The sequence below is a fragment of the Eucyclogobius newberryi genome, unplaced genomic scaffold (genome assembly GCF_026437365.1).
Source record: "Eucyclogobius newberryi isolate DKJ021-1_F unplaced genomic scaffold, fEucNew1.0.hap1 SCAF_3, whole genome shotgun sequence".
In the NCBI taxonomy this organism is placed as follows: Eukaryota; Metazoa; Chordata; class Actinopteri; order Gobiiformes; family Gobiidae; genus Eucyclogobius; species Eucyclogobius newberryi.
Window position 1 is genome coordinate 5787204 of NW_027315945.1, and position 119302 is coordinate 5906505.

Sequence of the window (119302 nt, forward strand, 5' to 3'; positions counted from 1 at the left end):
AGCTGCATTTGTACTGAGATTAAATTACACACACCCTGTTCAATCATTAGGTCAACATTCAGCCTTTCAGCAATCATCAGGCAACTTCTGACAGCAACAGGGTAAACTCACGCTGCACTTTTCCAGTTTTTTTAATATAAAAAAAAACAATCTAGAAATATAAAAATTTCTTCCCGCTTCACAATTGTGCCACTTTATGACGCTCCTTCACAAAACTGGGGATAAAATGTATTTAAGGTTGTGGTCGTAAGGAATACTTCAGTAAGTCACTGCAGCTCATCAAATGTGGGTAAAAAAGAAGTGAAGATCCCAGAGTCAAAGAGGATTCCTGGAGCGCTTGGGGCTTCTCTCTGTGGAAGTTTCCTAGAGTGAACGAAGCCTTCAGATAAACTGTGACTTACCTTTATACAAATGATGAAGCAGAGCGAGCACGTACTCCTTTGGATGTTCCTTGGATGTGAAATTCACTTCAACTTAATTTACCCCCTATCCAAATGTGGCCCTTAGGACGACAAGGGCCGAAATCTAAACAGACGTAGTAAGTGACATTTTGGGATGGAAAGATTTATTTTTTGTCAGGATATTAGAAAAGTTCCATCTCAGAACATTAAAAAAACATTAGCTACTCGTAACTGCTTCATTTTTTCATGTCTAAAAGTTAGGTTCAAATAGGGCTGTGCAATTTTCAAAATTTGAATCAACATTGAGTCATTTCTCAAATATAGCTTGGGTCTTTCTCTCTTTATATGTGGTCTGGAGCAGAGTTCAGACTTTGGAGGAAGAATTTTGACCCATTAAATGGCACTGAATAAAAGTATGTATTGTTTATATTGAGGGAATTATGGCGAGAAACCAGGAAATCAGGAGTGATATTGCCCAGCCCTATTTTCAAACAGTACATCTGCATTTTACTAAATTTAATTATTTTTGGTCTGTTGAACTAGAATTTTAACTTGACTTTGTATTTGACTCTCCCGTAAAGCTTCTGTCCCTTACACCCTGGGCCACATTTGTGTCACACTTTCATATGCTGTTATCATCTTTCACTTGTGCACAATACAGTCCAGCCTGTATGCATTTAGACCCCGACCGACTCTGGACAGCGCAAAACGCCTTAAATACAATTTTTGGAACAGGATTAACAGAAAACTAACTGTTTGAGAATTCAGACAAGAGACCTGACCAGAGTCCAGACCAAAATCCAGAGCAGAAACCTTTGATTAGAAGTATGTGAAAGCTTGCAAGAAATCCTTATAATCAAGAAACTAGATTTATACAAAAAAATCTAAACACTTTAATAACTCTAAAACAAAATAGCCATTATCAGTCAATACGAACAGCTTATTTTTTAGACTGTCAAACGTTGTAGGGTGTAAATGATGCGGCTCCATGATGCGCACAGAAGACAGTCTCCACGCGTCACCAGTAGGGGGCAGGAATTCTCCCACAAACACATGCAGATAGAAAATGCATGAAAACAGAGATGTTGGTTTACTTTGGTGTGCAAAAGTATACTCTTTATTCTTATTCTTATTATATATCCAACCTTTATTTGAGCCCACCCCCTCCCCTCAGCCCACCCCTTACCAGTGGCATTCCCCTGTCACCAGTAACTGTCACTATTACAATAGCCAATCAGAGCTCACCTGCTGAAAGAAGGCAACCAAACAAAGAAGAGCAGAAAAAAGGGTTACTTTGAGTTTTTCCTTGTTAAATAGTAATAAATACATTGAGATGCAGTGGTTCTTACTTTATCCTTTTCTCTGAAGCGGAAAGGTTCAAGAGTTCTGTATCACTCTATCTCTTTTATAGTATCTTTATTGATCTGTGTTGTGTCGTTAGCAGCAATCCGGACCAGTCGTCATGGTGATTAGCAGCACAGAGAGGAGGAGCTGTCTGGAGGAGGACAGGAGGAGGAGGAGACGAGAAGAGCGGGCTCATGCGCCACACGCCTAATGCACGCACATATGGGGCCACCAGTGTCCTCCGCAGGGACCGCTACAGTGACCACTGCAGGGACCACTGCAGGGACCACTACAGTGACCGCTACAGTGACCACCGCAGGGACCGCCACAGTGACCACTGCAGGGACCACTGCAGGGACCACTACAGTGACCGCTACAGTGACCACCGCAGGGACCGCCACAGTGACCACTGCAGGGACCGCTACAGTGACCACCGCAGGGACCGCTACAGTGACCACCACAGTGACCACTGCAGGGACCGCTACAGTGACCACTGCAGGGACAGTTGCATGAACCGCCGCAGGGACCACTACAGTGACCGCTGCAGGGACCACCGCAGGGACCGCTACAGTGACAACCACGTGTTTGCTACAGGGACCACTACAGTTACCGCTACAGTGACCACTATATGTCCCACAGGCCTCTAGCAACCACCGGTGTCTGCTCGAGAGACAGCTAGGGATCACCGCAGTGTCCATGTCATACTCATGATTATAGGGTCACTGAGAGGACACGTGATGATTGAGTAATAAATAATTCCATTTGACACTAGTCACAAAAAAACATGGTTAAAATAAATCAGAATTGAGTGCAGTACAGTTTAAGAACAAGAAACAATGTGAAGGCGACAGAAACAAAAGAAAGGAGACGCAGCCTCGAGCTATAGAGCTGCACTCTGGGCACGGGACACTTCTCGTTCCGCCTCCTCTCCAGGCATCAACCAATGAGAACACACAACTCCTCAAACACAGAGAAATCAACTCAGAGTCAACAACAAGAATATGAAGGAAACTAACTGGTCACAGCCATTCCTTTGAGTACAATCACAACAAAAGGGCGGAGCTGCAGAAGAGCTCCTCCTGCTCCTCCTCTCATGCACACCACGGGGTCAGCACAAAGCTCTGTGTCTCTGAACTCGGCTGGATGTGTGGGTGTACACTTCAAATCGTATGGCTTTAGGGCATGGTTCAGGGTTTATCAAGAGTTGGCGGGCCCCTCGTCTGAGTCCGGCCTGCCCCTGCCCCCCCCAGGCGCCGCTGGGTTATTGTTGTTGGAGGCGGGGTAGTAGTCCTCGGGGGGCGGGGCTTGAGGCCCAGGTGCGTTCGGGGCCGCCCGAGTCCGGAAGGCGGACAGTCCGATGGGCAGGCCCAGCGGCAGAGAGGCCGAGCCGAACTGAGAGGCATCCACGGAAGACACCGCGCCCAGGTGGTGCAGCCCCAGAGACACGCCCACATCCATGCTGTCGCTCATCTGCGGGGAGCCCGGCCCCCCTCCACCCTGCCCGCTCTGTCGGAGGCCACGGCCGCCGTTACTGTGATGTGGGTAGGAGGGGTGCGGGTGGTGCGGCGCATCCAAGAAGTGGCGCTGGTGCTGCTGGGACGCGGCAGGCTTGTGCAGGAGCAGCTGGGTGTAGGCCGCCTCCTGACCCCCAATGCCACTTTCACTGCCCGGCCACATCCTCATCTGTGTCTGCGAGGGGGCCTGCGACACACAGACACTCAGGTCACATGTCAGAGTGGCGGGACATAGGGCTAAGGGACAGAGGGGTAGGAGACACATACCTGCGGGCTGGTCATCTCGTAGTCCGAGTGCGTCACAGCAGAGTTGTAGTAGCGGTTACTGTAGCGGTAGTTGCGGTTGTCATTGGAAGAACCACTGGAGCCACCTGAAATGTTAAAACAACGACAGTTTTTACACTGAACCATCTGCCCTGCCATGACCAGGTGGCATTACTGATCTTTGCACAATCAATCAATTTACATGTTATAGATAGCTTTTTTGTTGTTTCAAATTTATTTATAAGCCTCAAAAATATGTTTGTATATTTTGTAGAAAAAAAATATATATAAATCAACCTAAATGGATGTAAAAATGGTTGCATTGAGCTTCATATTCTGGATCACACCAGCACAGCAGGGCTCTGATCTGAGCTGAAATAAAGTCATTTTACAAACAAAGTAAACCCCAGCCTCCTTTTTCTTTTGATAATTGTTAAGTTTTAAATTGGATGAGGTTTTTTTTTCTTGCCATATAAATCTTGATATTGCTTTATTCCACTCATCAAACAGTTGATTAGGGATGGAAACCTGGGCAAAACATTCATTTTTATAGTTTCAATCCTTTTGACTTGGACTTAAGTTGCAGATAAGGTTCCATTTTTCAAGATCTTTTTTTATATTCATAAAAAGATGGGTATAATTTTTCTTCAGAATAGTTGATACGTCTCTATGGAGTACCACACCTAAATTCAGAGATTCCGCTTGCCATTTAAATGGGTATGCCTTCAGGTCAGAGGGCGATGCCAGTAAGAAAGAATTTCATCACATTAAGTATTGCAATTTCTGGTTTGGTCAAATATAGTAGAACATCATCATCATGTTGTGTCCCGTCCCTTCCACTGTCACACTGTGAATTGTTTTTGATTGTCTAATAAATTGGGCCAATGGTCCCTGCGATGAGTTGGCCACTGTCCAGGTTGTACCCCGCCTAAGGCCCGAAGTCACTGGGATAGGCTCCAGTTACCCGCGACCCCGAAAGGGAACAAGCGGTAGAAAATGGATGGATGGTTCCAAATACAAAGCAAACGGGAGGGGAGACCAGGCGCAGCCCTGCCTGACCCCGCTTTCCAGAGTCTGTGGACCTGCCAGATGACCATTGATTTTAATTCTTGTTGTTGTACCATTGTACAGAGCCCCAATATTGTTTTTAATTAAATCCCCACTGCTTGTCTGGCAAAACAAAATGACCCTCTTTTTCCCCATTTAATCATAATGTATTTAGTAGATTGGTTGTCCAGGTCATTCATGCATATATATACCTTCGATATTATTCCCCTTGGAAGTTCTGATTTATATGCCTTGATAAAGATTTCAATCAAATTATCATTACTTAAGTTTTATTTCTTGATTATAACAACTTCTTATCTGTAAGTACCTATAAAAGGTCTTGTTTCTCCAAGCCAAAGGAGATATATTCTATATAAATTGTAACACCATGGCTTGTTACTGATTGTCTAATATATTGGGCCAATGGTTCCAAGTACAAAGCAAACACAGCCCTGTCTCACCCCTTTTTCTAAAGTCTGCAGATCTGTCAAGTTCATTTTAATTCTTCATGTTGGACTATCGTAAAGAGCCGCAATGTTTTTATAAAGTCATCTGTTTGAAATTTGTGCAGCACTTATAATAGTAATAGCAATAAATAAGGCCAGCTAACAGTCGTTTTCTCAGCATCCAGACTCGGATGCTTATGGCTGTGTTATGTTGATTTTGAAAATGGTTCATTATTGGTAAAGATCGTCATATATTGTCTTGTGTTTGCCGTTTGTTAATAAATCCAGTTTGATCATTAAGAATGAGATTTGTTCTTTTTGATATAATTGAGATGTATATACGATAGTCCACAGACTTGAGATTGGCCTGTATGAGACACAGCCATGTCAGTCCTTCTGCTCTTTAAGTATTAAGGATATGATGACTTCCTTCCAATTCAGTTAAATGTTGACAAAAGCAGGGGAATGACTGTCTCTTTTAGAGCTTTATACCACTCTGAGGTGAACCTGTCACTACCTGGAGATGAATGTTTTTTAGTCTTTTGATTGCACTTTGAATTGGTAGTTTTTTCAGCACCTATTTTCTTATTCTGCTCTTTGGTCATGGCAGGTTAAGAGTGTCAAGAAAAGATTGTATTTCTTCTTCATTGATTTGTGGTATTTTGGTGAGACTTTTTATAAAAAGACTCAAACGATTTTTGTATTTGGTCTTGTTTGGTTAAAATTACATTATTCTGGCTGTCTTGAATGTATTTATATTTTTCCTCTGATAGTAGTTTAGAAAATATTGAATGACTTTCTTGTGAGACCAGGTCATTCATTTTGACCCTCATATTTTTATTTTCCTGTAGCATTTGAGGGTTCCTGTTTTCTGCATGTTTAGCTTCTAAAAGTTTAAATTTGTTCTGCAATCCTTTTTAGCTTTTCCTGCTTTTGTTTCCTTTTAGCTGAGGTGAAAGCAGTTACCTTGCCCCTCAGAACTGTATTGGCTGCGTCCCAAAGAATCAGTTGGGAAACTTATTATCTACATTTTTTTTTTTTTAGTTTTCAGACTAACATTAAATCTCCAAGGTGTGTTTTTCCATTTTGGTTCCAAATCTACAGTGACATAACTTGGGGCACGATACTCTCAGTCTGCAGTTAGAGTCCTGAGGGTGCCACATGAGACTCTCAGTCTGCAGTTAGAGTCCTGAGGGTGCCACATGAGACTCTCAGTCTGCAGTTAGAGTCCTGAGGGTGACACATGAGACTCAGTCTGCAGTTAGAGTCCTGAGGGTGACACATGAGACTCAGTCTGCAGTTAGAGTCCTGAGGGTGACACATGAGACTCAGTCTGCAGTTAGAGTCCTGAGGGTGCCACATGAGACTCTCAGTCTGCAGTTAGAGTCCTGAGGGTGACACATGAGACTCAGTCTGCAGTTAGAGTCCTGAGGGTGACACATGAGACTCAGTCTGCAGTTAGAGTCCTGAGGGTGACACATGAGACTCAGTCTGCAGTTAGAGTCCTGAGGGTGACACATGAGACTCAGTCTGCAGTTAGAGTCCTGAGGGTGACACATGAGACTCTCAGTCTGCAGTTAGAGTCCTGAGGGTGCCACATGAGACTCTCAGTCTGCAGTTAGAGTCCTGAGGGTGACACATGAGACTCAGTCTGCAGTTAGAGTCCTGAGGGTGACACATGAGACTCAGTCTGCAGTTAGAGTCCTGAGGGTGACACATGAGACTCAGTCTGCAGTTAGAGTCCTGAGGGTGACACATGAGACTCAGTCTGCAGTTAGAGTCCTGAGGGTGACACATGAGACTCAGTCTGCAGTTAGAGTCCTGAGGGTGCCACATGAGACTCTCAGTCTGCAGTTAGAGTCCTGAGGGTGACACATGAGACTCAGTCTGCAGTTAGAGTCCTGAGGGTGACACATGAGACTCAGTCTGCAGTTAGAGTCCTGAGGGTGACACATGAGACTCTCAGTCTGCAGTTAGAGTCCTGAGGGTGCCACATGAGACTCTCAGTCTGCAGTTAGAGTCCTGAGGGTGCCACATGAGACTCAGTCTGCAGTTAGAGTCCTGAGGGTGACACATGAGACTCAATCTGCAGTTAGAGTCCTGAGGGTGCCACATGAGACTCAGTCTGCAGTTAGAGTCCTGAGGGTGCCACATGAGACTCTCAGTCTGCAGTTAGAGTCCTGAGGGTGCCACATGAGACTCTCAGTCTGCAGTTAGAGTCCTGAGGGTGCCACATGAGACTCAGTCTGCAGTTAGAGTCCTGAGGGTGCCACATGAGACTCTCAGTCTGCAGTTAGAGTCCTGAGGGTGCCACATGAGACTCAGTCTGCAGTTAGAGTCCTGAGGGTGACACATGAGACTCAGTCTGCAGTTAGAGTCCTGAGGGTGCCACATGAGACTCAGTCTGCAGTTAGAGTCCTGAGGGTGACACATGAGACTCAGTCTGCAGTTAGAGTCCTGAGGGTGACACATGAGACTCAGTCTGCAGTTAGAGTCCTGAGGGTGCCACATGAGACTCTCAGTCTGCAGTTAGAGTCCTGAGGGTGCCACATGAGACTCAGTCTGCAGTTAGAGTCCTGAGGGTGACACATGAGACTCAGTCTGCAGTTAAGAGTCCTGAGGGTGACACATGAGACTCTCAGTCTGCAGTTAGAGTTTTGAGGGTGACACTTGTGAAGTTCAGAGTGTGTGCTGTACCGGAGCTGGACACAGAGCTGGTGGTGGAGGTGGAGTGGGAGTGGTCCATGGCAGGAGAGGTGGAGGTGGAGGAGCTCGTGTTGGTTCCCTCGTCTGTGGTCTTCTTGAAGAAGTTGTGTTGGAGAGCATAGAATGGCGTGATGCGGCTTTTGGGGTCGTAGTCGAGCATACGCAGGATCAAGTCTGCAACAGGATGCACGTTATTGTGAGAGTGATTAATATGTGTATTATGCAATGTCATCAGAAGGACTGCAGAGCTTACCTTTGAACTTGAGATAGTCACATGGGGCATGTCCAGGTTCTCCTGCCCTTCGCCCCCCAGGGCCCCCGGTCTCAACGCCTAAAATTTCATGAAGGCGGCGTGTGGCAGGGGGTTTGTATTCCTGGAAGAAATAGAGATGAAGGAGCAGGTCTATCACACATAACTGAGGGGGAACGCAGCCGCAGTACCTTTTTAATGTCTTTGTTCTTTTTCACAGTCCACAAACCGTCCGACAGCTTGTCAAAATACTTCCTGGCTTTAGGAGCTGCATCAAGCATGTGACTGGGAGGAACCCCCAAAACCTCCACAATCTTATTCATCTGGTCCACCTGGACAGGGACATCGACATCAGTCACTACGTTTACATGCACGCCAGGAAAACAAAAGTATTTTCTCTGAATGCCGGGTGACTGCCAGTGGTAAGCGGGATTCATTCATTGTTTCAGATCTGCTTCAGTCAATGGGAAGGTCTAGGCGACATTACAGCTTTGTGGTCCTGGCTGGGGCTATATGATGGTATAGGTAAAATGAACTGGCTCTTTACCTCATTGGAGCCACTGAAGAGCGGCTCTCCTGTGTGCATCTCAACCAGGATGCAGCCCAGGGACCACATGTCGATGGCCAGGTCGTACGGCATGCCGAGCAGCACCTCCGGAGAGCGATAGAAGCGGCTCTGAATGTACTGGTAGATCTGAGGGCAGAGGAGGGAATGTGAGCATAGGGACATTGACGCTGGAAGGAGGGAGCGGAGCTGGGGCCGCTTTTTATACATTATTGTGGTGGACCTTTGGCAAAATAAAATAAAAAATCTGGAATAGATAAAATAAAAAGTAAACAATGTGGATGCTTGTAGTAGAATGCCTTCCCTTCTCCCGCCACAATATGATATGTTGTGTGTGTTTGTTTATTTTATGTTTGAAATATAAATAGTAAAAAAAGAAAAAGCATTTTTATCTTCGAGAATGGCACAAGGGTTTAAGTGCAACAGCTCGTGTTGTCTGAAACAAATTCACCAGGATTGAATGGAGTTTGCACGAAAGTAAAAGAAAACAGACAGATGCACATGTTTTTGTGCCATTGAGAATGGATTCAGCTTCATCTTATTAGGACAAAGTTGCGGTGAAATAAAAAATGTAATTGCAGTTTGCTACGGTAGCTACAAGGCTCATTGTAACAGACATGCGTGAAGTCAGGAACAGCTCATTGTGATATGGTCAAGCAGATTGTGTTGGTGCTCGGGGCATAGTTGAGATTAAGGTTAAGGTAGACTTTGTTGTCCCCGTAGGAGAATTTATCCCTGCATTTGACCTTTCCCACAAAGCTGCTGGGGCAACCTGTCAGGAGCAGTGGGTGCTACAGCGCTGTGCCTGGCAGCGCGCACACCATCTCTAGATCTTGTGCAAAGATTGGTCAGGACTTTAGCCGGAGGATTTGATCTATGGTGCATGTTTGAGTTGATGGGTGTATTAGGTTCAGTGTGGTCACAGATGTGATCAGACAGAGAGAACGGTGCATGTGGCAGTCAGATTGATTGAAAGACCAATAAATGTTGCAGTTGCAATATATCGGTATTCATACATACAGTATTCAACAATATAAATGAACTTTTGAATAAGTCATTTTTGTCATTACCAGATGTGTGAAACTTAACTAAACCTTATCACTTTTCAGAAATTTAAGGGTGCAGAGGTTTAAGGTGCAGAGGTTTAGGGTGCAGAGGTTTAGGGGGTTAGGGTGCAGAGGTTTAGGGGGTTATGGTGCAGAGGTTTAGGGTGCAGAGGTTTAGGGGGTTAGGGTGGAAAGGTTTAAGGGTTTGGTTTGGGTGTAGAGGATAAAAATTTAGGGAGCATAAATTTAGGGGATTAGGAAGCAGAGGTTTTGAAGTTCTTGTGCTCACCCTCTGTCCCAGTTGGCACGATGAGCCAAAGTCCACGATCTTGATTGCGGATCTCTTGGGGTTACACAGCAGGATGTTCTCTGGTTTCAGGTCGCAGTGGATGATTGACAGCTCAGGCGTGGCCAAGAATAACAATGCTGAGGAGAGAAGATCAAATTTACACATATATACATATATATACAATATGCATATATTTAAAAAAAAATACTTGAATGTCCTTGAAAGTAATTTAGCTCTCATCACCAGTCATCAATTTTCAAAGTCAGGCTGCCTGTCAGAGTAGTCTTAAACCATCAGGGCCAGGGCTTTTATGCAGCTTTAAAAATGTAAAACAAAACAACTCAACTAATCTTGACCGGAGAAGATAATAATCATTCAATAACTGACACAATATGGTGGTTGAAATCAAGTTGTTTTAATTTGGGTCAAGAGTACCTAGCTGGACGTTTTAGTCTATTATTGTTCTTTTTTTAAATGGTGGGGAAAACTTGAGTACCCTGAGGTGAACCCTCACACAAGAGGAACAGGTGAAGAGGCTCAATAATAGAGGATTTAAAGTGAAGATACCATGCATTACTGTAGCCATGTTTTGAGGCATCTTTCACAATTATTTACTTTAAAATGTATGGAAAAGTGTTGACACGCCCACTACTGGCAGCTGTGGCAGTCCGGTGATGGCTATGGATTAAAAATGCAGAGGAGACTTCTGTTTTAGATTTCTGGGTCAGTTATGTCACCCTAAAGATTTCTTTATTATAACTTAATAAGAAGAGTTAAGGATTTGAAGCCTGTGAAACGGGGTGCTGGCCTCACCTGTGCACAGCTGCTGTGCAAACTTCCGGGTGAGGTTCAGAGACACTCCTCTGAAGTTGGTGTTTCGTAACAAATCATACAGGTTGTAGCTCAACAGCTCAAAAACCAAACACAAATGATTCCTAAACATAAAGTGACGCTTCAGGTGGACTGTAAAGAGAGGGAGAAACAGAAAGAGAGACGAGTTAAACATGAAATCATCATTATAATTACATGCTAAAGACATATAACCATTTAACTGGAATTATAACAAAGCTGTGCAATGATAGTTTAGCAAACCTTTTTTTTTTTAAGATTGGCCTAAAGGTTTTATTGCCAGGACAAAAGTATGCCTGGAATGGACACAACATTCTATTTCAAATAACAATAAACTGCCTATAGTTACAATTCAGTTCAATGGTAGAATTTGCAGTAAGATTGATGACTTTTTCCTGGATTTAGGTAGGAATATATAAAAACCACTAAAATGATCCCCAGTCCTATTATCAAAGTATTCCACCCACTTGATGCATATCAGTTATTGTTCTCATATTGTGCAGGCTTGAGTCCTATTAAAGATAAAATCCTGACCAATGGAACTTACCTATGTAATATTTCATTTCCGTGTCATGCTTGTTCATGAGCTCCAACAACCGTAACTCGATCTGTGCCTGGTTTAGAAAAGCCTTTTTGTTCTTTATAATCTTGATGGCGACCCACTCCTGCTCGTGGTGGTCGTAGGCCTTCACCACCTGCAACAGACACATCTATTATCCATCTAATTCTATTCTCCTGTCACACTCGTGTCCGAGAGAACAGCAACTACTGGGGAGGGCTGGATGTACACACCTTAATACGATTTGTGTTTTAACACTATTCTCTTGTTTCATTGTCATGTTAAAAACAACTCTTTCTGTTGTGGTATCTTAACAGTTTACATTCAACTCTCCATTCAAATTTGATAAACGGACACAAGAGATTTTTGATACTGCTGTAAAAGTGATGGTCAAGTGGTTAAATTTGCTGTACCTGATTGTGATGTGAAAATGTGAAAAAGAGAATTGGGCTTTTCACAACATTCAGATCCCAGAGCAGGTAAAGCTAACAAACATTAGCATGCTAATAATCATGCATTTCTTGTGGAGAATATAACGTCTATAATGATACGATATCACAATATGTTGGCTATTGTTAGAAATACTTTAATACTAGGAATGCACGAATACTACATTGTAAAACATGTATTTTTGAGCAGCCCCCTTCCATCACCTGTCCGAAGGAGCCCTTCCCGATCAGAGAGTCGATCTCGTAGCGGTCCAGCCACTTCTCTCCGTTTTTCACAATGTAGTCATAGTTGTCGTCATCGTAGCCGTCGTTGTAGACTTTCCTCTCCTTCTTGGTGCTGCTGTCCTCTGGGGGGACCTGCTGAGCCCGCCTCTTCTTCTTGGTGTAGTACACCTGCAGAGAGACGGACGGCATTAGGTCCATGTCACTGTGTACAAGGCGTGTGCCATCTGTTTTTTAATTATCATACTTCTGTACCTACTCTGTGTTGCAACACTGGAATTGGTTATCTTATCTTATTATCTTCGTTGCAGAGAGGAAATTTGAGGCAAAACAAGTACTGGTCACATTAAAGTAACTCGAGCCGGGGCTTACCTCATTTATGTGCTTGTAGGTCTTGATGAGGTCCACAGACAGTTTGCGTAAGGGTGCACTGGCAGGGTCTCTAAAACTGGGGGGTATCCTCCGCTGCAGTATGGTCATGTCAGACAGCACCTGTGAAGCACACACAAGTCAGCTTCAGGTCAGCTTCAGGTCAGCTTGAGGTCAGCTTGAAGTCAGCTTGAAGTCAGCTTGAAGTCAGCTTGAAGTCAGCTTGAAGTCAGCTTGAAGTCAGCTTGAAGTCAGCTTGAAGTCAGCTTGAAGTCAGCTTGAAGTCAGCTTGAAGTCAGCTTGAAGTCAGCAGAAAGTTAGCTGCAAGTAAGCTACAAGTCAGATGCAGGTCAGCTACGAGTCGGCTATATGCACTCGCTGCTCATCAGCAGGAGTAAACAGTGCAGGCTCCATCCAGCAACATATGTTTGAGCCAAACTGTCGCACATGAGGGTCACATGTCTACAGTTTGTTACTGTAATTACTGACAATGACAACGGTGAAGGTTAGATGACTGGTACGCAGTCGTATTATAGACCTGGTGATCTGGTGGTACATCGTCATAAAGTGGGACTTTACTTTGTGTGAAAACATCAGGGTCGTAAACATAGATCGGTTGACAGTTAGGTCCTTCCATTAGTAACCTGTTGATAACATCCATGGAGTTGTAATATAACAAATAGTAAAAAAGCAAAGTGATAGGACATCATGGTCAATAATAAAATTTCTCTAACCAAGTGGATCATCTGGATCTGGTCTAACAATTTTCATTAGGTGAGAGAAATAACATGATCACCCAGACTAAACCTAGACTGAACAGAACAGTCCTTAATTTTCTTTCATAAACATATTAACCCGTTACCATCCACCTATTTCGCCCTGTGCACAATGGTTGGACATTCCCAAATGGCATTGCTTATTAAAAGAGGATCTTACAGCCCACATGCAAGTGTGATGCATCATTAGAAAGCTTAGGTCTTCTAGTTTCTGTAGATGTGCACAGAACTATCCAACTAACTACTTCAGAACTAACACTACAGAAGCCTTAACATATAAAATACATCCTTTTTTTAGTCTCGCCTGAATATTGTCAATTTGTAATGGTCCTGAGCATGACATACTTCAGTGTGTGCATATGCTGTAAAGTGGATCTCTAGGAACAGGCATTTTGGTGCTGTTGACCAATTTTAGCTCTTCTATGATCATAAAACATATATTTTGATGTTTTGTAGGCCACTAATACCCATTATAACTGCTAAAAACAATGTATGTGAAAATGTGTAAATATGAGTTTACCCATGAATTTCCCATATAGAAGTTCTATTTTTTTATTGGTATAATAATACATATATCTAACAAAATGCGCGTCAGAAAACCTGATGCGAAAACAGGTTAAATATCATTTAAAAAAAGTATAATTGTTTATTAAACTATGTAATGAGGAATGAACATAACTTTAATTACATTAGGCTCATTTTCCATAGGTCAATTCCATTGGACAATAAAACATTATGCACATAGGATGTAGGACTCCAGCGATGGAGATGACTAATGGATACCTGTGGAGTGTATTTTTGGCTGCAGTGAAAAAGGCCATAACAAACAAACAAACAAACAAACAAACAAACAAACAGGTGACACAAACTGAGCAGACTATCAAGGACTGGTGTGAGATAACATTGGACATTTATGAAATGGAAAAAACTTAACTCTACATTGAACTTAAACATGAACACTGGGACAGGTGGGATCAATACACTGAGGACATATACCTGACTGACATTCTATTTCTTATTACCTTTCCATTTGAACTTTTCCCTCTCTGTCTTGTTTAGTTTTTTCCTTCTTTTATGTTCATAGTATGACATAAAAAGTTAGTGTGACAGGAAAGATTGTTTTTCTGTGACAGGAACTGGTTTAAAGCAGGTGACAAAGATCAGTGTAGCTAGCTAGGCCTAACTGTTAGTAGCATTTCATGCTAATCATTTGTCTCCTCAAGAAACTAAGAAAACTACAGTCCACACATGCTTCTGTCCTCTGCTTGGACACAGAGTGACCTTTTTGATGCTTCGAGATATTCATGCCATTGAGTAATATCAGGCACAAGCACCGATATCAGCCCGCCCATGTTACACCTTAGTTAAAATAAAATAAAGAGTTAACGCGGTGAGACGCTGCTGCTATATTCTAACACATTATTTGATTAATTTTCCTCCGAAAAGATCAGTTTGGACACGTTTACTCCAAACAACTTCAATGTGAGAAGTTTATAGAAGGAAAGAAGAGCTCTGGGAGTCTGAGGAGGAGAGACTGTCACTGCTGCTGTTACAGGAGGACGTGGAGCAAAATTAAGATGACACAGGATGGAAAAGTGAGATATATATATATATATATATATATATACACACACACAATTAACACAGCATGAAATTCTAACCATATACACTATGGCACGTCTAAGCTCTTTATGGAGCAATACTGATAAAGCGTATGACAGATGGACTGATGCTGCCTTTCCACCGCCTGCATGATACGACTGTGAAGGAGGGAGGTTGTCCGACTCGAGATGGGCTCTGGGATGACTGGACGACGTTAGTCTGGTCTTTCTCCGAGACAGCAGTGTAGATTTCATAATCACTTACCTGCTGCTGCTCGGCCATGGAGTGGATGGAGCTGAAGGAGGGGTGTGGGTGTGTGTGCTGGCTGGTCATGGCTGGCTCAGCGAGGGAGAATCCCTGGGCAGTGGAGGAGGAGGAGGAGGAGGAAGAGGAGGAGGAGGAAGAGGAGGTGGCAGGACATCCTGAGCTGCTTGCACCTGCAACACAACAGAGCACAGTTAAAGGGGCTGTATACATGTATACAGTCTGCAGGCAATGACAGAGAGCGCTGCTTTAAACTGTTAACTGTGTCTTAAACCTATTCTTCACTTTCCTAATAGTGCGCTCAGACTGTGGTGTCAGATCCACACCCCGCCGACGAGTGTGGCACCTAAACACAGGCTTTTAGATAGGATCTGAAAACACCGGGGGCCGACTACGGCCACGCCTCAGCAGCCAATCAGAGCCAATCACACAAATTTTGTCGACCAATCAGCTCGCAGCATGCAAATTTTAACTTGTAAACAGTAAACTGTAATGGCGGACTATTGTCAAATGCTTCCCGGCCCGATAATGATAATTTAATGATAATATTCCAGTTTTACGGGAAGACGGGTCTCTGTCTAAAAGCCTGCCTAAACACCTATGCATCTTGAAGACAGATGCTTTGGAATATACTGACCAGCAGATGCATCCAAGGTGTCTAAGGGATTGTTTTGGACCTTCTTCTGAATAATTAAATCCACAGGTAAATCCCTAGAGCATAATGCATGCCCTGAATGCGCGTTCGCCATAGACTTTACAAACAGGACGCTTTGGATGCAGCAGTGTGAACTAACCATAAAGCATTCCTAACATCCTCAGAGTGTATAAACCCATTTCTCAACATTCCGGAGAAACGACTCGATACAGCCCCGTGTTCTCGCTGTGCTGAGGTTGAAGGATGGGACAAACCGTGCGAGCGCCGTAGTACTGAAGTACTTGCGAAAAGTACGTGCGAGCGCCTACGGTGCGAGCGTCTACGGTGATCTTAGCCGTAGTTATTCTATTACTTGGTTTACGGATTTTTAAATGAAATATATTAAACAGGCGGGCGAAATATAAATATAATTTCAATTTCAAACTATTTTTTCTCCCGGGTTTGCCCAAAATGGACCACGGGAGGAGAGGGGGGGGGGGACACGGCGCGCAGGAGCGTGTAACAGTAGATTTAGCGTGTTTTACACTCAGAACTCACACTTCTAGGTGTACAGCCTTGGTCAAGGCAAAACGCGCTGGAGAAAATGTGGTAAACGGGTTTAAAATGTGTATTTGCGATATAAAGGCGGAGGAAACGGGTGCGCGCGCTCTCGCCGGGACCACGCAGGGACGGAGCTGTTCCGTCACGCTTCATGCGTGACTACATACCACTTTTTATATTTCATTTAATGTTATTTTGCGTTGTCTGTGGTACTATATAACAAAAGAATTATAATAATTAATTTGATTTATATTGTATAAATCAATAATCTAAGTGCGGCGGATCCGTAAACCAAGTAATAAAATAACCGCGGCCTTAAGTGCGCCGTAAGCGGTGCTAAGATCCCTGTGCAAGCGAGCGCCGTGCAAGTGAGCGCCCTGATCTTAATACCTGGCGGTATCTTTTGGGCATGGCGGTGACCAGCCGAAGCATAGCGGCCTGCCATGCTAAAACCCCTCAGCGAGAACACTGCAGCCATACATCTGCGACTCAACACAGCACCTTTAATACATCTGCGACTCAACACAGCACCTTTAATACATCTGCGACTCAACACAGCACCTTTAATACATCTGCGACTCAACACAGCACCTTTAATACATCTGCGACTCAACACAGCACCTTTAATACATCTGCGACTCAACACAGCACCTTTAATACATCTGTGACTCAACACAGCACCTTTAACCCATCTGCGACTCAACACAGCACCTTTAATACATCTGCGACTGATGTCAATCAAATCTAACAAATGTTTTGTTCGGGGGGAAAAATACCTGAATTATACCATCTAATTTATGTACATTTAGGCCGCAGTTATTTTATTACTTGGTTTACGGATTTTTAAATGAAATTTATTGAACAGGCGGGCGAAATAATCTTTTGAAATTGAAATTATTTATATTATAAATATAATTTCAATTTCAAAAGATTTTTTCTTCCCCGTTTACCCAAAACGCACCACGGGAGGAGGCGTGTTTTGCATCAGTAAAACAGACGCTTCTAGCCTTAGTCACGGCAAAACGCGCTGGAGAAAATGTGGTAAACGGGTTTAAAATGTGTATTTGCAATATAAATTAGTCAGTGCTGCACCTAGCAGACAAGGAAACAGGCGCGCCCGTCTTCTCATGCTCTCCCGGGGCCGCTCGCAGGGACGATCCCCGCTCCGTACCAAACTCACGCAGGAGTTTGACGAAAAATTGCTTCACTCTTATCTTTTGATTTTAAAAAAATGATAATAATTAATTTTATTTATATTGCAGAAATCAATAATCTAGGTACGGCGGATCCGTAAACCAAGTAATAAAACAACTAAGGCCTTTTAGGAAGATAAAACATTTTGTGAGACGTGGCTTCACTTCTCTGCGCCTCTACGTTGTGTTTTAATGTCTCTTTATGTAATAAACAGAGTTGAGATTATCTTAGATGTAGCAAATAACAGTTATGTACTTTTATAATTTTTTATTGAAAATGTGTCCAGACAGAAAACACATTTGGATAACCAGAGGACAAGCTTCTTTTTACGCTTCCCAGGGACGAGTCTACTCGGGGAAAGGTAGCTGGCGTTGTTTCAGTGACAGGCTACATCGAGGACTATGGCTTCTCCAACAAAAGCTTGTTGGATAATGGACCTACTAAAACTAAGGACTCAAAAGAAGGATTTCCTCCAAACTGTTTAGAGAAGTCCGCTGAGTGAGTCTGCCACTTTGTTTTGGATATAATATTTGGTGTTGAGCTACAGCACAGAAATAATGACTTTAAAAATGCTCTCCTTTGTGTTTATTACTGTTATAACTTCATAAACGTGCGTGTTGTGCTTGTGTTTTTCTGACGCTGTGAAAGGGGAGTGACTTAGCGCAGGAGCAGGATGAGGGGAAGATTAAAAACTCAAACTGAACATTAATGCAATGTTTTCAGCAAATATAGCATTTTCAAAGCAACAAAAGGTAATATGGTGATCTATATATGCTATTTGTTAACATGTAAAACCCAATAGAAAAGTGATAATTCATTTAATGACAGAACACACACTGGAGCCTGGAAACAACCGGAGCAGCTGCAACACGCCACAGTGACCGACTACACCAAGCATTCCCAACATGATCTCCCCAAAACAGCCACTGTGGGCCCCCCAAGCTAAAAAAAAGATCTAATTTCATTTATTTCTTTATATATATATATATATATATATATATATATATATATATATATATATATATATAAATAAAGGATAGTGTAGGATTATATAGGAAATATAAACAAATATGAACATAGTTTAGGGTGCCAACTTGAAAAATAAATGTCAATGAGAAGAGGACAAAGAGGAGGAGGACAAAACACAGAGGAGGAGGACAAAACACAGGAGGAGGACAAACACAGAGGAGGAGGACAAACAGAGGAGGAGGACACGCACAGGAGAAGGACATGCAGGAGGACAAACACAGAGGAGGATGAGGACACAAAGAGGAAGACGCACAGAGGGAGGACACAAAGAGACAGGACACACACAGAGGAGGACACAAAGGAGGACACACAGAGGAAGACGCACACAGAGGGAGGACACAAAGAGAGAGGACACACAGAGGAGGATACAAAGAGGGAGGACACACAGAGGGAGGAGGACACACAGAGGGAGGAGGTCAGTAGAACAGTTAAAGTTCAGTCACTGTGACAGAAATGGACACTGTGTCTTTAAGAGGCTCTTGGACTCTCACAGCACTTCCTTACTCTGGCATAATCCTTCTGGCACTGCAATTGGCTGCCCCTCCTTCCTCACTTTGAGCTGATTGGCTGCTGGTATCTAAGGGTTGGCTGGCCAGCGCTCTATAAATAAACGCAGTGCTGTCTCAGCACCAGCCCACAGTAGTCATTTGTTGCTCGTCTCTCTTCTGCCGCCCTCCTGCTCAGCTACAAGCTTCCAATCGCAGCTCTGACTAACTCTTCCCTAGCAACGCCACCACCCAGCAGGCTCCTGGAGGCTCCAGCGGGTTCATGCACCTCTTTGTCCAGAGCCCTTTGCACACTGGCCCCTGGGCTCTGTCAGCTGCAGGCCTTTGACTTTCTGCATTACTTTAGTGTAGCAAAACCCTACAGAGGGAGGTGTTTTGTCAAAGCAGCTTGTATCAGCTGTGATGGACAGACACACAGATCACTACTGCTGTGCTAGCAAATGGCTACAGCTGCGTCTGGTATTTAAAATAAAAATGTAATTATCACAGCAGTATTCACATAGTGCAGTCAGCCCACCTCAAATCAAGAGAAGTTACTGAATGTAGAAGACGCTTCTCAAAAAGGCAGTAAAAAGAAAAAAGCTCAAACCTGCTGTAAACTCTTTGCTGATGGAAACATATTCTGCATTATGTGAATTTTGTAATTGTTACGATAATCACTAATAAACATGTTATAAAGTAATACCAAATATTACGATAATCTAATGAAATAAGAGTCAAATCATTTTGTAATTCAATCATTCTTTTATGTACGACACAGACTCCAAAAATATGTCATGTGACACTTGCTATTTGTGTTTTGAATTATTTTAGTTTTTTGTAAATACACAACCTGGTCTTGGTCAAATCTCATTCTCGGTCCTTTTGCAATCCAACTATTCATCATCGACAGATTCAATCGATTTCAAAATAATTGTGAGTTGCAGTTGCCATACCTTTGGACCCCCACGGCAAGATGAAACGGACTTTCAAACATTTACAAATATTTTAAAGACAATTTAATTGAATATTTTATTGCAATATTCTACATGATTCCACGAAAAATGAACTGTTTTCCACAACAAGTTCTTTCTTCCGTATGGACATAAAGGTTCTGCACTATAAATGTTTCTGTATCTCATGTTATCCTAATTAAGCAAGGTATTTAAACGTGGTCTGTCCATTTTTCAGGTTTAGGCAATATTTAAACAAATTAAATACCTTTAATTCTATATGAAAATGAAACACAATTAAACATTTGTAATATGTTTTTCTTGTATATAAAGTTTACATTAAACTACAAAAGAAGTTAAAAAAGGAACTGTACTTAATTTTTACCGTTTTGAAACATGGAAAACAGAACTAGTTCCTTTTTAAATCTCAGTCCACATGTATCACTTTCCGAATAAATTCAATTTATTTGATGTATATTTAACACCCAAAATCACAACAGCAGTTGCCTCAATGGGCGACAATGAAAGAAGTAGATTAAACAATGTTCATGGGAATTTAGCAAATGGAAAACTAAGATCCCCTGTCCTTAGACACTCCTTCTGTCCTTAGACACTCCTTCTGTCCTTAGACACTCCTTCTGTCCTTAGACACTCCTTCTGTCCTTAGACCCTCCTTCTGTCCTTAGACACTCCTTCTGTCCTTAGACACTCCTTCTGTCCTTAGACACTCCTTCTGTCCTTAGACACTCCTTCTGTCCTTAGACACTCCTTCTGTCCTTAGACACTCCTTCTGTCCTTAGACCCTCCTTCTGTCCTTAGACACTCCTTCTGTCCTTAGACACTCCTTCTGTCCTTAGACACTCCTTCTGTCCTTAGACACTCCTTCTGTCCTTAGACACTCCTTCTGTCCTTAGACACTCCTTCTGTCCTTAGACACTCCTTCCCTCCTTCTGTCCTTAGACACTCCTTCTGTCCTTAGACACTCCTTCTGTCCTATGACCCTCCTTCCCTCCTTCTGTCCTTAGACACTCCTTCTGTCCTATGACCCTCCTTCTGTCCTATGACCCTCCTTCTGTCCTATGACCCTCCTTCTGTCCTATGACCCTCCTTCTGTCCTATGACCCTCCTTCTCTCCTTCTGTCCTATGACCCTCCTTCCCTCCTTCTGTCCTTAGACCCTCCTTCTGTCCTTAGACCCTCCTTCTGTCCTTAGACCCTCCTTCTGTCCTTAGACCCTCCTTCCCTCCTTCTGTCCTTAGACCCTCCTTCTGTCCTTAGACCCTCCTTCTGTCCTTAGACCCTCCTTCTGTCCTTAGACCCTCCTTCTGTCCTATGACCCTCCTTCTGTCCTATGACCCTCCTTCTGTCCTATGACCCTCCTTCTGTCCTATGATCCTCCTTCCCTCCTTCTGTCCTATGACCCTCCTTCTGTCCTATGACCCTCCTTCCCTCCTTCTGTCCTATGACCCTCCTTCCCTCCTTCTGTCCTATGACCCTCCTTCTGTCCTATGACCATGACTATGTAATTTGAAACTAAAGGATTTGTTTAACAGCACAAATCAGCTCATATGTTGCAGTTCTTTATGGTCAGATTGTGTTCAAACTAAACTCTGAGAACTTGAGAAACAAATCTGCAGAAAGAGCAGTGCCTCTAGGTAGCTTCACACTCCAGCTGATGTTTTTTGTTCGAGTTTTTAATGTCATAAATGATAAAACTCTAAAGAAGATGTACTGTTTTTGAAAGAAGTATCCAAACCTATGATCCACAAACTTTATCGTTTGTTTGAGATTGGCTCCAAAAATGTCATATTCATCTCATGGTTTAATGCCCTTTGGCTGAAAATGATCACATTTAGAGTTGAATAATGGCTCCATTTTCTGAAAGGATTTGGAAAAAAACAAGTCTGCACTCTGACAGTTAGGTCTGTTAGATTCTACCTGAGAATTCTGACCTGCATCTCAAGTTAAGCTATAGCTGTTCAAGTATTGTGACATGCGTCTGCTAGAGCTGAAGATCTTTGTATCTTTGCTGGGTAAATTCATTTAACTTTTAAAATCGTGCTGGGCTCATTGCACTCTTTTTACTGGCAGGTATTGCTTTTCTAATTAGATCTGCAATTTATGTTTTCAACTCAGAAGTCAGTTCACAGAGTACTTTTTACACCCATTCAAGAAATGTTTCAAATCTGCTCACCCTTTATTTACACCAAGACTCAAAATGTAGCCGTGTTGTGCTGATGTTTTGGATTAATGGGTGTAACTGGTCCCATTAAGTCGAAACACACTTTACCCAGATCAGCTCCGCCAATATGGACAGGCCATATCTCATTTTAAAGCTCAGAACCTCTTAAATCATTGAGTTTGTTTTACAATCAATTGATCTATTCTAGATTGTCATGCAAAAGTAGGCAGATCGAGCCCAAAGCCAACAGAGGTCATAAACACCATTTTTATCCACATTATCCGCCCAACTTCAGCACTGGCCACATGCCATATCTCATTTTAAATCCTAGAACCTCCAGAATCCAGTCGCTGAGTAAATTCGACAAGCTAGATATTGATTTCTGAACGTGTCGCTAAATACAGCATTAGAATTGGGGATTAGGACTGCACGATATTGGAAAAAAGTGGGATATGGGATATGGGGCAAGGCAAAATAAAAATAAATAGTGTGTTTCCGGTAACATTGAAAAAGAATTTCAGGTAGGTAGGATTATTATTATTATTATTTTGATAATAATTTTACAATCTTCGCACAGGTTCTGCAGACAGTTTTCGGACTTCTACGTTCACTAGTTTCCTTGCTGTCACTATGTGATGTGAGCACTTTTCGAATATGAGCATCTGTGCAGGTTGCATCTGCAAACATGGATGCGCCCATAGGTAAAACGAAACCTATCAAAAGTGCAGCGATTTTCATATCTTATGATCCCCACAGATGATTTTTCCCTGCAGCTTTTTGATTCTCTCTCACAATTTGACTTTTTTTAAAACCTACGGCCAGTAAATATGCAATAAAATGTTTAAGGTCTGTTTTTTTTATCTGGAAATTCAGTTTGGTCGGATTACCGGAAGCACGCAATTTTTTTTTCTTGGCCTAAGTACTATGATACATTGTGATATTTGGTAAAAGGCAGGCCACTTCTATTATGTAATTAGTATTACCGTGAATTATTTTTACTGTGGACAGTGCACAGTATAAGCTTCGCTTAAAGCCTGTTTTGAGCGGTGTTCAGTGTTTAGTGGGATCTATCCGTGTCCATCACTGGCCCAGTGCTCTGTACATTCTTCACATCACGAGGACTGGGCATGTGCAGATGTGCTGTAATGACATGGTTTGGACTTTCATAATGTTTAGATTGATATAGCTGATTTCACAGCATGTCTGCACTTCTTTCAGCACAAACACAGTAGAAGGAAAAGCACATCAGTCCATCTCTAAAACTTTAGTCCCTGTGATTATTCTGGCCATTCTGACTTCTTGCATTGAAGTGGCAGTGAGTGCACCATGTTTGTGTCCCTCTCAGTCTTTGTACTTCACGAAACAGTTTCTGTGGCATTGGATCCGAATTAGCAGTGGGCTACATTAGCACTTCTCCACCGCATCTTTTACAGTGTTTTCCTTTGTCAACATTTGTCAAACAACAAGCCCATGCATGCAACAAATGCATGATTAATACACAAAATATTTACAAATTATAACGCAACTTTGCGATACCACACGCTACAGTATTGCAATGACAATTTTTTTTTTATTCAACCCTATTAGGGATGCACTGATATATCAGCCCAGTATCATTGGCCTATATTCACATATTTGTATAATATTGGCATAGGCAAAAAGCACCGAGATAAGTCTTCAGTAATGAAATGAACCCTGAGGAGCAGAGGCAGAGCAAAGCCACGATGGCACACGGACTGGAGAGTCTAGCAATAGAATACATATTCCATCCTATCAAATCTTGTTCCTGTTTTCCACAGACAAATGTCTTCTAACTGGTTCTACACATTTTAAAATAGTTTTGATCCTTATTTTACTTAAGATTAAAATTAGTTTATAAAATAATCAAGTGTGTAAAATGTGGTCCTAATATCAGGCCCAAGCTGTCTCCATGTTCATATCAGTGTTTATTCAGCTCAGCAGATTCAGAACTTTGAGCTGTTCTAACATCGTTTCCTCATCAAATCCTCTCCCTTCCAAGCGAAAAAAATACTCTTTTCTCCCGTCTAATCACTATCAGTACAACTATATTCCGAGACCAGGAAGCAAACAGGCTAGCCTGAAATATTTATATTAAATTGTGTGTTAAAAACACAGGTAGAAACACAAACTTAATTGTGTTTGTTATTAAAAAAATAAGATGCTAAACTTTAAGAGCATGTTTAAAGGCTAATAATACAAAGGAAAATGCTCAAAATATTTATTTAATGCGGTGTAGAACACTTTAGTTTTTTCAAAGTATCATGATACACATTTCTGTATCAACAAGTCTATCACAATCCGATATTTTGAGTACAACACTATCTGACCCTAGTTTATAACTCGACAAAAATGTGCTGAAACACGAGACAAGCCCCAGCAGCAGAGGAGCACGCTAGCATCCACACGAGCTGATAACATGCATGCAAAGTGACTCAATACTTTATGCAATTAATTTCACTGTTGGTCAAATTATTTGCAGTTCAACGAATCAAAGCTCCAGTGGGTTTTACTTTGACTAGGGGGTGTGAATCTTCAATTGAGACGTTTGGGGTCTTGATTTGATTCAAAAACTGTTCCTGATTCAAAAATGATTTTCAATTAAATTCTGAGAAATGTACTGTGGCTTCTGAAATATATTTGCAGGGACAAATTATTGTCACATTGGAGTGATAAAACATATTGGACCCATTTTTCACTCATCAATATTTTCGAATGGTTTTATTAGCCTCTTTTAGAGGCTTTGGCCATTTAACTCTGAAAAGTTGTAGCTTTTCATTAGCTTTCCTCAGCTGCCAACAACACGGCACAAACGTCTGACAACTGCCTCACGTAATGCAGGGCTCACATTGTATGCAGTGCAGCTCCTGTGCAGTGACCACGGACTTTCCGTAGCATTAAAAGTACGAGAGGAGCTGCTGCGGCGCTCCAGATTCTTTCGGTTGGTTGGATTAAATTTGCGCCGGACACTAGACCCCACCACAAGCCTTTTCCCTATATTTATGATTAGTTATTGCCACAGTCATTTCAAAACAATTTTTGAGACTTTAGAATTGATTCAGAATCTGTAAGACGTAGAATCGCAATCTTTTTAGCACGGCGGACCAACACAATCAAACAAACTAATTCCTAGCTGAAGAATTGCATTACAAAGGAAACAGAAAGATGGGGAAAATAAAAAAACTTTCTTGGCATTTACATGCATGTTTTAGAACATTTCTTCTTTTCAAGGATTCTTTGGCCCGCAGTCTTAATTGGAGACGAGAGAAGCCATGTCAGATCCAATGCTGCTGTGGCGAGCCACACATGGAAGCTGCTGGGAATGCTATCCATGCGTCACATTTACTGGGGGAATAAAAAAAATTCAAATATTCAATTTTTCTCACCATTAAAGACCATATGACAGATTCTCCTGTTTTTCTAATTATGACTTGGTTTGGTAGGATAGAACATGTGGTAAATATTATCATAGTTTTACTTTCGTTAAGTTACAGTTTTTGAAAAATTAGAGTTCAAAATTACAGAGTTCTAAAATGGAATCCCTCTGTGATGTCATCAATAGGCGACGTAACATTGAAAACAATTTACACTTAACTGATACACTTTTCCGACCGTTTAAACAATAATTCAATTAAATAAAGATACTATGTGGTATTGTGCTTTGTCAAATCATAACATATATAATTTATATGGATTTGGCGGTTTTCAGTATGGTTACTGCTGGATAGTAGCGGCAGAGTAGCTCTCAGGTCTTGGGACCAATTTCCAGGTGGTGCGGTGCCTTTCTCTGCGGAATTTACATTTTCGCCCCGTGTCTGTGTAGGTTTCCTTCGGGTGCTCCGGTTTCCCACTAAAAACATGTCCAGGAGGCTCCTCCCCTCAGTGGCCCTTAATAACATCAGCCGGCCCCAACACTATGCTGGTAGGTGTATGTGTTTTTTTTTATTACATAAAATTATTAACAATAAAAGCATAAAATAGTAAAAGAATTGTCGAATATTGGACAGAGCACCAATCATAAGGTGTGAATTTGTTGTTAGAATTAGCAGGGTAATCAGAAAGGTAGTACCTGGTCACTTTGAAAAGTGACCAGGTATGTGGAAAAGGGGCTAATTCTCTTTAATTAGTTATCTGCTGAGTTTAATATTGAGTTGTTCATGGCTAAATGATCAACTGATTAACCATCAATAAATGCTTAATAGAGTGAACACATTTTGCCTGGTTAACTGCATTTTCTATATATACTTGCGATATACAAGTACGCAACCAGAGGGCACCCATGTCTCCTCAAACAATTGTGATGCATCCGAGTGAGAAAAATGTTTCTCTCATAAAGACTGATCAAATCCGTGACACTGCAGTATTTATGGATCAATATGTAATATGCATATATCATGCATGGTTTATTTAACTTGGATTTCATGATGGTGGAGACTAGACAGGATTATTCCAGTCTAGTCCCACTTTTTGTCTCAGATGAGAAACTATTGATCTTTTACCTGTTTGAGCCAAGGTAACCGGCTAATTTTGGCAAATTTACAACATGACTCTTAAATAAAGTTATTTAATTCACAATCACTACAAAAGTGCATCAAAACATTCATAGGCGTTTTCATTGAACAATACCCTCTGTTCAAATACACCACTTTGAAATTCTGCCTTCTGAAATCCTGTGTCAATCAACACAATACAGGCTGTGTTTTTGCGTCAGTCAAATAAAACTTTGTTCCTTGATGTTAAATAAGCAAAGCTTGTTGAAATGCACACAGCTACAGCCCAGACTCAGAACCAAAGGAAGTAATTGCTTAATAAAGCAATTATGGTGTTAAATTATGTAATCAATAATAACATAACTATTCCATAATAATTCCTTAGTATTTTGAGCAGATAATGTACTTTTTTTTATAGTTAAGTTCACAAACTAACTTGTTACTAATAGCTCTGTTATTTGTGCATGATAGTGTAAATTTATACAACCATATTCAAGCATAAATGCTGTTCTATTTCCATTTTATAATCATTGACGGTTCAAAAAGACAAATTGATGAGTTTGCACTAAGGACAAAGTGAGAATGACACAGACTGGACCATATGGCAAACAATTTATGTCTCCATGTCATGTTTTATGTCCTCATACACAATATACACTAGGGCTGGGTAAAAAAAAAAATCGATTTAATCAATTTTGGATCGATGTAATTCAAATTTTGCAATATCGATTCGTACGGCATGAGATCGATTTTTCCCTATGAAGTCTTGTGCGCGGCGCAGCAGTGGCGCAGCAGTGGCGCGTTTACGTCCGCTTGTCAAGTGTGCAAGACGTAGGTAAAACTCGGCTCAGCGAGCCATCCCAACTCAAGTCTGACATCTGGAACCATTTCGGATTTAAAACAAAGAGCCGGATAAAACCAAAGTGGTTTGCAAAATCTGTGAAGCGGGGGTCAGTTATTGTGGAAATACTACAAATCTCAGAAACCACTTGACCAGGTATCACACTACGCTAACGTTAGCTTCCGACAACAAGCCGTCCGGGGCAAAACAAACTGAAACTGAGGGAATCATTAACATTACCAGCCGATTCTCTGCTGGTCATAAAGATAACAGAAGCCGTCGCAACTTTTGTCTGCAACGATTTACGCACCCGTACTCCTGACAAGCCACACCGCTAATAATATGGCTGTGGCTGAAGAGCCGCGGCGCGGTCAAATAGCCCAGCAGTTTCAGGAGCCGCGGCACTGCGCTGTCATATAGCCTCATGGCTAACCCTAACCCTAACCCTAACCTTAACCTTAACCTTAACCTTAACCTTAACCTTAACTCGGCGCGGTCTAAAACGGCGCGGTCAAATAGCGCAGCAGTTTCAGGAGCCGCGGCACAAAATAACATGCCAGTTTCGGCTGCGGCTCTGTGGACACTCCCTAATAATATAGCTAATATGTTGACAGGGGCCACATACAGGGGTGGGGGGCTGACCAGCAAAGACCCAGCAGTCGTGACGGACAACACTACAAATAATGATTGGTGCAGTGGAGATAAAGCAGCTGATGCACGTCGAACACACTGAACTGAGCCTCACAAGCCGGTCTAAAAACTACTTTTTGTTTCAAAATTGTACTTTTGAGACTTGAGACAGTTTTGTTTACAGCTGAAGTTTAAACTGTCCAATTTACAAGTTTGCACTTAAAACCAGTTTATGGTGAAAAGAAAAAATAAAGTACATTTGTATTTTGTAACACAGTTGAGCCATTTTCATTATTTAAGAGCAGATTGAATTGAATTGAATCGAATCGTGATTAATCGATTCAGGACGTTATGAATCGAAATCGAATCGATTTAGGAAATTGGCCATGATACCCAGCCCTAATATACACTGCCTGTCCAAAAAACCTCTCCACCTTGATTAAACTAAGCAAATATGTACGAGTCTCCTAATGGATAATTGCTTCATGGGTGATTGTAAAATGTATAAATTGTCACATTTATATAGTGCTTTTCTACGTTCAAGGCACTTAACGTGCTTTACATCACTCACTTATTCACACACTGGGGGTGAAGTAGGTCTTGTCCAAGGACACAACAGCAGTATCCACTTGAGGCACCTGTGGGTCAGTGGATCTGACCGCTGTACTTTATGTCGAAAGCAGGATTCAACCCATCGACCATTGGATCAGAAGACAAGCACTCTGAGCAACTGAGCTACAGCCACAAGACGTCTTTCAACCCAAAATATATGTTAAAAATGTGTTTGCTCGATGCCAATGATTGACCCTTCTCAGAGAAAACGTCTAAGAAGAAGCAGAAACTGATCTAGTACAGATCTGAACCCCAGTGAGAATGTTTGGGACGAGCTGGAGAAGGCTTTGTGCAGTGGTCACTCTCTCATCATCAAAAAATCTTCAAAAAAAAATGTGACACTGAAATTAAATTAATATTTTGACATAGAAGCTCAATGAAACAAAGCAATTACAAATGTGTGCTGTAATCAAAGCTAAAGATGGTCCAACAAAATATTGGAGCGTGGCATATGTGATGTTGCCTTAACCACTAGACCACCGAACAACAAACCCTCACTCAGATTTTTCACCATAACCAACAAACATGGTTCTCCTCCAATTATGCTCCTTATTGTACAAAACCTGGAGTCTCTGCAGGGTTATCACTCTGGAAACAGAGAATGAACCTGAAGGATTGATGGACAAAGGCACGACTTAAATGAAATACGTGCTTTCACAAACAAAGTCAGTAACAGCTAGGGGTGAGCCGATATGAGCAGATACTGATGTCCGTTATTTGGCTTGCTGTGATTGCCAATAACCAATATTTGCAGGTACCGATATTTAGATTTTAAGACCATTGCAAAACTGATATACAGTATATTCTTTGTATATAATGAATATAAAAGATTGATTAACTTTTACCAAACTATGTTTGTAAACAGTTACAGTACCTAAGATTTAATTTGCGTTTTATGTCACATCACTGAAAATAAGAAACTGTTACGTAAGGCCAGTGATCCCTGGTGTTTTGAGCTGTAGCTCTGCAGTCATTTTGCAGCATTAGCTCCGCGTGTCGTTCACTTTAGCCTCTGCGTCTTTGCCCAGTCATCGCAGACTTTCTGTTTCATTCTCGCGGCCCTCTGTGCTCTTTCACTAAGACCAAACTCTGCTTCCCAGTCACACTTGAGAGTTTAAAATGCGTCGCTCTCTCCTCTATTGTGCTTTAGTGGCCATAGGTCCGTGCAGAACAAGCCGTGTGTGAAACAAGTGCCACATGTAGTTCTGTGCGCTCCGCATACCACAGATTTATGCATTCTTAATTCAATATGTAAAGTTAATGAATCATCGAGGCAATAAGATAATAATTGAAGGCTTTTTGTAATCGAATTACTCTATACATTTTTTCAGTCATATTAAAGATCCCATATCATGCTATTTTTCCCGTTTTGTAGTCTACCCTAAGGGTATATTTGATAATAAGGTACAGGTACAGAGTGCTTCCTGGAGGACGGGCTGAAACAGGGAAGGGATGACGTGTCCCTGTAGGTATGGCTGTAGGGATGGCGCGTCCCTGTAGCGCGTCCCGTCCCTGTAGGGAGGTCGCGTCCAGTCCCTGTAGGGAGGTCGCGTCCCGTCCCTGTAGGGAGGTCGCGTCCCGTCCCTGTAGGGAGGTCGCGTCCCGTCCCTGTAGGGAGGTCGCGTCCCGTCCCTGTAGGGAGGTCGCGTCCCGTCCCTGTAGGGAGGTCGCGTCCCGTCCCTGTAGGGAGGTCGCGTCCCGTCCCTGTAGGGAGGTCGCGTCCCGTCTCTGTAGGGAGGTCGCGTCCCGTCCCTGTAGGGAGGGCGCGTCCCTGTAGGGAGGGCGCGTCCATGTAGGGATGACGCTTCCCTGTAGGTATGGCTGTAGGTATGGCGGGTCCCTGTAGGGATGGCTGTAGGGATGGCTGTAGGGATGGCTGTAGGGATGGCTGTAGGGATGGCTGTAGGGATGGCTGTAGGGATGGCGCATCCCTGTAGGTAGCCCCCACCCGTCTGTACATCCGAGGACGTTGTTCTATAGCTAAAGACTGCAGGAATCAATCAAAACAACATTTTGGGCACATATGGAGGTACCAATAGCACTGTAAGAAGGTTAAAGCTCTGAAAAGTCAATTTTGCATGATATGGGACCTTTAAACATATACCGTATTTTGCGCACGAAAAGGCGCACCGGATTATTAAGCGCACCATCAGCTATCTGTGTACCATGTGTACTGGTCCATAAATATGGCGACGATAAAGCGCAAAAGATAAACAAAACAGACGATAAGTCAGAGTCAGTTGAGCTTTATGAAACGCGTTCAACTCATTCAGATCAACATTGTTCAACATCAAAACACACTCTGCTATAGCTAACAGACACGTTAGCATATCCAAATCAATTCTTGTAAAATACAAACACAGAACACACTCTGCTACCGCTAAAAGACACGTTAGCGTATTCACAACAACTCCCAGCCTTGTTCAGTTGCAACACGTAAAATACAACACAATACACACACTTTTTCAGTTCATTCCTCGTCCTCAAATCCTTCAAATGCAGCTGTACATCCCGCATAGCTATGACCAGACGTCCTGATTTACCTGGGACAGCCCCGATTGTTTACGTCCTGTGTCCCGGTGCATTAGTCCTGGTTTCGCACAGACTTTGTCCCGTGTGTCCCGGTTTAATGTCTGCTGGGGCGCATAATGGTAAAAGCAGCCAAAACGCTGATAGTGCTCCGTGCTAAAATCTCTTTGGTCAGTGTGATGCCGCATCTCGGATCCACGCGGCAGTTCAGTGATGATTCCGGCCTTCCTGCCTCTGACCACAGTTGACTGATAATTTAGCCCGTAAGCGCATTTCTTGCGATAATATAACAGATCCAATGGTCTCTTGGAGCCATCTTGGGACAAGATTCTTGGGGTCCTTCATTTACCGGTAGGTGCGTTGTGCCTGACTGAAAATGTTGTTTACGTTTTGACAAAGTTTTGCGTGCGCCGCGTGTAGCAGAAGACTACTATTCCCAGAATGCTTTGCACACATGTTCTTCCGGTTCCGGAGTGCTGTAACCCTAGTCGCGCATCGCGTCTCATGTCTCAAATCTTCTTTATACACCACAAAATATCTTCGCGGTCAGTAAGCACAACCAGAAATAAACCATATATTATGCGCACTGGACTATTAAGCGCACAAACGGCTTTTGAGGACGTTAAAGACTTTTACATGCGCCTTATAGTGCGGAAAATACGGTAGTCATATTTTAAGGCTAATTGCTCTTAAATTTCCATTTTACTCCATTATCATTTCCTATTTAGTTTAAAAGGGGACCATGTACAATTAGAACATAAATGTTGCCATTTGATGCACAAACTTTCATCTGCAGTCCCCTGGCAGACCCACACACGTTGACAATGGGTTGAACACAGAAGGTATACTCCTATCATTACAACCTGTGACTTACAGCCCCACCTCGCATGAGACGCACGCATGTACTTTGTGAAGTTTAAAATGTAGGGACTTTATTTGGTGGATTATTTTATTAAGTGACAAAATTGCTTATATTTTAGTGACAGAGTGGTGCGCTATAGTGCGGAGTCATTAGAAGTAGAGGTTTAGCGATTCACCAATGTATTTGATGTATCGATATTTCCCCTTACAATCCACTACATTGATCTGAGCTCAGCTTGTTTACATCGATCCATGCCACATATCGATGTAAACTCAAAACTTCTTGAATGAAAAATATAAATTATATCTGGATACTGGATAAACATTAGTTATTTGCTGTTGGTACATCATCTTCAAGCCCGTCGCTGGGAAGTGATGGCCGACTGCAGCATGGAGAGCGCCAAGGAAAAGTGGAGATTTTAAGCAGAATAATGCTTTCATTAGTGCAAATGCGCGTCTGGGTTTACACGGAACATTAACAATTTTGTGAAGTGAAACACAACGGGAGTAATGCCATGGGGACTCAAACATCAACGAATAGCGACTGCACCGGAGCCAGCCACGGACACCACGGGCATGTTGTCAACGTCATCTCAAATCACGTGTTCAAAACATTAGGCCAAGGACCAGGACACAACACAGGACAGAAGTTGGTCCAAAGAAATTGGATCTCCCACGTTGGGGTTGGTGGACGAGTGCTCTAATCACCAAGCTACACCAAGCTAAAAATGTATTATAGTAACTCAAAACAAATATGCAAACATACCAGGCTGGCGTCCGCTCACTGCTGATTCTCATGTGTTTTCCGCATATACGCAGCGATGCACAGCACCTGCTTATACTTTTACTATACCTATATGGGTGGAGGAGGAGGATTAAAGCAGATTTTCATTTTAATTTTGGCTGTACATTGCATGGACTCTGTTTGGCTGCGATTATTATCACGATTATGGTGAGGGAAAATATCGCGATTTTACAATTAATCCAGATTAATCATGATTATAGGCCAAAAGAAAAGTTGATACTGTATTTTTTGTTAGAGGAAAAAGTGTTACTTATAACAATTAAACTGCCTCCCATTTAATACGAAAATAGATTAAATATAATAAATTATTGGCCCCTCATTGTAGCCCTTTTAAAGGATTGTATCAGTTATTAGTGAGATGAGCTCCATGGTAACGCTCAGGGGCAGGGCTTGAGACTTTGAGAAAGTCACTTTCCTTTGGCTCTTGTCAACAATAAATAGATTTGTGGAAAATAAAAGGGCGTTTACAGGTACGATTACGCTACACTACCTGTCACCTCTTCTCCTCTTCTCTTCTCTTCCTCTTCCACTCATGAAGCAGCTACATAAAAACAGCTGTGCGTGCTGACTGTAGCTTGCCTGTTGGTTCGCACTAATGTGGACCTCCGTGTGTAACGGACCGGTCGTTCAACGCGTTTATCCAGTCACATGTACGCCAGACAAATCATTTTAAACAGATCGGTCTTGTTGAAACGATGGGCTACGTCAGGTACACATATGCCTGCACATCAGGCTTTTAGATAGAGACCAGTCTTCCCGTATTTTGGACGGGGTATTTTTAAAATGTGGACGGGCATTTTCGAGTGCAGGGACGGCCATTTTATTAATAAAAAGGGAATATTATCATTAAATCGAGCCGGGAAGCATTTGACAATAGTCCGCCATTACAGTTTACTGTTTACAAGTGGAAAATGTGCATGCTGCGCGCTGATTGGTCGATGAAATTTGTGTGCTTGGCTCTGATCGGCTGCCGAGCCATAACCGGAGAATGCCAAAGCTACTCGTTTTTTTGCCTAGTCGGCCCCTGTACAGTGTTTTCAAATCCTATCTAAAAGCCTGGTGCACATGTATACCCTAGGTTCCAAAAAACCCACAAAAAACCTACCGTACCCATACATATTCACAGTTATTGAAAAAACTGTTATTCTTGACATCCCTAGTTCAAAGTCACTGTCGCTCAGTTCAAAACTGAACTCTTATCTTTCATAACTATTACAATAATATAGTAGGACTCTAGTAGGATTTTATCTATTCAATTGGCTGTACTTATGGACCTCTGGCCGATCTGAACAATACACCCAGAAGACTAAATTCTCCTCAGATACAATCAAGAAGCCCTCCCCTGCAGGCTTTTAACTTCTTTGTTCATAGTTCATGCTTTTACACACACAATCAAAGTGACCTTACACCTCCCTGTGATGTCTTGGTGAGCCTGTCGGAACCTCTTTTATGGCAACATCAAAATATTGGATGTTTACAGTGGAGAACTACTTTCCTACTCTTACTCTGACTATCCCATTTTTCCCCCTGATCAGCACTCCTGTTGAAATTACACTTCCGGTTGAGTGGGAACTCTGTTCACTTAAGTGGAGAAGGAGGGAAAAGTCTTGCCACTAAAATATGCTATCAAGTTGATTGATTTGTGTAAAATGTCCAACAATGTGACCAACAAGTCAACAATGCACCAATTCCCTGGACCTGAAAACAGCTTTTTAGTCCGTGTAGTACTTGTTTTCTCTGGATGTCAGCAGCCCTGTGTTCACTAATACAACGGGAGAAGGATTATCTTATATGGCGACGCCCAGACGGGCTTCTGGAATAAGGTGAAGGGCACCAGAAGAGTATGAGGGAGAACAACCATAAGTGAAGCAAATGTGATCACAACTGAACCCCACAGATCACAGCTGAACCCCACAGATCACATCTGAACCCCACAGATCACAGCTGAACCCCACAGATCACAGCTGAACCCCACAGATCACATCTGAACCCCACAGATCACAGCTGAACCCCACAGATCACATCTGAACCCCACAGATCACAGCTGAACCCCACAGATCACAGCTGAACCCCACAGATCACAGCTGAACCCCACAGATCACAGCTGAACCCCACAGATCACAGCTGAACACTTCTGAATATGGCTGCAGCTCTGAGTAATCTAATGATTATTTCCTTCAATTAATGAATTGTTTTTTCTTTGTACATTCCGTAAACCATTTGAAAGCATATTAAATCCTTGTGAAAAAGTATGTCCCAAAAACAGCATCATTTCACCAGTCCAAATTGTTCTGTTAGAATATATAAACGGACTAATTAACTTGTCACCAAACTGTTTTTAAACAGTTACTGTGAATTAATTTGCATTTATGTCGCATAACTTAAAATGTTTGTAAAACTTTATGTTGAGTAAGACCAGTGATACTGGACTGTGTCCAAATGTCCACACTATTCCCTACAGTGGGCACTAGTGTTCTTGCTGGGCTGAGGTTGAAGGATGGCGGTGGGACAAACCGTCCTAAGCGGCGCTCGCGAAAAGTACTACGCAGTGTTCTCGCTGAGGGCTTTTGGCATGGCGGCCCGCCATGCTGCCGCCGGCACCCGCCATGCTGAAAAGATACCGTCAGGTATTAAGATAATCGTGCGCGTGCCACGGACATTTTGGGGTGCTGCTGCGCTCGATTGCGAGTTTGGGTGCCGCGGGTGGCGCGGGCGAGGAGCGCCACTCTGTGGGCTCCAGTGGCTCCGAGCGGCCGCCGAGCAGCCAAGGGAGGCGCCGAGCAGCCGAGGGGGCACCGAGCACCGCGATATTGGCTTTCTATATCGAGGGCGCGAGCGGAAATTTTTTGGTGTCCCACCGTCATCCTCAAACCTCAGCCCAGTGAGAACACTGCTACGGCGCCGTGCCGTGCGAGCACCTACGTGCTGTGATCTTAATACCCCGCGGCAGCTTTTGGTCATAGCAGTGACCAGCCAAAGCGAGAACACTGCACTATTAAGGGCTCAGGCCATTAGTGGTGTCCGAATGTCCAGCAGGTCAAAAACTAAACTCAAAATTTCCCACAATGAACCTTGAAAAGTAATGTGCAGTAATGTCACTCATTGACCGGACACTAGATTGGTCCATATAGACCACATGTTTTCGAGAGTCGGGAAAAGCAGCAGTGACAGGTCTTTAACTGGACACATTGTGACTGTTCAAATGCACTGTTGACTCGAGAATGTGAACAAACACGCTCTAAAATAAACCATTACACTGTTGCTAGCGTTAGCCGCTTACCTTAACTTCAGACTGTGAGATAAATGACTTGTGATTATTTCTCTATAAATATGTACAGTACCGAATCCCTTTGTGATTGAGTGCCCTTTAAAGTCTGCTGAAGTGTGGACATTCAGACGCAGTTTTGAGCTGTAACTCTGCAGCATTAGCTCCGTGTGCCGTTCACTTTAGCCTTCGTGTCTTCGCCCCGTCATCGCAGATTTTCTATTTCATAATCGCGGTCCTCTGTGCTTTCACACAACAATAAGTTTAAATTACGCCCCTCTCTCCTCTGTTGTGCTTTAGTTGCGGCTCTGCGGAACAAGCTTGTGAAACAAAAGCACCACAAGTAGTTCCTTGCACTCCACAGCCACAGATTCATGTGAATTAAACAAATTATCGAGGCAATAAAATTATTATTGAATAACTCGATTAATCATTGCAGCCCTACTTCTCTAACATCACATAATCACAGTTGTACACCACTGAACAGTACTAAGCAGTATACTGGTGAATACCACTGAGCACCACAAACCATCATTGACCATCACATGAGCGCTAAAGAGCTTAGTAGAAACAGGAAGCCTGTCTAACAGCTGCTGGCCCTGATTGGCTGACACACAATGACATTGTGAGAAGAGTAAAGAGAAAAAGTGAGTGGTACAGACACGAGAGCACAGCTCTCACTCCGACTCACACCTTTGGCACTGCATGTTCATCATCCACCCAACGCTTGTTCAAATAATAAAATGATTCATGTTGATATAAATTTATATATTTTTTCTATTTATCTTAGAAAAAAGGTGGAGGTGGAGCTGGTGACAACATAGTCTTATAATGTTTCCTATATGAGCTACACAGTTTAATTAAATAAATAAGTAAAATGTATTGGTATAGCACCTTTCACAGACATAGATCACAAAAAGCTTCACAAGTTCAAAGTGGCATACAAATATTAAAATAATCTCCATACTATAGCAGCAGTTTAGGAGAAATGGGCAACTGAATAATAATAATAATTATAATAAATAGTAATTCTATACCTCATCTTTCTTTGGTGAAGGATGCAAAAAGCAATTATTTCAATATTTAATAGCCAATATGTTAATTTGCAACTTTGCAGACACAAAAGAGCAAATTGTAAAGCAGCGGTTCCCAAAGTGGGGGTTGAGAGTCCCAGGGACACTGAGCAGGGGGCTGTCAGATGATTTCAACATACAATATTAAAATTATCCTGTTTAATCTACTTTTAGATGCTGGTACATGTTGGGGAAATAAGGGCAAACAATAAATGCTAGGCCACTTTCTAAATACATTTCAAAAATATTACAAGTGCCACTTCCAAAATGGTGGAAAGGAAGGAACCCCTGTTACAGAGTGAAGCTTAGGCCCAGTTGGGACATGATAGACCACAGCTGGGACAGTGTGGTAAGCAGGACAGTGTGAGTGTGAGTGTGTACTAACTCTTGTTCTTCCGGAGAAGGCCAGAGGGCATCCAAGGGTCCGTTTGGACCATCCTGCAGGGGGGCACAGTCTTGTCTTCCACAGATGATGTGATCACCATGGAAACGCTTGGCAACTGACCAATCCAGTTGGGAAACACTAAAGTTCTGTGCTCAAAGCTTTGGGAGCGTTACGTAACCCTCATCACGCACTTGTTCCCAGAGTTCAAAAATGTACATCCAACTCAACTTATTTTGCGAAGGCACCATCTACTCTGGCTCGTAGCTTGTCATTACTGTGGTTTCTAAGGCAAACAACTGGTGTACAGGCAACTTGAGTCACTGAAGTAAAAATATAAAGGATGTAAACTCTAAAGCACACTACATAGATATAGATATCTTTCATACTACATAAATACGGGGGCTCTCTGTGGGTGCGGGGAACAAGTGAAGATTTGGTAAGACGTGTGCATCTTTTCTCACCCTTGATGCATTCTTTTCTGCTGAGGTTGTACGTCACCTCCAGCTTGCTGGTGCGTTTTCTAGGTAGTGTAAAGAGTTTTCTACAAATTGTATGAAAGCCGACTACTTTGTAGTCACATCGCCTTTACTTGTTTGTTTAGTCTTGAAATAGATACAGCAACCTTAAAGATTTCAAGTTCTTCAAATAGCTTATTTTGCTCTCCAAGACGTGATGTTGATCATGGTTTCCACAGCTGGAGCAGAAGTGGAGGTGATGGGGAGCCAGCCTCAGCCCGCATGCTGCCTTTAGGGCAGAGCCAGCAGTGATGGAAGGGACAGAGCAGAGGAAGTACATGGGAGATAGGGTTCCATCTGCCTGCCTTTACCCCATGCCTCTCACTAAAAATAGTTCCAATTACTGGCACTTTGTGGGGAACACTGCACGGCCCCAGTAGGCTAAAGCTGGGCTTGGACGTCAATGACTACATGAATTGATTCACGTTTAAGTAGAAACTCCAGTGTGTTTGTATTAATTTGTCTTCTTCCTCCAAACGTCTGGTATAAAAGCGCACCTCCACATGATTACAAAAGAGAATTTCCACACTGATGAGCTGTCAGCAAACTGTCCCGATGCACCGCGTCCACTTATACACAGGAGTTCCACACAATAATCCTTTAACTATATCCACTGTCGAGCTGCGCTGTGGCGTCCACGTTACTCTTCCACCTGTTTACAGACCACAACAAAACACCGCGGAAATCCACTGCTTTTGAGCCCAGGGAAAGAGAACTCCATCGCTGAAGACCGCCTCACTCCGGGCTACGCTCCACTTGGATCTGGCCGAGTACGACTTACTGTAAGTCCGCTTTGAAACTAGTCCCAGATCACAAAAAGAGCCCGGCCCAGCAGCGCTCCGAGTCCGAGCCTGGGAGAGGAAACACAAAACAATCCGCACTCGTTCCTGAGCTTGACTGGAGACGCCGGCTGTGTACGCGCTGACGTACCTCTTCCTCCGCTACTGTAGGTCTGAATCACCGCGTCTCCAGTTCAGAACATGATCCAAATATTTGCCTTTTCATTCGAGATCAAACTTTCTCCAGCGACGAAATTATGCTTTTCTCCCATTTCCTTTTTCGGACTTGAGTCTAAACAAAACCAGTGCCGCTCGCGCGCTCGGCTCCCCACCCATAGGACCGTACCATGTCCGTGTGCGGGGGGAACCACGCGTCAGCAGCCACCGCGCTGCGGGCACGCACACCACGCAGCGAGAGGAACATACACTTAATGCACTTTTAACGCTTACTAAAACATGAAGAGTATTATGGCTTCTCAAATGAATAATGATTTGACAAGTAAGGCACGAAGCAGTGTGTGATGGCCCCATCAGGCGCAGCTGTTGTCGCTCCTTGCAGAACTCTCTGCTCCTGTCCATTTATAGTAACAGCAGGATATATATACTGGGACTTTAGATGGAGACATACATATCCTATCCTATCCTATCCTATCCTATCCTATAATATATATATATATATTTTATGTGTGTATATATATATATATATATATATATATATATCATATATATGTGTGTGTGTATATATGTATATGTGTGTATAAATCATCACAGGAAGAAAGAAGCAGCAAAACTGTCAGTTTAGCAGCAACAATGCTCTTAATGACTGCTGGAACATTTGTTAAATTCAGAATGCAGCCAGTGGCATTATATATCGAGCTAACACAATGAATCAGTAGGTTTATGACGCAGCCACAGTTGGCATGAGTCTTCAGATCAGACACAAACTTGTGTTCGAGGAGAAAAGTGGCCGGATCCGTCAGCATGCTCTCCCTCTCTGTTGCTACCCAACGCCACGGCAGCCAACACGCCATTGGCCGCATAAAGCCCTACTCCGGGTCTGATTGGCTCACGAGTGGGTCGGTGGGCGGGGCCAGGAGCTTAGTTTCCCAGCGTCTCCTCCAACAGAGCGAGGCAGGAATGACGCGGAAATAGTTTGAAGATGTCAGGTAAAAAAAGGGTTGCAGGAGGCGGAGGGAGGCGGGTGGAGGCCGTGGGGGAGGCAGGCAGACAGGCTGGGGGTGGAGACACGCACATGCTCACAGCTCAGATGTGCCACTTCCCCTCACAAACCTTTCAAGGCTAAAAGTTGTTGCTGTTGCTATCCAAGCATAGCAGCTAAATCAGGCACAATACTGCCTGGGAACAGCTAAACGCGTCAAAAGTGCACTCCTCTGACAGTTCCTTTAGTTAAAAGTAGTCGCCCCGTAATACAACACTGCACAGAATAGGGGTCAAGCACGTCCAAAATCTACTGCAACATATACATCAGCGAGCAAGTCTCCTTCAGGCTCAAACCAGCAGCAGCAGCAGCAGCAGCAGCCAACAACTGAGGGACAGGGATTACTTCAGTCTTGATAGAAGTCAAAAACAGAGCTAAAATAATGATTCATCAATTTAAATACATTTCTGACCATTTCTGACCACATGGGCCACTGCACACAACATCTATTTAACAGCCAATTACATTGACAGAAAGACATTTAGTGGGTATTCTGTTTCCGTGTGCTTTGAGCTGCTGTTGTTTGGGATGAGCACATGAGTGAATATTCATGTAAACATATCCATTGCACACTTGGTGACTAGCTCCTTGTAAAGCACATGGAGCTGTGCTAACAACCAGACAATGGAGATTACAAAGCCAGAGTGAGGAGGAAAGCAGACCCTGAGTCTCACGTGCCTTGCAGCAAAATTCCACCCGGCAACTACACGCCGCACCATAGTAACAGCTCTGCCATTGGTCCCCGGTGCGTTTTCAAATGACCAATGGGATAGCCGGTTGCGGATGATGCTTGTTGCTAGGTAAACATGATGCAGAAGAAAGATAGAGCAGAATTACCATGCTGCTACTGCAGGGTGCTGTCAGCAATCGAGCGGGGCTCTCTCCACTCCACGGCCCCTTCTCTGTCTCAGCACTTGGCGGTGCCAGAGAGATAAAAACAACCAGGCATCGCCATACGATAAGCCGAGAGGAAAGGCAGAGGTGCACACGGAGGCCAGGCTACTGGAGCTTGCTGGAATCAAACCTTTATACTTGCTCCTCAGACCAATTCAGTAAAAAGGAGTGTTGGGAAGAATACTTTGTTTTTAGTTTCAGAATACTGATAAGCTGCTTTGAAATGGCATATTCCGACACATGGTCCAATCAAAGTACTTTATTCTGAATCATTAGAATACGCTCAATTTCATATGCATTATATAATAGTGTAAAAACAAGTAATAGGGGATTAAAACCGTTGTGTTTATTTGCACCGTTTGTAGAAAAGAAAAAAACGCAACACGAGAGCTGTTTTCCTCACAAAAAATGTGCAGTTGAAGACTAAATTGCTTTATCAAATACCACAATGTATTGCTTTAGAGTAACTGTATTCTGATACAGTTACTATTTAATTTGGTTATATTCCAAATACAGTTACAATACATTTGTATTTTGAATACATGTTTTCGGTACATGGATTTAGTTACTTCCTAAAACGTTTAGTTAAAATTCATATTAAGGTCAACTAGACGAGCGTGTCACTGCGGCTATTGCTTCATATTGAACACACGCTAATGTTGTTTGCCTTATGGTTATAGTGGCAGTTGTCTCCAAATATCAAAATAAGTTATGGATCAAAATCTAATGTAAACTATTCCAAAATGACAAAACGATTCAATGATGACTTATGAGTCTCTCTATTCAGGGGGTTCCAAGATATACCGCAATCCAACCCAAATTTGAATGGTCACAATGATTAAATCCCAAAGGCTGCAATTGATGGAGTCCTTTGCAAACAATAAAAGCAGGAAGTGCTCTGTTAGCATGCTAATGTTTTACCGTGATGGTAAACTCTGGCCTCTGAAAGTGAAAAATGCTTATGAACAATTAGGATACTCCACAATTCTGGCATATTTACTGTACATTATATGTTTGTTAATTAATATGCACTGTCCCTTTTAAATAAATACATAAATTACATGATATATTTTCATTTTTGATATGGTAAAAATCAGGAACAGCACCTAATTAATGCTCCTGGATGTGTTAAAAATGTGCCCTTTGAACAGAATCCATTAATATATACATTGGAAATAAAATCGTATTTGTAAGAAAAAACAATTTAAAAAAAAGATTGGGCTAGATTGAGTCCAACAGCCCTAGTTGGACTCATAAGTTATTGGAATAATCGTTGACTTTTTCACTAGTTTGAGTAAACACAAACCGTAAGAGGTTTTCCTCCATCATGCATGACGTTCATTATTTGTAAGGGGGGAAATAATACACACAAATACATTAATAAAATGATAGCTAGGCAAGGCAGAGATGAGGAGAGGAGGGAGGGGAGAGAGGAGGAAGTGCACATGGAGAAGCAGAATTAGCAAATGAGCTGTAGCAACAATGCCTTTATTATTTATTTATTTGCGAGGTAGGAGGAATAATTATATCATTTGATACTATTTTCACTGTTTAAACTTTATTCCCTGTTAATAATTTTGCACATTTTTTTAAGGGGCATACTTCAAAAAGACAATATTCTGTTTGTCGTTGTCCTGTTGGCGAAATTTGGTCTTTTGTCTGCTGATACTGACCAGTGCAGAAACCACAAAACTACTAAATATACAATGATGACTTATGAGCCTCTCTATTCCATTCAGGGGGTTCTACTTCAGAGACGTGTATAACCGGGTGCCATGGACACCAGTGCGACCTGTAGCTGTTCTGTTGCTACCCGGACATGAGTTCTTCTCCGGTGCTCCTTCACCATAGGCAAGTAGGCAATATAAACAGTACAACTTATATTGTTTTCAAGACATGGCACGATGAAATAAAGATGGTGAAATATTATTATAGGACCCCAGGAAGCTTAGCTGGCCCCCTGGTACAGCTAATAGGAATCTTTAGAAATAAACCTAGATGCAGTGCACAGGAGCTTCCAGGGCGACACACATCCACACGCACACACCAGGATGTAGTTAAAGCTTTTTCACTTACATTACTGATATTTGGACTTGAACCGCCTGACAATCGTCAAATGAGTTACAATTAGGAAAGCAACTAATGACTAATTTAGTAGTCCACTTTTCAGAAATATTTTTTTTCAATTAGTTGATTATTTTTATTGTACATTGATACTTTTTCAAAATATTTTTAACACAATAAAGGTTGGAATATGTGACTCTAGGCTTCTAGATAAATCAAGTGTGTTACTGTTACTGTTACTGTGTTACAATAAATAATGCCACTGTCTTTTGGTCTTTACAGACTCATTCAAAACATATACGAAAAGACTCTTATAACAGAGAAACATCAGCTAAATATGATGACAATCCTTTTTATAGTCGACTAGTCGTGATTAGTCAATTAATCAATACATTACAATATTAGTAATATTGTAAAATGGGCAAGACTTATATAATACAATATTCATAAGCCTAATACAGCAACTCTGCAATAACAAAGCTTTTAACAATAGAGCTAAAATGTCTCTCTGTGTACGCAATTCCACTGTTCTGAACTTTGACCCAGGCTGCCTTGATTAGCTTTTGCTAATGATTAGAGATAAACCAATTTATCAGTTGGCTGATATATCGGGCCGGGCCGATACTTTTTCACATATATGCCTTAAACTCCAGCAGAAGCTATAAACCTGACTAAATGAGATTTGGTCACTTTTGTGCCGGATTAACTTCAGAAGAAAGCGCTGCACAAAATGTGACTCTAGTTCCCTTCTACGTTTGCAGTGGGACAGGGCTGTGGATGTTTAGAAATCATCACTATAGAAATATTTGTCTTTATTATTCAACTTTTCTTATGTAGAGCTCTTCCCTGTAGTAACATAACTGTGTTTATAGTCATTACATATCAAGTCATTTGGGTAGGATACAAATGGGCCCCATACATTGGTCTGAAGTATCAGCAGAGCTTATGGACCATCGGCTGCTCTAGATTAAAAACGGCAATATAAAAGCCATATCTGTCGATCTCTACTATTGATGCTAATGATGCTAGCGCCATCTGCCTGTCCCTCACATCAATCAGAATTTTTTTTATTTTTTTTTTAAATAGTCCTGAGTCGAGTTTGATTCTGTACAAATTCACCTGAAACTTTTATTAAAACAAAGTACAGTTTTCACTCAGCTAGGGATGAATACAGCTGCTAGTTTAGTAGATGAATTGTTAGTTGGGCTCTACAGACACTCAAAGCCTGCCACGTGCTAAGAAAAGAGGTTTTCTACAGACAGATCAAAACTACAAAGGAAATTAGTACATTTAATGTTTTGGATTAAAAACCCAGTGACCACCACCTCACCACTTCCAGAAGTAAATTTCTCATTCATTTTTCAAATAGGCTTTCTGAAAAGTTTTGAATGTGTTTTTAAATTATAAACAACTGTGTTAGGGACTTAAGTTACCACAGAGATGGTTAGCCTCTGCGAAGGGGTAATATACATCCAAACCCAGAGCAGACAACTACCGGTAGTACATTTTCCAATAGTGTTGTCTTGTAATGTATCGCGACCGACTTTCAAACAACAGGAATTCATGATAAATTGCTGAGTTAAACAATTATTAACCAGCTCATGTTGTATAAATCTGCTGAGCTAAACAGATTTCTTATTCAAAGCACAATTGTATTTGGATATTAAGTACCTTGTGGACATGACATTTTAATGCATTTTGTCATTCTACATAACATCAAAACATCAATTTAAAAACATTTAACACTGGTTTTATGTGTATCAGGACACATATTATATCAAGTTATGAGTACCGGGATATGTATCGTGAGGTACTAGTCAATACCCAGCCCTAAAAGTAGTTCAGTAGTTTATTATATTATACAAAATTTAGTTTTCTGAGCTTTTAACCATGTTCTAGCATTGTTCCCTCATCAAAAACATACTTAGAGTAGCATTTGGCTTCATTCATGCTAGTTTGATGAATCCTCCCCTGCCGACCGTCAAAAACACTCTGTTCTGAATCTCCTCGATAACTGATGTTTTCTCGATCTGTGACATAGCTCAGAGAATCTTCTTTGCGGTTAAGTGACTCATTTCGTGCATTTCTGCAGGTAAACACAAAAGACGTAGTTGTGAATGACCTATTAGTGCCCACTCTATTTGGATTGTGTAACAACTGCAAGTGCACATTAATGAACTACGCATTTCAGAGTAAAACTGAGTAATTGGAATCCAATCAAATGCACAATTGACAAAATACTGCATAATTTACCCAACAAACAAAATATTCAGAAGTTTGTCTAAACCGTATGTATGTAGCATAGAATTCTTGTTTTTGTTAGTCTTCTCCCTAGAGGTGGGCGATATTGACAAAAATGTATTTTGATACATCCCAATAATGAATAAAAACAGAAATGTGTTAGAACATGCCTCAAACATTTTATTTGAACTTAAAGGTGGTATGGACAATTTTTTTCAGCAAATTTTTTATCATATTTCCTCGTGGCGTGGATAAATCATTTGTCCTGCCACGTATCAATCATAAAACGCACCTATCGCTCACCTGCAGCCGCCTGCGGGTCGTGCCAACGTTTCCGCGTGCCTAAGCGCATGAATCTATCATAATATAGTTCCCTCAGTGTACGGGGCAAAATGAAGACGGAGAAAGACAGTTCGAGCTGACTCAGAAGTGGACAGAAATCTACGGGAGACGAGAGATGCGATGCGCTCCGTTGCGCTAATAAACAAACTCACGTGTGAGTTGTATCAGTCCGCACGGGGGAGTGCGCATGTGCACTTCCGCCTGCGTTCTCAAATCGCCGAAAAATCGTCCATACCGCCTTTAATTATCAGATTATCAGATAAATGTCTGTAAAATGTATTGCAAACATGTTAAAATATTACCGTTATACCCTTTTTAGAAAGTTTACAACATTTTATTTTTTGAACAGCTTTTTTAAGCATTTTGACATTTTTCCCCCCTATACAAAACATGTATTTCCTTTTTCTTTTTTTTTTATTAAAGGAGGTTTTTTGTTTTGTTTTTGCCCATAGGCTATATCAGACAGGACATCTGAGTGAAATGGGGATGGGAGGGGGAACAAGCAGGAAATTCAGCACAGCAGCCTTACCCACTCAACCACCGGGCAACACAAACTGTTAATTACAAAATAACATTCACAATATTATGTACATTTTGAACCACCTCTACTTGTTCCTTACTACTCTTCAAAGTTTGTTTAAGTGGACATTAAAATGTATTTTAAAACTGAATCCTACACAAATTTAAAAAAAAATCCAAAATTGTTCAGCCAGGTGGTCACTACGGCTCCCAATTCACAAAACTTAGTAGTTGACTTAAAATTGAGAAGCATTCTAGTACAGACCTGGGCAAACTACGGCCCGTGGGCTACTTACGGCCTGTTTGTCTTTATAATCCAGCCTGCCAAACATGCCAAGTAATTAAACAAAAAAATTTAAAAATTGCCCTTAGGCCAGACCAGGGCATTTGTGGCCCCATGGGCAAGATGTGGCCCTCGGCATGTTTTAATCTGGCCCCTAGAAAGATTTTAGTCTATATTTTTTAACTGTCTGTAACATCTGTCTGCACTTGTATCCTTAAAAAAGATGTAGAATCGTTTCAGCCTACCAGTCACACCTGTAGAATCGTTTCAGCCTACCACAGTCACACCTGTAGAATCGTTTCAGCCTACCACAGTCACACCTGTAGAATCGTTTCAGCCTACCACAGTCACACCTGTAGAATCGTTTCAGCCTACCACAGTCACACCTGTAGAATCGTTTCAGCCTACCACAGTCACACCTGTAGAATTGTTTCAGCCTACCACAGTCACACCTGTAGAATCGTTTCAGCCTACCAGTCACACCTGTAGAATCGTTTCAGCCTACCTATCACACCTGTATAGTTCTTTCAGCCAACCACAGTCACACCTGTAGAGTTCTTTCAGCCAACCACAGTCACACCTGTAGAGTTCTTTCAGCCAACCACAGTCACACCTGTAGAGTTCTTTCAGCCAACCACAGTCACACCTGTAGAGTTCTTTCAGCCAACCACAGTCACACCTGTAGAGTTCTTTCAGCCAACCACAGTCACACCTGTAGAGTTCTTTCAGCCAACCACAGTCACACCTGTAGAGTTCTTTCAGCCAACCACAGTCACACCTGTAGAGTTCTTTCAGCCAACCACAGTCACACCTGTAGAGTTCTTTCAGCCAACTACAGTCACACCTGTAGAGTTCTTTCAGCCAACCACAGTCACACCTGTAGAGTTCTTTCAGCCAACCACAGTCACACCTGTAGAGTTCTTTCAGCCACACCTGGAAATGGGTCCCCAGGCACAGCGACAACCCATACACTTAATTTCATAATAATTAGTTAAAAAGTGAATATGCCAACTGCATAAGCAAAGTTTACTTTCTCTAAAACTAAATAAGTTTTATGGAATGTAAGGGCCCCTCTGACCACTAATCCTGCTGTCCTCTCTGCCGGGAGCCTATGACCACCACTACAGCTGTTCATTCTGCTTAGCCCCTGTGGCCACTACACCCACTGTACACTCTACTGGGCCCATCTGACCACTATTACACCCACCATCCACTTGGCTGGGGCCCTGTGACCACCCTGTACACACTCAGCAAAGCAGAGTACTACAGTAAATAACGTTGTTTATTTTATAATTATTTTTGTAATAAATGTATGATTTATCTTTTTACAGAAGTGCAAACTTAATAATGGGCCTAATTCTACTTTATTTGAGGGCTAGAAAAAGAACTAACATGGAACAATGGAAAATTGTAGACTATAGTTCTAGCTTAATATTACACGTAGCATTTAATTTAAGCCTGCTACACATAAAAACACATTATTTATTCTGGTGTTAGAACGTTATTAGTGCCCACAGATGATGGGGAGAAGAGACTTTACTGAAGGGAAGCTCTGGTTTAGGATTAATTTTAGGTGCGTTTCAAAAGATTAGCTTTGGAGCCGATTGGGGTGATCTGTGGTGTTTCCACTGCAAATGGGCCATACTGGCCAATTTGAGAGGTCTGAAGGGGGCCATAGGGTGCTGGCCCCCCCTTAACTCCCTAAGAAATAAATAGTCGATTTTTCTTTCCAAAATTAGATTATTATTTTTTTCAACTTGTCTTCTAAGATGTTGCAAACGATAGAAAATTGTTAAAACATTTTTTTCCCCTATTCATGTTGTAGTGCAGTAAATAATACGTTCCTTTTGGAGAAGACGTGATCATGTCATCAACAGGCCCTTCTTCCTTTTTCAGCGAGTTCTCCCGAAATCTTGTCCCAGTCCGGGCTCGCTTTCCACACAAGAAACTGACGCTGACCTGATCTGGTGACAAATCCCTGTAGTTCCAGTGATAACTTTGTTAATAACTTGTTGAGCCGATAGACTTAGCAAAACAAAGATGTGCATATCAGACGTTTCCTGTTTGCTGTACAGCGCTCTCATGCAGTATTTAAAACCAGAGAGACTAAAATTAATATGCGATAGAAGATGATTAACCATATATAAAGATATAGATATATCTATATCTATCTATAATAGGTTTGGTGCTTAGACCCCGGCAGGGAATGATTATCGATGCGCAGGAGGAGGATATGACAGGAATCCCCCCAGAGCCTAGACACTGGTGGTGGTGAAAATAAAACCTGTAAGAAAAATATAATACTGAAAAGGTGTTTGTTTTTGTTTTGTTTTTTTGTACAAGTACTGAATTTAATTCATATATTAAAAGGTCCCATATTATGCAAAATCAACTTTTATGAGCGACTTCACCAAAATAAATAAGTGGTATTGGTTACTGATAGTGTAATGCATGCTGCACAGCGCAAAACATTATCACAAATGTCCTTAGGGTAGACTATGGAACGGCAAATATAGCAAAATATGGGACCTTTAATCATCATGTAGAACATCAAAACATAATCAATGTTTAATAAATTCCATCCATCAACTAATTCACATGGTTTGACTTTGCCCAACAACTTTTCTTTCAGCCTCCTCTTTATAGGTGACACTTGGAGGACTTTTAACCATGGATAGAGCTCTCCTTAGGACTTACCAGGCATTAAAAGTTGTCAAAAGAAACAAAAATGTACCAGTTTATAGCACCAATTTATTTTATTTCAGAGTGTAAAACATTTGCTGTCCTACTACTTTTAAAGTTTAAACAATATCCAGTCCTAGTTACAAGATCTTGTTTTCAGAGATAAGCATTGAACTGAGGATCTTATGCTGCAGATTGTCAGTACAGCTCGGCCATGCGCTTTCTGGTTCTGGTTTCACACAGAGGCCACTGCTCCAGCCCTGCCCCCTGAGTGAGCTACTGAGGACCAGGTCCTGGTCTGCAGGTCAGGATTTTAGAGCACTGGGCCTCAGCTGTTGCTTTCCATCACTTTCTTATTGATGTCCATCTGTTGCAGCACTTCCTTGTGGTAAGGGATGGGTAACATTATCTTGGTTTTGAAATATATTTTGATATTTGAGTTGCCCATCACATGATTATACATGTGTAAAACAGTGAGCGTCACCCAGAGGTGAAGCTTCAACACAAGACTGTGCTTTGTAGTCTCCAAAACATACACAGGTACTCAAGTTTAGTTTAACTGTATTAAAGACTGGACTCAGAATAGCCCTTATTAGAAAAAAAGATTTAGGTATTTCACTTTTGCACAGTTAGCCATTGCTGCTCAAGGGGGTGTGGTTCTGCAAACCTGCATAAGTCCACATTATGGCCTTTATGTCAATAATGTCAACCAATTTCAGCATGGTGATGAGGATTTAATGTTTGAAGGAAAGGACAAACAGGAAGTCAATTATTGTGGCAGTTGATGATGGCCTGGCCCCCAGATTTATTATAGCATCGTTTTGACATTTTCCATAAAGCATAGATCTGAATGTAGGCTACTTATGAGCTGTTCTAAAGAAAGCACAAGTGGTTGTGGTGCTAATGAGCAAGTAAATTAGGCTACTCAACCAGGCTAGTTCCATCAGGTTCGTGTTTCCTTGCGCTTGCTACAAGTTTGATCCACTATGTAGTAGTTACTGGACTGTTCTGGCCATGCTTTATGGATCGGGTCAGTGACAAAGTGCAAGTCCAACCCACAAACTGTGTGCTCATGTCTTTATCATACGATTTCTACACCATGAGGCCCACGCACAGGTAACTTGATTAATGTCTGAACAAAAGGTGTGAAGGCAGAGCAAATGTGGATGCAGCAGCAGCAGCAGCAGCAGCACAGAGCAGGTGATGCCGGGTCTTTTTGTTAAGCCTGGATCATCTGAGGGATGTGCTGCTCTACTCGGGGGCAGGGTAGGGGCTGGGGCTCATGCGGTACATACCCTGAAGGTTGCAAAAACGCACAAGCTGCACAACCAGGTAAAGCTAGAGCCACAACAAAAGGCCGTTTAATATGTGCACAAGTGGATCACTGCTCAGATTCGATATGCGACAAGTAGAGGCAGATGAGCGCAGATTCATGAGAAGCCTGGCCTGGTGCATCTGCTCAAACTAGTCTCCAGGCTTTGTGCTGTAGGTTCTCTGTTCTCTCCAGTGTTCTGTATAACATGGCTTATCCACACTCGCACGAAGCTGACTATTCACTGGGCCGTCCACAGGATGCTCAAGCCCGGTATTGCCGGAGCGAGCAGCGGCTGGTGCCGCTATTCTCACCGTCATAGGGTTTTACCGTTCACATAACCACTAACGAGCTTATGATCGAACCCCCGGTCACAGTGGAGATTTGCTAATGGCACGGGCAGAATCGGGGGAGAACATGGAAGAACGGGCCGCCTGAGTCACCGGTACCGGCCTCATACCAATACCGCGCTGCATTAGCACCAGAGAACGTATTACCGGCTTTTACCGGAGAATCCTGCACAATGCTTACCTCAGGCGCTGTGTCGGTGCCAGTGCCGTGTAGCAGCCATGATCGGAACCAGCTCTCCCCGTCCACACGAACCAGCCCAGTCAGGTTAGTGGTCCTTCTCCCAGTGTCCAAAACCCCACAGCGTCTTCCAATACAGAGGCTGATATATCCGCTGGCGCTTCTGACCAAAGCACAGTGCGTGTGGCACCCAGGTGCCGCCGGAGATGGACTCCTGTCACCGGCTCAACTTTAGCGGTGAGCGGCCGCTGACAGCTCCAACTGGCCGCTTCTGCTCCACGTTCTGCTTATCGAAGTGCACCTTTACTGAAGCCACAACAACAAGAGTCCATAAGAGAAAACCTAACCCACCAGCATCACTAATATTTATATAATAATTAACGGAACTAGCTAGCTGTTAGCTAGCATGCTAACGGTCCATAAAACGCTGCCATTGTAACAGATGAAGACTGTCCATTCAGTGCGGTCTGCTCGAAGGTGAAGCCGCTCGGAAGAGCATGTTAAAGTGCGAGAACGGACATTAAAAGCAAATGTTGTCGCTAAGGCTAGCCGGGCAGCCCCTCTGTGGTGGTAACATCGGTCACAGTAGAGGGGCTGCACTGAGCGCACTCCCGACGCCAGGCGAGCACGGCCCAGCGCGCTCCACTCACGGTTCCCACAAAATGGCTGCCAGAGCGATCCCAGCGCACAGTGCAACGTGCTGCTAAAGTTAGGTTTGGCTCCACGCTTATTTTCTGCCTGCAAACTGTACACATTAGTCGTTTTAAGTGCACTCACATGGTTGTGGATTATCGTGTACACGCCCGACCATGCAATTCCTGAATTTAGAAATACTAGCCACAAAAATGCAGGTTCTCAAATTGAATATGTGCAACTTTTAGCACCAAGCAAGGCGCTGTTCACTGGACATTTACTGTTAAGTGAGACGCACAACCCATGGTCAGTCACAGGGCAACAGGCGTTTGTCTCTGCAATAACATTTTGCTAGGCTCAAATAACACATTGAATACAGGACTACACTCTGCCCAGCCCCGCTTTAGATTTAAGGCTTTTTCATAAAAGCTACACATGTACCCAACCCAGACTCTGAATATTATCATGCCCTTTGCCAAAAACACACACACACATGTACGGAAGTTCCAACTGTTTTAATGGTCTTTACATTTGATAATTTGTCCATTTGTTTCAAAATACAGAGCAGTTCACAAAACAGTTGTATTAAATGTAATGAAAAAGTTCTTGACCAGAGATATTGGAAAAATAAACAATATAAAAGACAATAGGCAATATACATGTCATAATTAAAATACAAATTATTCCTTGGTTTCTAACTGAAAACACTTGGGTCACAATGGCAGGAAACCCAACTGCATCCACATCACTTCTTCTGCTTTGGTGGCGGTCTAGAAAAAAAAAAAAAAGGAAAAAGTCAAGACCAAACTCATTTGAACTTGCTTTCACTCGACTCTACAAAGGCCTATACAATCCAAACTATTTGCTCCATTTAAAAACTTAAGCTGTGTATAGCTGGTCAAGAAACAGAACATAAGTTAAAATCACACAATTTAAAAATAAATTGGAGGTGCTCCTGCAGGTCCACAATTGGGGGATGAACAATGTCTTTCAAAGAACACTAGAGGGCGCACCCGAACAGAAGGTTAGAAGCTTAATGTGCCAACCTCCAGCTGGATTAGGAGCCACAATATAGATATCCTTTATTATTGAACTTTTATTCAATCGATGTCACCATGAGACCCAGAATCTTGCATGAGGGAGAAATGCCACCCCAGTCTGGCCCAGGAATTGAATATGGACCCTATGGAGAAGGATATCCTTTGTAGACTTTTAAAGAGAAGCTCTTCAATACTACCATTACATGTGACCATATACTAGAGATGGCTGATCATGTTTTAATAAATGTGAAAAATGATATCTTCTTTGTCTCCCTCAATCTGCTCAGTTGTTCACATGGAGCGGCACACTTAGCAGCTCATACCTCCCAACAGATTTCCAAAAATGTATACTTTAGTATCCCCAGAGAGAACCTGCCAAAGCAGTGGCCCTACAGCACAGCACCCGGGCCAATCTTTTGACCTCTTTCTTTAGACTTTCTTACCAACCGTCAAAGACGTACTAAAACCTAGCGCAGATTCAGCAACACTTGAACACAACCCATTAGTTGTCATAATTTTACAGTGGGCAAGTGCCTAAGTAACAGTTTTTGAAAGAAATATACAAAAATAGAAAACCATCTCTGTTCAACCTTGTTTGGCTCCACCAGTAGTCACATTTATTAGTTTAATGAAGCTCATTGCAACGCAATAAACGCAACCTATCCATGGGTTTCAGTCATGTGACTTGTTTGTTCGGTCACTTCAATTTTGAAGACGTCGCTGCAAGCTGTTGCCATGAAAAACTGCATACAATTTAAAATGAAAAGGGTTGCTACTCCAAGACAGAAGTTCAGAGCTTTGATCACCATCTACAGCAGTGAGCTGAAGAAAAAAACTTGCCACCTCAAAGTTGCCAACATTTTCATCCAAGCTCTCTTGTCCACACGCCCTCTGCACCGGACATGTCCTCAAAGCTTTCAAGTGTGTCTCATTCTAAAGTATAAAACGACTGATGGAAATTAAGCTCATTAAAACTGTCTGCAAGTAGGCTAATATTTTAGCATAGCCACGTAATAACATGTAAAGCTAAAAACAGCTCAGCCCCAGTCTGGAGTGATTTCTTTAGTCCATTTGTCCCTCCTGACCATTGTAACACATTTTTGAACAAACTGGGTCTTGGGGGATGTTAAAAAAAAAAAACTTTTTGGCCACAGTGCTAATGCGGCTTAAAAAGGTATCCACGAGTGTGAGACATCACTTCGGACCCATTAATTGCTAGGTTTCAGGTGACATCACAACATTCTAGGCCAGTCAACCCCCGTCACTTATTCCATGTAAGTGACATTTATGGGTGGCAAAAGAATAGAGTGCACTGCTGCAGAAGCGTCGGCTTGGCTGATACAGGTCACGTTCTCCTGAAACTCATCTCTACCAAAGTGAAGTACGACTGTTTATTTACCTCATTCCCGCCCACTTCACCCCTTTGGTTGTAATCGCACTTCTGGTCTAGCGAGAACTCTGATTGTTTAAATGCTGAAGGGAAAAGTCTCACCACTAAAATATGTTAAAGTAGATCGATTTGTGTAATATGTCCATTTTTCATGTGACCAAGGCAATGCGCAGATTCCCTGGGCAGCAGAACTTTGAGGTCAGCAGCGCTATGTCAATACAACCAGAAAGATTGCATCGTACTGACAGACTTCTGGAATAAGGTGAATAGAGCGCAAACACATGAGGCGCTGCGTTTCCTGACTTTTGAGTGGTTAAATAGCATATGATTAGTCTTCGAGCAAAACAATATCACTAGGCTAGCTGTGATGCCACTTAACCCAGGAGTCTCTAAAATAGACAATAAAAGTAGCAGAGGTTAAGAAGTTGGACACTTAAGTATTGTTTTGCTTTGTATTGCTCTTTTAGTGGACAATGTTGCACCCCTCAAGAACTCACCTCTGTTGCCCCAGGTCAACTGTGGCAATAGTAGCTAACAACCAATTAGTATGGAATGAATAATACTATGTGAAGCATCAGCGTGCCCTTAAACGCACAATAAATTAATGCATATTATTGGATAACTAGTGCATACCTGTAGATGCCCACCACGACGGCATGGTCTCTTTCATACGGCTCCAGAGTGAGCTGCTCCTGGGGCTTCATGTTCTCTGAGCTCATCTTCTTCACCTCTGATGCAAACACCGCCTCAGGGGCCGCCGTCGAGTCTATACAGTTGGCCTGGAACCAGAGGAAAGTTGGTCAAGCAACTTCAATATTTTAATAAAAATAGGAGTCCGTCAAAAACACCAAACACGTCGAGAGGCCCCTTTTCCATGGGGGCGCTATGGAGCAGATCTGTTTCTATTTGGGCTGCTCAATTATTGAAAATATTCCGTGAGGGGACTTGAAGGGCCCACGTGAGGCATCACATCCCAGAGGGGGCCAGCCCTGTTTGCCGCTTAGACACTACTCACTACACACCACAAAGATTGGACAAAATAATGTGAGAAAAATGTGGGCCGCAAAAAGCAGATAGACAAAAGTTCACTCAACGCCGACTTAATCTTGTAATTAGTGATGCAGTCACTTATATTTTGATACCATTGATCTTTTAAGATAACTGGGTATTGTGTTCAGACGCACGGTTGTTCAAGTGAGGTGAGTTTGTTTTTAGTTCAAATTTGTTAAAGCTGCAAAATGAATGTTCGGCCAATACCAGAACAGTATCGCTGCATTCCTGGTTTAGAAGCATTGAAACTAAAAAAAAGACTGCTCAAAACACTGGCTGATATGACACCAGTCATTGCAGTTGGGGATGGATATGGTTTGATTCCCCCCCCATGTTTTCAATGCCAGTTTCTGAATTTTTATTTTGTAAATGGCCCGTGATCGTGATCTGCAAAATGGACCAGTAGCCTGATCCACGCTCACATGTTCAGGAGCAGACACAGAACAGCCACATGTTTCTGTAAAATCAGCACTTAACTGCAAGCTTTCCTGCTGGTCTTTTAGTTAAAAGAACAAATTCAGAGCCAAATGGTTTTCAATCGAATCGAGAGAAAGTAGGCACTTGTTTGCAGGTACGCACGTGCTGGTGGTTCACTCAGAGATAATTACACATGTGCCTTAAATGTAAAAAGAGCTATGGTTGTCATGCCTTATTTTGCTGAGATTTTTTTTTGTAAGCTGTACAGTTATTAAATGGCTGCGTATGGTCTTTTCAAAGTCTCGTTTGAAAGTGGCACATCACAAACACCATCGTCCTCGTCTTCTGCACGTTTTCTTTCCTCCAACTGTCCAAACTGCTCAGAGGATAATGGCCTGCTCCTAAATCTACTCCGTTTGACTGTGCCAGATGCAACCGCTATACCGCCATGAACGGCACAAGTATTCATTTAAACCACACGGTTAATTAATGAAGGACAGTAGTACCTGAAATTGCCAAGGAAACTGTTCATCCTATGCACTAGAAAGGATTTGTTCAAACATCATATCAAAATATATGTATAATTAATCTAAACAATTAGCAAAAAACTATTCAGATTGGTAATCAGCCCAAATATCCTGATGGGAGCAACTCTAGAATTATGAAGCAGAACATACTTTTTCAAGGCTCCACACTGAAGACTATTCCATTGTTCAGCACAGTTTACTTATACACAGTGCTTAAGTTTTAACATTGACTTAAGTAAAAAAAAAAAAAAAAATGCGTCTGCGTCGTTTGTTTTTTATGTTGCATTTACGCATTGTCATTATCTAAATACCAGAAACCGCAGGTTGCACCAAAGCACTTTATTTTCGGTTTCATGGACATTTGACCGGTTCTCACATGGAACCAAATGACTTTGCCCAGCCTTAATTTTAGTTTAGATTAAATACCAAGAACCGGGATCTCTATGACCGGACAACCAGTACATGAATGAGTTTCCTGTTCTGCAGCAGCTTACCTTTATGGAGATAACAAAGTGTCCCCCATTTTTTAGAAAGTTGTGAGCATTCAGAGCTACTATTCTGGTCTGATCGGGCTGTGCGACGTCTGCGAAAATGACATCCACCATACCTGCAGAGAACAAAGAGTTTAACAATGCCACTCCCAACCATCACATCCACAAACCAACTGAAAACTTGGACAAATTAAGTGTTTTACTTATTGTATCATTAAAGATTGTGTATGGTCAGTTGAGTACTTTGAGAACATGTGAAACGCTAGCCCAAAGAAAAGGGTCAAATTAGTGGCATATACATACCCACTAACATGCGATACTTGTGCGGGTGCCGGGCATCCTCGATGATGGGGATGATGTTGGTGCGTTTCTTGGCCACATTGAGGAGGTCTCTGCCTGATCTGTGAGAGAATTCCACCGCATAGACCAGTCCCTCCTGAAGACGAGACCAAAATACATTTAACATTTGTAGTTTTCATATCAAATTAACTGGCGCCACCCCCTTTCAGAAGGTATTTGAATATTATCGCTACAGTGTTGCAATATGGCAACTCAAGGGATAAAGTTAAGGAAAATAAATATATGATCAAGGTTAGAAAGACCATCTACAGCAGCTCACGGACTTCCTTTTAACTCATGTGACGGTTTCCAGTTAACAGTGTTCTTGCTTAGGGGTTTTGGCATGACGGGTCGCCGTGCTCCGGCTCGTCTAATTAACTAGTGTTTTACTTAACGGATGACATAGTGGTTGTGCCAACTCATTGTTGACGTTGCTGACACATTATGCACAGTCCTAATTTAAACATCAAATCTTATGGGTAAAGCACTTTGAATTGCTTTATGTACAAATTGGGCTCTACAAAGAAATTCGCCTCGTCACTAATCCTGTGACAAAATTACAATCTAATTTTTACTGGGGTCCCTATATCAAACAATACAGAGAATGTGTGGCGCAAAGTAAGATTTGATTATTCTGGGCCTGTATGACGAGTGTAGTGCTCACCGGGCCAACGATGTCCGACACATGGGACACTGTGGTTCCAGAGGCAGCCCCCAAGTACATTACTTTGGCCCCTGGTTTAATGTGGATCTGATCCACTCCTCCCAAAATGGCTGCTGCCAGCTTCGAGCGGAACGGGTTCCAAGCTCTGTACTCAATCTTTGTTTCTCCTTCCTATAGACAAACAACTGGTAAAAAAAAAACAACCTTTTGAGGATACTTGTCGCCTAATAACTAGCATTAGTTACCTCCACGCTGATCCTTTTCTCCCCATACACGGAGTCTCCCACCACCATGTTCTTGGTCACAAGAGCATCCTCTTTGCCTCTGCAGATGAACACACCTACACACACAATTTTTTCCCTTGAGATTTAAAATTTTCAGAGCCTTTACAGTAAATGTGCAAAGCACAACCTAACTATGTTGAAGATTGTGTTTTTTATTTATACTTTTTGTAGGATCTGCTGTAGCGGCAGTAGCTCGAGTTAAGTTGCATTCAAGAATTTCGGATCAGAAACACAGCAACACCAGCTAAAAATTCTTATTGGCAAGTTTTACGTCAGGATAACTAGTGAATCTCAAATTAAGATTAAAAGTATATATATTAAATATTTATATTTAATATTAAAGCAAGCACTTTATAAATTAAATATGAAATAAAGCACCCAATTCCATGTGTGTATAGCAAGGGGGTCCTTGACATTGTAAAATACAAATTGAGGGAGAAAATAAAAACATTGATAGCATTCATACAAACTACACAACTCATCCCAAGTTAAGCAACCTCACCGTCCCATTTAGCAGATAAGTGTCATGCTTGATAATAAGCGCCATCAAGCTTGGTACCTTCATGTCTGTGGGGCTCCACCATGACCTTCCTGCCTGCTCCGAAGCCGCCCCTACCCCCTCGGGGTGCTCCTCTAAAACCCCCCCGGCCCCTGGGAGTTCCTCTGCCTCCTCCGCCACGGCCCCGGAACCCTCCACCGTCCGGAGACCGGAAACTTCCTCCTACACAAACACATAACAAAAACACAATTTACAATACGAAACTCGTCAAGTGTGACTGTAAATGAAGATTTGTAAGTACAACAGCATGGAATGAAGTAAGCTCATCTAATGATTCCTGGCCCTTTAAATTTGTATGTGTGCATTAATACAATACTCATGTACTCTGTACACCCAATGGCATACTGAGTACTTGGAACACGGTCCTATCAGTGCAGACCAAAATCAGACTTAAAATACATGCAAACCAAAAATTCTAATGCGAGTAATAAGAGGGACCATGATCCAAAAGAAAATCTGATATTTAAACATCTGAAAATCAGATTTTGAACGTGCATGTGTTGAACAGGCGAGTGACATTTACCCCGGCCACCTCTGAAGCCCCCGCGGCCTCTGTCTCCAAAGCCGCCTCTGTCTCCAAAGCCGCGTCCACCTCCACGGCCTCCACCACGAGGACTGAAGCCTGTAAACCACACACACACAGCTCACTGCTGCCCCTGCTGGACAATCTCACATTGCACAAGTCTTATGCCTCAAACACAGCCACAGGCTCTTTTAAGAACTTTCAAATCTCAATTTTCGTCTTGGAAAGCAATATGTTCATAATTAGGGCTGTAACGAAAATTTTTCGCAGTCAAACTTGTCACCAATTAAAAAAAAAAAAAAAATCGATTAATTGAGTAGTCAAACAATTACTTCTATTGTACATTGAGACTTTCATACATTTTAATCGAATATAATGAAATGTGATAAGGTTTATAGATTGAGAAAAAACAACGTGTACAATTGAGTCATCATCGTTTATTCGCTGACATTTTTATTAAATGCCACCGTCTTTACCATTGGGGTATTTTCATATGGGGTAAATAGTCGACAAATCACGGGTTTATCAAGCGAATATTTGCTGGAATCGTGTGACCGACCGAATTTAAACCTGATTCATTGTTCGTTAAGTCCCTTTATTAGTAACTGCGTAGCACAAAAAACACGGACAGAACGCGTACATGTGGATCTCGGCCCACAGTTTTCGTAATAAAATAGCTGCTATAACACGAAACATGCCCAACCCGATGTGCACGACACAAATTAACACGGCAAGAGATGGTTTTGGTGCAAGTATAGCACGGAAAATAGAATTAGAAAGGAGTTGAGACACGCGTTTGGTGGAGGCTAAAGTTTGAGGCTAAGTTTGCCATGGAGCAGGGATTTGGGGCGTTTCATTCACACCACGCATGTACAGGCCCACTACTAAAACAACAATATCACGACGAATAAAACACGAAAAAAATCTTCACTTACCTGGCCTCATATTCTTTTTCTGCGCTTAAAATGTGGTGTATCTGCTGGGCATGTGCGTCCTGGGCAGCAGCACGCTCGGAACACAATTTACACACGTGGTGTCGTGGTCCGATTCTGCGCACGCGCATTGTGGCTTTTTCTTCTTCTTCTTCTAATTATTTCCAGCAGCCTCTACACGACGAGGCGCAATGCTGCCCTCCATCGTTATTAACAATTGCTGTCACGATTGCTGAAAACATTTTTTTTTAATACATGCTCTTATTTGAAAATACAGTTACGTAGAGGTCAGCTAGCTCCGTAAAGATGCCTTCGTGATCTGCTGCATTAGATAATAATAAATAGATAATGATTTTGGGAGTTTCAGGATTTCCACACACATAGCCCATTCAGATTTGCCTACTCTAAGCAGACAAGCTGCAAGCCAGTAGAGCCCAAGTCCAAGCAATTTATATCTACTATGGGATAAGGATAACAATAAGCTATCAGATTTTTAAAAAAAAGAATAAAAATAAAAGATAGGCTTAATTTGTAAACAAATTTACAGTTGTACAGATATACATATGTAGCGCAGAAAGTGAACAGTGCAGTGAGTGATTACATTATTTACAGATACCAGGGGCGGATCCAGGATTTACTGAAGGTGGGTGCGCATACCAAGAAGAATATGATAGTCAATAGAATAAAGCCAATGAAAGATGAAAGGCTGTTGTATTAAAGCTATGTGCATAAATGGAGACATTAAGTTCACTTTGTCCTTATAAAAACCCTATGGCTTTTTGAATAAAATAATTGATTATTTGTGTCATATAATGTTCGACTGTTATCTTTTTTTGGTCCAGAGCAGTGTCAACATTTTAAATGGTATTTCGTTTTCTTCAATAATACAATATGATTAGGGCCTAATATTCACTCTTCAATTGACTTTAATACTTCAGTCACCTGTCAGTCTACTCTAGACCAAACAGCAAGGAGGCAAAAGAAACTAGCCAATTTAAAAGGCATATCTTCTTTATGAAAAAAAATACTCCAGCTGAATTAGTTAGTTAGGCCTGGAAAAAACATTAGGAATCATTTCATACAAAGGCAGGCCTAGCAGTTATTGTATATTTTCAGCTTTTGGTAGATACAATATTTTTTTCATCAAATTACGCTTGATTCTGTTATTCTTTGTCAAGTTGACTTCTCGGATGATAGCTAAATGAATATTTGAATTGAAATTTACTCCGTTGTCAGTGCTCTTCCCAAAATCTTTTATGGGGTTCATGGGGTTGCATTTTCCTCCAAGGAGGATTTAATGTACCTTCATTATTTCCAAAGGTACATGCACCCTAAACATACTATTACATGGTGTATAGGCCTAAACATACTATTACATGGTGTATAAGCCTAAACACACTATTACATGGTGTATAAGCGTAAACATACTATTACATGGTGTATAAGTCTAAACACACTATTACATGTGTATAAGTCTAAACACACTATTACATGGTGTATAAGTCTAAACATACTATTACATGGTGTATAAGTCTAAACACACTATTACATGTGTATAAGTCTAAACACACTATTACATGGTGTATAGGCCTAAACATACTATTACATGGTGTATAAGCCTAAACATACTATTACATGGTGTATAGGCCTAAACATACTATTACATGGTGTATAAGCCTAAACATACTATTACATGGTGTATAAGCCTAAACACACTATTACATGGTGTATAAGCCTAAACACACTATTACATGGTGTATAAGCCTAAACACACTATTACATGGTGTATAAGCCTAAACACACTATTACATGGTGTATAAGTCTAAACACACTATTACATGGTGTATAAGCCTAAACATACTATTACATGGTGTATAAGCCTAAACATACTATTACATGGTGTATAAGTCTAAACATACTATTACATGTGTATAAGTCTAAACATACTATTACATGGTGTATAAGCCTAAACATACTATTACATGGTGTATAAGTCTAAACATACTATTACATGGTGTATAAGTCTAAACATACTATTACATGGTGTATAAGCCTAAACATACTATTACATGTGTATAAGTCTAAACATACTATTACATGGTGTATAAGCCTAAACATACTATTACATGGTGTATAAGTCTAAACATACTATTACATGTGTATAAGTCTAAACACACTATTACATGGTGTATAAGTCTAAACATACTATTACATGGTGTATAAGCCTAAACATACTATTACATGGTGTATAAGTCTAAACATACTATTACATGGTGTATAAGTCTAAACACACTATTACATGGTGTATAAGCCTAAACATACTATTACATGGTGTATAAGCCTAAACATACTATTACATGGTGTATAAGTCTAAACACACTATTACATGGTGTATAGGCCTAAACACACTATTACATGGTGTATAAGCCCCTAAACATACTATTACATGGTGTCTAAGCCTAAACATACTATTACATGGTGTATAAGCCTAAACATACTATTACATGGTGTATAGGCCTAAACACACTATTACATGGTGTATAAGCCCCTAAACATACTATTACATGGTGTCTAAGCCTAAACATACTATTACATGGTGTATAAGCCTAAACACACTATTACATGGTGTATAAGCCTAAACATACTATTACATGGTGTATAAGCCTAAACATACTATTACATGGTGTATAAGCCTAAACATACTATTACATGGTGTATAAGTCTAAACACACTATTACATGGTGTATAAGCCTAAACATACTATTACATGGTGTATAAGCCACCGTCAAGAAATTTGAACATTGGCCAAAACTTAATGGAATCATGGAAATGATAAATAAACACAAAGACAAGTCATTAAAATTTATTACTAGTGAGCACTGTATTATAATACACAATTAATTCATAATTTTGGTATGTAATGAAAATTGGTACAGTTTTAGCTAATGGGTGAAGGCATTAATATAATCATTTAGACACATCAACTCTTCTTGGCCTTTTCATCCATTGGATACAGGCCTCATAGTCAGGATCATAGAAGATCAGAGTCAGATACTTTCGGGTGAGCAGAGTTTAGTGAATATCTTTATTTTGAGGATTTGTTTTTATGTTGTTTTTTTTTTTAATCATTGCAGGGTTTGTTTTGGGCCTTTTTCCAGGTAGTGCGTAGCACGTCACTAGAGCGTAATCTCTGATTGGTTGCTGTGCCTCGTCTGGTGCTGGTTGCGCTGGTCGGGTCACACGGGAAAGTACCGTTGCAACGGAGTGTGTGTTAAGTCATGTCAAATAACCTGAATTGTTGTGTAGCCTAGTAGCATCAAAATGCCATTCACTCTGTCATGCCCGAACAACAAACTCTCTGCCCCATAAAAACACAGGAAAAAAAATATGTTTTATCTTAAAAAGTGGGAGCGCAGGATGCGCACCCTGGATTTGCCACTGGATACTATAGCAATGGAAGAATCATTTCCCATCACTCCAGCATGTTTTGGGACCCAAACAAACAAAACATTAGAGCCCATATCATCAATTTGTTTACACAAAATTTCAAAAATTCAACCTGGACGAGCCTCTGATCCTATAGCTAAGGGCAAATAAAGCAACAGCAGAATCTGAGAAAATCATAACATATGCAGTAGGGAGTTCTCAAACCCACTGTAATGCTCATAATATTGCAAGCAACAAGAGAGGTTATTTGACAAGACTTTGCCTGACTGGCGGCTCAGTGACATGTCAAAACCTGCTTTTTCAGACCCACTGGTGAAAACATGACAACAACTTCACTCTGACCATGCGAGTAGGCCATAAAACGCTCACATGCCACACTTTTATCTAAAAAAAAAATAAACTCGATATTAACCTCTAGCTCAGGTAAGGAAATAGGGGGCAGGACCAAACCAACTACCACATCTTTCCACAACTCTATAGCTTCTGCAACCTTTGTAATGTGACTGAAAACGCAACCTCTCTCTGGCCATTTAGCAAACCCCAACATTTACCCAGCAGACATTTAGATGCCACATGGATATGAAATACTGCCACCCTAGCCCTAGCCAAATAATGGACCCCTAATTTGTCCCGTCCAAGCTTCAGAGGATACTCTCCCATTTCAACCTATAATGCAGGTGTGGCAGTATGGTCTGCGGGCAGACTATGCCACTTGGGGCTCTTCCCATTGGCTAATCGCTATGGCCGTTGCCCAATAAAAAGCGCATCCGTTTTGTCATTCATTCTCTGACCTACGTACTTCCTGGGTCCTTGGGTGTTGCTCCACGTACCTCCGCTCTCCAGGTAGTTATTGTCCTTTCGTCAATAAGATTTGATCATGTAGTTTTACTCATAGTTTCTGTGGTTTAGTGCCGTGGCCTGTCACCTGGCGCTGCTTTGATTAACGCTCCAATGTGATCGCTGCTGACTTTCGCTTCTGAGAACGCAAGGGTGGCATTCACCGCGAATCATCTGACGGGAGCGTCGCACTCCAGCGTGCTCCTCCTTCCAAGCCTTCGCCGCCGAGCTCTGCAAAGTACTCAGAGAAGCTTCCCGAGGTCCGATGCTTCTGGAGGACTTCTGGGTCTAAACCAAGGGTCTCGTTCACGGGTCAATTACTCCATCCACTTCCGCACCCAGGCAAGCTCCAGTGAGTGGAATCAGGCTGCCCAGTGCGACGCATATCTATGGGACAACTATCGGGACAACAACGCCAGCCCGCTCCGTCACCAGCGGCTTCCGGGGTATCGGTGCCTTCTTTTCGTGGACTGGAGGTGTAATATATGATTATATTTGTGTGATATATATTATCTGCATAATGATAATATGACCATATTTGTGTGATATATATTATCTGCATCATGATAATATGACTATATTTGTGTGATATATTATCTGCATCATTAGTCTAAGAGAAAAATGGCATGTATGAAAATGGTGTGAAGAATGTTAACCCTCATCGTCCCCAAGCTCTTATCTCTAAGGAAAATACCAAGACAGTTGTAAAAGATAAGTGCTGGATGTCGAGTTAACCAGTGAGAAAAGTGACCCGCCTATTATGTGTGAAATCCATAATGTGAAATAAAACCAGTTGCAAGAGAGAGAAAACGCCATGCGACCTGTGGGCCGGCGGTCTCTCCCATGCAAGCCATACAAAGTCTGATGTTTCTGTGTCGTTTTATATTCTAAGTTGAATTATGTTCTCTGACTGTTAAGGAATAGCATTGATTTATGTGTAATTTTTTGACAGGAGGAAATCACAGAGCATAAGAGCAGCCTAAAAGATGTTGATGCCGCTCGGGTATGCATTAAGTACCGGTATACAGAGACTTGTAATCAAAGTAGAAGGGGACGTAATAGGTTCGGGAGAGTAGGTCGAACGTGGGGAAAGGCAGATTGATGCCATTATGGAACGAGCAGAAGCTGTAACAGGTGGTCTACTAAGGAGAGGTCAGCCAGAGCAGGGCTCAGGTGTGGAATGTGGTAGCTGATAATGGAGGAACTGCGGTCGATGACAGTTCTGCCTCGGGAATCAATGTTCTGAATGTATTTGTTGATGGTGTCAATGACTGCAGGGTCATCGGACTGGATAGCCACGAACATGGATGGCCCAACAGGAGGGTGGCGATCCCGATGGGATCAATATAAAACAAGGTAGCCAAAGACTTGCTAACTTGCGGATGAAGTGGAGGAACTTGGGGGGAGAACCACTTGCCCTAAAGTTATCATGCTATTGGTACCTCATATAAAGGAAGCTGGCAGCGCGGTGCCCGAGGAGAAAAGACTGGACGCTGGCAACACGGTGCCAGAGGATAAAATCCTGGAATCTGGCAACGCAGAGCCCGAGGAAAAAACACTGGAACCTGGCGACGCGGTGCCTGAAGATAAAATGCTGAACGGAAGAAAGAGAGTGGGACCTGGCAACCCGGTGCCCGGGGAGAAAGAGAGTGGGACCTGGCATCCCGGTGCCCGGAGAGACGAGAAGGGGACCTGGCAGCCCGTTGTCTGGGGACCCGGCAACCTGTTGTCCGGGGCCTGAGGAGAAAAGAGTGGGACCTGGCAACATGTTGCCCGAGGGGAGGGGAAGGAGAGAACAGGGAGGGATGGAGAGAAAGAAAGGAGGGACGAGAGAGAAGAAAGGAAGGGGGAAAGAGAGATAGATGGAGGGAGGAGGAAGGAGGGGAGAGAGGGGGAGGGAGAGAGAGTAATGAGGAGCATGAGGGAGGGAACATAAGGGAGGGAGAGATGTTTAAAATGATATAGTGTTCGTATTTAGTTATTTTTTCTTAATAGGTGTAATGTATTGCTTTTTTAAATTATTATTCATTTAATGTATTTATATATTTTAATTTTTTATTATTATATGCATTCAATATTTAATTGAATAATTTATTTATCTAACATTAAAACGAATGATCAGATCTGCCAACGCTTGCCTGGGAAGTGAGCAAAATGATCCTGAATGTATTGAATTAGGACATGCAACTCGGTGCCTAGGAGAGAGGCGTACATGGCTTCAAAGAGGTGCTTTGCAACCCAGTGTGGGAGATACCTGACCACGTTGAAGGAAATCTTGTTCTTCTGGAGGAGCCACTGCGGTCCGTCGAAAGTGGGCGGGGCAGAGTGCGCTCTGCTTCCTGGGAGCGAAGAAGTCTGCAGGAACGAGAGTGAACCGGCGAATCGTGCTAGTCTTCGCCGGTTTCCATTGCGCTGTCAACAAACCTGTTCGAACAGGTTTGTTGTCAGCGCAATGGAAACAAATGCCTTTCTTCTCATGCACGGTCTGGAGGCCTGCTGCCGTCCACGCGGATGGTCAATGTAAAGAGGAATGATGAGCGTGCGCAGGGCGCTTAACAAGCGAGGCCGCGGGGAGGACCTGGAAGCACAGAAGGATCTGACTGAATCTAGGACCAGCAAAGGTGACCCGAGGCAGGACACTGGTCCGCTGATGGGAGCCTGGCCTTGGAGCGTGGACGGAGCCCAGAGAGTGAGCTACCAGACTGGTGTGAGCGAGACGAAGCGGGAGAAGGTGAAAAAAGGAAGGAGATAACCGAACGTAAGGGGGAGCTGTGCCTGGGAGAAAAGCCGAAATGATGGGACCGGGAGCAGCAGGGCTCCAGTGGAGGATGGCCCGGCTCTCCTGTGCTGGGCGAGGCGAGGCTCAGGTCGGGCCGATGCAACGGGATGAACGAGGTCGAGCTGATCCATTGAAAGGTAAGGAATAAGTGTGTATCCGCCATCATGGAGTGTATGCACGGAGTCGCAAAACTGATCTGTGTGACCTGGATGCTTAAATAGAGTAGCCACAGGAAGGGGTGTGGTCCTGCTCCCTGCTCTTAAGATAACAAACTTATCTTCATTTAAAGTCTGCTGTGTCAGCACTGGCCTCTGCGCAGCTCTTGTACATGGTACACGAGCCTATATAACTTCCAGGCCACTATGTAGTAAAAGCTAAAGGCTAACTGGTGGCATGCGCCAATGAACAGCTGCCATTGACTTGAATGGACCGCCATCTTTGGCTCTGGGGGCTTCGCTGGCACTGATGCGGGGCCCGCTAGCATAGCTGGAGCATTGCTAGCCCGTTTCTCGGTGCCGTTGTTGTTGTTCTTCTTTGGTTTCATGTTCAAGAAATAAGTGTCCAGGCTCATTAATTGTCTGCTCCCATGTGAAAATATTGAGACTCCCCAGGTGAACTCATAATAAAGTTGGATAAATGAATGGAATTGACCGCAGCCTGACAGACCCAACTAAGCTTGTCGGCCATTGTCGAAACAATTCAATTGTCCATGTGTAGTGACAGGAACAACAGAGGTGAAAACACTGCTCTTGTGGCGAGAGGGTCTGGTCTGACCTCCTGCCCGCGGCTATAGACTGTGTCCAGGTTGAGAAGGGTCTTGCCCAACACACTGCAGTCTGTGCCTGGCAGAGACTACACAGTGATGGAGGAAATAAGCAGCTGATGGTCTGCTCCCACTTGAGGTCTTGATGGTGGTGCAGAGGAAGCAGTAGTGATGGCTGTGAACTTCCTGAAGTCCAAAATGATCTGTAATTGCTTTCAGCTCCACTGCAATAGCACACCAGCCTCTGCTGCTCATCAGGAGTGGACTAAATAGTCTTAAACACACAAAGAAATAGAGATTTAACATGTGCAATGTGTCTAACACTCATACAGCTACTCACTTGAGAGCTTTATAAAGCAAAAGATACTTTTCGTTTTCACCTTGTTTCAATTGCCTTGATGTATGTACATTAGATTAACTGTATTGTATTTCTTTCAACTTGTGCACATACAAAATGTGTATGTAATATTTTTTTTAATTCACTTTTTGGTATTTATTTTATAATGTGTGAACTACAGTGTCCCAGTCTAAATGGATCTGATCAGATGCATTTGCACTTTCACACAATCTGGCTGTAGATATATAATATAAATAACATTATGATTAAAATTGACTGCGGAAGTTAACTTTATATTCTACCTAAAATGAACTTTTAAATGAGCAATAAAATTTTTAAATTAATTTTAAAACCATCATTAGACTATTTGATATAAAATCTAATTAAATGCTAAATTGTGAAAAAAACCTAGGCTCTTTACATATGTTATACCGTAATATATGAATATTTATTATGATATAAAAGTGTAGCATAATGGCAGAAAGTAAAGACCTCGTAAAGTTCCAGACCTCGGCTTGTAGAAATGTTCTCAAATTGGACCTCAGTGAAAGTTTATTAGTGACCTCTGCATTAAGTAATTGTTTTTCTAAATTACTATTTAAATTATCATCATGTATGCTCAATATGGCTGCATCATCCGAGATTTTTTTCGTATTTTAAATGAAAATAAATCTGTTGTATTTTTGTGAACAATCGCTTGTTTATAAAGTAAACAAAACTGACGCATCGTTGTGGAGAACCAGTACTGCTCCCTTTTGATTTTGAAAAGGTCAGATTGACTTGCTGCAGCCAATATTAGTTAAAAGGGAATAGTTCCATTTGATTGAGCAGGGATTTACAGTCACTTGTATAAAAGCAAAAATGGCTGTAGTGTGTTAAAAGCAGAATCAAAATCAGCAAATAAAATCCGTGCATCTGCCTTATTGTCTTTTAGGTGCAAAATGTGTATGGCAATTAATAGCATCTTCTGTACTTCTTCCCTTTCTGTAAGCAAACTGAAATGGGTCCAAGACTGGGCTAAACTATCATTAAATGTTCAAAACATGGAATGAATTTTTAATTATACTGTGCTTTTTTCCCAAAGATTTGGAATGGTGTGTGAATCCACCTATAGCTGAAGGATGGAGCACTATGCAGGGGTTAATTCAACCTTTGTTTATAGAGCCCTTTACAACACTAAAAGTGACCAAAGTGCTTCACAATAAAATCAAGGCAATACAAAATACAGAACTAAGTAAAAACAAACTGTACAAAATAAAGTGTCATTACATTACAGTGTTTAAAGCCAGTCTGAATAAATATGTTTTTAGCCTAGATTTAAATAGGTTAAAATCTGTGATGGTGCATGTCAGGGGCCAGTTTGTTCCAGAGTCTGGGACCAGCAACAGAGAAGGCTCGATTACCCCAGTGTTTGAGTCTGGCTCTGGGGACGTCCAGTAAAAGCTGATTTGACGCCCTTAGAGTCCTGTTTGTGTTACGAGCAGACAGGAGCTCAGCCAAATAAGGTGGTGCCGGACCATTTAAAGCTTTAAAAACAAAAAGTATTTTTTTTAATCAATTCTAAAAGAAACGGGAACCCAGTGAAGAGAAAAAAGAACCGAGGTGATGTGCTGACGTCTGGGTGTGTTGGTTAAAAAACGCGCCGCAGCGTTCTGTACGAGTTGAGGGCGGCTGAGGACGGACTGGGAGACACTGACATAAAGTGCGTTGCAATAGTCTATTCTTGAGCTGATAAAAGCATGAATAGTCCTTTCAAGGTCAGTACGATTTAAAAAAGGCTTGACTTTAGCTAAAAGACGTAACTGATAAAAACTTGCTCTAACCACACTGTCAATTTGTTTTTGCATTTTAAAATTGCTGTCAAAAACAACCGCAAGATTCTATACGGACAATTTCATCATGGAAGACAAGTTATCGGAATTATCACCAAATAAAATGTACTCGGTCTTCTTTACATTCAAATAAAGGAAATTCTGCCCTAACCACGTCTTTATGTCTGTGATACAATCAGTCAAAGATTGAAGAGCATCACTTTTGTCAGGAAGCACAGGTAAGTAAATCTGCAGATCGTCTGCAAAGCAGTGAAAAGCTAAATGGTGCCTGGCTATAATTGACCCCAGTAGCAACATATATAGCGAAAATAACATGGGGCCCAAAATAGAGCCCTGGGGCACTCTGCAGACCAGCGAGGCAGCAGAGGATAGGTCCCCAATCATAACAGAAAAACAAATAAGACTTAAACCATGTGAGCGCAGTGCCACAGATACCAACATAGTTTTTAAGGCGATACAACAAAATTTAATGGTCGACTGTATCAAAAGCCGCCGTTAAATCTATCAGAACTAAGACAACGGGGCGCTCGGCATCCACAGACCGGGAAATATCATTATGCACTTTGAGCAATGCAGATTCTGTGCTGTGTCGCGATCTGAACCCGGACTGGAATTTTTCTAAAATAAAGTTGTTCTCTAAAAACTGTTGCAATTGCATAAAAACACTTTCTCAAGAACTTTAGAAATAAAAGAGTTAGAAACAGGTCTAAAATTTGACATGTCATTAGTATCAAGTTGTGGTTTCTTAAGAAAGGGTCTCACTACAGCACGTTTAAGAGGATCAGGGTCACATCCTGAGCTGAGACAAGTGTTTATAAAAACCATAAGGGAGGGACCAACTGTGGTGAACACTTCCTTAAGCAGCTTTATGGGGAAAGTGTCCAAAGGACAGTTTGTAGCTCTCATTTTTGTAGCCAATTTTGTGAGGGGGGAGAGTGAGACATTGGTTGAACATTGCAGTGTGTACAGCAGTAGCGGGTAAGACTGGACATATGATGGAACTCCTCAGTTGTCTCACAGATAGCACTTTGTCAACAAAAAAGTGTAAAAAGTCCTCACATGTGGAAACAGAAGCATCAGTCATTGATGTGTGTAGATTCACAACAGAATTTATGGTATTGAACAACACACGGGGACAGTGACCATTACTACAAATAATATCAGACAGATATTTGCATTTGGCCTCCTACATAGCCTTTTGGTAGAGACAAAGCTGTCCCTCAGTATGCCCAGAGAGACGTGTAACTTGTCCTTTTTCCACCGCCGCTCCGCCTGCCTACAGCGCTGTCGGAGGGCCCGGGTAGAGTATTTATCCAGGGTTCAGGCCTAGGCTTGGAGGACCTGGGCCCAAAAGGAGCAATAAGTGTCAAGGATCCCAGAGCAGGTGGAATAAAAGGTAGACAGAAAAGTATCCGGGCACTCGGGAAGAACATTCTCATCAAGGACAGAAAACTCTGTGTCCATAAGCTAGGGTAAAGTCCGTAGCTGTTGATGAAGTTATTATGAGGCGACAAGAGGCTGGGGCAGGTGGCTTCCTGACTGGTGATGGGGACATTACTTCAAAAATAATGGGCAAACGATTGGAGATGGGTGTAGCAGATATTTCAACATGTGACACAGTGAGTCCATGTGAAAGGATCAAGTCTAAAGTGTGCCCTGCATTGTGTGTTGGTGATTCAACTGACTGAATTAGATCAAAAGAAGCCAAAAGGCTTTTGAAGTCAAAAGCTAGCTGATCTGATCGGCAACAGACATGTACATTTAGGTCCCCGCAAATCAGTAGTTGTTCAAACCCAGGGGCCATCTCAGCTAAAAACTCGTATTAATCAGGGCCATACGGATCGCCGCGCGGTCAGGTTGCTCGGCACTTCGAAGCAGCAACCAAAGATTCTCCCGCACGGAGCCCCGTCTGCAGACGCTGATCCTCTGCAGGCGGCTGGGATGATTGCAGCCGGGATCCAGGGCAATTGATCAGAGCCAGGTAACCTCCGAGCAGTGCCGCACAAGGAATCTGTCATACTCCCGTGGAAGCCGCTTAAGGTGACGATCGTCCCCCAAAGACTGCGCCAAGTAGGCTCTCAGTCTCACCAGTACTCCACTTCGCTTTCCCCGCTTTCGGTGTCGAGATTTGCGGGGCAGCGGGACAGGAAGACGCCACAGGTAATGGGGCACAGACGCCAAGAATGGTGGGAGAGTCTTTGATTGTCCATTACAGCCAGTGATCGCAGGTTTTATCACAGAGTCGCGGATATTCAGAAGGGTTTGGCGTTCATACACAAGTAGTGTAGCCACATTCTTTACAAAAAACGACGAAACTAACAGTAGCAGTGAAACAAGCAGGAGCAGACGACGAGCCAGACACAGCGGCGCCATCTTCTGTGTTAATTCTTCAACACATTCTATTAAGAAATGCTGAAATACCATCTGGTCCAGTAGATTTTTTGTAAACACCTGCTTAAAGATGAACGTATCTCTGTGTGGATCGATTTCTAATCATTCTACTTGGGTCATCTGAAACTTTCTCCATCAGGGTGTCGCATTGGTTTGAAAAGTCTTGTGTTTGTGTTGTGAGTGCAGCACTTACTGTAATTGCACTCAGTTATTAGAGAAAGTGATATTAATATATAATATATCAGAATACTTTGTTCTATTTGGGTAAGTTACCGGTATGTTCTCAGCCAATACTCAAAGTTTCCACTTTGAGTATTGGCCGAGTGAAACATGTCTCAATGTCTGCAATTCCCAGATTGTGTGTGTTTCTTTGTCTGTGTAATCGAGGGATAGCATTGAAAGTAAATTCATCGAACAAATCTTTATGTTTATTATTAGGATTCCCATTAGCTGAGCTTAACAGCCGGCTACTCTTCTTCGGGTCCTTTTTAAAAACTCTATGTATTACAAGTATTATTGTGACAAGAGACAAACATTGGATGTATTTTCAGTGCATTTAAAAAATACAAAAATACAAACTGCAAGTATACATTCTCATTGTAGAAAAGCCCTGAATATTAAAGGTGGTATGGACGATTTTTCGGCGATTTGAGAACGCAGGCTGAAGTGCGCATGCGTACTCCCCCGTGTGGACTGATACAACACACACGTGCGTTTGTTTATTAGCGCAACGGAGCGCATCGCATCTCTCGTCTCCCGTAGATTTCTGTCCACTTCTGCGTCAGCTCAAACTGTCTTTCTCCGTCTATATTATGGGAACTATATTATGATAGATCCATGCGCTTAGGCACGCGGAAACGTGGGCACGAACCGCACGCGGCTGCAGGTGAGCGGTAGGTGCGTTTTATGATTGATACGTGGCAGGACAAATGATTTATCCACGCCACGAGGAAATATGATAAAAAAATTTGCTGAAAAAAAACGTCCATACCACCTTTAATATAAAAACTGTATTTCGTTTATAGATTATTTATTCCTGAAATAAACCAAGAAGACCACCGGGGTTTAACCTGGAAAAATAAATAAAACTAAAAGAAATGAGCTAAACTGCCGGAGGGCAGGGCTTACTCAGAGTAGGATAAATATCTGTGTTCCCAGACTCGATTTGCAGATTGAGAATGACTCTTGGATTGGAGTCGAAACGTCTTGTTTCGAGATGACTACAACTGAATCTTTTTTCTACATTAGAACACTCCTGGGCGAATGAAGGATTACACTGACATAAACTAAACATAATGTTCAATTTACATACATTTTATTTTGTACGGATAACAGTTAAATTCACTTTGATGTTATTTGTGATTCACATGTTCCATTTAGGTCCATCTATAGTTCACAGTTAACCTTTCTAGTATGGGTTCTAGTTCACACACTGAAAGAAAATCAAATACCAAAAAGTCAGTGACATTGGAGAGAGCTCATGGACACACGTTGTCACACATGCACAATGAGTACTTCATAACCAAACTACCCAGCACAGGCTACAGGGAGAATCGAAGCATGGCCCGCTGCCGAACACAACCACATGGGATGCATGGAGGCAGCGTGGTGGCTGAGTTACTAGCACTCTCGCCTCACAGCAAAGAGGTTGCAGGTTTCACTACGAGGACAATAAAGTGAAATGTAAACTTAACCTTTCCTGAACAGCACGAGCCCTGCAGTGAACGAAGAGCAAACTGTGCACTGGTAGGCGTGAGAGTGAAATGTCTGTGGAGAGTAAGGCCACAGTTATTTTATTACTTGGTTTACGGTTCCGCCGCACTTAGATTATTGATTTCTACAATATAAATAAAATAAATCATTATCCTTTTTTTATCAAGGCAAAATAGCATTAAATGAAATATAAAAAGCGGTATTAAGTCAAAAGATAAGAGCGCGTGAAGCAATTTTTTGTCAAAATCCTGCGTGAGTCTGTGACGGGGCGGGTCGTCCCTGCTCGCAGCCCCGGCGAGAGCATGAGAAGACGCACGCGGCCGTTTCCTTGTCTGCTAGGCGCAGCGCTAACTCCTTTTATATCGCAAATACACATTTTAAACCCGTTTACCACATTTTCTCCAGCGCGTTTTGCCGTGACTAAGGCTGCACATTTAGAAGCGTCTGTTCTACTGATGCAAAACACGCTAAATCTACTGTTACATTCACCTGCGCGCCGCGTCTCCCGCCCCCCTCCTCCCCTGGTGTGTTTTGGGTAAACAAGGAAGAAAAAATCTTTTGAAATTGAAATTATATTTATATTTCGCTCGCCTGTTCTATATAAATTAATTTAAAAATCCGTAAACCAAGTGATAAAATAACTGCGGCCTAAGATGTTCTAAAGAGGCAACGGAGGAGAGTGAGAAGTTTTCGAGAGTGAGATAGAGGAGAGTGAGATGTTCTGGAGGAAAGTGAGGCGGGTGAGTGTGATTTGCCATATGCTCTTTGGGTTTAATGGTGGAAAATTCACAGTTGATCCCCCGAGTCCAACGCGCAACCACAACAAATCAATGCCGTGCCTACATTTGAATTGAGGATGTTTAGTCTCTTAGCAACGGTTGTCACGACAATGGAGGAGAAGGGTCTTTGCGTTACCATGGAAACCGTTACCGAGGATGGTGTGAGTCTTCCTGTCCTCCGATTTCCTTTATTATCAAACACACATGATAAGTAGGTCAATATCCAAGCGCCCTCTCTGATTCACTTTGACTAACGAAGTGTCCACCCCAGTTTAGTGAGTTGTGAGAGTAAAGTGGACGCAGGGAGAGCAGAACAAGACGTGTATCTACATCGGGGAAGGGGTGCAATCGGAGCGCAAGATGGGGTGCATGGGAGGAGGGGGGGTGCGAGGGGAGGGAAGAGGTGCAAAGGGAGCACGAAAAAGAGAAGAAATGATTTATGTAATTTGTCTGCCACACAGTTATCCGTTTTCCTCCCTTTATTTTGTCTTTCTTCCTTTTTACCCTTTCTTCATTTCATTCGGCCCAACAAAATGACCTTCTTTCAATCCAAAGTCATTTATCATGAATTTACTCTAATCAATATTCCCCTACATCCTTGCTCGCATAGCACAGAACTATAATAGACTCAATGGCATATCAATTCAATCTAATAACCGACGTTTTCAAATTCCTTGTCAATGTCCTAAATGTCTTCTTGTGTCCTGTTGTCATCTTTTGTACTGTTTTGTATCACTTCTTGTTCGTCTAAAATTACTAAATGAAAAATAAAAAGAGAGAGAGAAAATGTTGGCGAGGGAGGGAGAGGGCGGGGGAATACGAAGCTCTGACAACAGGCTCGTATCACTACACTGCGATTGGATCGGCACAAAGGACACACGCAGCAGCAGCAGAAGCAGAAGCAGCAGCAGAAGCAGGTAAGACACAATGCCTCCTTGTCTTCTTCCTTGTCTCCTTTAGGGTATGCTGCAGCGCTGGTGGCTGAACAGGTGCGTCCATGTTTGAATCCTTGTTTGTGTCCTTCCGATGCCATCTGCCGTTACACGCTCACAGGGAAGGCGTTCTGTTCCCTACATTTTACACAATATCAAAACAAGCTGGAAAATACACTGACAAAATACGTGTTACAGGATGCACCAATGTGTCCTCTGTAGTGTGTGGCAGAGTGGTTAGTCATGTGTCCTCTGTAGTGTGTGGCAGAGTGGTTAGTCATGTGTCCTCTGTAGTGTGTGGCAGAGTGGTTAGTCATGTGTCCTCTGTAGTGTGTGGCAGAGTGGTTAGTCATGTGTCCTCTGAAGTGTGTGGCAGAGTGGTTAGTCATGTGTCCTCTGTAGTGTGTGGCAGTGTGGTTGGTTAGTCATGTATCCTCTGGAGTGTGTGGCAGTGTGGTTGGTTAGTCATGTGTCCTCTGGAGTGTGTGGCAGTGTGGTAAGTCGTGTGTCCTCTGGAGTGTGTGGCAGTGTGGTTAGTCGTGGGTCCTCTGGAGTGAGTGGCAGAGTGGTTAGTCATGTGTCCTCTGGAGTGTGTGGCAGTGTGGTTAGTCATGTGTCCTCTGGAGTGTGTGGCAGAGTGGTTAGTCATGTGTCCTCTGGAGTGTGTGGCAGTGTGGTTAGTCATGTGTCCTCTGGAGTGTGTGGCAGAGTGGTAAGTCATGTGTCCTCTGGAGTGTGTGGCAGAGTGGTTAGTCATGTGTCCTCTGGAGTGTGTGGCAGAGTGGTTGGTTAGTCATGTGTCCTCTGGAGTGTGTGGCAGAGTGGTTAGTCATTTGTCCTCTGGAGTGTGTGGCAGTGTGGTTGGTTAGTCATGTGTCCTCTGGAGTGTGTGGCAGTGTGGTTGGTTAGTCATGTGTCCTTTGGAGTGTGTGGCAGTGTGGTTAATCATGTGTCCTCTGGAGTGTGTGGCAGAATGGTTAGTCATGTGTCCTCTGGAGTGTGTGGCAGTGTGGTTGGTTAGTCATGTGTCCTCTGGAGTGTGTGGCAGAGTGCTTAGTCATGTGTCCTCTGGAGTGTGTGGCAGTGTGGTTGGTTAGTCATGGATCCTCTGAAGTGTGTGGCAGTGTGGTTAGTCGTGTGTCCTCTGGAGTGTGTGGCAGAGTGGTTAGTCATGTGTCCTCTTGAGTGTGTGGCAGTGTGGTTAGTCATGTGTCCTCTGGAGTGTGTGGCAGAGTGGTTAGTCATGTGTCCTCTGGAGTGTGTGGCAGTGTGGTTGGTTAGTCATGTGTCCTCTGGAGTGTGTGGCAGAGTGGTTAGTCATGTGTCCTCTGGAGTGTGTGGCAGAGTGGTTAGTCATGTGTCCTCTGGAGTGTGTGGCAGTGTGGTTAGTCGTGTGTCCTCTGGAGTGTGTGGCAGTGTGGTTAGTCGTGTGTCCTCTGGAGTGTGTGGCAGAGTGGTTAGTCATGTGTCCTCTGGAGTGTGTGGCAGAGTGGTTAGTCATGTGTCCTCTGGAGTGTGTGGCAGTGTGGTTAGTCATGTGTCCTCTGGAGTGTGTGGCAGAGTGGTTAGTAATGTGTCCTCTGGAGTGTGTGGCAGTGTGGTTGGTTAGTCATGTGTCCTCTGGAGTGTGTGGCAGAGTGGTTAGTCATGTGTCCTCTGGAGTGTGTGGCAGTGTGGTTGGTTAGTCGTGTGTCCTCTGGAGTGTGTGGCAGAGTGGTTAGTCATGTGTCCTCTGGAGTGTGTGGCAGTGTGGTTAGTCATGTGTCCTCTGGAGTGTGTGGCAGAGTGGTTAGTCATGTGTCCTCTGGAGTGTGTGGCAGAGTGGTTGGTCATGTGTCCTCTGGAGTGTGTGGCAGAGTGGTTAGTCATGTGTCCTCTGGAGTCTGTGGCAGTGTGGTTGGTTAGTCATGTGTCCTCTGGAGTGTGTGGCAGAGTGGTTAGTCATGTGTCCTCTGGAGTGTGTGGCAGTGTGGTTGGTTAGTCATGTGTCCTCTGGAGTGTGTGGCAGTGTGGTTAGTCGTGTGTCCTCTGGAGTGTGTGGCAGAGTGGTTAGTCATGTGTCCTCTGGAGTGTGTGGCAGAGTGGTTAGTCATGTGTCCTATGGAGTGTGTGGCAGTGTGGTTAGTTATGTGTCCTCTGGAGTGTGTGGCAGAGTGGTTAGTCATGTGTCCTCTGGAGTGTGTGGCAGAGTGGTTAGTCATGTGTCCTATGGAGTGTGTGGCAGTGTGGTTAGTTATGTGTCCTCTGGAGTGTGTGGCAGAGTGGTTAGTTATGTGTCCTCTGGAGTGTGTGGCAGAGTGGTTAGTCATGTGTCCTATGGAGTGTGTGGCAGTGTGGTTAGTTATGTGTCCTCTGGAGTGTGTGGATGTGTGGTTGGTTAGTCATGTGTTCTCTGGAGTGTGTGGCAGTGTGGTTAGTCATGTGTCCTCTGGAGTGTGTGGCAGAGTTGTTAGTCATGTGTCCTCTAGAGTGAGTATCAGAGTGGTTAGTCATGTGTCCTCTGGAGTGTGTGGCAGTGTGGTTAGTCATGTGTCCTCTGTAGTGTGTGGCAAAGTGGTTAGTCATGTGTCCTCTGGAGTGGCAGAGTGGTTAGCAGTCATGTGTACTCTGGAGTCTGTGGCAGAGTGGTTTAACAGTCATGTGTCCTCTAGAGTGTGTGGCAGAGTGGTTAGCGGTCATGTGTCCTCTGGAGTGTGTGGCAGAGTGGTTAGCGGTCATGTGTCCTCTGGAGTGTGGGGCAGAGTGGTTTAACAGTCATGTGTCCACTGCTGGAGTATTTACTTCATGACTTTAAAGATCTTATATTATGTATTATTCAAGCTTGTGACTTTTGAAGTTTGTAATAAAGACTAAAGCCAATTCATACTTTATAAGAAGAATTTTGTACTTGCACCTAGAGTTGCAGTTCTTGCAAGGCTCTATGGTTGCATTTTCAAAGTGGGTGTGGCTAATTGTAAACTGAGATTTAAAACAAGTACAATATCAGTCATTTTTATGATTAACTTATAACAAAACTGTAGCAGTGTAAGTTTATTTGTAGAGCACAAGTCATACACAAAGCAATTCAAAGTGCTTCATACAACAGGAAAATGCACTGAACTCACAAAGCAGTGAAGTAAAAATAGAGAAGATAAGATGCAAATACAATCTTTTCAGTCATGGACACAACTTTTTTTTTTGTCTAGATTCAAACATTGTCAGAGTTGAGGCCTGTTTCACATTTTGAGGAAGATTTCATCGGCATGAAACTGAAACGCAGCTTCACCATTTTCAGTCCTGACTCTGGCACCAGCAGGAGGCCGGTCCCTGAGGTCCTCAGAGTCTGAGATGGTTCATATGACACTAACATGTCTGAGATGTACTTTGGTGCTAGGCCATGGAGAGACTTGTACACAAGCAGAGCTGCTTTAAAGTCTCTTCTCTGAGCCACAGGGGGCAGTGCAGAGACCTGAGAACAGGACTAATGTGATGGTACTTCCTGGTTCTAGTCAGGACCCGAGCAGCAGCGTTCTGGATGTACTGCAGCTGTTTTACAGCTCGTTTGGAGAGGCCAGTGAGCGGCAGTAGCCTAACCTATTGGAGACAAATGCTAAGGATAAGTCTCTCCAAGTCTGGTTTATCATACTTTTGATTTTGCAATATTATTTTAGATGGTAAAAAGCTGCTTTTGATATTGAAAATAACTTATCTTTGTTTCTGTGGGCAAAAGATGAGGATTTCAGTATTGTTGGACTTGTTGTATTGCATCTGCATACTAATCTGTTGGGTGCTAAATGTGATAGGACACATTTTCGCCGCATATTAACTGACCTAACGGCAGCATGTAGAGGTTTAAGAGAAGGGGTTCCAGGTCCCCCCCTTGGGGGGTTAGGAGCATGTGGTCTTGAGACACAGTTACCAATTTAAAAAAAAGTACTTCCTGTCTTCCAGGACTTTAACCATTTTAGGGCAGTGCCAGTGATGCCCACCCAGTCCTCTAGTCTCTGTAAGAGGGTCCCATGATGAACAATGTCAAAAGCAGCACTAAGATCTAACAAAATTAAGACTGAGGCTTTGCCCACGTCATTGTTCAGGCGGGTGTAATTTGTCACCTTGAGCAGTCTCAGTGCTGTGATGAGGTCTAAAACATTGAATGAGTTTTTTATTAAGAGGAAATCAATGTGCTTTTTGGTAAACAGCCTTTTTGAGTATTTGCCCAAAAATGGCAAATTAGAAATCGGTAATTGTTCAGTACTGCGGCATTAAGACTGCCCTTTTCTAGGAGAGGCTTTATGACCACAGTTTTCAAAGCCCTTGGGAACGTTCCAGTTTTAAGCTATGTGTTAACTATGTGAGTGAGTGGTGCAGGACAGACTTAGAAATCTTCAGATGCTGGAGGATAACGTGGAGGTATCAAGGCAGCATGTAGATGAACTCAGACTGGTGATAATCTCTTAGACCATGGCACCTTCTATCTATTTTAAACTATTTTAACCTTCATAGGGGCAATTGTATTCAGAAAATTCGAAACACTATATCTAACAGAGTTCAACAAATCACTTACATTAGAACATGAAGAATTTTCAACACGTCCAAAGCATCTGCCTTGGGCTTGGCATCCAATACATCCAATGGCAGGAGTTGTATTTCCCTGTGTAGCTGTTCTCTGCAATGGCAGACCAGGTTGAGCGAGTGGCTTTAGTGCTTTACAAGCCCAACCACTGAGGTGACGGGCTCAGTGGCTTGTCTAGGTCCACGAAATACTTTGGAGGCGTTTCGACTTTGGTGAATACCATAATTTGCTCCAAGAGCTGTGTCTGGATGATTTTTACTTAATGAAACAAGTAGGTATGTCAATGGAGCATAATCTTCTGGCAAAAGTTCAGCTTTGTTCAACTTCAGCTTAACCTCTCAAAAAGTCAGATTTTGGAAAATGTCGGATGCTCTGGACTTAAATGTCTTGCTTCTAATGCAGAATGAACTGGCCTTAAGCCTGGGGTATAGGTCAGCCATTGGTTTGGCTGATACAGGGTCCACAAATAAATATCCTGATATAGTGTCCATGACATACACATATCCCTAAAAATGTGTATTAAAGGTTTAGTAAATTAATATTTTCAATATATAGAATAACAAGTTTAATTACTATTTCAAGTTCACAATGCCCTTAATATCAGGACACAATTATCTTTTAATAAGTCACTTTTATAACTATGATGATTTGGCTGCTGATGATGTCAAAATGAATCTGAGGGACATCGAATACCTATACGGGACAACTAAAACATGCACAGGAAACAATTAATACAGGCTGAATAAAAGAAAAAAAAAATCTCTAAGCAATTTAAGAGGTCTCAACTCCACACTGTGAGAAACAACATTCATGACAATCTCTTGAACAATGGTGTGAGCATCTCCAGCCGCACTGAGCAGAGCCACCTGTAAATGTTCTGGGAATGTAGTTTGTTTTGCATGAAACAGATGCAGAGATTAAACACCATTCAGAGCCAGAACCTCCCCAGCCTGCTTCAGTGTCTGCCAGAGCATCAGGCTGTTTGGATCAGAACTCACACAACACATACTCAAAACTGCACTACTATTGCCGGTATGTTTGCATGTGAGTACCATCTGCCCTAGCTATATTTTTAATGTTTTGAAGAATTGCCGTTTCCGTTTTATTTTACAGTAAAACAGCGGAAGATCGGGATATAGTAAACTGTGTGTGATAAACTAAGTTCCCTATCACTTGTATGCCACTGTCTTTTTAGAAGAACATTTATTTTATTTAAAAAAGAAGACCCATACAATGATGTCCAATCTACTTTTAACACTTGTTAAGAGTACAGTTTTTACATGCACCATTCTGTTCTTGTTCTCTTATTGTTGTGCTCTTTGACATTTAAGACAGAAAAAACAAAACATGAAACAGCCAAATATGATCACACATGTACTTTCTCGGCAAAAAAGAGGAGCATAAAAGTATAAATGTGTATTGAATAATAATTGCCGACCTAAGTTTTCTGTCAGATCGGTGGGCTTGAACCGGCGCTGCGAGGGATCACCATTCACCCTAAAAAGAAGCTTCTAAGACCATTTAAAATGCTCCAAAGGAGATGGTCTATAAGAAAAGGTTTGGTTCTCATACTTTTGTCCTTAACACTGCCCACTGACTCCAGACTCAGGGACCCAAGGTCAGAGTTCTTTTGTCACCAAATAAGTTCCCCTACCAAGAAATTAAATAGTTGAGTGTGATCTGCCGGTTATTAAAAAAGGCAGGAAGCCAGAAAGAAAAAAATGCAACATACAACTAAAAATTGCTCTAAAGTTAAGAGTAAAATTCTTAAGTAAAGAAATTAAAATCCCCAAGTGTACTGTACTATCACAGCCCTTTACTCTGGCTCAGCGTCATCCTTCCCTGCTTTATTTCTTATGGCTTGGGGGTGCTGCCCTCCATGCCAGCTCAGGCAGACCCGTTCACACCCAGGTCAGTGATCACCGCTGCGGTTCTGCCGGGCCTCCGGCTCTCCCACGGCATTGTTGAGCCTAACACAAGCACACACTCAATTGGTCTAAAGCTAACTGCGTTGCACATAACATGCCACGGCCGCCACACCCCCTTGTGCCACCAACCCAGATCACCACAGCTGGGTCTCCATGCGCCGCTGGTGTCTTCACGTGCAGACATGAATAAGAGTTGCACACATCCCTCAATTTATCTCTTTGTAATTGCTAAAAAAGTGCCACTATAAGACCAATAATTGATGACCAAACTACTGACCATGACCAAACTACTTTAATAATCAATCGATTAGTTGTTGCAGCCCTAGACAAATCACTATCCAGTAATAGTTTTCATACTGTCCGACTGCTATCCTCAACGAGCCCTCAAACCTGTCCTTATGCCTTTGTTTCATGCCACACTGTCTCAATACTGCCATGAGCTCTTTTGTGCCCCCTTAATCTGTCCTTCATCACCACAAAAAACCCTTTATGGTTAGCAATAACCTTCACTTACAAGGCACCACTAAATCCGTGCAGGAATACTGTAGAAGTAACAAGTAGAAGTAACTACGGTTAAGGTTTGCCCTTGTCAGTTATCAAAATTCACAAACCAGGAACTTGCTTCCGCAGGATTATAAAATAAGGTAAGCATAAAATTCAAAATTCACTAAAAATTGACAATATACACAAACTTTTAGTTGGACAGAGGGTAAAAAAAAGAAGAGCAGTACAAAAAATTGGCAGGTTTCATAAAGTGTTCATGAGTCCAATGGAAGAGGGAAAGAAACTGTCCTGGTCCGTATGGACCGTAACCTCCTGCCTGAGGGTAGTCCATGTCCAGGGTGAGATAAGTCGGCTGTGATCAGACCGGCTCGTCCCAGAGCTCTGGAGACGTACAGGTCCTGCAGAGATGGAAGTCTGTAGCCGATCACCTTCTCAGCAGAACGCACAATGCACTGTAGTCTCTCTTTGTCCCTGGCTGTGGCTCCAGCGTACCACACGGAGATGGAGATGGACACAATGATGGCTGTAAAAATCTGCATAATCATCTGAGCTGGCAGCTAGGCTTTCTTCAGCTGGCACAGGAAGTACATTCTCTGCTGGGCCTTCTTGATGAGGGAGCTGCTAGTCAGCTCCAACTTGAGATCTTGAGTGAAAGTGGTGCAGAGGATACAGAAGGAGGCCACAGTGGTGATGGGGGAGTCTGTCAGGGTGAGGGAGGGCTGGCAGGCTATGGCGTTCCTGAAGTCAACAATCATCTCCACTGTCTTTTGGGCATTGAGCTTGAGGTTGTTATCACTGTTCCAATACACCAGTCGGTCCACCTCCCTACCTGTTCGAGAAGAGACCGATGAGGATGTGTCATCCATAAACTTGATCAATTTTACAGAGTTGTGGCTGGGGGGCAGCAGTTGGTGTACAGGGAGAAGAGCTGAGGAGAAAGCACACATCCAGATGCTGGAGGATGACGTAGAGAGCCAGGTTGATGGCATTGTCCACAGACCCAATAGCTCTGTAGGCAAACTACATGGGGTCCAACAGGGAGAAGGTGAAGGACTTGAGGTGGGGCAAGACCAGATGCTCAAATGACTTCATTACTACACAAGCACAGACCAGTCCTCATAACATACCTCACATGCCTCCTCCGACCAAACGCACAGTCTTATGAGTAACTTGCTGCCTTTGCACAGCAGGTTTATATCTGGATTTTTAGAACCATCAGCTTAGGATACAATTATCTGAGTGGAGATAGGACAGAAGACCTTTCCATTCGCAGAAGGTGGGATATTACACTACAGTTAGCACAACATGAGGGATGTCCTTGCCTGGAAAGGTAGTAAAGACAGCAACTTACCAAGAGTAGCACGATCATCCCATCCCATTTTCATTCTTTTACCGTGATGTGAAATTGCTTTTTAGTTGTTTGGCTAAGCTTTTTTAAATTAACTGCCCACCTTTTCAAATTACATACAAAATTAGATGGCAAACTCCCTCAACAACCTAATTTTATATGATATGTTTCATAAGCTATTGTTCTTGATTCTTTGATTTCTTTGTCAAGATCATTCCATAAATTAACTCCTTTCACAGAAACGCTTCGTTCCCTTACTTTGCTTCTGAATCTGGGCTTTTTGAAAATAGTGACTTTTATTTTTAATTTTTCAAAAAGAAAATCCCGGAATGTTTATGGGTATTTTTTTGTAATTTGCTTTATACATTACTTTAAAAATACTTTGGTCAGCAATATCATGAATTGTTCATTGTGAACAAATATTGGGTTTGGTGGATCTCTATAACGGCAGCCAGTGACAATTCTCAAGGCTCTTTTCTGTAAAATAAATATTAGTTGTAAATATGTTGAACAAGTGGACCACACATTTCTACACAGTAGGTCAAATATGGGACAATGATTGAGATGTATAACGTTAATAATGCTGTGCAATTTAGTGAAAACTTGACTTTATGCAACAAAACAATAGCTTTGGATATTTTTCTTCTGTGTAATTTATGTGAGATCTCCAACCCAGATCTTCATCAATTATGACTCCTAAAATTGTGTTTATTATTATTAGTATTATTTGTTTTGTCATTGAACAAAATAAAGTTAGTTTTATTAATTTTGAGTGTTAATCCATTTAGTCAAACCACTGTTTTACTTTTTTGAGCTCCTCATTCACTCCTCATTTGTTCCAGTAAAAAATAATTCATATCATCAGAAAAAATAATTTCCCCAAGATCTGATATGTTTACAAAATCATTTATATATAAAATAATTAGTTTTGGCTCAAAAATCGAGGCTTGAGGCACATATCATATCTTTCTGATTCTGTGTCATTTATCTGTACATACACACTGCTTTCTGTTTTCTAAATAGCTCTCAATCCATTGGTGAGCACCCCTCTAACTCCATATTAGTAGGTCTGATGTTAAAACTGCCAAAACTGCCACAAGGTGCGCCGGCCTTCCTCAGAGCATTGACCACAAATACTGCAGGAGAAACTCTCTGTTGAGGAGATGTGTCTGCAATTCTCGTAATGGCAACAAATGAGCCTACAGAGGCCAATGTCCGTTCTGAAGTATACAAGCGGATTCACGCTCCAGTTAGAGCATCCTTGCCACCATAATGCCTTAGTCAACCAAGGTGCTAAAATAAATATACCCCACCCGCATTCCCGACACACTGATGGCTCTTGAAATGAAAAATGATGAAGACTATTTCACCTACAAGCAAAGAAATAAAGCATATGTTCCATGATGCAACTGGAAAGTCCATACAACCAGGTACCAGCATCACAATTATATTCTTTACTACTGTGGTAAAATGACTACCCAAATCTGTCCAGGATCATTTTGGCTGATGTCGTTGGCCTCTTTTCCAAAACAGAAGAGTTTGCCCATTGCCAACATCATGTTGCCAAATACCTTGAGCTTGATGTTGTCCTTGAAAACCTTCAGTCTTGCTCAGCATGTGAGTGGCCCCCAACGAGCAGAGGGCACACTCTAGATCTCATAATTACTAAGGGGGTAAATTTTCCAAATGTCAATGTGGTCGATGCTGCTCTGTCTGATCATTTCTGTGTCTTCTTTGACATGTCTGTTTTTCCCAAACCACCGGCTGGTCCTGCAGTTGTTCAGAGGCTGGTCCTGCAGTTGTTCAGAGGCTGGTCCTGCAGTTGTTCAGAGGAGACACATAAGTGATGGCACAGGTGCACTGTTTATGGAAATGATAAACTTTGAAAATGTCTCATGTTCTAATGTAAATGATTTGTTGAACTCTGTTACATCTAGTGTTTTGAATGTTCTGGACACCATCGCCCCTATGAAGGCTAAAAGGGTTGAAAATAAGCAGAAGGCGCCGTGGAGAAATGATGATTCGGTCAGGGCACAGAAAAGGGAGTGCCGCAGGGCCGAACAGAAATGGCGCAAGTCAAAGCTCCAGGTTCAAAAAAAGATTTACAAAGAGAAGCTGAACATGTACAACCTAATTTTATGTAGAACAAGGGAAAGATATTTTTCTGAAATAATTGGAAGCTGCAGTAACAACTCGCGTGTCCAGTTTGCCACAGAAAACAGATTAACAAACCCTCCAGCTCAGCTGCCGTTAGAACTCATTTTCCACATCCAAATGAGTTTGCATTATTCTTTAATGACAAAGTTCAGGGCATTAAAAATGCTATAAATCCCACAATGCAAAACATTACCCTGAAACCACCAAGACACTTAGAGCTAACTCACTTTGTAACTCACAAATCATTGTTTTTGGCCCACAGAAACAAAGAGAAAGTGTTAGCGGTCACCTCCAGAGTCTTGTACTAAAACCTACAAACCAAGTTAGAAATCTGGGGGTAATAATAGACTCAGACTTGAACTTTAACAGCCACATCAAATCAATAACATCAGCAGCTTTTTACCATCTTAAAAAACATTGCCAAAATTAAAAATATAGTGTCTAAACCAGATTTGGAGAGACTTATCCAAGTGTTTGTCTCCAGTAGATTAGACTGTAACGGCCGTTCACTGGCCTCTCCAAACGAGCTGTAAAACAGCTGCAGTACATCCAGAACGCTGCTGCTCGGGTCCTGACTAGAACCAAGAAGTACCATCACATTAGTCCTGTTCTCAGGTCTCTGCACTGCCCCCTGTGGCTCAGAGAATAGACTTTAAAGCAGATTTGCTTGTGTACAAGTCTCTCCATGGCCTAGCACCAAAGTACCAAAGCACAGACATAAAAGATATCAACCAAGATCAACAAAGACGTTGATTTCTAATTTGGCCATGGCTTTGTTTGTAGCCCTTGACTTGCTAACAATTGGGTTTATCTCAGTCCATTAACATATTGCTAAAGGCAATAAAACATTAAAACATCACTCTTTACCACACACGACCACTATGTCATCTGCACAAATATGTGTTTAATCTAAAGAAAATGTTTAATTGATTCACAGCACTACTTAAAACCTTAGCCGCTAGGATTTAGCGAGAATTATTTTGTATGGAGGAAAGATGAGTATTAAATAATCAGAACCATGAAGTCCAGTGATAGTATATGGACTTTAAGAAGATTACAACTTCATGACATTGGATGGTGGAACTGAGGATTTTGAAAGGGTAACTCAAACTCAAATGCTTATTATGAGGAAAGAGTGAAAGGAAGAAATGAAATTTCACATTGTAGCACATTGCATATATGGGCTGCTTCAGAATTGTTGCCATAGAAACCCTCAGACTCTCTGTGGTGGACTGCAGTGGAGAGTAAAAAGGAGGGGGTCTCTTCCAGGGGTGTGAGAACTGTGAGGACAAGAGGAAGAAACCACAAAAACACAAATACAACACTGAATACTCCAGGTTTTAATCTACTACATTTTTTACCTTTTTACCCTGAATAAACAGTATCATAAACAGAGTTGGAGGTAATGCGTTAGCTAGAGTACTCAAATTACTTTTTAGAGTCACGAGGACTCATGTAATCTAGTACTCCCCAAGTTACTTTTTCAAATCAGTAACGCTTTAGTTTTGGTTCATCATCAGCTCTTTAGTGGTCTCATCTTCTCACCGCAATCCCAGAGCATGCTTATCGTGCAACTAGTGACTGGGAGTCTTGTCCTCATGCCAAAGAGAAATAAACTTTCAGATGGACGTTTTGAAAAATCCTTCTCCTTTGGTAAAACCACTATTTGTAGCTTAGTGGTAAATGTAGGGTAACAGCGATGGGTTTGATTTACATAAATTACAGTGTTAAAACAAGATTTTTTGTTTTAGCCATGTTTTTCGTTGCTTGAGGACAGGCCTTCACATGCTCTCTGTATGGCATTATATTGTGGTAATCCGTCAACATAAAAGATAATTTTAAATTAAATTAAATTGTTTTATTTGCTATTTTGATGTTTATGTTACTGTGTTTGTAGAAAAGCCAAGCCGTCAGGCTCCTCTCCTTGTGTTAGGTTTAGTTTTTGCATCAGTAATGTTATAAAACAGTAATGGCAGCCTCATGTTCAGAAAAGAAAATTACAAACCAATTAAGGCCTCAGGTGAGGTTTTACGTCTGTTTTGCGTGAATGAACAACGCAACGATAGGTTGTACAATAAACTATATGGGTTGTACAATTATGGTAATTATTGGTAATGCAAGATTACTCCAACACGTTGCTTTTATAACACAGTAGCTTATTTTTTCAGGGCTGTAACAAGATAACTTACTTACTTTTAAAAGTAATGCTACCCAACACAAGGAACACACCAGACAGGTCAGGGATACAGTTGTGGAAAGGTTTAAAGCAGGGTTAGGTTATAACAAGATTTCCCAAGCTATGACATCTCACAGAGCACTGTTCAATCCATCATCTGCACTCAATGGAATGAGTATGGAACAACTACAGACCTGCAAGAGGCCCACGGTAGCTCTGGAGGGGTTGTAGAGATCCACAGCTCAGGTGGACAGGGAATCTGTCCACAGGACAACATTTGTCGTGCACTACACAAATCTAGCCTTTATGCATATTCTTGGAAAATGTCAGCCTACATGTGAGCTAGCTAGCTCCGTATCAGCGCCAGCCCCTGTGCGGCCAGGTACAGGCTCTGGCTCTTTACAGGAGATTACTGACAAGATTACAAAGACAGTAGATGCAAAGATGGATGCGGGCGGAAATGTGTGATTGGAAATCCAAGAATGGTAAACTAGACACTCGAGTCACAGCGGCCGAGGAGGAAGTCTCTGACCTGAGGGACACCGTCTCTACCCTCCACTTTACTAACCAAAGTGGAAAAATTGACAAAGCAGTTACATGTTTTAACAGACAAACTGGATGACCTGGAAAACCAAGAACGCAGATGTAATTTGCAGATTGTTGGCATTGCAGAAAACACTGAGGGTAAAGATGTGGTCAAGTGTTTGGAGACTTGTATCCCAAATATAAATTTGTTGGAAGTTTATTATCTCAAACTTCCAACAAAGATTGAATAAAATAAAAGAAAGATTGATCGTGCATATTGCTCCCTGGCTCACAAACCAGCCCCAAACCAGTGTCCAAGACCAATTATGCTGAAGTTCCATAACTTATGTGAAAAACAGTGCGTCATGGCTGCGTCCAGACGTCTGGACCCTGGCCAACCAAACCCGAAGTTTCTTTCTTCAACGACTACTCGGTGCAAGTGGTCAATAAATGCAAAGCTTTTGATCAGGTGAAATCCCGCCTGGGAGAGAAGTGGAGTATGCTCTGCTTTATCCTGCAATGCCCAGGATCAACGTGAATGGAAAAATAAAAAGATTCACTCCAGCAGAAGAGGCCTTGGCATTTGCCAATTCCATACTGGATTCAGAGTTTTTTTCCTCCCTTTATTTCAATGAAAGGTTATCAGACTTTACTGGAGAGTATTTGCCCAGTGTGGGCCAGTATGTTCCAACGTAAGTTTGTAAATACCCAGGTGAAAATGTTATATCAACCGTACCGCATCTGATATATGCCTTTTTTTTTTTTTTCTACCTGGAAAATGGCTTTCCCTCCACTCTGTGATCTCTTTTTGGATCAGTCTTTGGGCTCTTTGCATATTCTTGGCATGAGCCCTCATAAACTTTGGCTTAATATATGTGACTGACCGTGGATAAACCAGTTACATGTCTACCCGGAGACATTTTGAGTTATTCTGATTCTGAAAGTGTGAATTCAAAGCTATGCAATGATGTCTCACTCATGCACATCTTATCATATTTGAGTAAGTTGTGGTCATTTGAATGTAAACAACTCTCAAAACCTTTCACTGAGAAAACGGCCTCTAAAGTTTCTCACCGGAGTGAGCCCAGAGTCACAGGGGGGCTCATTTGCATCTCATTGGGATAAGCCCTCCCCCCTGTCACACTGACAGCACCTCCCCCTACAGCTGTCATTAGAGACTCAAGAGGAGTGTTGTTATTGACGGTAACTGGACTTGAATCAGAATTAGAAGTTACTAAATTAAAATGGAATCAAAATCAGAATAGGGTTTATTGCCATTTGACAATAAACAGAATTCACAGGTGATTCAGTGCAACACAAACAAAACATTGAACACTGAGCACTAAACGGCATGATATGTACATAATAAAATATAAAGGTATAAAGTTATGTAGTGCAATAGGATAGATGGGTCTGCCTGTCAATGTTCAGAGATTGGAGACTTTTTGCAAGCGCCACACCTGGTCTCTTGGCATCAAAGCTGTAAGCAAATAACAGGACATTTAAGAAATGGCTAACTATTTCACATAAAACACTCATTAACTCATTTTTTTTTAACACAATGTGAAAGTTTCAATATAAATACCTGAAGTGCTGATAACTCTTGATCTTTGGAAGCCGTCTGAAGAAGGGACTCAGATGCTTCTGCCAGTCCAAGTTCTTGACAAACACTTTGCCATCCGCCGTTCCAACAAGCTGTGGGATACTGAGGTGAGACTCAGGAGAGCTGTTTTCCACTACCTGATGACAATGTAAAAAAAATGAGAACAGAAGAAACATGTCTTAAGCAGAACAGAGAGCAGCACTGAAGTTTTGCTAGGCTAATGTTGACACATTACAGTAGTCAAATAAAGAAGTTTGGAACGAGCTAAACCGGCTAACGCGGGCTACAGTAAAAACAACACGAAGATACCGTCCCAAAACAGCTAGTTTCAAGAGAGTATGTGATGGTAATTATTCAGTAGTAGTCACATTAAATTCAAGCCCATATTTGTTATGCTGAAGCCAGGAAAAAAGAACACGGCCCGGTGCTAGCTTGGAATGTAGCGAGCTAAAGCGGCTAACGCGGGCTACAGTAAAAAACACAAAGATACAGACATTATACCATCCCAAAACAGCTAGTTTCAAGAGACTACGTGATGTTAATTGTTCAGAAAGTGGTCACATTAAATTCAAGCCCGTATTTATAACATAGAGTGCACTGAAGCAGCATGTTAGCTTAGCATTGCTCCATGTCTGTTCAGGTGCCGAGGCAAGTGACATCACGAAACCACCTTAAAACACAGCGTTAAAGCAATACTTTAGAGTAAAAGTACCTCAGTTCCGTTGCAATGTAGTCCAGGGACTCATACGCTCTGGAGAAAGTCTTGAGAATGAATAATGTCTCTGAAAGAGTCCATGAGAGGAGTACAGGGGACACGTAGCTGTAGCCATGTGGTTCGCAGCTGATTGGTGGAAAAAGATCAACAGTACGCTGCTGAAAAAAGGGTAACGCCCCCCGCGCGGCACACAAAAACTACCCATTTTTAACAGCTTAATGTGTACTTTTAAGGTAATGAATATTGTTATCTGAAGCACGGAGGGGCTACTTTATAACTTCAACTTTCACATAATGCAAAAAAACGAACATCACAAATTTGGGGGAAAAAACCTAAAATACTGTTTATCTCAGTTTCACCGAGGCCGACATGTACCGGCATTTACGCTGCTCCGTCACATATTAGACAATCGGAAACAATTTATGGTGTAGATAAAATTGCCCGCAATGCAGATGATGTCTTACTACATTTAACCAAACCAGAAATGGCCATAACTAATGTCGGTGTAATCCCTCATTTGTCCAGGAGTGTTCCATTGTAGAAAAAGATTCAGTTGTAGTTATCTGGACTCGTTTAGACTCTCATCCAAGAGTCACTTTCAATCTGCAAATCAAGACCGAGAACTCGAATATTTATCCTACCCAGAGTAAGCCAGTAAGCCAGCTGTTATTGGCTTACTGGCGACCACCTCTGTCCTTTAGAAAGACCTGTCCATTTAAGTGGCAAAAAGAGTCCCTTCAAATTCAAGGGATTACATATATTTAAGGCTTAAATATTATGTGTGGTTCTCCATAAAGAACTATCAGCAATCTTAGAGAAAAAAAACTGTACTCCTCTTTTCTTCACTATAAAGAAAGATCTTGAAAAATGGACTCTTATCCCCTACTTAAGTCTAAGTCAAAGAATTGAATCTATTCCAGACTATCCTGATTTCAATTCCCAACCCGCTGTTTGATGAGTGGACCCAGAATATGAAGCTCAATGGAAAAATGTTGAATAATGTTGTGCCAGGGGTTCCTGTACAGGCCTTAATGGCAGATAGCGAAACGGTCTAAACATTTAGAGAAAGTTAAGAATCCCTGGGTAAAATCTATGCTTACAAGGGAGGAGCTATCAAATCATACAAACTAAACAAAGATGTTAAAATCTTAAACTGGTTGACTTATAACCAAGGTTTTGTACCAAATAGTACTTTACCAAATAGCCTGACGAAGGCCCAGCTGCCGAAACGTTGCCTCTTCATCTGTAAATAAATTTCACTTGCAAGTTAGACAGTGTGCGGGACTTTCTTTCCAATTATTTATACAAGGAAACCCCTCAAATGTTCTCTTTTTCCTTTATTTGTCCCACAATGGGGAAATTCTAGTGTTGTAATACAGAGTAGGTACAATGATAGTGATAATAATAATAATAATGTTTTTTTAAACAGATAACACAGGTCTCTCTTCTGTGCGTGTGCTCTGTTCTTCTGTGTGTGTCCATGAAAAGTTTCAATTGCAGGTTTAACAGCAGGATGGTTTTCCCTCATGTGCACTTTCAGAGGACATTTCAGTCCATAGGGTCGAGTAAATTGTTTGTTACAGATGTAACAGCTGAAAGCTCTCTTCCCTGTGTGCGTTTTTATATGTCTAAATCGATAATTGAAGGCAAATGTCTCGTTACAAATGGGACAGCTGTAAGGTTTTTCTCCTGTGTGTGTTCTTGACCATGATCATTTTTCCAAATGAAAAATAAGAGGATGATTCTGTATTGCTTTTAAATCAACTTGAGTTTAAAACAAACATAAGCATACAAACTATATTATTGTTATTTTAATAAGACCCACCTGTCCCCTAAATAATTACAATCAATACATGGATAAATCAAAATTAAATAATTAGTCCCACTCCCCATAAAGACACCCAAATTGCAATATTGATCTAGATTTTGTTTTGTTTTAAAACAAGTCTGCTTACTTACTTACTGAAACATGCTTGATCACACTAAGTACAACTTTGAATGGTTTGACCCCGAAAGGGAACAAGCGGTAGAAAATGGATGGATGGATGGATGGTCTCCTTTCAGTGATCTTTCACTGAACTGCATGATGTGATAGTAGTTTCAAAAAGCCTGCTTTCTGACAGCTCTAACCTTATTCTTTGACAATTTTGTTCCTACATTCTGACAGTGTCCTTTTCTGTCTCTGTTTTTGCACTAGTGATGATGTCAGCGTCTCACAGAATGATGATTGGCCGACTCACCTGGCCCTGCTGCATTCTGATTGGCCTGCTTTTGTGGCCCCTCCTTGTGGTACAGGGCTTCTCCAGACTATGTTCAGATCTGAGCCTCCGCTCTGCCTTTTCTGCTACTCGCTCCAAGTCCATGGAGGGAGGAGGGGAGCATCTGGCCGTCACCTTTGACCAGGTCCATCATGTTCACCATCTGTCTAGACCACATCGAGACCTGAGAACCAAAAAGAAAAAGAAAGACACAATTACTCTCTCACTGCTACTTTTTTAAGCAATGCTTTAACATAAAAAAATATACATATATAAAATGGCAATAGATCTCTTTCTGATTCTAGAACAAAGCATGGAGGTGCGGACAAGTAGTAGATAAACCGGAAGTACGCTCCTGTTTACTCTAGCTTCACACCCACAAACTTGGAACTGCTAAATGTTTTTTTCGCTGAGGTCTGCCTCATGAGTTAAAAGTAGTCATTAGTCCATTACCAGCAGTTAATCTAACGGAACCATCAGAGTCTAGAGTCTAGGGGTCTAGAATAAACACGAAGAGTGAGTCTGGTCAGAACGCCCTCCGTTGAGCCTCGAGTTAAACTCAGAGAGAACCATGGCACTGCCATCAGATTATTTTATTTAGATTCACTTTATTTATGTGACAAATGTGAAACAGGAGCTCATTGGTTATGTATTATTTAGAACAAAATGTTTTTCAGTCCCTGTGATATTTTTTCCCTTCTTTATTCCTTGTAAGCAGCCATGCTTGTTTTGGGATGGACCATGTGTGTCCTTAATTGGCCTGTTAATCATGCACATTCTGAACTCACAGAGATGTCTGATGTAGAACATCTTACTGTACTTTTAAGGCAACAACTGCGACCAGAGCCAGTTGAAATGTGCCTATAGTGTACCTTTAAAACTAGGGAGTGTCTACAGAGCTGCGGCCGAAACTTCCATGTTATTTTGTGCCGCGGCTCCTGAAACTATTTGACCGCGCCGAGTTAGACCGCGCCGGGTTAAAGTTAGGGTTAAGGGTAGGGTTAGGATTAGGGTTAAGGTTAGGGTTAGGGTTAAGGTCAGGGTTAAGGTTAGGGTTAAGGTCAGGGTTAAGGTTAGGGTTAAGGGTAGGGTTAGGGTTAAGGTTAGGGTTAAGGGTAGGGTTAAGGGTAGGGTTAGGGTTAGAGTTAAGGTTAGAGTTAAGGTTAGGGTTAAGGTTAGGGTTAGGGTTAAGGTCAGGGTTAAGGTTAGGGTTAAGGTCAGGGTTAAGGGTAGGGTTAGGGTTAAGGTTAGGGTTAAGGTTAGGGTTAAGGGTAGGGTTAAGGGTAGGGTTAAGGTTAGGGTTAAGGTTAGGGTTAAGGGTAGGGTTAAGGTTAGGGTTAGGGTTAGCCATGAGGCTATATGGCACTGCCGCGGTTCCTGAAACTGCTGGGCCATTTGACCGCGCCGCGGCTCTGCAGCCACGGCCTTAAAACTAACTAGGACTAAACTATTTTTTTTTATTTTTGTAAAGGCTCTTTTAAAACCCTTGTTCTCCCCTCAAAGATAATGTGCGTGTTAAAATTTTTTTTTTACTTTTAAACCTTAAACAACAAGAATAACTTTTCATGTGGAGGGAGAAGGGAGGCATTCTACTATAGACGCCTGTGGGTCATCCAGACCCGAAGATAGCACAAGGGTTAGACAAGACAGTTAAGCGTGAAATGGGGATGAGGTAGAAGGAAGAACATGCAGTAAATAGTTTGAGCCAGCAGAATAGAACTATTAAATACAGCCTTGGATTCTCAGCTCTGTTATATTTCAGAAACCCCTTCACCTCGGTCAGTTTCCTAAGTTTTCTCTGCTTGGCCTGTTGCAGGTGACTGTGGACGTGGGTGGAGACTTTCAGAAGGACACAGGCCTGTTCACCTGCAGGGTCCCGGGAGCCTACTACTTCAGCTTCACTGTGGGCAAATTCCCTCACAAAGAGCTGTCCGTCATGTTGATGAAGAACCGTAACGAGGTGCAAACCATAGTGTATGATGAGGACAACACAGATGAGCGCAAGGTACGTGTTCAATTAGACCTCACCTAGACACCGGACTCCATTTTCTATGGACTTTGGTGTGGAAATTCTGGAGATATAGAGCTTTTAAAATACTGTCATCAGAATGTTCAAAATTCCAGAATGGAGGAAACTGGAGGCAAATTGAAGTATCAAAAATGTAAAGGATTGACTGACTTTACTATTACAAACACAAATGAAGGTAGCGCAAGATCTCATCAATGAGAGCTGAGTACAGCAGATGTAGGCACAATAGATATAAGTAACCGTGCACCTATCTACATCACTGTAGAATAGACTTGGTGGAGTTTCAATGCCAGCCTGCTTAATGACCTTTTATTTAAAGGTCCCATAACATGCAAAATCGACTTTTCAGAGCTTTTAACCTTCTTACATTGCTATTTGTGCTTCATATATGTACCAGAGTAATTTTTTGATTGATTCCCGCAGTGTTTAGCTATATTACAGGCTATCTCCTTTCCTCCAATCTCCAAACTGGACTACAAACTGGACTGGACTCATAACACAGACGCACTGTACAGGAAGAGCCAGAGTCGGCTCTACCTCCTGAGGAGACTCAGGTCTTTTGGAGTGACAGGGCCACTCCTGAAGACCTTCTACGACTCTGTGGTGGCATCAGCCCTCCTGTACGGTGTGGTCTGCTGGAGCAGCAGCATCACAGAGAGGGAGAGGAGGAAGCTGGACAAAGTCATCAAGAAGTCCAGCTCCGTCCTGGGCTGTGCTCTGGACTCGGTGCAGGAGGTGGGGGACAGGAGGGTCCTGGCTAGATTCACATCTATGCTGGACCATGAGTGTCACCCCCTGCAGGACACTCTCTCCGCTCTGGAGAGCAGCTTCAGTGAGAGACTGATCCACCCTCGATGTGTGAAGGAAAGGTTCCGTAGGTCTTTCCTTCCTGCTGCTGTCAGACTTTATAACAAAAACTGTTAGTACTGAACACTCGCAATACTGACCTAACCTAATACTGATGTGCAATTCTGTCATATGTGCAATTGCTGTTGGAATTCATGTGCAATTCATGTGCAACCTATGTGCTGTCGTGACACATATTCATGTGCAATTACTGTCGGGATCACATGCAATGGTATTTATGTATTTATTTATTTATTTGTCTATGGGAGTTTTTATTTATTTATAGGAGATCTTCTACTGAAAGTGTTTTTCAGACTTCCTATAAGTGATCTGTTCTTCTGTATCTACCTCTGTATCTACCTGCGTTGCACCAATGAAATTTCCCCATGTGGGACAATAAAGGAATATCTTATCTTATCTTAATATCTTATCAAACTGACGGGCGGTGGGGCAAGACCGCGTCATAACCCCAGGCACGCGTCATCATCCCCCCTCACCCTCCCCCTCCCATCTCTCCACCCCCTCCAGCCTCCCGCCCCCTTCCCCCCGGCTCCGCGCTGCTCCAGGCTCCCGTGTCTCCCCATACAAGCCCCGGAGTTTTTCTGCTTCGATTTACGACTAAACACGGTTCAAAGAGGCCCAAAACTTCAGTAATGATATCGCACTCTTTACTATTATCACAATGGTGAAGGTTGATGTGGCAGTTGATGCAGCAACCGGGAAAATAAATGGAGAGAAGTTCTATCCGATACCGAAAAACCAGAAAATAAGAGCGCGATGGACATAGACTTTAACTATTATGTTAAGGGTGTTGCACAACACTTATTATTATCAATCATACACTTAGGATAGACTACGAAACGTGAAAAAAGCATGTTATGGCACCTTTAAGGAAAAAATGTCAAGCAACATTTAGGGCTGTATTTTCCCCCCAGTCAGCCCTGACTAGAGACCTGTGGTGGACAGGATATCCCACGGGTCAAATGCTGCAAGATTAGACTGATTTGTGTGGCCTAGCACCCTTGTCACCGAGAGCAAAGTCCCGCCGTTATACGGGGCAGTGTGCACGATGTATGCATGTGTGGGGGAGAGGGACCACTCGCTGCAACAGAGGACCGAGCAGATGGAGATGAGAGGAGGAGAGCTCTGTGTCAGGTGGATATATTCTCACATCAAGGACCCTTTGACCACGAGAGTCGAACAATGCTGGTCAAACTTTTTGAATGAGGCTCAACGCCATGCGAGTGGTGTTCAGAGCTGTCTAAACATGGGCCATTCACGGACTGTCTCATTGCACTAATATGATCGGCAATGGTCTGGACTGGGCCATAATCCAGATACAAGGCCTATTTAAAGATGTACTCTGTATTGTGTGTTTAAGTTTGATTAAAGCAGTGGTTCTCAAACAGTATGATTAAAACTCATCTATCTTTCATATATCTAGTTAAGGGAGTTTTCTTTTGAATCAAGCTGACATTATACAGTAGGATATCATACAATTGTGGTTAACTGAGTTTAAAATGAATAGATACAGATAAATAGGGGTAATTTCATGTAATTTGTTGTGGATTTGATTTATTTACTTCCCCCCCCAATGGATAGGACTCTGAGGAGTAAATATTTCTTCAACATCAACTTTTTTCACACAGTCCGCCCCTGCTTCACAGATCAAGTTGTTTTCTTTGTTAGTGGTTTAAAGCACAGAAATTAATGCTGTAATTTGATTCTTTTAACAAAGCATGTAACTTGGACAGATGTGATACTGGCGTGGCCACAGTGCTTATGTCTGATGTTGTCAGTGTAATCCCTCATTCGTCCAGGAGTGTTCCATTGTAGAAAAAGGTTCAGTTGTAGTCATCTGGACTCAGTTTTAGAAAAAACAAAACGTTTCGACTCTCATCCAAGAGTCATTGTCAATCTGCGTATATCTGAGTTCCCGGTCTAAATTCGCAGATTGACTCTAGTCCAGATGACTACAACTGAACCTTTTTCTACAATACGTCTGATGTTGCCCACAGTGGTCCAAGGGGCCGCTCAGGGAGTTTGTGTGTTTGCTCAGACACGTGAAGTATTAGAGGGAACATTAAGCCCCCAATTCCCACCATCACATTACATTCACCCAAAATCTTTGTCCCAGTCTGTGTGAAACTGGCACACACTAGCACAACACGAGATCCGCACGTACGATCAGACTTTTGGCACTCGGCTCCAGAGCTGTGCCTTGCTTGCTGCACACGACTCATGCAGTCCTTGTTGTCCTGGACCTGGTCTTGGTTTAGTCATGTTAAATTAGCAAAAGTCCACAACGAGGACCTATGCTCCATTAACTGGGGAAACTGGGACTGAGCTTGGCCACACGGATACACAAGAAGTCCGCGCACACATCTGCCTGTAAACTCTCCACACTGGGTGACAACGATCATTGGCCTGGCTGGGACTGTGCGCTTCGGGATCATCCACCCCTGTGGCTGCTGTCTTCCCTTGTTTATGGCTCACAAGTCAAGGTTACAAGCAGAGATGTGTGTGTGGCCTGCGCCATATTCTGCGTTCAGCGCCTCCGCGTTTTGGACTTGGTTTAGTCTGGGTTTAGTCTGGGCACCTCGGGGATGAAATTGAGGTCTCCGCGATGCGCAAACCAAATAAAGGTGAATTAAATAAAGAAACCGCTCGGAGTGTGCATTTCAATATTTTATTAGGAAATTAAAAAGACAAGTGGTGAGATTAATGACCTGGCCTCACAAGGGGGGGGGGGAAATGCCCTTCACCAAACAAAGTTCCTATGAAAGCGATTCAAAATTCAACAAAAGTTATTTGCTTGAAATCTTAGAAAACAACTGGAAGAGAGAACAATCTTTACATCACAAGATAGGCAGAATAACATAATTTTAACCAAACAAGACCTCATAACAGTATTTGCATCCTTTTACCAAAAACTTTTCACCAAAATATCAGGAAACAAAGAAGAAGAAATACATACATACAGTAGAAATATCATCTACTGAAATTCAAAGTACAATCAAAAGACTAAAAAACAATAAATCTCCAGGGAGTTCACTTCAGAGTGGTACAAAGCTCTAAAAAACATACTTACTCCCTTGCTTTTACCAACTGGGCCTTTAAAAAAGCTCATCCCTCCGAGTTGGAAAGAAGCCATCATATCCTTAATACCTAAATAGGTCATTCTAATTCAGAGCCATTCTGAATGTGGATCGTATATACACCTCAATGATGTTTTTGTAAAATTTGTGGTAAAGTATTAAAATGAACAAATGAAAAACGTTTGTGAGGCAATTCTATCAGTAAATATTTGTTTTTGATGAATAAAAAAAATTAACCACCAGGATTTTTCACATTTTGTCTTGTTCTGAGGTTATTCCAGTTTTTCTTTTAAAATCACATCATGTTCCATTTACCTCCATTCTGTAATTTAAAATGTATTTGTTTCTACATTGGGTCCATATTTGAACAATACTCGGACTGGACTTAGAAGCTTGAAAATGTATACTGCCATACTAGGTGACAACATAATCAGATAATGAAGACAGTTTAGTTTTAGGCTATATCTCATCCCTTAGGGCAGGATCAATCTAGCTCACAGCAGTATAAATTCTAGTTTCTCAGGCCAGTTCTGAGAAATATTTTATATTGAAAATTACTTCTGGACAGCAGTCAAACTGTCTCGACTTCTCCTCAGGAATCTCCTGGAAGAAAAAGGATTTACACTTGTAATGCAATGTAATTCTGGACTCTGTGGACATTGGTGTGGACATGTTTGACTCTCTGTGTATATGGATGAGGACATTTTGAACTCTTTGGTCTGTCTTAGATGCAGAGCCAGAGTGTGATGCTGCAGCTGGACTTTGGGGACACTGTTTGGCTGCGTCTCCATGGTGACCCCCGTTATGCGCTGTACAGTAACACGGCGCACTACACCACCTTCAGCGGGTACTCCCCACATGGCCTCTGACATGGTGCTCAGGAGGACATGTTCACTCTAATACTCCTGTTTTTGTCCTTGCAGGTACCTGATATATCCCAGCCTGTACCCAGGGCTTTCCAGTGACTACGACTCTCCACAGGCCAATGAGTTGGATCCCAGCCCCACCATCAGGACAGAGGACACTCAAACGACAAAGGAGAGTCAGGGTGAGTGTGACCTCAGGATAGAGAACTTTAGTTTGTATGTAAGGCCTGCTTAGTCATCAGAAATGGAAGTGTGTCCTTACCCATACACCCTTGCGCTGAGTCATGCACCCCTAATTTTTTGTTAAACTCCTCCTTGCTGTGTACACTAGCAGTGCAATGAGTGGTTATTGGTGTGAATAATAGTCAAAGTGGCAGGTGTTGAGTATTCATGAGTCCAGGGAGAGGGAAAGAAACTGTTCTTGTGGTGGGATTTTCTGGTCCGGATGGACAAGAGCCTCCATACATGAGGGGAGTGGCTCAAACTGTCCATGTACAGAGTGAGAAGAGTGACTGTGAGCCGACCTGTTCGTCTCTGAGTTCTGGAGATGTACAGATCCTAGAGAAACAGAAGTCTGAAGCAGATCACCTTCTCAGCAGAGTGCACAATGTGCTGTAGTCACTGTTTGTCCTGGCTGTGGCTCCAACGTATTGCAGTGATGGGGGTGAGGATGGACTCAATGATGGATGTGTAAAACTGCACCATCGTCTGCGTTGGCAGCTTAGCTTTCCTCAGCTGCTGCAGAAAGTACATCCTCTGCTGGGTCTTCTTGATGAGGGAGCTGATGGTGGGCTCCCACTTGACGTCCTGAGTGATGGTGGTGCCCCCGTGGTTAGTGGAGTCTGTCAGGGCGAGGGAGGTCTGGCAAGTAATGACTTTCCTGAAGTCTATGCTGATATGTCCTATGCTCCAAGGCTGATCCTATGATGATATGATATGCTGAGAAATTTTCCTCCAGCCCTGCCTCTGATCCAACAGGAAGTCAGTGCTCCCCCTGCAGGTGGAGTCAGTCATGTTGAGTAGGGAGAGCTTGTCCTAGAGCAGAGCAGGGAGGATGGTGTTAAATTCAGAGCTGAAGTCCACAAACAGGATCCAGCTGGGAGGAAGTGAAGGACTTGAGGTGGGGCAAGACCTGGCACTCAAACGTCTGTAGTCATAAAATCCAGTGATCCGGGGCTTCTTGGGGACAGAGATGATGATGGACATCTTGAAGCAGGCTGGGACATGGCATGACTCCAAGGAGGTGTTAAAAATGTCTGTGAAGATGGGAGTCAGCTCATGTGCACAGAGCGGTCGGTTTGCGGGTGCAATTGCAGCTGCCTCATGTGAATACTGCTGTTGTGTCATTCATTCACATGCATCAAACAGTCATGGAAAGACGTAAAAAAGAAAAATGTAGTTTTCAAGCTACGACAAATGTTATCACATTTTTGGGGGACTCCCAGCACATGGCCCAGAGGCCCCCAGATTAATATTACTTTGCTAATGGGTTGTTTTTAAACAAATATCTTCAGCCAATCTGCTATGATCTCATACTGTTGTATAAAGCAGGTTTTAAGTCCCGCTGAAGGGAATCTTGTTCATGAGTGAGGGAAAAAATGGAGCGTGAAAAGGAGTTGAAAGGCAAAGCTCTCAATTTACCGGTCAGGCTATTTTCCGACCGTCACATATGGTCATGAGCTATGGGTAATGACCTGAAAGGCCAAGATCGCGGATACAAGTGCCAAAATGAGTTTCCTCCGCAGGATGGCTCAGCCCTCCCTTAGAGAGAAGGTGAAGAGCTCAGTCACACGGGAGGGACTCGGAATAGAGCTGTTGCTCCTCCATGTCGAGCAGTGCCAGCTGAGGTGGCTTGGGCATCTGTTCTGGATGCCTCCTGGGGAGATGTTCCTGGAATGTCCCACCGGGAAGAGGTCCCGCTGAAGACCCAGGACAAGCTGGAGGGACTATGTCTCTCTACTGGCCTGGAAACGCCCCGGGATCCCCCCAGAGGGGGGTGAGGTAAGTCTGGGTGTCCTTGCTTAGACTGCTGCCCACGTGACCCGGCCCCGAATAAGCATAAGAAGATGGTTGGATGCAAGACAAGTCAACTTGTCTTCAGAAAACTCTTCCAGAATGTGGCCGGACATGGCAAAGAGTTGCTACATGTCGCTTAGGAAAAGTTTGAGCTGTAAAAGATACCACACTCAGAGATTACATCTGTGCTGAAGAGCATTCAAAGAACAACCGTTATGTCCCGATGGAGATCAGAACACTGTAAGCTGCTGGAACAAGAAACTACATCACAAACCTGTCCGGGCTAGCTCAACTGGGGAAGGAAGTACCCCCTTCAACATGTACAAGGGAGACACACGCTGAGGTCCAGTCACAGAAGGGTACATTGATGAAGAGTTGTTCTTGAGGAGGTTTGTCGGGCACTTCTCCATGTGGCACCAAGAAACTGCTGTTTGTGATAGATCATGGAGCAATTGCTAGAAAATGGAAGAGGCTAAAGACGACTGTATATCTCACTCAGACTGGAGCTCCATGCAAGATCTCCCCCCTCGTGGGGTATCGATGATGAAAAGAAAGGTGAGGAATCAGCCCAGAACCACACAGGAGTAGCTGGTCAATGACCTGAAGAGAGGTGGGACCACAGTTTCAAAGTATACTATCAATAATACACTATGCCGTCATGGTTTGAAATCATGCATCGCACAGACGGTTCCCCTGCTTAAGTCAGCACATGTCCAGGCCCATCTGAAGTTTTTCAATGGTCATCTCGATGATCCAGAGGAGTCATGGGAGAAAGTCAAGTGGTCAGATGAGACCAAAATACAACATTTTGGTATAAATTCCACTTGCTGTGTTTGAAGGAAGAAGGATGAGTACCATCCCAAGAACATCATCCCTACTGTGAAGCATGGGGGTGGAAACATCATGCTTTGGGGGTGCTTTTCTGCACAGGGGACAGGACGACTGCACTGTATTAAGGAGAGAATGAACTGGGCCATGTATTGTGAGATTTTGGGCAACAACCTCCTTCCTTCAGTCAGAGCATTGAAGATGTGTCATTGCTGGGTCTTCCGACATAACAATGACGCAAGGCACACCCTAGGAGACAAGCTGAAACCCTGTGTTGCTCAGCGACAGCAACACAGATATGTGTGGAGGATTGGGCCAAAATCCCTGCCGCAGTGTGTGCAAACCTGGTCAAGAACTACATGAAACGTTTGACCTCTGTAATTGTAAACAAAGGCTTCCGTATTAACATTTCCATACACATTTGAAATGGACCTATCATGAAAATTCCTGACGTCTCCATAATTTCTAAGTGGGACAACTTGCAAAATGGCTGGGTGTTCAAGTATTTATTTTCCTCACTGTAACAATTCCTACATTCTTTTTCACAAATGAATCTGCCTGTTTGTGGTTCTTTAGTATTAAGAAAACCATCAGTGTCAGATGGAAATGGCATCTGGAGAAAAAGGAGAGTCTCCTCAGTATTTTAACAGCTACACATTAAATGATCAACTTGGATTGAAGTGGAACTGTTTTACTAGTTGTTATAATAGATGTGTGTCTCAACTCACACACAACTTCAGCTACTTTTCTCTTTCAACTGAATCCACAATTTCCATAAATTCACAATGACCATAAAAAATACAGGTGTATTTGTGACTGTCCTTAGTGTTGTATATTATTTGGAGGATGGAAATAAGGTGCAAGTGAAAATATTTAAGAACGTCAACATCTCAGCATTTTCTAATAACCAAACGAGCACCAACCATAGGCCAAAGGATTTCACAAATAATGCTACCAACGCTGGTGAGAAGAGCGCATTCTACCTTGGAACGCGGCGTATAAGGGTCAGAACCATAGCTCCGGATAACTAAAACCCACAATTATCTTTTTTTTTTAGCAGCACCTATACAATACTTGGTAAAGAATAATGTTCAGCAATAATATAGTTCAAAATGCCACTAAATCAACTTTGTTTTATACTAGTAATGTTATTAAAAATGAGCAGTTTTGTGGCCTGTTGAAGATTAAAAAAACTGAATATTTAGCCCGAGGTGTACAGGTCAGGTTTCCCCTTGAAAGTTTTTATTTATAAGATTAAATAAATATTTTGGTCAAAGGGCCACGGTGATTTGTTTCATTTCTTGGTTATAATAACTCCTATTTAAAATATATGTAAAAGTCCTGTTTTTTTTTACAATTAACCTCATATTCTTGATCACACCAGTATAGCAATGCTGAGCTTAGACAAGACGCCAACGTACTTTTCCTTTTGATAGGTGTAGCGTTTTGAACTGGATGAATGTTTTTTGCCTTGCCATACAAATCTTGAGATTGTTTTATTCCACTCGTCAAACTGTGGGGATGGAAATGGGAGAGCCTGGAATAGGTAAAGAAATCTGAGAAAAACATGAATTTGTATTACTTCAATCCTTAGACTTAGACTTAAATATGGGATAAGAGTCCTTTTTTTGAGATAATTTTATATTAATAAAAAGAGGGATATAATTTTGTCCATAATTGTTGATGGATCTTAATGTAGGATTACAGCCAAATACCTTAGTGATTCTATTTGCCGCTTAATGGGTAGATCTTTCTAAAGGGCAAAGGGTGTCCCCAAAAGAGATTTTTCATCATTCATTTGTTTTGCATTTATTTAAAAGATAATATAATTAAAACCATGAGCACAAAATAGAGAAGGCACTCACTACATGAGCTGCATTTTCTATTTTTCCTCGCTAATTCAATGCAGTTTGAAGCCTAAATTGTGTGCTCAAATACCGTAATGTATTCAATTAAAAAAAATAAAAATGTAATGCCCAAAATCACAACAATAGAGGGCGACAGTGAAAAAATATTAAACAATGTTCATGGGGACAATGTTCATCGGGACAATGTCCCCGCATCCCGTGTCCATAGACAAGATGTCCCAAGGTCCCCCCTCTTGCTCAGGCCTAGAAGGCCTAGCACCAAAGCAAATCTCTGACATGTTAATGCCGTATGAACCATCTCGTACTCTGAGGAGCTCAGGGAACGGCCTCCTGTGAGACAGAGGATGTGAGACAGGCCTCTACTCTTACAATGTGCAAATCTAAGCTAAAAACAGTTTTGTTTAGCTGTGCATTTGACTGAAATGATTTTAATGCATATTACCTGTTGTGTAGAGCACGTTGAATTACCTTGTATACAAATTGTGCTCTACAAATAAACTTGCCTTGCCTTCAGTTGTATGGCGAGTCAGTGAGAGGATCAGAGGGGGACAGTGTAAGAGAAGGGGGGGGTTTCTACCCCCATTTTCCCTATGATTTCTGTATAGCTGTTTCACTCACAAAATTAGCCAACTCACCTCATAAAGGCATCAATTAACCCCAATTATTGAAACAATTTCAACGAGCAACATATTACAGCTTCAGTACTGCGGGTAACTACACAAAACAACATGTCGTTAAAGTCACTTGTTGAATGTTTTCTGCGTTGCTGTTTTCCTGCTGCACACGCGCAGTTTGAGCACAGGATCACAATCTGTTGATTTATCTGGTTTTAATACAGGTTTATTCAGTGCAGTTTAAGCCTGTGTTGTCCTCAGAGTGCATGCGCAAACCTCTAAAAGAAGCTGCTTTCTGCTCTGGTTCTAAAAGCTCATGATAGAGAGCGGAACACTGTGGAAGGAGGGAATCAAGCTCCCACAGTACTGCTCAGCGGCCTGTAGAGGCCACTGAAAACAGAGTGACTTCAGCCAGGCTTCGTCAACAGAATAGCAGTTTCCGATGCTATTTATTATTTTTGATAAAACACCAAAGTAGAAAAAGTTTCAAAGGTAGTTATCAATGTTTAAAAAAAAAATTCCATCCAAAAGTGATTTTCAATTTCCAGAGCTGGCCTGAGCAACATGACTCTGTAATGCTCTAAGCTGACTATCCCCTGTCCTCACCAAAAACACCCAAAGGTTTATATGCTCAACAATTACTTTTAATGAGGCTTTGATTGGTTGGCACTAGCTGATTATTCATAACTTGCTTTATTTGTGGGCTAATGCTCATCATTATAGGCACAAATACAATGAACTGGTTCCTGAGTCCCTCAGATCTTCCTGGAGTTGAACTGTTCTAAAGGGAAGGGGTCTATTCATTTGGATGACGTTTGCCCATTCAGAAGATATAATAATTGGTTTCATTGTGTTAAGTGCTATGTTAATCATTCTGACACTCATGGATAGTTCTAAAAGGATAGGCTGACGGTTTTGTCTTTCTCTGATAGATGCACACAGACACACAGAAGAGCGCAGAGAGAGCTCAGAGGAGGAGGAGCCAGAGGAGGACCCTCGTAGCGCCTTCTCTGTAGGACGCACCCAGAGTATTGTGGGTGTGACCAAGACGGGGCTTCCGCACCACCGACCAATCAGCTTCGACTCTGAGTTTGTGAACATCGGACGGGACTTCAACATTTCATCGGGTGTGTTCCTGTGCCGCGTGCCGGGCATCTACTACTTCTCCTTTAATGCAGGGAAGCTGCCAGAAAAGAGGCTGTCGGTGAAGTTAATGAAGAACCAGATGGATGTGCAGACCATGATTTATGATGACAGCCGTGGGCAGAGAGCACTGCAGAGCCAGAGCCTCATGCTCTCGCTGCAACATGGAGACACAGTGTGGCTATACTCGCACCAGAGCCAGGGCTTTGGAGCCTACAGTAACCACGCCAAGTACATCAACTTTAGCGGCTTTCTGGTCTACCCTGACCCAGCAAACAGCAGGCGCTAGTCCTTTCAGCAGCCCTCAACATATCAGCACAGAAACATTCTCCATATCAATCTATATACATGAAAAGACATACGGCATATGAAATAAGAAATAGAGGAATATGAGGAAATGAATGAAGAACCCTTGACTTGAGTTATTTGTTGTCTCCTAAACACTGTACTGACCATAAATCTGAATCTTCCATTCATTTATATGACCTTTGAATGTATGAGTCCAACAGGGGTGCACTGAATGTCTGCTGAGGTGTGTGGCTCAAAGGCACAGGGCAGATCAATGGAAGGCAAGTGCTTTGCTTCATCTCACGTTTACATGCAGGCCACACAGTCCTATAAATCTTAGCGATAACAGGAATTTAAACTGCAATTAAACCCATGTCCCTGACTCTGAATTGCAATGGACCAACAGCTGATAATTACCCAAATGTTTAGAGGCGTACGCACAAATTTTAGACCAGCAAAGACAAAATACCATCCCTCCATACTCTTGTGTTACCAATAACTTGCCGACAATCCCTTTTTTAATTTTTAATTTAATATTTTTTTATGTTGACAGATTACCACAATGCCATACAATAAGCATGTGTAGGTCTGTCCTCAAGCAATGAAAGACATCATTAAAACAAAATTAGTGGATTTGCAAGGGCACAACGACGTTTATTAAAGTCAAATTCAACACATCGCTGCTACCCTACATCTACCCCTCAGCTACAAAATAGTGGTTATAACGAAGGAAAATTATTTTTTTCAAAACATGCATCTTAAAGTGCATTTCTCTTTAGACTCCCAGTCACTAGTTGCGTAGTGCACACAACACACCTAAACAAGTGTTTGCTATGGGATTGCAGGGAGGAGATTAAATCTAATCAAAACTAACGTGTTACTGATTTGATAAAGTAACTTGAGGAGTACTAGATTACATGAGTGCACAAAACTAATGCGTTACGTTCCTTGTTACTCTAAAAAGGTAATTTGAGTACTCTAAAGTATTACCAGCTAACGCGTTACCCCCAACTCTGGTCCCTCCAACGTGTACTGGGTCTTCCACTGGATCTCCTCCTGGTGGGATATGCACAGAAAAATCGAGAGGGGTCTGGCTTTAACTTACTGCCCCAACAGCACAGAATTGACATCCAGTTTGTGGCTGAAGGTGACACATTTTGCAGTACATGCCTTCCAACAATCGTCCAAAACATATGCCCATTCCATGTCAGCTGCAGCCACAGCTCTACTCTGAGCTCTTACCTTTTCTCTAAAGGAGAACCCTGATGAAAGGACATTCTTAAAATGAATAGACAATAGACAATATTGGACTGTATGACCTGCATATGAAGAAAAACCCCACAGAAATACGCTCTGCAGATAAAAGTTGTGCATGCTTTTTCTCTGGGTGGTCAATCATGCTCAGGGGAATTTGGAAGGATACGTTACACACCCACATGTCATTGTAAAGTATTAAAAGTGTGTGGCATTGACTGGCCAAGCAAGACAGCAACAGTTGAGCACCTCCTCCTAGGCAGACAAGTTGGGGCAGCACAGGTCCTGATGGCGCCAATCAAGTGTACCCACAGCTCAGTGTTCCTACCATTCTACAATATCTGACTGTGCCCTTGTTGAGTTCTTGTGGGCTGACAGTTGGAGAATGTGCTGTATGGTCAGGTAAGGGGAATATTTCGTTAGGGGCTGTGAAAAATATCTATTTGAAATATGGAGACAGGGTTGTGGGAACATGGGTGTAGAGCATGATGTAGATCTTCATGTAGTGTTAGTGATAAGACTTATTTGAAGAAACACATGCACACAAATCAATAACCACGTCAAACTTTAAAGGCGCTGTACCTGATTTTTACTGTTTTGAAATGTGAAAACAAAAACTAGTTTATTGCATGCAAATAATCAGGTACCTAAAGTAAAATCTGTTTTGCCCCAGATACAGTGCATCAGTCACTTCCAAAATGGATTAAATTCATCAGTTGCCACAAAATTCTTCGAACAGTACCCCATAATGACAATGTTGAAAATGTTGTTCTAATAAAATGTATTATATATATAAAAAAGCACTTGTACACAAGTATTCACAGCCTTTGTTGAAGCACCTTTGACTCCAACAACTTGCCTAGTGAACATCGGTTCACAGACATTTTGTTTCTCATTGTCTGAAGGTCCTTCAGGTACTTTTTTGTGAACTCCAGATGGACTGGCATGTGACTTTTATGGAGGAGTGGCTTCCATCTGGCCCCTCTATCATACAGGCCTAACTGGTGGAGTGCTGCAGAGATGGTTGTTCTTCTGGAAGGTCCTCCTTTCTCTACAGAGACACGCTGGAGATCTGTCAGAGTGACCATCGGCCCTTCCCCCACCCCCCGATTTCTAAGTTGGGCCGAGCGGCCAGTTCTAAGAAGAGTCTTTGTGGTTCCAAACGTTTTCCAATCACGGATGATGGAGGCCACTGTGCTTGAGTTTCTGAACCCTTTCCCCAGATCTGTGCTTTGATGTGTGCTTTTCCAAATCCTGTCCTATCACCTGAATTATCCACAGGTGGACTCGAGTCAAGTTGTAGAAGCATCTCAAGGATGATCAGTGGAAAAAGAATGTACCTGCGCTCAATTTTGAGTGTCATGGTAAACGCTGTGAATACTTATGTACGTGTTGAAAAAGATTCAGTTTTAGTCATCTGGACACTATTTTTACATAAACACCTCTCATCCAAGAAGCATTCTCAATCTGTGGATCTTGTCTGAGAACTCAGATATTTGTCCAACTCTGAGTATGCCCTGCAGTTCAGTTTGGCTATACCCTAACCCACGTAACTACAGGGTAATGAGTCTTGTGTTACAGTGTCTACATTCAAAGTACTCAAATCACTTTACTACGTAATGTGGGAGAAGTGTCTTGCCTAACGACACAACTACAATTCCTCTAGCGCCCCCATGTGGCACTTGGTGTTCCAGCAATCTCCCATTCAAGTACTAACCAGGCCCTGCCCTGCTTAGCTTTTGGCTTTGGCAAGCAGGTTTGGACTCAATGGATGAGAGTTGTCTTTGTTGTTTTTTTAACAGTGTCCAGATGACTACTACTAAATTGTTTTCTACAATGGAACACTCCTTGGTGTATATTGTAAAAGCATCTGTCTGGTGGATAATGAGACCACAAAACTTTCTCTGAATCTAAATATAAAGTGTTTTATTCTCAGGGAAGCAGGAAGTGCGTTGTTAGGATGCTAATATTTGTGAGCTTTACCCGGTATGTGAAAGCTCATTCTGGGCGAGGCTGGGAGAGTAGTGAAAAGTGCTTATGAACTCTTTGCAGTGAATATTTAGGATGCTGGGAATGCATTAGGCAAGTGAGCGGACTGCTGTAAAGATGATGAAATTAACTTCGGTTTGTTTTTTATAAAAATCAGGTACAATGCCTTTAACTGTTAGATTGGTTGTCCTGGATTATGGTTCATATCTCTTCAAGTACTGGACCTATGCACATGAAACGTCTTCTCTAAGTACCACCTAAGACAATGTATTTTTCAATTACCCTTACAGTGTCCCCTGCCCTCCATCTCAAATTATGACATCAATCAACCTACTTTATTAAAAAGTGTCCCTCAATAGACTTCACAAATGCACATTTTAGTAAACTTTCACCATTCAACTTTTTCTTATCAAACATTATAAAGAGCACAACTTCTCTTTCAAGACAGACCTAATAACAGACATTCAGACATTTGGACTTAACAACCAAATGACAGAGGAGCACACCAGGGACTCTCTAGGCTTGTTTTCACTGGTTCACATTGGAGCTGGAGTTCTGGCCTATTTAAGCATTCCAGAATGAACCCTGAGAGGTCCAGAATATTTTCTTTACAGTGCATAATGCATCCAACATTATCCAAACCCAATGCATTACATAAAGAGTGGCTAAAAGAAGAAGTGAAGTAGATGCAGTAAAGATGAGGAAATAGTTTTATGTTTACTCTAGCTTTAGCCACATCTCACAGCACCACAAACTTGGAATTACTAAACATCTTTTTGTGATTTGCTGAGATTAGCCTCATGATTAAATAGTAAGGTAGTCACAGATCATATAGATTTGATTTATTAAGAAAACACTTATTTTTGCTGCTATTTTGCCATTAAAGAACCGTTTTAAAGCACTCCTAACTGAACCGGTCTGGGGATCAGGGCCAATCGATAGGTGGCTATAAACACGTTGGACATTTGTACAGGCAGGAAATTAAACAAACTGTGAATAAGTGTATGTGTTCTCCTGTCTTCTGCACTCCTCACTGACCACTTCTGTGTCCAGCATGCGTGTGTGTGTCCAATATGTGCTGTGTTAGTGTTCCACGTGAAATCTGCTGCATGCACACAAAAATGTCCTCCAAATGTATAAGAACAGAAATAAAATGTGAACTGTGAAACAAGGTACGGGCCTTGTCTTCCATCATTCATGCAAACACTGGAGAAGACTCTAGTCTAGATGCTGGCAACTTCTAGGAGCAGGTCTCCTGCACGGAGCACGTCACTGCAATTCAGTGTCACTCAGAATCAGAATCAGAATCAGATAAAGGTTTATTGACATTTGTCGATAAACATAAAATTCGCAGACATAGGAACTTGTCCTGGTGGTTCGGTGCAACACAGACGACAAACACTTTATACAAAATATGAACACTTTATACAAAAAACTGCATGATATGTACATAATAAATATAAGGTTATGTAGTGCACTGGGCACTAACCCTCTCAAATACACCATACAACTGGCTCAAGGATGGAAAATGCAGAATTCATTTCCCTTACAAGGGATAAATAAAGTATACCTTACAATGTCGCTACAGTTTTTATTTTATTTTTTATTATAGACCTATTAAGTTAATATTAAAAAAATATATTAAAATGGAAGTTCAACAATGTTGTTGACAACGGAGGGACACATCCCATCAACTAATAGTCTAATAGCCAGTTTTTACAGAGCCTAAGTAGTAGTATGGGGTCAGTGCACCTGGTCATTCACAGACTCACCAATAAAAGAGGCGCTACATCGATGAGTTCGCCCTTCACAACTCCTCCCACCTTGATGTCAGACGCCAGAGGAGCCAGGTCACAGCAAAGAGGTAAAAGGACCACTGACTTCCGGGCATGGTGCAGGCGTGACTAGCTACACTACTACACCATTCTCCCGACAGTTGCTTTTAAAATTTCCATTTCACCCACAAAACCCCAAGACATTAGGAGAGATGAGTAAACATGGAAAAAACTAGGAAGGTAAAGCTTTGGGAGCTAAACAATCAAAGCTGACGAACAGCGGAAAACAATCCCTCTCACAGGTTAATGATGCTAATGCTAACGCGGCTCCTGAAGAGACCCTCCCCGATGCACAGACAAGCCTCATTCCCGGTGCGGACTCGCGGGTCCACGCAGGGCGGACGGAGGAGATGACATACAGTAATTTTACAGTAGCTTTGAGAGCTGAGGTGTGAGCAAAACGTGATAATCTCTTTGAAAAAATAGAAATCGATGTAACAGGCGGGAGGAGACGGCAGGAGGAACAACGTATTTCAGACAATACGGATGAGTTGCGGGAGCTGAATGCTTGTTTGTGTTGCATCGAATCACCAGGACAAGTTCCTATGTTTGTGAATTTTGTTCATTGACAATGGCAATAAACCTTCTTCTGATTCTGACCCTGAAGAAAGAGCAAGACTCGGGATTTGGAGTCCAGATCTCGCAGAAAAAAAATCCCAGAGGGAGACAACACTGAGGGCTTTCTGGAGACGGTGATCCCAAAACTTGTAACTGGAGTTGCGGTCCCCTCCATTACCATAGAGAGAGAACACCGTCTGGGTCAGAGAAGATAAGACAAGCCATGAGGACAGATAAATTAGGTTTCTTAACCACCATGAGAAGGAGCGTGTCATGAAGGCTGCAGAACTTAAAGGAGCCCTCCAGTACAAAGACGAGAAAGTTATTCTCGCACAACAGCTTTTTATTTCTGGCAGTTCTTCTGAGGACTTTTGAAGGTAAAAAACATCAGCAGTGGAATGCTACATCCAGAACACAGCTGGAGAGGGAGATATGGATCCATCAACATGTGCTATATGAGTATTATTAATGGTCACATTATAAGACATTGATCTTGTTTTGATGAGACTGATGTTGTTGCTTTTCTATGTGCCACTGACCTTATTGCATCTTATGAAGCATTCTTGTGATTATGAGGATGCTAAACAGAAACATTACTCTGGTTTTCTTTTTGCTTATTTTAGTTCATCATATTGTCAAAACAATAACTGGTTGTCACAGTGATAATAATGGTATTTACATATATACATGCTATATACAGGTTTGATTGGTTTTGTAGTTTTTCCTGGCCGAGAAGGAGGGTCTAAGGACAGGGGACCCTGGGACATTGCCAAGTCCCTATGAACATTATTTAATTTGTTTTTCACTGTTTCCCTCCGAGACAACGGCTGTTGTGATTTTGGGCGTTACAAAAATAAATTGAATTGAATACATCTGAGTGTCAAATCTTATTGATTTGACACATAGTGTCAGTGCTAAAATGAAAAAGTGCTAAAAATTTGGGATAATGGGTTTGTGGGAAATTGGATACATATAGATAGGATGGCGGTGGAGCGTAGTGGTCTTGTAAGGTAGTGTATACAGTTCTTTGAGAGAATTGGTACCGGGAGTAGGCTGGGAGACATTCAGGGGGCCCTTCACTAGGAATGGACTAGGAAAGGAAACCTTTTTGGTTTTAATTTTATCTTTTCTTTTGTTTCATGTGTGTGTGTATATATATATATATATAATATATATATATATATATATATATACACATGTATATATATTAGGGCTGGGCAACAATTACAATTTTTAATTGCGATTAATCGCATTATTTCCCTGATTAATCACGATTAATCGCATTTTTACGTGCAAAATTCTAAATTAATTCAAAAGAAGTGTAAAATGCATCAGCATTTTTATTCAGTAGCAGTTAAAATAAAATATGAAGTATTCACTTGCCACAAAATCCTGAGCCACAATCATTAAAGATGAACAGGCCACTTCGGAGGTAACGTCAGAAACATTGTTATCTCATTAAACATTAGACACTCAAAACACATTTTAGGAGCAGCAGAACCAGTCTAGTACCAAATGTCCCTAAACCAGAAAACACTTCAGTACAGTTTCAGTTTGTAAATTCTTAGAACTTGACACTAAAGCTCCATAACATTAGTTGTGCAAACAAACACTTAACCAGCTAAATACAAATAAATACATTGTGTACATTTTAACTTAAACAATGTTATCAAACACAAAACTAAAGCTTATTGCCATTGCCAGGGCATTGAAAAGAACCAGAAAAGTTTGTAGATTCCTAAAACTGGGTGTTTTTTTACTCCTCTGCACTAAGCCAGTTGCTAAAGCACCAGATTATTCACGTTTTCATCTGATAAAGACGCGCGCCGGGCCCTTCTCGCGGATCTCCCCAGCTACGGCGCCCGTCTGGACCTGCTCACGCGGGCCCCCGGCGGGTTGCCTCGGCTGGCGCCTAGCAGCTGACTTTGTAAAGTTAATAAACCAAAGCCATGGTCCAACATTAAAATCCATTTACACCACGAGAAAAGCAGCACAGCACAACTCCTCCACTGCGCATGTGCAGGACGACTCGGACGCACGTCTGCTGCTGAGTGTATTCTACATGAGTCCGGCGCGTCGTGAACGCGCGTCCGGTGCGTTTGTCTTTCTAATGTACACGTGTTCAAATTCTGCGTCGGGCGCGATTCGTACGAGGCTTTAGAACTGGTGCGGACCAGGGGAATCCGACTTGGCGGGCCGGATTGAAAGGCCCAGCGGGCCGGATGTGGCCCGCGGGCCGTAGTTTGCCCACCCTTCTGCCATACTAATATTATAGACTTCGATTGCAAACTACTCTGAGGTAATCCTAATCTGTGGCGGCGATTGGAATCTTCTTGTTCAACCTACATTAGAAGTATCAAACTCAAGGCACTGGAGGAGCAATAAATTGCAAATTCCACAAGTTGATGACGAATATATGATATGTGATTATCATGTATATGTATATGTGATATGATTGACATCTGGAGATGAACCCTAGCACACGCCAGTATACCTATTTTTCTAATCCACAACACAATCTATGCCAGAATAGACTACTTTATTATTTTCGATAAAGACGGATAAATAATTACTGAGGCAGAAATAGGCACAATAGGAGTGACCATGCTCCTATCTACATTACTGTAGACTTGGAGGAAAAATATGAAAACACACTTTGAAGGTTCGATGCCAGCCTGCTTAAAGACTGAACGCTTTGTTTAAGGAAAAAAAACAACATTAAGACTTATCTGGAAGAAAATTGTAAAGGGGAAACTTCCCGCCCATCATCTGGTTCATAGCCATAGCCTCTGCAAAAAATAAAAATATAAAAAAGGGTGAAAAAGCTAAATGATCTGCAAGAAAAACTAAAAATGATGGAGGTAAATCATGCCAAGAAGGGGAGTATAGCGGCACGGCTATATAGCCTCATGGCTAACCCTAACCTTAACCTTAACCCTGACCCTAACCCTAACCTTAACCCTAACCCTAACCCTGACCCTAACCTTAACCCTAACCTTAACTCGGCGCGGTCAAATAGCCCAGCAGTTTCAGGAGCCGCGGCACAAAATAAGCATGCAATTTCGGCCGCGCGCCGCGGCTCTGAAGACACTCCCTTTAAAAAAACTCAGACCCCTCCTAGTTGGAAAAAAGCTATCATAACCTTAATACCTAAAAAGGCGAAGGGCCGGCTCAACTGTGCCACATATAGACCCAGTTCTTCTTTTTTCTAGTTTCATAAACAAATAGATAATACAAAACACAAATAGAACAAACAGAAAACAATCAGAGAGAATAAATTAAAAGAAAAAACAAGTTGATTTCAACCAAACATAAATACAAACAAAATCTCGGCATATTTAAATTAAAATAGAGTCCCATTTGGGCCAAAGTTGATAAAATTTGTCCATTTCCAAATTACCTCTAAATGTAATTTTTTGATATCAGTCTCAGTGGTTAGAGTTAGGGATCAGTTCAGTCCTTGATTGTGTGCAATGTTTGTGTCTATTTCCTTGAACAGATTGCAAGTGAAATTAAATATGAAATATTGTTTGATAGAATAAGTAGTCAGAAGCAGAGGATAGTGCTCAAGCTGCCATACTTCCCCCAACATAGTTGCTCCTAAGGCAGCGTAACTGAAACTGTAGGTGTTTATTTCTGTTCAGGATATATGAAGACAGACAACGCGCTGTGTTCCGTTACCAGCGTTACTACCTCGCACCTACACACATGCGCACAACAATTCACTGTATGACACATTCAGTGACTTAAAAGAACATGAAAAATGAATGCATGCAAAACCGTGTACAAATAAACATTGTCACTGTAATGTCATACATCAAAAGAAAACTGATCAGTGATCAAAGGTAGAATCACTTTAAAATAAAACAACACTTAAGGCACTGTGTTTCTCAAAATCAAATCAGTAATACAAAATATACTACGAAAAATACCCAAATTATCCTTATACACATGTATAGGCAAAATATCAACATATATCAATTACTGTATGAACACAGTTATGTGAAAAATTTGAACACCCAAAACACCTTTTTTCCCCTCTTAAATATCACTCTCTAAACTGACTCATCATAGTCACTCAGGTACGCCGGGCGTCTCCTGTCTTGCCTGCGGGGTATCTCTGAACTGGAATAGTGATTTCCTCATCTTCACTGTCAGAAGTTGGGCTGATACATTGGGCATTTGCATTTATCTTTTTTGAAGAAAGAGTTCCTTGTGATTGAATGTCTGTCACTTCTGGCAGTGACCATGGAGCCATTGATGTGTGTGAGGGATGTGGGATCACAGTTATAAGGTGTTGTCAGCTTGTTTAGTTTTGGCTGTGGATACAGCACTGTGTCACCAACAGAGAGCAAGCTCGGTGGCATGATGGCGTACATCTGCGTTTTCTTTGATCTTAGCTTTCGCTTGCCGATCACGCTCTCAAGCGACATGGTCAGCATTACTTTGAGCAAAATTTGAGAGTTTTGGGATTTTGGTGTAGATCAGTTCTGCTGGAGATGCTTCGGTTGTGCTGTGTGGGGTGGAGCGATACTCACAAAGAAACATGTTCAGTGTCTGTTTCCAGGGAATGCTCTGACTCTCTGTGACACGTAAGTTTTTTCCAAGAGTGCGCATGAAATGCTCTACTGTTATTATGTGCCATAAAGTTGACATAGTCCTCAGCTACTTTGGTCACTTTTGTGTGTTCCCCGGTCTACGTGGAGACAGGATGTCTTGACATGTAGTCAGCTGGGTTTTCAGCGCCGTTCCTGTAGACTACACGGAGATCGATGATCTCAAACCCCATCATTCGATCTGTGCTGGTGGCTTGGAGCGAGGGTTGTTCCAGATCATCTCCAACGCCTTGTGATCTGTAACGAGGGTAAAAGAATGCAAATACAAATGTTCATAACTCCACACTATTGCAAGTGCTTCTCTCTCAGTCTGTGAGTAACGTCTTTCTACATCACTAAGTGCACGGCTGGCATATGCTATTGTGAGTCTTTCCCCCTCTTTTCCGAGTTGATAAAGAATAGCCCCCAGACCAACAGGATTAGCATCAACGACCAGCTCTGTGTGCTTGAGTGGATAAAAATATGCCATGACGGTGTCACCAGTTAAAGTGTCTTTTAACACTTGTAGAGCTTCATCAGGTTCCGAGTTCCAATGCCAAGGTGTGCCTTTCTTGGTTAAATCGCGAAGTGGGGCTGAGATGGAGGCAAAGTCTTTGACAAGAGCAGTAAGTGGCCATGCCAAGTAAACTTCTCACTTCTGAGGGTTGTCTGGTGCACTAACCTCTTTGATGGCAGAAACTTTCTTGGGGTCAGCTGATATCCCACCAGCCTAGAAGATGAATCCAAAGAACTCTTACTTGGATTAGTTGAACTCGCATTTGTCTCTGTTGAGGGTGAGACCTTTTTCTTTTAGTCTGTGAAACACTGCAGCAAGACTTTTGTCGTGATCGGCCTGTGTTTTTCCAAGCACTATTATGTCATCATTGAGGTTCTTTAAAACATCAATGCCTTGCAGTGCCTGGCTGATTGAGTTTTGAAAAACTTGAGATGCCGAAGTTTAGACGTTTGTATCTCCTCAGACCTTTGTGGGTGCTAAAAGTTCTCAGGGTGGAGCTCCAACTGGTGATATCCAGCCCTCAAGTCAATTTTTGAGAAAATTTTAGCTCCGTTGAGCTCGTGAATGACGTCATCCATGGTAGGTGTGATATGACGCTTGTGGTGGCAAAAATCTCTCGATAAAACAAAGAAGCAAGTTGTCTCGTTTCAAAAGTAAAATCTTTAATCTTGTGGTTGAATCAGAAAGAAACTCGTGTGGACTCGGCCATTCTCGTGGAAGGCCGAGTCCACACGTCTGTCTCCTGCCTGCTCTCCAAAATGTGTCTCTCCCAAGTCCCTCCCGTCCCACGTCTGTCCCCTTCCCTAAATCACAGATGGTCACATGACCCATTCCACATTTACAATTCACAAGCAGGTCTTAGAGGGCAGAGATGCAAATGACACAGGCAAAAGGAGAACCAGAGATACAGGGTTTACATTTACATTTTGACCGCCGACACCTTAGAGACAACAGGCTCGTCCTGGACACCCGTGGTTCCTTTTGTTCGAATGGGAAGGCAGGAAGTTTACCGGCTCTGAAGAACAAAAGCAGCTGATTGCCCTGGTGTGAGGGTGTCCAGACATGTAGATGTCCGGCTGTGGCTTTGGGCGTCACAAAAATAAATTCAATTGAATCGAAATTGAATCGAAATTGAAACCAGGCAAAGGGCCAGATTCGTATTATTATTTTTCCATAACACGCTCGCGCTGTATGGCGGTGTTAGCTTGTCTCATGTCAACGCAGAACCTGACCTCTCCCATACTTTGGGTTTGGGTGGGGTCACGACTGGTGAGACCCATGGTGTTGGACCTGTTAATATCATTATGTTACATATATACATAATATGGCATCTGATTCTTACAGTATGAAGTATTCGGTCCATCTCTGAATATGTCTTGTCGTATACGATCAGGAAATTTCACTTGCTGCAGTACGACGTACGTGTTGATAAAATGATCGTAGTTTGATAGAGCTTGTTCACCTCTAGTCCCTGAACATCCTTTATGTTTATCAGTTGAAGTTATGAACCCGTCGCAGCATGTTTGTTTACTCAATACACATGGTCCACGGGCCCTACGGCACATCCCATTCAACCGATACGCCAGCACCATGCAGACTCAACCCGCTCAACCAGGAAGTGATTTAAACAACGTTTCTGATTGGCTG

General features: G+C 42.2%; 3 protein-coding genes across 8 annotated transcripts; 1 reads left to right on the forward strand and 2 right to left on the reverse strand.

The window, feature by feature from the left end:
- Positions 1–1278: 1278 nt before the first annotated feature.
- On the reverse strand, positions 1279–51548 carry dyrk1b (dual-specificity tyrosine-(Y)-phosphorylation regulated kinase 1B). Of its 6 annotated transcripts, XM_072461364.1 has the most exons (15): positions 37509–38940; positions 14963–15135; positions 12324–12443; positions 11934–12122; positions 11269–11416; positions 10686–10835; positions 9873–10009; positions 8520–8666; positions 8164–8304; positions 7976–8096; positions 7714–7896; positions 3527–3630; positions 2177–3446; positions 1797–1984; positions 1279–1756 (listed from the first exon to the last, which is right to left on the reverse strand). In XM_072461364.1, the coding sequence occupies exons 1-13, from the start codon at positions 37606–37608 to the stop codon at positions 2943–2945; spliced, it is 2217 nt and encodes a 738-aa protein (XP_072317465.1). In that variant the 5' UTR covers positions 37609–38940; the 3' UTR covers positions 1279–1756; positions 1797–1984; positions 2177–2942. The 6 variants fall into 6 exon arrangements, with proteins under 6 accessions (XP_072317465.1, XP_072317466.1, XP_072317467.1 ...); XM_072461365.1 differs by lacking the exon at positions 37509–38940 and adding an exon at positions 50890–51548 and having other exon boundaries at positions 1279–1984; XM_072461366.1 differs by lacking the exon at positions 37509–38940 and adding an exon at positions 38954–39130 and having other exon boundaries at positions 1279–1984.
- Positions 51549–52018: 470 nt separating this feature from the next.
- Positions 52019–59836, reverse strand: fbl (fibrillarin). The gene is made up of 9 exons (XM_072461016.1): positions 59739–59836; positions 58804–58902; positions 58281–58442; positions 57683–57777; positions 57438–57608; positions 56738–56870; positions 56438–56550; positions 54583–54728; positions 52019–52289 (listed from the first exon to the last, which is right to left on the reverse strand). Exons 1-9 carry the CDS (start codon positions 59746–59748, stop codon positions 52265–52267), a joined length of 954 nt encoding a protein of 317 aa, XP_072317117.1. The 5' UTR covers positions 59749–59836; the 3' UTR covers positions 52019–52264.
- A 33413-nt stretch (positions 59837–93249) lies between these two features.
- Positions 93250–107310, forward strand: c1qtnf4 (C1q and TNF related 4). The gene is made up of 5 exons (XM_072460535.1): positions 93250–93456; positions 95128–95316; positions 100013–100131; positions 100208–100332; positions 106409–107310. Exons 1-5 carry the CDS (start codon positions 93253–93255, stop codon positions 106906–106908), a joined length of 1137 nt encoding a protein of 378 aa, XP_072316636.1. The 5' UTR covers positions 93250–93252; the 3' UTR covers positions 106909–107310.
- The last annotated feature ends 11992 nt before the right edge of the window (positions 107311–119302 follow it).

Bases quoted from the DNA above. Each gene is read 5' to 3' on its own strand.
- dyrk1b (XM_072461363.1), bottom strand. From the start codon at position 37,608: ATGGTGATCACATCATCTGTGGAAGACAAGACTGTGCCCCCCTGCAGG. The intron at 10,836-11,268 runs GTAAGTTCCATT...CTCTCTTTACAG, and splicing joins GGAAATGAAATATTACATAG to TCCACCTGAAGCGTCACTTT. The intron at 10,010-10,685 runs GTGAGGCCAGCA...TTCTCTCCTCAG, and splicing joins TGCACAGCAGCTGTGCACAG to CATTGTTATTCTTGGCCACG.
- fbl (XM_072461016.1), bottom strand. The intron at 56,871-57,437 runs GTGAGCACTACA...TCTCGTCTTCAG, and splicing joins TGTCGGACATCGTTGGCCCG to GAGGGACTGGTCTATGCGGT. The intron at 54,729-56,437 runs GTAAGCTGCTGC...CTCTGGTTCCAG, and splicing joins ACTTTGTTATCTCCATAAAG to GCCAACTGTATAGACTCGAC.
- c1qtnf4 (XM_072460535.1), top strand. From the start codon at position 93,253: ATGATGTCAGCGTCTCACAGAATGATGATTGGCCGACTCACCTGGCCC. The intron at 93,457-95,127 runs GTCCATCATGTT...GGCCTGTTGCAG, and splicing joins TGGCCGTCACCTTTGACCAG to GTGACTGTGGACGTGGGTGG. The intron at 95,317-100,012 runs GTACGTGTTCAA...GGTCTGTCTTAG, and splicing joins ACAACACAGATGAGCGCAAG to ATGCAGAGCCAGAGTGTGAT.